Genomic DNA, 144179 nt, shown 5'->3' with positions numbered 1-144179 from the left:
TTTTATAAAATAAAAAACTTGTTTAAAAAAATTATTACATTTTTTTAAAATATCACGATTTTCTAAATGTTAAAAGATAGGGAAAAGGATTTTAATCAAATTCATAATTTGAAGTATATCGATCTTATTCTCAACGCTTAAAATATAAATATGAAATCGTATAAAATATTAATAAAAAAATCCAATAACAAAATATTTATAATCGTATAAAAATCAATATATAATTGTATTCAGGAAGCCTGATTTCATATTGTTACGTACCCCCTTCTCTAATCCGTTCGAACTAGTCAGGGGATCGTAAACAAGAAGAAGAAAAATAAAAATAAATAAAAGCCAACTTCAGTAATCTCTATTTATTCGCCACAAAATACAACATCTAACATTAACCCGCCACCACATGGAACACAAGAAGAAAAATACACAACTATCTACAACAACTATAGTCCTTAATTCGACTGCCCTACTTGTCCCTAACCGTCTAGCCTAGCCTAAGTCTAAAACATGTCGTGGCTTTCCACCAGCTCACAGAGACGACCCAGGTCTGTCTCCCCTAAACCTAGCTATCCGAGACGAGTACGTCCGTCTCCGAGTGCGTGTCCCGAGAGTCTGTGTCGAGAGTCCGTCGAGAGTGTCTCCCAAGACTCTGGTCTACCCTCCTAAAGTACTCGTCCCCCGTTCTACACCGTGGGAACGATTTTAATTAAGGCCTGACCCTAGGTCATATCCGTCCATGACGGTCCACTCGGCCCCCTCCGATCTGGAAGGTTTTCCCAGCCGTAAAACACGGACCGTCACTAGCCTAGATCAAGCATCAACGGTCAGCACGTGGTGTCACCAGGTAATTTATGGGCTGTTGTCCACGTTAATAGCCGAGTCCCCCAAGACACCAGGTATGCACCGCCCACAGCGTAATCTAATCCGTGGTGTGGCCGTCAAGACCCCCAGACTCTCACGGCCTATGCTGGCCAGTGCATTAACATGCCTAAGCATTTCATTTTAATTACCTGGCCCTCCTCGATGGGACCAAACCCAGGTAAAGATCGCTTGGGTTCGTAACAATATGAATAGAATACAAGCTTCGTATTAAATAATAAAAGGTTTATAAAAAGCGGGGATCCCCAAGCTTCTTGGGACCGATTTCATAAAGGAAATAAAATCATGTGTATAATTAACACAAATGTTGAATAATAAAACACCAATTACCACCATCCCATTTCTTCTCGTATTTTCCATACGTGCGCCCCCCCCCCCCCCAGTCTAGTTACTCGTCCAATTCGGTCCTGATTTTGAAAACTTTAGAAGCCCTGCGTAACACATTGCGCAATGGATAATATAATAATGCCCGCAGGAATTTGAATGGAGCTGTTAAATGGGAAATTTGAATGAACAAGTAATATATTGAAAAGCAATGTGGAGGATTCAAGAAGTATGGTATATGTGGGTTGGGTGGGATATGGCGGTTGTGTGGGATATGGGGGTTGGGTGGGATATGGGGGTTGGGTAGGATATGGGGGTTGGGTGGGATATGTAAGGTTGGGTGGGATATGTAAGGTTGGGTGGGATATGGGGGTTGGTGGGATATGTGGGTTGGGTGTGATATGGCGGTTGAGTGGGATATGGGGGTTGGGTGGGATATGTAAGGTTGGGTGGAATATGGGGGTTGGGTGGGATATGTAAGGTTGGGTGGGATATGGGGGTTGGGTGGGATATGGGGGTTGGGTGGGATATGTAAGGTTGGGTGGGATATGGGGGTTGGGTGGGATATGTAAGGTTGGGTGGGATATGTGGGTTGGGTGTGATATGGCGGTTGAGTGGGATATGGGGGTTGGGTGGGATATGTAAGGTTGGGTGGGATATGTAAGGTTGGGTGGGATATGGCGGTTGTGTGGGATATGGGGGTTGGTGGGATATGTGGGTTGGGTGTGATATGGCGGTTGAGTGGGATATGGGGGTTGGGTGGGATATGTAAGGTTGGGTGGAATATGGGGGTTGGGTGGGATATGTAAGGTTGGGTGGGATATGGGGGTTGGGTGGGATATGGGGGTTGGGTGGGATATGGGGGTTGGGTGGGATATGTAAGGTTGGGTGGGATATGTGGGTTGGGTGTGATATGGCGGTTGAGTGGGATATGGGGGTTGGGTGGGATATGGGGGTTGGGTGGGATATGTAAGGTTGGGTGGGATATGGGTTGTTGTGTGTGATATGTGGGTTGTGTTGGATATGTGTGGTATATGTGGATTGTGTGGTACATGAGGACTGTGTGTTGTAGATGGGCTGTGGTTGGGATGACGAAAGTTTAGGCCAGAGTTTAGAGCTAGGAGAAATGTAGAATAGTGTAGGGTTTAAGTATCTAGCCATTGGTCAGGTAGTTGAAGTAGATTGGAGTGGGAACCAATAGAATAGTTCGACATAAAGAAAGCCAGATGGCCAGTCATGTGTGATGGTCAGATGTAGGCCTACAGGGATAGCGTTAGAACTCAGTCGAGCACAAAATCGACTAAGAGTTGGAAGTTACATTTGAGCAGTAGATAGTTAAGTAGTTAAAAGTTATAGTCGGACAATGACCTAGCAGTAGGAAGTTATCGTCGGACAGTGAAATAGTCGTAGGAAGTTATAGTCGGACAGTGAAATAGTCGTAGGAAGTTATAGTCGGACAGTGAAATAGTCGTAGGAAGTTATAGTCGGACAGTGAAATAGTCGTAGGAAGTTATCGTAGAACAGGTACATAGTGAAAGTTGTATTCGTACAGTTACATAGTAGTTGAAAGTTATAGTCGTAGTGTTACAAAGTAGTTAAAGTAGTGAGTTAAGATATACAGTTTCTTCCAGGCATATCTTCTAGGGGGCGGGGTGGGGGGCGGAGCCCGCTGGAATAAAATCTACCCCCCCCCACCTCCTCGCCGAACGAGATGGAATTTATTTTATACAGAAAACATACTTGTACCAGTGTCTGTCTCCCCCCCCCCCCCGAAAATATAAAGTGCCCCCTCCCCCACCCCGGAGAAATAAAGTCTGAAAGAAACACTGAAGATATAGTAGTATAGATGATTGTAGCGTTTAATTAGGAGTTAGTATAATTAATTACAAAACCTTTTTATGTCCTTGTTTTAAAAGAAACGTGTGAGTACATTATCATTTCGACCACTTTGGACCAATGTATCGCTTGACATCGTTTGGTTCTATCGATAACGGGAACTGAGCAGAGATTTATTGATCGCTCACAGCGAGCAGGTGATGCGATAGCCCCTTCCATTATATGATAGTGTTGTTTTAATTAGATAACAGGTGTACGCGCGTGTGTGTGTGTGTGTGTTGGGGGAATGGGGGTGTGTTCACACAGCAATGGTTAGAACATTTAGCTAGATTTGTTTATACAATTTCCAGTAGAACCGATTTAAAGTTTATACTTTGCGATAATGAAGTTTAGACCAGTGGTTCTTTATCTTTTTTGGGAGTATCGAACCCCGCGAGTTTCATACACCGAACCCTTCTTGATAGTTCTATTGTCCGCACGCACAAAATCCCCATCGTGAATACTGTAAGTCGGGTGTATGTATTGACCTCCGACAAACTTTGAGACTGACTCACCGAACCCCGTGAGTTCGATTGAACCCAGATTTAGAACCGCTGGACTAGATAACGATATTAACGTTAGATACAACAAACTAATTAGAGCGTTGCTTATGTTTAACGATGTATGTGTGTGTGCGTGTGTTTGTGTGTGTGTGTGTCTTGGTAAACAATTAAGGTTAATGATTTCCATTGACTCGTTGTGTAAAAAAATAATTTATTATAAATTTAAAACAGGCACACCTAACCTAACTTACCTAAATTTATATACAAATTATCTTCGATATTATGAAATATAATAAAATGAAATGCTTTTTTAAAGAAATATTTGTGTTTACAATTTATAAATTTTAAAAAATCTCTAAAATATCACTTTCTCAATCGGTGTTATTCAATGATATGCAATCTGAATATAGTCTAAATACATGACTAATACTATTACTATGGGACGGAGTGGTCTAGCGGTAGAGAGCTGGACTGATAACCCGTTAGTCTAGAGTTCGAATCCGGGTTCGAGTCAGTAGACCGTCCCTGAGTCCACCCAACTCTGATTTGTACCTAACTCACGTTAAGGAAAGTAAAGGCGGCTGGGCATAGTGCTGACCACACTATGTCTTCATATGCCGAGGTCACAGAAACAAGTGAACTCTACTTCACTTGCCCCATAGACCGTCAGGTTTGAAAGGGAAGCTTTACTTTTTTTTTACATGACTAATATCTTTGTCTTACTACATTTCAAAACAAAATCACTCGGCCTACTTTTATTTTAAACACTACAGGATGTCAATGTTTTACTTGAACTAACACGGTATGCTAAACAAATCAAACCGTTATCGATGTCGACTTATCTTCAATCTATTTTCATTTTAAACACACCACGATGTCAACGTTTTACTTGAACTAACATGGTGTGCTAGACAAATCAGTTATCAATGTCGCCTTATCTTGACGTGAGATTAACAAGCAATGTTCACCTGGGGTGACACACGCTGACACAACAATGGACTGAGAGAGAGGGCGGTGGTGGGGGGGTGGGGGGCATTTATTTACAAATCACTCAAGCGTGGAAGCCAGAAGGTGAAGGACGAAGATCGCTGCTGGGGGAAGTGGGGGGGAGGGAAGAGTAGGCTGTGGATATTATTTTTTTGAATGAGTTAATAGCTCAATAGTTTTTGTAAGATGTTGGGATGTTGAAAGTGTTGGAGGTGTTGGTTGTGGGGGGGGGGGGGGCATTTATTTACAACTCGCTCAAGCGTGACGACCTGAAAGTGAAGGACGAAGTTTCTGTTGTGAGGGGGGGGAGAGATTGGGGGGGAGTAAGATGGGGGGGGGGCAGGAGTAGGCTGTGAAAGTTTTTTTAATGAGTTACTAACTGAATAGTTTTTGTAGGATGTTGGGGTGTTGACAGAGTTGAAGGTGTGTTTGTGTTGGGTGGGGGGGGGGGGGGGGAGAGGTATACTGTGGATGTTTTGAAGGAGTTACTAACTAAATAGTTTTTGTACGATGTTGGGGTGTTAAAGGTGTTGGTGTTGTGTGTGTGTATGTTGGGAAAGGGGGTATACTGTGGATGTTTTGAAGGAGTTACTAACTAAATAGTTTTTGTACGATGTTGGGGTGTTAAAGGTGTTGGTGTTGTGTGTGTGTATGTTGGGAAAGGGGGTATACTGTGGATGTTTTGAAGGAGTTTCTAACTAAATAGTTTTTGTACGATGTTAAGTTTTAAAAGTGTAGCAGATATGTGTGTTTGTGAGGAGGGTGCGCGCGTGTTTGTGTGCGTGCGTGATTGTGTTTGTGCGATTGTGATTGTGATTGTGAACGCTCTTGTGTGTGTGTGTCTGTCTGTCTGTGTGTGTGCTGTAGCACTCGCGTGTGATTACTAAGCAGCCAATACTACATATAGCCATATAAACGCTTGCTTCTCTTAGCATCATCGAAACTATACTTGAACACAAATCATAAAACGCAATAGCCCTGGACCGTGTCGATACCGGCCAAACGATTAATTGAGTATGGCTAATCGATTAGAACTGTAGCTGCCATAAAGACGGTTTTCGTGGACGCAAACTACGCTAAGAGAAATCGATGTATCGACACCAAGGCCTTCGTAACAACGACAAATGAAATATCTTATACTGCTGAACTGCCTAGTTAATAGTGAACTCTGAAACTAAATTTTAATCTCCAAATATATCAGTTTTTAAACTATCCAGCTATGTACATTAATCTTATATATTGTGCTTATTCAAACATCCAAGCTTTTGTACTTTTTAGTTTTCTTACACTTGCACATGTCATTTGCATGTCGTTGTCTTACGCATGTCATTTACATTTAGTTTTTCGCGTACACTATATCAAATTCGGCTACAGGGCATTACCCCCCCCGGACATTCCCCCCCCCCCCGTATTTACCCCCCGGAGCAATTACCCCCCCCCCCCTGTCAATTACCCCCACCCCCCACCCCACCCCCCAGGGAATAACCCCCCACCCCCCTCTGAAGTTAGAATCCAAAATCTAATTAGAATTCTATACCTATACTTTAATCCAAACCTTAAGAAAAAGACCAAAACATAACGATCCGCCTTAGCCTAAAACTTCACACAAAACCAAAACCAACGCTAGACATTGGTTTAAGCCTAGCCCTAACCCTAGCTCTAACCCTAACCCTAGCCCTAACCCTAACCCTAACCCTAACCCTAACCCTAACCCTAACCCTAACCCTAACCCTAACCCTAACCCTAACCCTATATTAACTATTATACATTTAAATCAATTAAACAGTATGAGAAATGAATTTTATAATTGGTAAAGGTTTTAACTAATTCGAATATGCAATCGATGAACGTGAAGGTGTTATCGTTACGTAATCATAACGGCAGTACGGAGTTCGGATCTGGGATGGAAGTTTGTCGTAGGTTCCTGGGTCTACCTAACTTACGTAAGGGAATTTAAACGTGGCTTGGCATATTGCCGACAATATTTCCGACGTCAAACACAAAATAAAAAAAAAAAACAGATGAACTCTACTTCGCCCGCTACACGGACCGTCTGGACTTAAAGGATAGCTTTTACTTTCTTACAACATTATCTGCACAAAAAAAAAAAAAAAAAAAAAAAAAAAAAAAAAAAAAAAAAAACCCACAAAAAAAAAAACACAATTGTCACAAAGTACCACGCGCTGAATGTTCTCAAAGAGTTAGCAGACGATGAAGATCAACGCCCCTTGGAACTCCGCAAACCCGTGTTGTACGTGGAATTATTCAGCAGTTTGAGTCGTCTGGCAAACTCGACCAAACTTCGGCTGTTTTCTTCTGGCGCCTATCGATCACTTTAGAAAACCCAACTTCTAAAGACCTGGCTTTTTTGTACACGGTATTTCATGTGTGTATCGGTAATCGATTAACGGCGTCATTGTTTGTAGGATAGTCGATACACTGAACATATAATAGCCAAATGGAATATCAAATCGATTACGATTATTGTCATGCCACGAATACTAAATTAGGAAAATTGACCGTAAAGAAGAAATTCTAATGTAGAGTTTTAGCTTTATTGTATAATAGAACCATTTTTAGGAACAAAAATTTAGTTGGACTGAAAAGTTTGATTCTGATTGGTATTGATCTGCTTTATTGTAAGGGATTAACTTAAGGGAGTAATCGATTTTAGACTTTCTAAACATGAACAGATCAGGAAGTTTAAATTCGATTTTTTTTTTCGGAATAAAAAAATTCTGAAAATGCTTTAAAAAAAAATTATTAGAATTTAAATAATAAAAAGTGTGACTTTTAAAAGTTGAAAAAATATTGCAATCAATCACCAACAAAGCAAAAATAGGCCTACGTATTGGATTTCAAACTGATAATTTATTTAATTCAAATACGTAAAATTTATAAAAATGCATTTTTAAAGTTCTATTCTCTATGTATGTGCTTTGTCATCGGAAGCTACAACGTGAATCGGCAAGTCTGCCAAGGCTTTAAACAACACAATTTGCATAACGCGTATTTTATGTACGCGGATCAAATCATGGAATTGCCATACAATTATAGTAGGGGGCGGTAAATCACATGTTTTTTTTTTTTAGTTCTTGTTATTTCTTGACATCTATATATATATATATATATATATATATATATATATATATATATATATATATATATATATATATATATATATATATATATATATATATATATACATATATATATATATTATTCTCTTCTGGGAGACGCTAAAAAACAAGCTGTAAGCGCGTCTTGCAGTCCCCTCTCTTCCTCTCTAGGAAGTCTAGTGAGCTGTGGTTCACGCTAAATGTAGATCCGGGTTTAGTGACGGCTATTAGGGGCAGATAATTTAGTTTGAAACGATTTTAAACTTAAGGGAGGTAGCTCAAAGGCTGCTTTCACGGGGGGGGGGGGGAGGGGGTTAGGGGTTGGGGGAAATGAGGGTGGGGGGGGGGGGGGTTATCGTCCATAACGACCTACTGATAGTGTTTTAAAACAAATATTTTCAGTGACAGCAGTGGTCCTGTCGAATTCACAAATTATGAATTACTGAAAAGTAGAAAATAAAATAAAATACTTAAAAAAAACTTTTTAAAAAACCACGTTTTTCTTGTGGACTAAAAAGTAGAAAATAACTATTTACATACATTTGATGACAAAAAACGTGGGTACGTTCACCATCAAATTTCCCGACCCATCTGCCCGACCCACGTTTTTTGTCATCAAATGTATGTAAATAGTTATTTTCTACTTTTTAGTCCACAAGAAAAACGTGGTTTTTTAAAAAGTTTTTTTTAAGTATTTTATTTTCTCCTTTTTAGTCCGTTGCTACACATGAAAAACGTGGTTTTTAAAAAAGTGTTTATAAATACACGGACTAAAAATCTTGAGCGACCAGGATTCGAACCTGGGTAATCGCGGCCACAACGCGAAGTACTAACAACTATACGATCACGGCCAGCGCGCTCACATCGATTGGGGCCGAAGTAACTGTGTCATTAGGACTCCAGTCTTGTCGGTATCTTTAGAAATCATGTCCTCAATTTTATGGTCCTTGGGGCGTAATGAAATTAAGCTAATTACGGTCACTAATTGCTAGTTTTTATGATTGCATCTGAAATTGTTAGGCGAAAGTAGCATGCATGCCAAATTTCAGGTCTCTAGAGCAATCAGAAGTGGGCTAATTTTCGATGTCAATTTTAACAACAAACATCCAAACAACCAAACAAGCAAACGCGAAGCTGAGTTAAGAAAAACGTTTTAACAACTAAATAGCACGCCGCGGGTCGGCTCGTCTATTTATATAATTCTCTTCTGGGAGACGCTAGAAAACAAGCTGTAAGCGCGCTCCCTACCACCCCACCCCTACATGGTCTGATGAGCTGTGGTTCACGCTAAATGTTTATATTCGTAGAGCCGGGTTTAGTGACGGCTATTAGGGGCAGATAATTTAGTTTGAAACGATTTTAACTTAGGGGAGGTAACTAAGAGGAGGCTGCTTTCACGGGGGGGGGGGGGGGGGTGCGGGAAAGGAGGGGGGGGGGGGGGTAGTATGGTCCTTAACGACCTACTGATAGTGTTTTAAAGCAGATATTTTCAGTGGCAGCATTGGTACTGTCGAATTCACAAATTATGAATCACTGAAAAGTAGAAAATAAAACAACTAAATAGCGGCGCATGATACGCCGCGGGTCGGCTGGTTCATTTTATTTTCAATATTTACTGGTCCCTTATAGAAGAAGGATGTGGGATTCAGTAGTTAGCTTTGAGGAAATTATTTTTTTTTAAAATAATTCCAGCTAGATAGGCAGTAGAATGTCATAGAAAATTTATAGATGACTATACTAAAAAATACTAAAACATATTTTACGTTGTTGTCCGCAATTCTTCCGTGTTTGTTTGGGTAGCATGTTCTTATAAAAAAAATGTTTACTATTTCAGTAACAGTAAACTATCAATAGAGTTATTGGTTATTATTCACTAATCGTAATTGTGTTTCCAAAGAATGTCATAATGGTATGTCTAAACAAATTATGTTGTGGTACGGTTAATCCGTCTGGTGCAGAGTACGGTTAATCCGTCTGATGTAAAGTGCGGTTAATCCGTCTGATACAGAGTACGGTTAATCCGTCTGATACAGAGTACGGTTAATCCGTCTGATACAGAGTACGGTTAATCCGTCTGATACAGAGTACGGTTAATCCGTCTGATACAGAGTACGGTTAATCCGTCTGGTGCAGGGCACGGTTAATCCGTCTGGTGCAGGGTACGGTTAATCTGTCTGATGTAAAGTGCGGTTAATCCGTCTGATACAGATTACGGTTAATCCGTCTGATGTAAAGTATGGTTAATCCGTCTGTTGAAAAGAACGGTTAATCCGTCTGGTGTAAAGTATGGTTAATCCGTCTGGTGTATAGTACAACTAATCCGTCTGTGTATAGTAGGGTTAATCCGACAGTGTGTTTGCGAGACTATACCGGTTTAACGAGGGTGCATCTAATCCATTTTACTAGGATTATACACTATCTTACAGATCATAGATCTGATCCATTTTACTTGAGTTTGCACACGATCTTGCTGAGAAAACATTTAAGCCGTGTGCAATATGGCACCCCTTAGGTAATTAAAGCATTAAAAGTTTAATTAAAATATCATGGGAGCAGGGTTCGAGTAAATCGGATGTGGGGTGGTTTAGTCTAGACTCTAGACGAATGGTGCTGTTTGAGAAATAAAAATTTTCCACATTTTTTCATTGCCATGGGAAAATTTCGAACTTTATCATTTCTCAACTTAGCGTTTTCGTCAGCAGTTTTATTTAACGCACGACGTAATAATATATCGGGATGTCGCTATATAATTTTAACACAAGGGTAGTTTACCTCGGGTATACGATGTTGTAAATCTCTAGGCTAGATTTACGAGTGTAATATACACTAACCATCCCCACCCATCCCAAACAGGGTGCTGTTTTAGTGTTTTAAAGGAGTGGTCATCATTACGTTATAAACGGATATATAGTACAGAAACATCATGCAGATTTATATAAGGCGTAATAAAATTTATAATTTCAAGCATTCGTTTTTAGCGTTGATTAATTACATAAGTAGAATATATACATACATTATTAAAATAAATAAATATATATCTATTTATATTTAATAATGGCCATATATATATATATATATATATATATATATATATATATATATATATATATATATATATATATATACATATATATATATATATATATGCACATATATATATATATATATATATATATATATATATATATATATATATAAGCGGGCACATTGAATAATGTAGAATGTCGGTGCAAACGTTTATGCGGGCAAGGACCATGCTTTGCTAATATCATGTAGATTATCTTTGTATTTATTTAGTTATGCGTGCTATTCTCCACACGCTAGATCCTATGCTGTTCTGTATGTTAACATATAATCATCCTAGGGGGCACTGTTGTATTTGATCGATTGGAATTCATATGAAATACTACTGTTGTATTGTTCGGTATATATGTAAGCCCAGCTGTCTCGCGAGTTATTAAATATGATACAACGTTCGGAGATTAAAGGATTATTAAAGAGGAAATACCTGGCTATATTAATGTCAACGTACAAGTCGAAGGCGTATAAGGCAGAGTGTTTATCTAACTGAGCTCATGAGGACAAGTGTGGTCAATAAAACATCCAGCCTTTCTTTCAAGCAATACTCAAAAAACCGCGAACGTCACATAACATCGAGTCCAAGAACCGAACTCGAGACTTTCTAGTCAGTAATCATGCGCTATACTACACGACAACAAATGAGAAAATGTTTTTAATTAACCACGTAAAACGAATTATATCTTTCTTCGTTGCATTACATTATAACAAAAACAACGCGTTGTGTGGTTTTTAATTATATTTTGTTTTTGGTGTAGCACAATAACACTAGTATTAGAGCCCTCGATCTAATCTTGCTAAGCTCAGCATGAAGGTACAATGTAATTTTTTTTACACAGACTTTCTACCTGACCGTAAATGGCATACGCCGCCGACATACTCAACCTATTTTGTTGAACCGAAATGAAAGGCTTATCGTGTCATAAATAACACTGTCGGGACCTCCAACAATCGCATAGCCACACAGTCCTATGGCTTGTTTGGCATATGTATATATATATATATATATATATATATATATATATATATATATATATATATATATATATATATATATATATATATATATATAATGTATCATATAAACAGTGTTTCCTTCAAACATGTTTTCCGGTGGGTTTTTTTTTGGGGGAGGGGGGATAAATTATAGTATATATTTTCAATTTAAATTTAAAAAAATTCTATGCACTGCGGGGGAAGGGGGGTCGGGGAGCGGTGTGCATGCTTCTAGGTTGAGATGGGTGGGGGACGGGGCATTGCCCCTTGAAGAGACGCATGAAAGAAACTTTAGTTAAAAACATACGCATACATTAACACATACGTAATGAATTTATGTGTATTTCAATGTGCCCGTACACGATTGCGATGTGTTAGTAGAGCAACGGAACAGTCAAACATGCGGGTTGTTTTAAGCCACAATTTTTTGTGCACTTTGACCTAGAATTGTCAATAAGGTGTCGCCAGAGAAACAGACAAACAAATGTAGACATGTACACATTGGCGCTAATGTATGTCCCAAATTATGTGGGGCAGTGACATGTAAATGAAGTGTGGGCGGTGACATATGTATGACATATTTTAGGCTGTGACATTCGTATCGCATGTTTGGAGTTGCATGTCATGTCTAAGACACACTTAAGACAACGACATGCAAATGACATGTGTAGGTGTAAGAAGATGACACGTAAATGACTTATGTAATGCGATGACATGTAAATGACATGTGTTTAGGCCATGATACGTGATTGATTGTGAGGGGCTGAAACATGCGAATAACATGAGTGGTACTGATCTAGATGACATTGCCTTGCACATGATTTAACCAGGTGCTTGTGAAATAACATTTAATGAAAAACAGAGGCGTAGCGAAGGGGTGCAGGGGGGTACATATGTCCCCGGGCGCCGACCTTAGGGGGCGCCAAAATGGGTTTGAAAAACAAGTTTGTCCCCGGGCGCCGGGAAGGGTCGCTACGCCTCTGATGAAAAGGGCCTGGATTAAAAATCATGTCTATAGCCCGAGTTTCCATCCCCTGTTATTTTATATAAGAATATTCGAGAAAGTTTAGGGGAGATCACTCCCGGTTTATTAAAACTCTATTTTGCAATCCTAACTATGTGTGTATCTATTGTGTGTGTGCGTGAGAAAGAGAGTGTGTGTGTATGTGTGTGTGTGTGTGTGTTGACACGATAACTCAAAACTGTTTACGTTAGGCGGACGAAATTTCATAAAACTTACATCCTCTATTCAGGTTTCTTTTTAATTTAGAGCGATTTCCGGTAACCGGAAGTAATGCCTTTTTCTATTTCCGGTATCTTGAGAACATACATCATTTTATGATTTTATCTCATATTTTGCTAAAGCACGTTATTCTGATAAATTTTAGAATCCATAATTTCTCGGAAAAAAGACAGCTTTAATTATTTTTTTTAATTAAAAAATCCTAACTTTTGTTTTTAATAATGTTTCTATAATTGTTAATTACTATTTTTAAAAATTAATTCATCTAATTACATGAAAAAAAGTTGAAAAACCGCATGTCACATAAAGCGGTGTATTTTGAATAACAACACGATAATTTTTTCCCAATTAATTAAACACAAGAGGGATTGAGCAATGAGTGTGTGGCTTTGATTGCTAGCTGAGCTCACCGTGAAAGGTTCGTCAATACAGGAGTTGACTGATGCTGGGTGGGCGTAAATTGAGGCTCTGTACCTGACTATGTGAGGGTGAGCGCTTGATGTTTGGCTGGTGTTTCTTTTTATCTTTTGTGGTCAGTTGTATATTGATGCTTGGTTGTGTGGGGTTTTTGAATAGTGGTGTGAGGTGTTAAGGGGTGGAGTCGTGGGATGTTGTTGCACATCGACGGGGCGTGGTATAGGTGTGGGAGAGTGTTAACATTAACAGGAATGTGTGGGTTGTACGGATGTGTGAGTATTGAACAGTTGTGTAGGGGTGGTACAAGTGTGTGAGTTTTAAACAGGGATGTGAGAGCTATATAGTGTGTGGGGTGGTAAAAGTGTATGTGGTGGTAAAAGTGGTTAGGGTGGTAAAAGTGTGTGGGGGTGGTAAAAGTGTGTGGGGTGGTAAAAGTGTGTGGGGGTGGTAAAAGTGTGTGGGGTGGTAAAAGTGTATGGGGTTGTAAAAGTGTGTGGGGTTGTAAAAGTGTGTGGGGTTTTAAAAATGTGTGTGGTTGTAAAAGTGTGTGGGGTTTTAAAAATGTGTGTGGTTGTAAAAGTGTGTTAAAACTGAATGGGTGGTAAAGGTATGTGTGGTGTGTGAAATAGGTGTATGAGGTAGTGTTACTGGTGTCTGATGTGTGAAAAGGTGTATGAGTTTGTATAGCTTGGGTGGAGTATGGACCAGCCGGTTGTGGTGTGGCAGAGGTTTGTGTTTGTTAGGTATAGATGTGTGTGGCTGGTACAGAAGAGTGTGGATATGATAGAATTATGTGAGGTTAAAGGTTTTCGGGATGGCAGATCTATGTGGGGCTTAGTTACAGGTGTGTGGGTGTGTGGAACTTGTGTGTGGTATTGAACATGTGTGAGGTGATACTCTGGATAGTACAGGTGTATGGACGTATTACAAGTGTGTGGGGGATGTATACTTGTATTGGTGTGGTAAACGTGTGTGAGAGTTATGTGGGGGAAGTGCAGGAATGTGGTGGCTGTATAGTGGCCAGTTTGCAACAGAAGGTGTACAATATCATCTCGGATTCGATAAATCTGTTTAAAAGTTACTGTTGAAATTCATCGATTATTTATATTTAACCATTTAGCTAACTCATGACATTATTTGACTAGACAGAATTGATTTTTTTTTCTCACTATGTTTGATCGAAACAGCTTGAACAATTTTTTTAAAGTAAAGCGACTCTCCCTCTTATAAAGGCAAACTGAACTCAAGTAAATTTTGGGTAAAGACTTTTTCTAGGATAGCCTAGTCCTGCTTGGTAAATATTTAACCATGTGTGAATTATTGGGTTAATTCTACGACTGTTTGTTCCTTTACAACACCCACTTCGACTAGGATACAAAAAAAAAAGCAGCGCAGATATCGGTGGTTTTGTTGAGCGAGTTGTACACGCAGGGGTGGGGCGTTGATAAAAAAAATGCGGTTGGTTGGGGGTGGGGCGATGAAGAGGGGGGGGGGTGTAAAGAGGGAGGAAATCAATGGAATAGGCAGGTCAATTGTGATGAGATTGAGAGAGGTGGTATTATCCACCCACATAGACCTTCCAAAGCGAACTCGTGCTGTGTCACAGGTGGAGACTTAACACCTCAGTGTTTGTGTGTGTAAGTGTGTATAAGTGTGTGTATGTGTAAGTGTGTGTGTGTGTGCGCATGTGTGTGTTTTTTTAAATAGTTTAATGTGCTTACGATGTATTGATTGATTCATACCTTTTACCTAGCTGTGATCTGAGAGCATTTGAGCATGACTTATACTCGCCTGGTGCAATCGCCAGTCATGCATATATCTCGTCTGAGGTGAGCATTGGTGCACATGTGACATGCACGCAGTGCAGCTGGGGTGAAGTTTAACAGTGTTATGTTGCATTATAAACTGTATGGGTGTGGTGTAGAGCGATGGTATAGACTACTTCATTTTATTTGATCTTGTTTCTCGTATACAGAGTATAGAGGAAGTATTGTAATCGTGAAAAAAAATCACATGAAATTTTGACAGTTTTCACTTCTTAGTACTTCATCATATACGGAGTATAGGGGACTTATGTTTATCGGGCAAATATTCTAAATCCAAATTTATAAAAATTTCGACGTTTTACGTGAAATCGAGTCGGAAAATCTGGGCTTTGCAATTCTGTCCGTATGTCTGTGTGTGTGTTTGTCTGTAAACACGATAACTTGAATACCGTTACAGCTAGGTTGATGAACATTGATATATAAGTATTATATCAAATGTGTAGTTTTGTATACATTTTTCAGCGATTTCCGATAAACGGAAGTGGAACTCATTCTACTTTTGTTTTTTCAAAAGACTACAACTTGAGTACTGTTTCAGATAGATAAACACAATTTTACATATAAGTAAAAGATCTAATTGTCTGCCTTCTGTGAAAATTTGAGTAATTCTTGTTTTAGTGTAATTTACACTATTTCCGATTTCCCAAAAAACTAATATCCTGCAATATTATATAGATTTTGTTTGCCGTTCAAATGGTGCGCAAATCTTTTTTCTACGAGATTCTATTTATTTTTAAAAGTTTAAGTAATTAAAAATGGATTAAAAAGCATGCCTATTTCCCAAGTTGCCATCACCGATTGTGTTATACAAAAATATTCGAGAAAGTCTAGGGGAGATCACTCACGCTGTATTTTTTTTGTTTCATTTCACTGTTAGGAAAGGTAAATGAATGCGTAATCTAAACATTCCGTACTACAAAATGCTTTCTTTTTTTTAGCGGAATTTCCATTCTGGAGAATTGCGTTTATTAACCCTCCATTTCTGGATGTATGAATGTATGAATAAATGGATGGATGGATGTGTGTCCGCAGCTTTAAGTCGTATCTCCTCCTCAACGAAGCAATATCGATGACTAGTTACAAAAGCAATTATGTTAAGCAAGTTACGAGGATGAACATAGGCCATAAAAATTCCGGGTTTCTTTCATGGATTTCCCGGAAAAGCCAAAAAACCTCGAAAAAAAGCAGTTTTTGGTCCATATCTCGGCAACCAGACCACTTAGCGACTTAAAACATGTACCAATCGATTCCTGCCATAATTTAGAACAATATTGCCCGAGAAAGTTTTCAACAATATCCTTTCGTTCGGTCACAAAATTTTTTTGAATTAATTAAAATTTGGACCGAATTAGTAGGCATTTTATGCAACCACACCACACGCGTCACCACGTTCAATAGCTGCGCCATCACGTTCAATGGCTGCGACGTCACGTTCGGTAGCTGGGCGCGCAATGGTTTTTAGTCATGTTACTCTATTGTAAATAAAACATGTAAAATACTGAAAAAAAATTGATAAAAAACGTTTTAATAACTAACCAATGGTTTTACTAACCCTGCTCTTGATTTACGCTACGACAGAGCTATTTTTAGATAGCACAAGGAAATTGCGCTAAAATTGTCACTAGACTTTTTTTAATTACTTGTTTAAATATTTAACTCTGAGAAAAAAACAAAAAGTTGTCCGAGTGATTTTGTTCTAAATGACGTAACCCCCACAACGTATTGTTAAAAATCCTAACATTTATTGTACAAGCAAAATATGATATGGATATACGTGTGTTTGTCCGTAAGTGGTAATTCTTAGAGACACTGTGTAGTATAAGATTTGACAGTCGTGTTGTATGACGTCGTAGAGGTCTGTCAAAATTCAATGTTTTGTATACCGTACATTAACAATGATTTTTACTTTCTCTTAAACGGAGTGTAGGTGGGGAGTGGGTTCAGTATTGTAATCGTAAAAAAAAATGCAATATATATTTTAATAAACCTTTACATTTTACACCGGCTTGAGATGTAAAAAACTAAGTTTTTTTTAATCTGGTCTTTGTGTCTGTGCGTGTTTGTGTGTGTGTTTGTATGTGTGTGTGTGTGTATTAGTCTTGTATTTCATTTCTTAAGCCGGATTTCACAGGAAGCCGTCCCTACCCAAATATTTGTGTACACATTTAAAAAGAAAAGTTTGTTCAGGGGAGGTCACTCCCACTTAATTGCGTTAACGAAAGAAAAATATTCCTACCCCATGAAAGTTTTAGAACAGGGGTCTCCAAACTTTTCGGTCCGAGGGCCGCATTAACTATAAAATTACAGTTTCTTCCAGGCATGTCGTGATTTTTCTTAGCAAAGTTCCTCAGCCATCACCAACAAACGTTTTTTCCGTTGACAAAAAGATCGCCGCGGGCCGGATGAGAGAACCTCGCGGGCCCCATTTGGCCCACGGGCCGTAGCTTGGAGACCCCTGTTTTAGAACATGAAGGTAAAACGACGACCGGCCATGGGAACAGCGTTCCAGATTAACACTGGCATCAATTATTGTGCTGACCCGCTGAGAATGAGCGTCTGGCATTAGCAGGCACGGCAGCATGTGTGTGTGGGTAAGGGGGGGGGGGTAAAATACATGAAAGGATGACTAATATAATAATGTTAGGAGTTGTATAGTTTTAAGCAAGTGAGTGGCCGTTTTTCTAAGAAAACATGTGAGAAAAGTTTACAAATCAGAAATGTTTACAATACGATAGAGTTTCTAATGCAAAGGAAAAAATAAAACATAACTTGCTTCTACTGACAGGAATCAAAACTGATGTTCTAGGTAAATAGCTAAGCTCGATTATTTCACGATGCATATTTTGCTTGTTTCATCATAGAAGCACACAGCTACGCGCAAACACACACACACATACACACACACGCGCATATATATATATATATATATATATATATATATATATATATATATAACTTTGAATGAGGGGTACATTCTGGAGATAACGTGGTTTATATATATATATATATATATATATATATATATATATATATATATATATATATATATATATATTTTTGATACATTATTGTATTCATGTTGTATTCAAACCGCCTAAGTCAGTATATATTAGAGACTTGATTGTACTGCCTCATGGTCAGTTTTGATAACTAGTAAAAAAAAAGGTTCCAGCCGATGTAAAACGGTGTATTATTTATAGAAGCACTAGATCTGAAAAGCTTGCGTACATGTCAGATACAAGCGCAATAGTTTTCTAGAACTTACCTTTTTGTGTTGACTGTTAAACCCATAACTGCATGTAATTAAAATCACAATGACGAAAGCAATCCAGAATTAATTAAACCATTAGATTCTAATAAAAAAAATGTCATAAACTAAAAATAGATTTCTAAAAAATCCGCGTATTTAAAAAAAATACTTGTAATTTATTTTAAAACTATTTTTAAATACATGTTTCTACATCGGTTAGCTTCTTATACTACTACTCTGACGTAGTAATGAATGTATTTTATTCTCTTTTGAAAGACACGAACGTCATATAAAATGCTCAATGGTTTGTTGAAACGCATGAAGTCTAAAGACGGGCGGACTAGTTAAACCTGGTGAGGGGAGATAAGGTTCAGCGCGCCGAGAAACGAGGCCCCGTTTGTCGCCCCTAGTTCGTCTATTGATCGCTCGCTTCGTGGGTCGCGCGAGATTGGGAGTTTGTATTCAGTGCACTTGATTTGTTGGGGCGGGAGAATGGTTGACGTCTTAAGCAAGTGTTGAGTGGTGTGTGTGTGTTTGTGTGGGTGTGTGTGTGTGGGGGGGGGGTCATATGTAACCAGGGGTCTACATATGTTTAGATGGAAAGTGGGGGGAGGGGGCGCATGGATGGGGACTAAAGCAGATGGAAGATGGGAGGAAAGGTAATGGGGTCTACGTTTGGGGGGGGGGGGGGGATGGGGGTTGGGGTTGACGATTTGGTTGAGTGATGAGGGGGGGGTGAGGGGGTCATGTGAGGTCAGGTGTGACAGAATAAATGACCCAAGACAAAAATATATCAAAGCAAACGATCACGGAATCTACAACTCTAGTGCTATAGAACAAACACACCAACGCGGGTTATAAGGCTACTGAGTATTATGAAATGTTACGGCGACACAATTGGATATGGCCGTTTAAATTCTTTTCAAACGAACAGTTTCTTTTTTCCGTGTTACCCATAAAATTGAACAATCCTTTTTAATCCAGTACTTTAAAATATAGTTATCGATCACTGGTTTATTGATCTATCGACTTTTGATAGTTTATCAGTAGACGCTAGTGAGCAAAAATTGATTTTAAAAAAAAAAAAGGCGTGTAGCATACAAAAAAAAATGTTAACGACACTTGTCTACATACACTGTGTAACTACACACAAGCATACACCGTGTCACTACACACTCACATACACTGTGTCACGACACACAAGCATACACTGTGTCACTACACACAAGCATACACTGTGTAACTACACACAAGCATACACTGTGTAACTACACACAAGCATACACTGTGTCACGACACACAAGCATACACTGTGTCACTACACACTCACATACACTGTGTCACGACACACAAGCATACACTGTGTCACGACACACAAGCATACACTGTGTCACTACACACAAGCATACACTGTGTCACGACACACAAGCATACACTGTGTCACGACACACAAGCATACACTGTGTCACTACACACAAGCATACACTGTGTCACGACACACAAGCATACACTGTGTTACTACACACAAGCATACACTGTGTTACAACCCACATGCTTACATTTTGTTATCTGTAGTTTGGTTTATAGGACAATAAAAGTTTGCACAAATCCGCGATATTCTACTTTCTTATCTTAGAAAAAAAAGTATTTTTTATTTCGATCGAATACTTTAATTTTTTTCATTTTTTTTTTCAATTGTCCAGATTTTATTTATCTTAAAACATAACCATCTGTCCCTTTCTTTTCTTGTCTCCTGCTAACTCAAAGTGTTTGCAGCGCTTGATTGGTAATTGTTTCCTATATTTACATTCAGTGCACTCCATACGAAGGACAATTTTTTCTGGTGCTTTTAGCCTTCTTTCTAAAAACTGGCTTGGACTGACCACCATAACTGCTCTGCTTTCTGTCATAACGTCTTTTACCTTGGGCATACAAAGAGGCCTTTCCTGCTTTGTACTGAGTAACTTTATGTATTGTGTGCTTTTTGCATTTCTTGCCCTTGCAGAAGGTGCGTCTTTGTTTTGGAACGTTCACCAATTTGAAGTTACACGGAAAAGGAAATGGATTTGAAAAGGATCGAATACTTTAAAAGTTCAAATAAAAGAGATAAGCGTTAACTTATCTAAAATTCTGTTTTCACGGTCATATGCACCATTATTTTTCGTATGACAGCCTAGGTATGTATGTGCTGTTTGTATATATATATATATATATATATATATATATATATATATATATATATATATATATATATATATATATACGGATGTCGCTCTTATTTCCCCGCCAAATTACTACCCACTTAGTTTACTGATCTTCACACACTAAATATTACCGCCCTTATCCCTGTCGGGACATATATGTTACGTTAAGTGGGTAATGTTTAAATAAATCTTTCTGAGGACTCGTTAGCTTAATGCATTCACTTTGAAGAATTTAAAAAAAACCAGTTCAATTTGCATTTTGTGAATAAAATCCTTCCTGCTAAAAATCGATTATTTCTACGCATGACCGTCTAAGTGTTTGCGGGTGATAAAGAACAGAATCGGTGCACGAAAAAAGACAAAACGTGTACGGTGTCGCATGAAATAATCGGCAGTACAAATTTTTGTTTGCGTACAAATTGAATGTTAGAACTGTCATCTGAATAATGCCAATAGCACGGACAATATTAGCTGGCCTAGGGAATGATAAGTGTATGATCTGGGCATATTTCCATGTTCCTAACCAATGGCTTTAAAAACGTCGGATAGTTTATATACATACACCTATATATATATATATATATATATATATATATATATATATATATATATATATATATATATATATATATATATATATATCTTCAAATAAGCAAACGTTTTTATTTATGTTTGTGGGTATTATGGGGCTCTAGATGGAACCTATTGAAGATTCTTGATTCTTTGAATAGATTATTTTTTGAGAGTAAAGCTGTTTGTAATAAATAGAAAAAGGTAATCCATAAATGACGTCACGCTTTTTTTTGGATGAATTTTACCTCGACTCTTCCATTTCATCCACACATCGTTACAAAAAGCCAGACCCCCCCCCCACCTATCCCTGAAATGGCGTCATAACCTAGCTTAGATCCCCCCCCCTATATACACACATACACAAAATTACTGTTGAAATTTTCTTAAAACGTGGAAACTTTTTTTTCTAAAATCTCGACTAAGATCGGTCAACATAGAGTATTTTCATCAATTTTTAGTCCAATCTATTAAAACAGTGTACTAAAACAGGAAATAACCAAAAGATACGTTTTCTAACATTTTTTTTTATAATGCAAAAATGTGACTTTCTGAACCCTCTCCCCACCCCCATCCTCCCCACTAGACATAATATAACGAAATTACGAAACCCCCCCCCCCCCTTTACGATTGTGACGTCATTTATGGACGAACCCTTATGGGTTAGTTTAGAGTCTGTGGTACCAGGATGTGGTGGGGAGGGGGGGGGAGTGAGGGGGTAGGGACGGATAAACGTGATTGGTTAATTGAGACTAATTAGACCCACCCAATCCATACCCTCAGTCGTCATTAGGTTCCTAATAAAATAATTCGCAACAGTTCTTTTCATTCTTGACGAACGGCGACGAAAATATATTAATATTTTATTTCATTTGAACCAGTAATTAATTACTGTTGATTAGTGGCAATTACCACAATTGACATGACAATCATGACTGTTTGAAAATGTATTGTTATTGGTAAAAAACAAAAGCTTTGTGCGTAAGCACCCGTTTATTTTTTATTGTATTTTTATTCAATTGTTAAAAAGTCAATTCATGTAATTAATGCATGCAAAAGCGTTAATTCATTAATTTTATTAATGCATGCTAAAAAGTGTATTCATTAATTATTGCATGCTAAAAAGTTAACTCATTATTTACTGCATGCTAAAACGTTTACTCATTAACTACTGCATGCTAAAAAGTGTATATATATATATATATATACATATATTTATATATATATATATATGTATATATATATATATATATATGTATATATATATATATATATATATATATATATATATATATATATATAATATATATATATGTATATATATATATATATATATATATATATATATATATTTATATATATATATATATATATATATATATATATATATATATATATATATATATATAAAGAACGGAAAACAAATAGCGAAAAAGATACGAACCTGATGCAACGTGTAAAAACGACTTAGAGCATTGTCTGAAACAGGAAACTACTGGCTCCTACACTATACAGTGTGTAGTTGTAAATGGTGCACGTCCGTCTACACGGTGGAAATGAAACACCTGGTTGCCTGCTCCATAATTTAACACCTGCTTTGTTGTATGGTGACAATGAGTAACAGAACAAGCTGCTGCTGAAAACATGTTACACAATTACAATACAACATTACCAACTGTGGAACGCACTACATAAAAAAACAACCCAGTACAGCATCGAAAATTGACCTCAACACATCAAAACAATAAAACTTACTACATCACCAATGATTAAACTCTCTGCATCAACAACAATTGAACTCACTACATAACCAACAATTGAACTCACTACATCACCAATGATTAAACTCTCTACATCAACAACAATTGAACTCACTACATCACCAACAATTGAACTAACTACATCACCAACAATTGAACTAACTACATCACCAACAATTGAAATCACTACATCACCAATAATTGAAATCACTGCATCACCAACTGAACTCATTACATCAACAATTGAACTCACTACATCACCAACAATTGAATTCATCACAGCACCAATATATCACCAACAATTGGATTCACTACATCACTAACAATTCAACTCACTGCATCATCAACAACTTAACTCACTACATCACCAACAATTGAACTCACTACCTCACCAACAATTGAACTCACTACCTCACCAACAATTCAACTCACGGCATCATCAACAACTTAACTCACTACATCACCAACAATTGATCTCACTACATCTCTATCAATAGTATTTGACTCACCACTTTATCAGCAATAAAACAGTGAGTGTTCTAGTTCAGTTTACACTGGACTAAATCAAATACTGTGTGAATGGCAGAATTTACAAGATAAATTAATATGTTTCAGGGATAGTGCTCATAATATCTAACGCTAACGCAGTAAGATTTCTCCACCCTTCACCTCCTCCCTGCTTCTTCTTCCAGCCCCCCCCCCCTAATCCCCCATCCCCTCCCTGCTCCTTCTTCTAGACCTTCCCCGCTCCCCTTCCATCCCCTCCCTACTCCCCTTCCATCCCCTCCCTGCTCCCATTTCATCCCCTGCCTAATGCCCCTACCATCCCCTCCCTACTCCCCTTCCATCCCCTCCTTAATCCCCCTCCATCCCCTCCCTACTCCCCATATACCCTTCCATCCCCTCCCTGCTCTCGTTCCATTCCCTCCCTACTCCCCCTCCATCCCTTCCCTACTCCCCCTCTATCCCTTCCAATTCCTTCACTTATCCCCTTCCATCGCCTCCCTGCTCCCGTTCCATCCCCTCAGTGATCCACCTCCATCCCCTCCCTAATCCCCCTCCATCTCCTCCCAGGCTCTCCCTACTCCCACTCTATCCCCTTCCATCCCCTCCCTACTCCTCGTCTATCCCCTCTACTTTCACAATATAAACAATTAATAACACAATACAACAAAATACAAAATAACCACCACACCCCTTATTAAATTATATCCCTTGAATACATTCATACACCTCTGCAAGACAACTCAATAACTCGTATTATAAAATAGGCTTAGTCTGAATACTAGCTGGTTTAATAAAAGACGGTTTGACAGCTTATGACTCGTCACAAGCAACTTGGTTTCATAAAAATAAGTTTGTGAAGGACTTATAGCTTCGTGTATAATTGCTTCCATTGCGGCTGTTTGTTTCTAGTTGCTACTATTGGAGCTGTAGATTTATGCCTAGTTACTTGCATTTCAGGTTTGTGTCTAGCTCCTTCCCTTGAATTGGTATTGCGTGTCAAGTTTCTTTTATATCAACTGTAGGTTTTTCTCATAGTTTCTTTAGCTGTAGCTCAAAGATATCACAAATATTCTCCTCTCCGGACTAATCACATTTAGTGTTATTAAAAATAACAAGCCTTGAAATAGAAATTGTTCCTGTAATCTTTCCAGCAAACGACGCTCATTGTATTATATTTGTCTTTTCTGTCTAGTATGTAACCATACTGTTGTGTGCTGACGAAGAGCTTGGATCGATACGTCCATAGTATGTGTAACTGTCTTCAACTTGTGAGGTCACTTACACTATCTGTTTTATTACTTATTGCATTAACCTCACTGAAGCTAACATATTTTTTTAAATTTATTACTATATTCTCGAAACGTAAGATGACGTTTTAATGTAAAGGGAAACCACTTGTAGCTAGCTACATACCGAAGCAGTGAAGCGTTAAACTATAACTGGGTTAGTGATGTTGTTATGTTTAGCCCTATCCACAACCCACTCCCCGAAAACTGTTATACGATCACCAGGTACGTCTTAAATAAGCAAATTTGGGGAGGATGTATAGTCTTAAGCGGATTTAGACTTTCTGTTTTGTAGCTTAGGGTTTTATATACATTAGGCATATATATATATATATATATATATATATATATATATATATATATATATATATATATATATATATATATATATATATATATATATATATATTATATATATATATATATATATATATATATATATATATATATACACATATATATATATGTATATATATATATATATATATATATATATATATATATATATATATATATATATATATATATATATATATATATATATATGCCTGTGTATATAAACCTCTATATATGCCTATATATATGTCTATAAATTTCAAGAAGGCAATACATTCTCTCATGTATTCCCCCCTCTCTAAACATCAATATTGTTAGGGTGTCTACACCCCCCCCTCCCCCCATTCTTCAAGCCACCCTATAGATGTGTAATATTTTACACTTAATTTCGATGATTTATGTAAGTGAAAAACAAGTTTTTTATTTTTGTTCATTCATCCGTGTTATAATGCTTTGGCGTCATTCTCACGATGAATTAGATTATTTTGTTGTTCATTGTAAGAAATTGGTGCACTCTGGTGCGGGATACCTTTCACATTAACCAATTTAAAAATTAGAGTAATTTTGTCCCTATAAAATACTATAGCTTGAAAAAGAAGGGGGGGGGGATATCATTTTGGTTTGCGATGCGGCCGCTCTTAAAGCCACTCTTGCGGAACGATGAAGTAAACAAAATCAGTGGAGCGTGTTAATCCACCGCCCAAGGCCGTTTATGTAGAGACCCCAGCTTTCACGTATCTCCAAGTATACATCTGTCTGTGTATGAGGGAGTTTGTAGCAAGCATTGGAGTTCAATTTCTACCAACGTCTACTAATGATAATATTTCGTTTAAAAACTTAAGATAAAATCGTAGCCGATGACAACGGAACAATATATAACTTTCTATTTAATTCGATTTTGAAACACTCATTAAATATTAATTGAAAGATTGCCTTTATTCAATAACGATTTGGGGATAACAGGGGGCAATACTCGAGATCACTCGGTCAGACAGGTGACTGGGGTAGTTAGTGGTTCAAAGGTGTATATATATGCATATATATATATATATATATATATATATATATATATATATATATATATATATATATATATATATATATATATATATATATATATAATGTTTACAATGCATTGAATTAATTTATCTTGATTTGCACTTTCTGAAAACGAAAGTATTAGTATTTTAAATTATTTTTTTCTATAATCGTGCTGACCACACTATCGCTTCATATGCCGAGGTAATCGAAACAGGAGAAACGATTACCTCATGGACCGTCAAGTTCGAAAAGGGAAATTTACTTTTTTTTTAATGTGTCATACATACGTGAAAAAGTTGTTTTTTAATACACACATAAACTCTTTCAGTAGCTAGTAGTGTATTCACAAAGACAAACAAAAAGTCCCTTTAAAAATATAAAATGTGTTTTAATGCCCTATTTCTTTTTAAAAATAGATATACAATGTTACAATTAAATATGGTGAAATATACGTGTGATTTTGTTTAATCTGACTAACACTCTAATCCAGTAAAAGATTAAGTCTATTTTCGTACAGATGACATTAAGCAGTTATTCTTCAAGACTTTTTTTCTCCGGGGGGGGGGGGGGGGGGACTTGAAATTTTCAGGGGGGGGGGCGAACACTGTTAAAAGTATATATTTTTTATATAAATTCCATTTCGTTCGGGGGGGGGGGGGCGGTAGACTTTCTTAGGAGGCTCCGACCCCTCCGAAGATATGCCTGGAAGAAACTCTGACCTTAAGCATTAGCATCACTGACGTTAATGTAAGCGCTGTACTTTAGAACTCTATTTCCTGTCGACAGACTTGACACAAGGACGTCACATGAAATCGTCTTCCTGTCTTTTGTTATAGAGACGTAAAATAAACTTTCTGGATACATGTCGCTAATTTTCATTTGGCGGAAGTCTGCAGGGCAGGTGGTTCAGGCATGTTGACATTATGGAGAAGGTCTTTTAGAGGCATGGTTGGAGGTTTTTATTAGCATGGTGGGTGAAGGTCTTTTTTAAATTATATATATATATATATATATATATATATATATATATATATATATATATATATATATATATATATATATATATATATATATACTAGCGTACCCGACCCCCGCGCGTTTCTGCGGGGATAGAAGAAAGTTTGACGAAATATATTAGGATTTCACCAACGCGTTATCAATTATAATTATATGTTCTTAGACGCGTGACCTTCTTTTCTAAAAATGAGTTATTTAAATGTAAACAATGCCTGTTCTTGGATCATAAATATAAGGACACGGGTTTACCTACACTACCGCATGAAAACCTTGAGTGTACATTAATCACTCACCGAAATAATATGGTAGAACACACTTCGGTGACCGCCTCCGTGTCAGAGACGTAGAGGGGCGCTCTCAGGGCCCCCCCCCCCGATTACACTACCGCATAGACGCGGCGTACGACCCCTGGCTCCTTAAAACTAACAGGCGCCAGCGTGCCAAAATAGCATCCTGTTAATAATGATGCAGATTTCGTCATTCGCTAAAGTGACACAAATGATCAGGATTTTTTTCTTTAAAATGTAAAAAAATTATTTGACGTGTTTTAAATATCAGTGTGACTGGTGCAAAATGCTAGCGTTACTAATGGTCTATTATTAGATGCTCGATCTCAATTTCTGACTGGATTGTCTAATAATAGATGCTTGTTGCATCATTCGCAAAGTGACGAAACTCTACAGTAGGCTCCTCATATTCAAACAGTTATTTTTTCATCTTTCGCAAGGTGACGAAACTGTACAGAAGGATTTCCTCGCGTTACAAAGTTATTTTTAGAAGCCTGTTGTAGTTTTACCGCTGAATATAGTAGTACCCCTTACTCGCTATGCAGGACGCTCGATTAACGTATGCCAAGTGCCAACTTAGTCGCTCTAAAACTCTGGGCGCCGAACCGTGTATTGACGAAAGTTGTACCCTATATGGCGCCGCCCGTAAGAAACTTCAGTTTTCTTTTTCGCAGAAATATTCTCGGGAGTATTCTCATCTACTCCCTAAAGTTTCATGGCAATCGGATGAACCGCATCCGAGTTTTTAATTTTTTTTATACCGTGTATAGAGAAAAAAAAATCGCAATATTAAACAATATTTTTTTGCAGAACCCTACCATTGAGTGATCTAATCATCTCCCCAAAGTTTCATAGTACACGGATGAACGGGTGTGAAACCGAAATTTATAAACCGTATATAGAGAAAAATCGCAGCCGCCCGTGGCGCCGACCTTGCGAAATTAAAAAAGGATTTTTTTACAGAACCCTTCCCTGAATTGTTCTAATCAACTCCCCTAAAGTCTCATGGCTATCGGATAACGGTGTCACACCAAAATCGACTTATTTTTATAAACCGTATATAGAGAAATATCGCACCCTCCCGTGGCGCCGCCCTTGCAAAATTAAAAATGTTTTTTGTACAGAACCCTTCCCTAGAGTGTTTTAATCAACTCCCCAAAGTTTCATGCCTATCGGATGAACGGTGGCCGGAAAGAACCGCAACAGAAAAAAGCGCAACGGAAAAAAGCGCAAAACAAAAAGCGCAACGGAAAAAAGCGCACACGGAAAAAAGCGCAAAGAGAAAAAAGCGCAACAGAAAAAAGCGCAAAGAGAAAAAAGCGCAAACAGAAAGAAGCGCAATCAGAAAAAAGCGCACACAGAAAAAAGCGCAAACAGAAAAAAGCGCAAACGGAAAAAAGCGCAAAGAGAAAAAAGCGCAAACGGAAAAAAGCGCAAACAGAAAAAAGCGCACACGGAAAAAAGCGCAAACGGAAAAAAGCGCACACAGAAAAAAGCGCAAACAGAAAAAAGCGCACACAGAAAAAAGCGCAAACAGAAAAAAGCGCAAACGGAAAAAAGCGCAAAGAGAAAAAAGCGCAAACGGAAAAAAGCGCAAACAGAAAAAAGCGCACACAGAAAAAAGCGCAAACAGAAAAAAGCGCAAACGGAAAAAAGCGCAAACAGAAAAAAGCGCACACAGAAAAAAGCGCAAACGGAAAAAAGCGCAAACAGAAAAAACACAACGAAAAATGTGCAAAAGAGAAATTTAGCACAAAGACCATATGGACTAGATGACACATTTATACATGACTGTTAGGGCTGCTGTGAGAGTGTTGTGTTTGATCACGTGATCTACTACCATTTAAAGCGTACCACTACCATCTGCCAGAGGCGTAGCGAGGGGGGGTGCGGATCGCATCTGGTGACACCATTTAGGGGGGTGACACCAAGGCAAAAAATAGCAAAATATATAGAGAAAAACTTGAGGGGTGGGGGGGGGGTGCAAATCAAAAGTTTGAGGGGTGGGGGGTGGGGTGCAAATCGAAAATTTGAAAGTTTGTCCCGGAAAGGGATCGTTTCGCTCGGGGGGGGGGGGTGACAACATTAAGTACCGAACCGGGTGACACCCGACCTCGCTACGCCACTGCCATCTGCATTCCCATCACCACCACACAGGCGATAATCACTTTACACAATGCCTATTATTTTCTTGGTCAATAATTATTCAACTACTATTCTCGTATAAACATAAAACTATCGACATTACACGAAGTATCTTTCACATTCTCCCTAGTCCGAACTACCTAGCTTGCATACCATAACAACCCGTTCCTATGGCAAAACTTCACTCTCTTTCATCCGCGTCATCAAACATGCATTCGTCATATTTCTCGCAGCAACATTCATTCGCACCAAAATACCTGATAAAACACACATAACAATGATGTATTTACTATTATTTCATAATGACGCACCTACCTACCTATATATATATCTATATATATACCGAGGGGTCTATGGGGGGGGGTTATAACCCCCCCTAACCCCCCCCCCGCCTACGCCACTGCATATAAGTATTCGCATAGATTTAGAGTAGCGTCCCTTTTGTTTAAATGTTTTCATTACCCTTCAAACAAAAGTCTATTTTAGTTATATTGAGACTAAAGAATGTAAATAAATAGTATACACAATTCTGTAGAATAGGAGCGATTGGGAGGGAAGTGACATTTAGCGCAGGAAATTTAGAGGTTAGGTAGGGTATAATAAATGGTGGGGTTAGGAAAGTTAAGGGGTTTATTCTCTAATAGGCAGTCTATGTCTCTTTCGTACTTTCGTGTTGGTTTATTGTCGAACCTGTCCTCACCTCACATCACAACAGTTGGGTGACGCTTACCGTGTAATGTTGAAATAAATAGCATGTAATTGAGTTAGTTCGAAGTGAGTTTTCATACAAGCCCAACGCACTAATTAAGGTTATCGCAAAATGTAACATATATGTAACATATGTCAATGATGTCAATGAATTTTCATTTTAAAAAATGATGTCTAGTACAGTTTACGAAACTTACGAACTTCGCCGATACTTTTTTGGTGGGTAGGTTGGTAAGTATGTAGGCGGGTAGGTGGGTAGGTGGGTAAGTGGGTAAGTGGGTAGGTGGGTAGGTGGGTAGTTAGGTAGGTAGGTAGGTAGGTAGGTGGGTAGGTGGGTAGTAGGTAGGTAGGTGCGTAATGATGTGAAAAAAATATTAAATACAAAATTGTTATTTTGGTGCGAATGAATGTTGTTACGAGAGATATGACGAATGCATGTTTGATGACGCGGATGAAAGAGAGTGAAGTTTTGCCATAGGAACGGGTTGTTATGGTATGCAAGCTAGGTAGTTCGGACTAGGGAGAATGTGAAAGATACTTCGTGTAATGTCGATAGTTTTATGTTTATACGAGAATAGTAGTTGAATAATTATTGACCAAGAAAATAATAGGCATTGTGTAAAGTGATTATCGCCTGTATCGTGGTGATGGGAATGCAGATAGTAGTGGTACGCTTTAAATGGTAGTAGATCACGTGATCAAACACAACACTCTCACAGCAGCCCTAACAGTCATGTATAAATGTGTCATCTAGTCCATATGGTCTTTGTGCTAAATTTCTCTTTTGCACATTTTTCTTTGTGTTTTTTCTGGTTGCGCATTTTTCTGTTTCTGTTTGCGCTTTTTTCCGTTTGCGCATTTTTCTATGTGCGCTTTTTTCTGTTTGCGCTTTTTTCCGTTTGCACTTTTTTCTGTTTGCGCTTTTTTCTGTGTGCGCTTTTTTCCGTGTGCGCTTTTTTCTGTTTGCGCTTTTTTCCGTTTGCGCTTTTTTCTGTTTGCGCTTTTTTCTGTTTGCGCTTTTTTCTGTTTGCGCTTTTTTCCGTTTGCGCTTTTTTCTCTTTGCGCTTTTTTCTGTTTGCGCTTTTTTCTGTGTGCGCTTTTTTCCGTGTGCGCTTTTTTCCGTTGCGCTTTTTGTTTTGCGCTTTTTTCCGTTGCGCTTTTTTCCGTTGCGGTTCTTTCTGGGAACCCGGATGAACAGTGTGAAACCAAAATAGACTTTTATTTTTATATACCGTATATAGAGAAAAACAAATCGCGCCTTGCCGGGGCGCCACCCCTGCGAATTTGATTTTTTTTTTCGCAGAAACCCCCCCAGGAATATTCTCAACAACTTCCCAAAGTTTCACGGCGATGTGATAAGAGGTGTGGTAATTCATAAAAGATACACAGACACACAGACACACAGACACACAGACACACAGACACACAGACACACAGACACACAGACACACAGACACACAGACACACAGACACACAGACACACAGACACACAGACACACAGACACACAGACACACAGACACACAGACACACAGACACACAGACACACAGACACACAGACACACAGACACACAGACACACAGACACACAGACACACAGACACACAGACACACAGACACACAGACACACAGACACACAGACACACAGACACACAGACACACAGACACACAGACACACAGACACACAGACACACAGACACACAGACACACAGACACACAGACACACAGACACACAGACACACAGACACACAGACACACAGACACACAGACACACAGACACACAGACACACAGACACACAGACACACAGACACACAGACACACAGACACACAGACACACAGACACACAGACACACAGACACACAGACACACAGACACACAGACACACAGACACACAGACACACAGACACACAGACACAGACACACAGACACACAGACACACAGACACACAGACACACAGACACACAGACACACATACATTGCTTTATATATATATATATAATGTATATATATAGTGTTAACATTATATCGCTTGACAAATCATCATCATATTTTCCCGTTCGTACCCGAGACACATGGGGCAGATGAAGTAGAGTTTATCTGTTTCAGAGACCTCGGCATATGAAAGGACAGTGTGGTCAGCGCTGTACCCACCCGCCTTTGTTTTCCCTAAAGTTAGTTAGGTACCCATTAGAGCTGGGTGTACTTAGGGACACTACAGACTTGAGCCCTGATTCGTATTCGAGACTTATGTGTTATCAGTCTATCTCTCTACCGCTAGGCCACGCCAAATAATACTGACTGTAAAGCGTAAATAAGTATTTTTTCAGGTACAGCTTGGACGAATTATCCCCTACAAATGAATTAAAATACAGTATTTTTTGTTCACAGGTAGGTCAAGGTTCATATTCACTAAACATCAAATCAAGACAATGGATTAGTGTTATCTTTCGTTTAGATTGGACTAGCATAAATTAAGTGTTATTGATCCCTGTTGGGGTAGCAGTGTCCTGACTTTTACCATTACTGAAGCTTCTGACCCAAATACAATTTTAATCTCGATTGTCGTTCTTGGTTTGGGGCTATTCTCTTCGCATAATCAATTCTGACACTAATAGATGTTTTTAAAATTAATCACAAAATGTTATTCACCAGACTTAGTTAATGAAACACAGTTTCTAGAATAACATAACTGATTGAAATAAAAAAAAATACTGTTGTAATATCATCACAACACTACTGCACTGAAGTCTCATAGAATTATATTTAAGGACGTTGTTATGACAGTTTTGAAATACCCCCAACCATATAACAGAGCAGCCAATACACATATACCCTAACAGATATTTATTTGTTTTGCAACACATGTGGGCTTTAAAAAATACATCATGTTAAACGTCACATTAGATCTGATATGCTAAAAAAATGTACATAAAACTCTTTGTTCTTCTACAACACTAGATCGTCTGATAGTTCGACAGGCGACATAACCTAGCGATCCTAAAACAAAATCGAATGCACGCCTTTTTGGGGAATTCCCAGTTACAAAATGTATACACGTAAAGCGCACATTGTCTAGACGCGTGTTAATGGTTGCTAAAAGTTGTTTATTTTCTTTAATCAGTAATTCAAGACAACAAATAAAAACACGTAAAGTGAACGCTTAGAATTCAATCTTTAAGTAAATATTTTTGTAATCAGCGATATACCTTAAGCAGTATACGTTTTACATATACCAATACATTTTACATACTGATGCGGCTGAAATAAATTATGTTTAGCAATTTTGTTTCTTAATATAGATCTAATAAACACATAGATCTAGATCTACTAGATCTAGCTCAACACAAAAAGAAAATAGATCTAAATTCCAGACTAGATCTAGATCTAGATTTACTTCTAGACTCTACACTATCTAGTTATACGTCTGTGTTAATTTTGCTTCTTGCATCGCTCTCCTGCCACTAACCACTCGTACCCCATCTTACTAAAACGACTTTTCTAGAACTAGATCTATAATGTGTACCTGTCTCTACATTAGCATTGAAATAATACTTTATGTCTGTATTGTTGTTTCATTAACAATGCCTCCTTCCAATCCTACTTCATGTGTACCAGTAGCCATTACCTTTATCAGAACTCTAAAACGCAAGCAGGCAAGAAAGATATGATTAAGTGTTAAAGTGATATTTTGTTTTGTCGTTATGTTAGGGACAGGGTTTGTTCTAAAAATCACTAGTAGATCGTATGAAAGCTTTGCTTTTGTTTACTTTTAAAATATCTGTAACCTAACCATAAGCATGGCTGATTTACTGTCGCTATCTCTGGAAGAGCTAAGGATTAGGTTAGATAACACGATTAGTTTAATGCTATCTTTAGCTCTAGGTTTAGTCTAGTGACAATGTTAAAGTTAGTATTACAGTGTGTGCTAAAGAAAACGCCGAAACGCCCTACAGGATACAGTATGTATAACGCCATCAGTTACTAGATACCATACCTTTACCGCTCCAGTAGCCTGCTTTGGTACTGAATACCATAACTTTACCGTACTCAGTTGCCTCCCATACTACTGAATACCATGACTTTACCGTACTCAGTTGCCTCCCATACTACTGAATACCATAACTTTACCGTACTCAGTTGCCTCCCATACTACTGAATACCATAACTTTACCGTACTCAGTTGCCTCCCATACTACTGAATACCATAACATTACCGTACTCAGTTCCCTCCCATACTACTGAATACCATAACTTTACCGTACTCAGTTGCCTCCCATACTACTAAATACCATATCTTTACCGTACTCAGTTCCCTCCCATACTACTGAATACCATAACTTTACCGTACTCAGTTGGCTCCCAAACTACTGAATACCATAACTTTACCGTACTCAGTTGCCTCCCATATTACTGAATACCATAACTTTACCGTACTCAGTTGGCTCCCAAACTACTGAATACCATAACTTTACCGTACTCAGTTCCCTCCCATACTACTGAATACCATAACTTTACCGTACTCAGTTCCCTCCCATACTACTGAATACCATAACTTTACCGTACTCAGTTGCCTCCCATACTGCTGTATATTTTTATCGTACCGTCGCCAGTAGCCTCCCATGTTACTGAACACTAAACAAGGGAGGTTACTGATGGCGATAAAATACCACAGACTTACCGTCTCTCCCAGCTTCACCTGTTCAAACTCTCGACTCAGGTAACTCCAGCAACAACCTGCGACTATGTCTAGGCTGAAGGCTGACATCCCACCCCCAAGGAAGGCCAAGGCGTACGACCCGTCCCCCCTGCGTCACCCGCCCCTGACTCCGCAGTGGCGCTGGGCCCAAAAGTACGTCAGTGACATGCGATTTCTCCAGGTGGGTCAAGTCTAGAAGTTTTTTCATCACTTCGCACATACCCCAGTGGCGTAACAAGAAGTGTTTCTTTCAGAAATTTTTCTCAAGAGAGGGGGGGGGGGGGCACTTAAAACTTTCGGGGAGGGGTGCCAACCTAAATTTCCGTAGGCGGGGGGGAGGGGGAGACACTGGTTGAAGTATATATATATATATATATATATATATATATATATATATATATATATATATATATATATATATATATATATATATATATATATTATAAACATCCTATTTCGTTCTCGGGGATGGCAGTAGACGTACTCATAATAGATGCAGTGCCCCCCCCCCCCCCCCCCAAAAAAAAAAGAAACAAAAAAGATGCAAAAAAGAAACTGGTAACGAGGGGTAGGTGTGGTTGGTGTGGATGATGGTTGATTATGGTTCCTTCATTTTTTTCTCTTGCGCCTTACTGAAAGCTACTTAGCTACACACATGACTATGTTTACATTTGTACTTTAAATCAAGCCATTATTAACATTTTAGTAAAATAAAACAGCGTTTGCAGAAATGCGACTTAAGTAACCATGTGCTCTACCATTCGACCACGCTACCCATTTTGGTATTGTCAGCTGAGCCAAGGGTTCGAATCGTCATACTAAAGTTTGACTCCACCCACCTGTTTAACTAATGGCAATTATCTGTTTTGTTTATAGAAACATTGTAAAATATAATTATTTAACATAGGGACACATTTAGTAAAGGGAAGTAATTAAAGTATTAGTTATTCTAGGGGATATTATCCTATATGACATATCATTTATCGTCTTACTTACAATATAAATATTGTTTCTTCTTAAAGAGGACCCATTTCCTCGGCTTGTCAAGATTCAGAATTTTAGCACGACAAAGGAAAGGCACTGCGGAACTTATGAGACTGTTGTTGAGTTACGCCAGTATCCCGTACGTTTTTCTATTGGTTTGTGCAAGTGACGTGTACGTTTGTCTGTTGGTCTGTGCTAGTATCCCGTAAGTTTGTATGTTGGTGTGTGCCAGTATCCCTTAAGTTTCTCTCTCCCAGTATCCCGTAAGTTTCTCTGTTGAGTCAGCTTTAGATCCCCACCCCCTTTTCTCTCCCCCCCCCCCCCATGTTTTATGTGGCGTCGATTATACTTATATTCAGTATTCTCTTTGTATTTATAGGTTAACATTCCATTCGTTTTTATTGCTGAATTATGTTTTTATCATGATTAAATTCCTTGTACTGGGAAAACGTTATATTGATTATGCCTAACAATAATATCACAAGACCTCGGAGCTAGCATGTGCTCTACCACTTGACCATCATGTTCCTCTCATACTGTAACTAAACGGCAAATATATATCAGACTTCAGCTGATCAATATGCTAATTGTGATGATGCTCTAATCAATATGTTAATTATGATGATGCTCTGATCAATATGCTAATTGTGATGATAATTCAGCTGATCAATATGCTAATTGTGATGATGCTCTGATCAATATGCTAATTATGATGATGCTCTGATCAATATGCTAATTATGATGATGCTCTGATCAATATGCTAATTATGATGATGCTCTGATCAATATGCTAATTGTGATGATGCTCTGATCAACATGCTTATTGTGATGATAATTCAGCTGATCAATATGCTAATTATGATGATGCTTTGATCAATATGCTAATTATGATGATGCTTTGATCAATATGCTAAATGTGATGATGCTCTGATCAATATGCTAATTATGATGATGCTTTGATCTATATGCTAATTGTGATGATGCTCTGATCAATAAATTGTGATGATGCAGCTTCGAGGACCACATTCTGCTAGACGTCGACTGGAAGTCTCTGATGTGCAAGATGCCCTATGGCAACCTCCCCGTGCTCTGGATAGACCACAACGTCTACGGGGAGCCCAACGCTATCTCACGTCATCTGGCCAACCATCTCTCGCTGCTGGGGAACACGGAGACTGAGATGCTGGTTGCTGAGGCGGTGTTCGATCAGGTAAGCGGGTGTTGGGTCGGGTAATTGTGTGTTGGTTTAGGAGGTCGTGTGTTGGGTCAGGTGTATGTGTGGTCAAGTTATCATGTGTTGGGGCAGGTAATGTGTTGGGTCAGGTAATCAGAGTTTCCTCCAGACATATCTTTATCTCCCTCCCCCGAACGAAATGGAATTTATATAGAAAACATAAACTTTTACAAGTGTACGCCCCCCCCTCCGGTAAATGTTGACACCCTCCCGGAAAATGTTGACCGCCACCCCCCCAACCCCCCCCCCCCTCGAAAATATCAAGTGCCCCCCCCCCCCCCGAGGAAAAACTCTGTAAGAAACACTGCAGGTAATGTGTTGGGTCAGGTAATGTGTTGGGTCAGGTAATGTGTTGGGTCAGGTAATGTGTTGGGTCAGGTGTATGTTGGGTCAGGTGTATGTTGGGTCAGGTGATCGTGTGATAAGTTATTTAGGTTTGTGTTGAATTACGTAATGGTGTTTAGGACAAGTTCGGTTATATTTAATTAGTTAATACAGAGGTAAGTCATTGATGATGTGTTTACATCAGGTGCATCTTGTTTTCAATGTGTTTATGTCGGGTAAGTTTATGTTCGTTCAGATTATGATGTACTAGTTTAGGTAAAATTGATGATTATTAAGTGATTTGTTATTATTTAGATTTTATACTTGTTCTATTTTTACCGTGTTTATTATTTTTAGACGGGTGGGTTAGAAAATAATAAATTATTTGTCTTTATTTACATATTTTACCGTTTGACAATGAGTTACTATAAGCTGAATTATCTCGCTTTGGTTGAATAATGGGGATATTTTATTGGATTTTGCTCAAGGTTTAAATATTTTAATTACCAGGTGACCAATCTAAAGGAGTCTGACGTGATGCAGAAAGCTTATGAAGAATATCAGGAGAGACCGGATGACAACTTTGAACAAGTTATGACGGTATGGGGCACTTGTCGCTGTTGTTTTTTACAGGGGTGTTTTTAAAATACTTTTTTTTTTATAATCCTGTATTCTAGTACCTTTCCTCAGGCGGACCCTGTTTGGGTACGTTGTGAATTAATTACTTCACGGTATCTCATAATATCATCGCCCCACAATCCTCTCATTATCACATATCCTCACAAAATGTGAAAATCCTGACCACCACCCTCTCTCTAAGTTTCATTTTTCGTTCTCATTTTTGAGGTAATGCTAGTTAAACGTGCTTCTGGTAAAGGTCGTGTTGGATTACCTGTAATGACATTAAATTATCTTAGAAAAAATATCTGTTTTCGTGACTTAGTTTGAAAATGCAAAATAGTTATGACTGTCGAGCGAGCTGCACAAATATTTTGTATGCATCAACTCTAGAACTTGTCTGCAAGAACACACTCGATGGTTTTTAAAAATTAAGAAATGTAGTTATGGATAGTTATCGCATACTGGTTTAAATGGTCGTTTTAAAAATGTTTTATTACTTTAAAAAAAAATCTCACTAAATTTGTTAACGATTTCAAACTGGATTTAAATTATTAATCTTAAAATGATAAAATAATTTTATTTATTTATTTAAAAAATTACCTGGAACTCGCTTTACAACTTCCGGCTAGTTTATTTAAAGCACCACCCAAAACTTGCTCTCGTCCAGGTGCTCCTGCCCAACCACTTCAAGTTCTGGGACGACCACATCGCCGCCACCCCCGGGCCGTACATCCTGGGCTCGGGCCTGTCCGTCGCTGACCTCGCCATCTACGACTTCGTGGACCAGTACCGCGTCTTCCTGCCAATCGACAACGTCATCATCTACCACAAGAACCTCCTTCAGCTGCTCAACATCATCAAAGCCCACCCGCGTCTGGTCCAGTACTTCAAACGTACCCGGGCCCAGTAATCCGCTTCGTTGTACAATATGCTACTATTGCTACTAGTTTCATAATATGGTAGTATTGCCACTCAGTTTCATAATATGCTACTATTGCGACTCAGTTTCATAATATGCTACTATTGCTACTAGTTTCATAATTTGGTAGTATTGCCACTCAGTTTCATAATATGCTACTATTGCGACTCAGTTTCATAATATGCTACTATTGCTACTAGTTTCATAATATGGTAGTATTGCCACTCAGTTTCATAATATGCTACTATTGCGACTCAGTTTCATAATATGCTACTATTGCTACTAGTTTCATAATTTGGTAGTATTGCCACTCAGTTTCATAATATGCTACTATTGCGACTCAGTTTCATAATATGCTACTATTGCTACTAGTTTCATAATATGGTAGTATTGCCACTCAGTTTCATAATATGCTACTATTGCGACTCAGTTTCATAATATGCTACTATTGCTACTAGTTTCATAATTTGGTAGTATTGCCACTCAGTTTCATAATATGCTACTATTGCGACCAGTGGCGTAGCGAGGTCGGGTGTCACCCGGTGCGGCACTTAATGGTGTCACCCCCCCAGAGGCATAGAGACCCTTCCCAGGGATAAACTTTCAAATTTTCGATTTGCACCCCCCCCTCAAACTTTTGATTTGCACCCCCCCCTCGAGTTTTCGATTTGCACCCCCCCCTCAAACTTTCGATTTGCACCCCCCCCCCTCGAGTTTTTCTCTATATATTTTGCTATTTTTTGCCTTGGTGTCACCCCCCTAAATGGTGTCACCCGGTGCGGTCCGCACCCCCCGCCCCCCCCCTCGCTACGCCCCTGATTGCGACTCAGTTTCATAATATGCTACTATTGCTACTAGTTTCATAATATGGTAGTATTGCCACTCAGTTTTACAATATGCTAGTATTGCTACTCAGTTTCTTTCAGGAGGAGAATTGTCCACCCGCTCCTCCGCAGCAAGTTCGCCGCCAACATTACCCCCCCCCCCCTCACCCCTTACGGACGTTTTTTTTTTTAAATATATAATTTATACAGAAAATGTATAATTTTGCCAGTGTCAGCCCCCTCTACCCCTCCCCTGGAAGTTTGATTGCACCCCACCACCCACCCCTTCCCCTCGTACAAAGCTAGCACTGATGGTATTTGTGATGTGTATTTATTTAACTTAAATCTCAACTTTTGGTCGGCTGTTTCTAGAGGATAGAAGAAGGAAGTACGTGAGTCTTTTAGCTGTTTTGGGTGATTAAACTGTACACGTTTTAACATGAACCAAATAAATTCGTTTTAAAGCAGTTTTAACAAGTAAAATATTACAGTTTTTATAACTAACAAACTAAGTTTTTAGTTTAAATAAAGTGGGCTATTTAAATAAAGACTACACACAAATGTTAACTGCCCTTGATCAAAAACCACAAGCATTGATCAACTTGCAAGAAAAAATAATGTGTTTAAATTACAACTTTGTCATGATAGAGAAATATCATCTTTGAAACTAAACCATTTTTTTATAGAACAGATATTGGAGAAAAGCTCAACGCGTTTCAATAATAAAGTTCATATTTGTATGATCGAACATATTTTTTAAAACTTATTTAGTGTAAGGGCTTGACTTATTTTTCTGAAATATAGGGTCATTTCAATTGTGATTTTATAGGCAAAAGCTTTAATTTAAAAACAGATTTTATAATAATGTGTCATACATGATCAGAACTACCAGAAAATAAATTATTAGAAGTTTCGAATCCTTTTTGTGTTTCATTTTTAAATAATAATTTTTATTTATAAAAAAAACGTTCTTGATGTCAATTGCTTATTTTAATTACTACAAGCCTGTAAAATAGACTTTTACAATCTTAAAACAGTCTTAAAAGCATCTGATTTCTCTCCCCGTTACTTCATATGCTTTAAAGCTTACATTTTTATAACACACAAAATTGATTGTTCATTTCTAGCGTACTATTCGGATGCACATTTTTGCATGCCACCCAACTAAGGTGGGATTTTCATGTCCTCACTTAAACCAACTATATCTTGAATATATTGAAGATTAGGGCTTGGGTTAGTGTCGCCCACCCCCACATCACCCCCAGTTCTACAGGATACGTTCATAGATTACCCACCCCACTTACACCAACAAGTATGTCAAGAACAGGGTCGTCCATATGACGTCACTTTTTTTTAGTCTGGCACCAAGACATAGGCCCTACAGTCTGAGCATTATTTAGGTGGCTTTATGGCGGTGCGGTCATTATGTTTGCAAAACTACTTAAGCAGCTCGTTGGTCTAACGTTAGGTCAGGTCAATGACCCTGGATTGGTGTAGCATGAACTGTAGAGCTAAGCTGACCTGACCAGGACATCCAAGAGGGCGGCACTAAACGCTGCCATGTTTACTTTCCCAAAACTTGCCATTAAGCTACTTAAGTATTTACGTCTTAGGTTAAAAATGACCCTTGACTGGGGCTTCATTGGATTTATAAGTTTAAGAAGTCAAGTTCATTAAAAATGTTGTGTAAGATAATGAACTTTGTTTACCATTTGTACACATATTATTTGGGTAGTGCCCCTTGAAAAGATTCGCTCATAAAATACATATAATTAATATTACAATATTTAAGGCCTAAGGGAATGAGCTTGGTTGACCCTGTGCACAAATATTATTTGGGTAGGGCCCCTTGAAAGGATTCACACATAAAATACACTGAATTCATATTATACGTGTAAAAATTAATTGTTTTACAAATCATTGTTTAAGAAATGTATAAACTCAACAAGGCTTACATTTGAAAATATAAAATTGGATTTAATTCCAAGCATTTAACAGTAAAAAAAATACCACATAGGCTTCCAATAAAAAACATACAAAATTTTCTTTTGTAAATTAAGTAGCCTATAAAGCTATCCTTAAAATAATGCTTTACGTATTAGAAGCAGTTTGGAAAAAAATGTTTAAATTAACAACTGATTATAGTTTCTTATATGGGTATAAGCACAATTTAGTAACATCCTCTGGGGAAGGGAAGGTGTGACCAAGTCTACAAATGACTTAAAAAAGTGAGAAGCATTAAATACACCATTAAACATGGCATAACAACATCGCCAGAGTGGTGGGTGGGGAAACTAGCAGTTACCTCACCTGGGTACACCTGGCCAAGTGATGCCACTAGAATTCTGGAAGATTCTTGTAAATGTGAGATTCAAAAGGTATAACATAAAAAAATGAAATATCTCATTCATAGAAATATCTTACTCAATCAAGTAATCCTGCAACAGGTGTTATATCCTATATATATATATATATATATATATATATATATATATATATATATATATATATATATATATATATATATATATAATGTTTCATGAGAATAATCTACAACACTCAATATTAGGTACATAGAAATCAACTGATAAAATCAATTTCCAAATCCTGGGATTCATGTGGAGATGAAGTAGAGTGAAGTCAGAGTGGATTAGCTGTCTCTGGCATTGGTTAAATCTTAATGTTGAAGTTTTATTTGTTTTTACTATTTTTTGTTATAGTTTTCATTATAGAATTTTACATTTTGATTTCATAAGGACATGATATAGGCCTATTGGGCTATTTGTATGAGTAGGCATATTCCTGGAGTATCTGGATCACTTAATACAAGTAGGTCTAAGTCGCAAAAGTTTCTCCTCTTTTATGATACACATATATTATGCAAGTCATTTGAAGCATGAATCTCATACAAGTTTATCCTGTCATTTGAAGCACTTATGTCATACAGGTTCCTCCTGTCATTTGAAGAACCTATGTCATACAAGTTCCACCTATCATTGAAGCATGAATCTCGTACAATTTTCTCCTGTCATTTGAAGCATGAATCTCATACAAGTTTCTCTTGTCATTTGAAGCATGAATTTCATACAAGTACCTCCTGTCATTTGAAGCATACAAGTTCCTTCTTAAGTAGCCTGTCAAAAGCAAGTTGTTGCATATTTTACTTTCTTCTCTTCAGGGTGATGGGTGCTTTTCCTTCCATTTGGGGATTCTAAGATTTACACATTTTTAAAAAATGTATTAGTTTAAATTAGAACTTACTTGTTTTATCATTTAAGACAGTCTTTTTACATTTGTTTTTACTTAAATATTGTACTCACAAAAATATGTTTAAATTTATATTTGATCTTTCAGGTACTGTAATATTTTTTATATAATCTTGGTAGTTCTTATTTGTGACTATATATTGGTAAATAAATATTTTATAACATTATTTTTATACTTTTAATAATGTTAAATAAATTAAAGATTACATTGGTGAAATTAATATTACTTGTAGAGCTAATTTAATTTGTTGTTAATTTTTTAATTTCATTTCACATCTGTATACTTTTTTTTGGCACGACTAATAGAGGGAAGTAACTCAAATTCATTTGTGCAGCAACTGCAGGTTAGTTAAAATCACATTAATTTTAATTTAGTTTACAATTGAACACTATTAGCCATTATACCTGCTACTTGTGTCTGGTGATTTGATTCTTTGGACACGGTTTTAGTATTACTTCCAGACTGTTATTTAAAAAAAAAAATGTTATTAATAATGTGCGAACATTAAAGATTTAACCAAATTAAAAGTAATTAAATTGTATCCATTTCAATAGATAAATTTAGTAAAATCATGCTAAAAAAATTTTCTTTTCATAAATCTCAATAAGGTGAATGCTTACCCTTAAGGCACTGCTTGACCTGCCAACATTATCATCATATGGGGCATCACTTCTAGAGCTAGATTCAACCTGATGATGATATTTTTTTTAAAACAACGTTAAGATTTATCATAAATATAAAATGTTCTTTGGTCAATCTACTATATTAAAAAATAATGATTTTCATGTCATTTTTTATAATATTCTTGTGTATTTAACACAAAAGCAGCAAATTTTGCTTAATGTTTTAAAACTATTTTTTATCAGTGGGGTTCTTTTTCGTTTCAGATTTAGAAAAAAAAATAGATACATTAATCCAAATTTATAGAACTTAAATGTTGAATTATACTTTTAAATAATAATAATTTATTTTTCTGTTAGGGTTTGGTTTTATTTTTATACTTGTTCACAAAAATTTATTTATTATTTAAATTAATAGATGGTTTTATTTGTTTTTAGGGAAACAATTAAATCAAATTTAGTATTAATAAGAAAAAAAGCATTAAAGAGCTTATTTAATAATTACAAAGTTTCTAAATATGGATTATATGTTAGAGAAGGCAGAAAGGATCGGAAAGAATTAGGAGACCATGGAGAATGGACAGCTTTAACAGAGGCCTTATATTCAACAAGGAAACAATTGAAAATATGATGATGATGATGTCAGAACATTAATTTAGATTAAAAATAGAAGCGTTATGGTTGTTACAAACCTGAAAATCTTCTTCTGTAAGCTGTTTTTTAATAGATTTAACCACCCGGTCCCAACTCCATTGCCAGAGGTCTTTTTTAGTGAAATCACAGCAAGCCATGATTGACAGGATGTTTGGGGTCTTGCACTCTTCTATCTTGATGGGTATTAAGCGCTTGTCTCTAGCAGCTGAATATTATATGCCAGATATGTTTTGTTGTATTTAAAGTCAAAATTTTAAAAAATATATAATTAAATAAAAATTTTAATATTTATCAACATTGATTTCCTGTTATGAATGAGTAAGATCATGCACACATTATATAAAATAATAGCACATTTTGACCCACCTACTATTCCAGACAAAAAACCCCGGTAGCAATCAAAGAAAAAGATCTTTACCACCACCTACCCAAATTTTTTTTGTACAATTAATTTATTATTCATCAATTTACTGTCTGAGAGTTATAATGTATATGGTTCCTATGTTAAATTAAATAGGTTGATTTGTTACTAATAGTTTAGTCAGGGGTGTAGCGAGGGGGGGGGCGGGGGGTGCAGACCGCACCGGGTGACACCATTTAGGGGGTGACACCAAGGCAAAAAATAGCAAAATATATAGAGAAAAACTTGAGGGGGGGTTGCAAATCAAAAGTTTGAGGGGGGGGGGGGTGCAAATCGAAAATTAATAGTGTCACACCCCCCCCCCCCCCCTAGAGGGGGGAGGGTGACACCATTAAGTGCCGCACCGGGTGACACCCGACCTCGCTACGCCACTGAGTTTAGTTATGACCTTTTTCACTTGAAATCATATCTATACACTTTATTTCACATTGCTTTAGAAATGAACTTTAAATCCTGATATCCTGGTGGAAGAAAGCTCCAGTAATATTTAAAACTGTTGGTTTGAGCAGTAGATAAAATATTTGCTTTCCCTGATTAAAATACTGAGGGGTAAACTATTTGCTTTCACTGACCAAAATACCTAGAGATAAACCAATGACCAAAACACTTAGAGATAAATAAACCACTGTTTAAGTATTCACCTGGTGACAGAGATTGGGCAAATGTGCTCTGAAATTCACAGATTTCACTCTGCAGAAAGTTTGGACTTAAAACAACAATCATGTGTCTGCATCTGTAAACAAAACATTCAGATCTCAGTCAATATATCAATAAATAAAACATTATGTTGTCCTTTTTGCAATGTAATTTTAATATCATTACTAATGAAATATTTCTATATAGCCAAACATAAACCCAAATTTTACTAAATCATTAATGATGAAATATTTCTATGTAGCCAAACATAAACCCAAATTTTACTAAATCATTAATGATGAAATATTTCTATGTAGCCAAACATAAACCCAAATTTTACTAAATCATTAGACATTAGTGATGAAATATTTCTATGTAGCCAAACATAAACCCAAAATTTTACTAAATCATTAGTGATGAAATATTTCTATGTAGCCAAACATAAACACCAATTTTATTAAATCATTACTGATGAAATATTTCTATGTAGCCAAACATAAACCCAAAATTTTACTAAATCATTAGTGATGAAATATTTCTATGTAGCCAAACATAAACCCAAAATTTTACTAAATCATTAGTGATGAAATATTTCTATGTAGCCAAACATAAACACCAATTTTATTAAATCATTACTGATGAAATATTTCTATGTAGCCAAACATAAACCAAAATTTAATGTTAGTTTTTACACTTCAACCATACGGGCAACACTCAGAGGCTACACTTTGAAGCAAACAAAGAAATTCACACAGATTCTTAGGAATAAATTAATATCTTTGTTTCAATAAGGTTTCTAATTTTTAAAGCTATAGAATATATATTTAATGGAGCTTGCCTTTATTATCAGCAGCAAAAGTTTAGAAAATTTATATTGGCACATTGGTACATTTAAAAAAGATTTACTGTGGCTGAGCATGGGTATGCAGCTATTACATATATGCTTACACACTTATAAATCTACACACACTTTAAGAATTTTTAACTTTAAAAAGTGTTGACTAATTATAAACACATTTGAATTAAGATTTTGAATGTAAAATATTTTATAACATTTTTAAAATATAAAAATAACATTGATTTTATCTATTATGCATTTAAATATATTATAGCTTAAATATATATTTTTAAAAAGATTTTTAAATATACATTTTACTTTCTCGTATATACGAAGTATAGAGAAAGTATTGTAATCATGCAAAAAAAAAAAATCGACGTTTTACACCTCACTGATACGGAACAGCATAATTTTGCAATCTTGTCCGTATGTCTGTGTGTCTGTGTGTGTGTGTGTGTGTCTGTCTGTCTGTGTGTAAACACGATTACTTGAGTACCGTTACAGCTAGGTTGATGAAATTTAACATATAAATATTTTATCAAAATCGTAGATCTGTATCAACTTTTGAGCGATTTCCGTTGACCGGAAGTAGTAATTTACGCTACTTCCGATTTCTCAAAAAACTAATGTAAATATTTAAAGTACTAATAATATTGCGCAGTATTATGCACTTTTTTATTTGGCGTTCACTTGGTGTGCAATTCTTTTGTCTACGAGATTTTATTCTATTTTTAAAACTTTAAGTATTTAAAATGGATTAAAAATCATGTCTATAGCCTGAGTTCCCATCCTCTGTTATTTTAAACAAGAATATTTGAGAAAGTTTTGGGGAGATCACTCCTGGTTTATTTTACAATACTTTTTGTAAGCCAATGTTTACCTTTCTGATATGATTTCACAATCCACTGGGAATTTGTTAAGTCCTGCCAGATCATCTCTTGAAGGGACAAAAAGTTTAAAATTATGGGGCGGATTTTCTAGGATTTGGATCATTTCTTTCACAAACTGTATATCCTTTGAACATTCTCCATATGGATTGTAACAAACAAAGGCATCATATACAATCTTTTTTCCAAGAATAACTGTAAATATTAAAATCATACAAGTTTTATAGTAAAAAACGTAGCACTCTAACATTCACTAGCAGTATGACAATAGCAAATTAAAATACTAAAAGTATAAAACAGAAAATTAGATATTTAAAATAAATCATAAAAATACCAAGAAGCCCTATCCAACCCTCCTAATGCACAATAAATGAGGTTTTCAGCTCAGTTTTTATAAAACAGAATAAAGTTTACAGTAATTGAAAGCAAGAGATAGTCAACTAGTGCTACAATGTACATGAACAGAACTTTACACTGTGTAAAAACGATGTAGAAACTACTGTCAATTATTGTAGTGTGTAAAAACTTACCTTCTTGCAATGATAAAAATTCGGGTATAACAATTTCTCCAAGCCCAGATGACACTGTTATGAAAATACCAAATTACATTAATTATAATGTTGTGTCAGACATTATAATTTTGATGGTAAATTACTTTTTAAAAATTATAATATAACATAATATACCAGTACTACTACTAATTTATAGAACAAACAAAAGCTAAAATTATAGAAACTAAAGTTCACATTTTTAAAACTAGCACCTACCTGATGAGTCTTGAATTGGATTTTTTATTTCTTTTTGTTTTGTTATATATTTTGATACATCATTGTCTACAAAGAAAAAACAAATAACTAAATCACCCTAACTGTGATGAAAAAAAGTGTCAAGATTCTAAAGTGACAAATAATTTGTAATTAATCTGATTATTAGCATTTTGAAGTCTACAATAAAAAACAACAAATCAGTTGACATATATGATACAATGCACATAAATATATTAGAATATTTTCATGATAAACTATATATGAAGTACACTTGACATGGAGTACAGCCAGAAGAAAAGTTACTTGAACATGTTCTTGGGTATCTAAAGTCATTTACCTATTTGCTGTTTAAAATCAGTTAAAATATCTTCTCTTCCAAGCCTATGTAGGAGTTCCAACAGTCTCCCTACAGTAGGATCCAAATGTGATTGTTTCATCCATTCTTTCAGCAAGGCAGCGGTTGGACTCACCTGTCTGTCAAACATCTGGCAATTTTAAAAGTAAGGACATGTTCAATTCAACAAAATTATTGAGGTGTTCTTAAGCTCATCAACTTTGATAGATACCTAACATACATTATAGTAGCAATGATGTATATTTTATGTAAGGTTAGACTTAACCTACCCAGATTTCATTGGAGTCAAACCCAATTAGTTCAGCTAGCCCACCCCAGTTGGGTGATACATTATTTACAAGTAAATATTCTTCATCTAAATAGTTTTCAAGTTTTTTTCTCAATGAGTATGTCAGTGCATGTAGTGGTACATCATGATATGATATTTCTTTGGAGTTGTTGGATCTGATTTCTCCTGTTGAAGATTTTAATTCGAATTACAACAATTTTATTAATTGATGTTGAAAATTAAGAAATATTGTACTATGCTATATCATAATGTTATTTTAAAAATGGATGTTATAACAAAATAATTTGTTTCTTAAAAACTATGCTCACTTTAGATAATTCATTTAAATTAAGATAATTAGCTTGTGAAAATGTCACTAGAAATACTATAGTTACTTCCCTTATTAAACAATATGCATTAAACTTGTAGGCCTATAAATCTGCAGGATTTTTAATCTTATTTCAAAATTTATTCAATTAAAACTTTCAATTGTAAAACATTTGATGGTTTTTTTTTTGTTTTATAAATATATGTTTAAACTGCTGGTAGGTTTTAAACACTAAATGGTTGAATTTTCATGACTTTTAATGCATTTCCTGAGAAAATTTTTTTTATGTGTGTCTAAATTCACTGATTTTAATGTTTTTCTCAGTCTTTAGGCTAACATAGAACAATTTACCAAGCTGCTTCTTGAAGAGACTTAAAATATCTGGTCTCCCGAGTTTGTCCAGGAGTTCTACCAGTCTACCGACAGTTGGTGTAAGGTGTGGTTTGTTTTTCCATTCTTTCAGCATGGCACCTGCTGGACTTTTTTGTTGCTGAAAGGTCTGTCAATATGAAAAATATTTCACATTTTATATCACAAATTGTATATGATTAAATGTTTTTAATTTACTTTGAAAAAATATAAATATGAAAGGTCTGTCAATATGAAAAATATTTCACATTTTATATCACAAATTGTATATGCTTAAATGTTTTTAATTTACTTTGAAAAAATATAAAAATGAAAGGTCTGTCAATATGAAAAATATTTCACATTTTATATCACAAATTGTATATGCTTAAATGTTTTTAATTTACTTTGAAAAAATATAAAAATGAAAGGTCTGTCAATATGCAGAGGCGTAGCGAGTGGGGGGGGGAGGGGGGGACATATGTCTCCGGGCGCCAACCTTATGGGGGCGCCAAATTGAAAATTTGAGGAGGGGGGGGGGGTGCAAATTGAAAGTTTGTCCGCGGGCGCTGGGAAGGGTCGCTGCGCCTCTGTCAATATGACAAATATTTTACACTTTTTTATCACAAATTGTATAATCTTGAATGTTTTTTATTAACCTTGAAAAAAATATAAATTAAAATTAGTGGATTAAGTAAACATTTTGCTGCTCAGTTGAAATTAACAAAATTCATAATATTCAATAAATGGCAATAAAAGGCTAATAGCTATGTTAAAAAGCTACTTTTTAGATAATCACAGATAAATATTATTTGTTGGTGTTACTAAAAATTATATTTTGATTATATTTGATAATTTAAACTGACATCACAATGCAGTCACAATTTAAGGGGTGACACCATAGCAAAAAGTCATAAAATTTCCTGTCGAAATGATGTTTTATCCTGTTAAAATAACAAAATAGTAGGGAGAGAGGGGTGACACCAAACTGAAAATGTAAAATTGTTTTAACTCACCCATATTTCTTTAGAACTGAATCCAATTAGCTCAGCCAAACCATCCCAGTTAGGCACCAAGTCATTTTTGGGTGAACAATTCTTGTTTAAGAGAATTTCAATCTCTTTGAAAGCTGTTTCTGGCAGTGTAGTTAAAGGTATGTCATGATGAGAAGGGCCCATGTAGCCTTCTGCCATACTGTTTTTTACTCAAAACCTTTTTGGAATAATTCAATAGATTATGTATAGGCATACATTTTTAAAAAGTTTAAAAAATGGAACATGTAGTCAAATGGTAAAATGAACAAATTCTAGTTGACAAATCTCAAGTTTTTTTCCCATACTAAATTCTATTGTACATCTCTAAGTCCACCTAGATCTACCACTTATGAATGCCTGACTAAAGTTTGGGAAAGTTAAGGTCTCCGGGACATCCCAAAAAGATCAAGGCACTCAGATTTAGAGGGTCTACATTTAATTAGACTATTAATTATCAATTAACTTGAATACACAAAATATTTTAATTTCATAGAACTGAATACAATATTTCTTCACAGAGATGAAATCTATGTCATCCATGGATACACAAGGGTAACTAATGTGTTTATAAAATTTCATATTTTAACTTAAGTATCAATTAAAGGGTAAAAAGTCAGACCCAACTAACCAAGTTTAAATTGTAGTGATTATTGAGATTATAATTATATGACTGTGGTTTGTGAAAGAAATGTGTGGTTAGTAGGTTACTGTCCTTGGGACTGTTCCTTTCTTCAGCTGTCATGTAAACATACAACTAAAATGAATAAAATAACAAAAGCATTCTCTATCCACATATATACTAGGTCTATTCATGTCAATATCATTTGAATAAGCATTTTTTTTAGAATTTCTTCTTATTAATACATTAATAGCCTACAGTTTCTTATGTATAGAAGGCAAGATGTTAGGTTTAATTAAATTTATACTAAATCCATTTATCTAGAAGCTAATGTTGGACCATCACAAAACTTTAATCATAAGCAATAGTTAGCCAAGTCAAAATGTATTCTACATATTGCTTTATCAAGGGAAATAACTAGTACAGTCAGGACTTCTTTGTAATTTTTTTTTCTAATTGGCTATTTACCAATAGCAATAGGATGATAATAATAATAGGAAAATAATAATTATAAATTATAGATAAGAAATATGATAACTGATGGGTTTGGTAAATTTTCACCTAGTCATTCCCAAATGAGCCTATTATTGAGCCTTTGATACCAATTGGATACGATGGTCAACAGGGAACATAAGGTGTTTTATTGACAGGGAACATAATGTGTTTTATTGACGGGGAACATAAGGCGGTTTATTGACAGGGAACATGATGTGTTTTATTGACAGGGAACATAAGGTGTTTTATTGACAGGGAACATAAGGCGGTTTATTGACAGGGAACATGATGTGTTTTATTGACAGGGAACATAAGGTGTTTTATTGACAGGGAACATAAGGTGTTTTATTGTTGTCACATCAGTGGGTTGTGAGCCAAGTAGGCCTGTATGAAGGGATAATGTTATGGGTTCTATGCCATCTGTCTTTTGTTTCACTAACTTTACTCAGTAGAAGGTCTACCTGTTTTTACATAAACATACTGATAAGTCTAGAACACTTAAGTTACCTCCCATATTAAAAAGTGTTCGTATGTTATACAACAATTGCATACTAAAATTTAAATTCAGATGTGATCCAGTGTCAAGGTTAGTTTGCATAACAAATTACCAATCTAAAAATCAAAATAAAAAAAAGTTTGAAAAATTTGAAATAACTGTTTTGTAAAATGAATTTTTTGAAATGTGTGACATCTTGACTTAAACTCTTACTTCCCCTACCTCCTCCTCGTTACTAAAATCTGATCGTCCCCTTTTTCTCTATGTTAAATTGAAGTTAGTTATAATCTTAGAATGAAGGATTAGGCTACCGTCTGAGCCATATGAAAACCATATGTAGGCTACTTACGGATGAAAACTTATCAATAAACAAACCTGATCGGTAACTGATACGATTCTTGTCCAATTCTAATCTAATCAGTTAGGCCTGGCTAATTCATACGTTTGTGACGTTATTTTACATAATTAGCACAGACTTCCCGCGATAAGAACTTCGAATTAAGATAAATTATGTTTGTAGCTGTTTAAGTTTTGAATTAAGATAAATTATGTTTGTAGCTGTTTAAGTTTGAAAGAACAACTTACTAGAACCAACGCACTCCGGCTATATCCTTGAAAGTGTTACTTACAGTAGATCGGGTTTTCCCTAAACGTCACTAGACTTTTTGTAGACTTATCTTCCGGGTTCGTGAATGGAATCGTGGTGACAACATATACAACAGAGACCGGGAAGTTACACGATAGGGGGGGAGGGGGGGGGGGGGTTAATGCGGCATGGGTGGGATAGGATGGGGGGGGTCTAAATGTAGCTGGTGGAATTTTTTTTTTTGGGGGGGGGAATTTAATATAACATTGGTGTCTTAAGGCGGGGCGGGTCTTAATGAAGCATGGGTGTGATTGGGGGGGGGGGGGGGGGCACTAGCATAAGGCAGTATGAGTGTAATTGGGAGCAGAGTTTCTTCCAGACATCTCTTCGGAGGGGGGGCTTTGCCCCCCCCCCCGAAAATTTTTTACCGCCCCCCCCCCGAACGAAATGAAATGTATATAATTTATATAGAAAATATATACTTTAACAGTGTCCGCCCCCCCCCCCCCAAAGAAAGTCTACCGCCCCCCCCCCCCCTCCCCGGAGAAAAAAGTCTGGAAGAAACAATGATTGGAAGGATCTTAATGTAGCATGTCTGTGATATGGAGGGTCTTAATGTAGCATGGGTGTGATTCGGGGGGGGGGGGCACTAGCAATATGAGTGTAATTGGGAGGATCTTAATGTAGCATGTCTGTGATATGGATGGTCTTAATGTAGCATGGATGTGATTCGGGGGGGGGGTACTTTATGTAGCATGGGTGTGTTTCTCGGGGGACACACGTGGGTACAGCCCGCCTACAACTTCTATCAGCTGTATGAATTTTAATACATTGTCCAACTGCCGGTTTCTTTGTATAGGCCGATCTGAGTCAGGGTTTGTTTTTTTTTAAAGATATTTCTCACCAGTGTGTACTTTAAACTTCGAGAGCTGGATGCATCTGGATGCATTTAAAATTTCCGTGGTCACTATCTAATTATTTGGGGTGGACAGTGATTTCAGTATTTCTTCCAGACTTTTTTCTCCGGGAAGGGGGGGGGTTCACTTGAAATTTTCGGGGGTGGGGGGGGGGGGGCGGTAAACTTTCTTCGGGGGGGGGGGGGGGCGGACACTGTTAAAAGTATATATTTTCTATATAAATTATATACATTTCATTTCGTTCGGGAGGGGGGGGGGCGGTAAAAAAATTTCGGGGGGGGGGGGGGGGGGGGCTTAAAGAGATGCTTGGAAGAAACTCTGAGTGGTTTTGCTTCGGGGGTACTTCCAACCAGCACATCCTCTTTCGGAAGGATGAACACAAACCACGTGACCAAAGGTCGGTGTATAAATAGAATCTAGATATTTATAAATTTTTTGAAAATCCGGATTGATGGACAACGAATGCTAAACCTTCGTTCATAAGTCAGCGGCCTCTTGTATTTCACCAGTTGTTTCCCTTGATCGCAAATTTCTTCTCACTTATCGATCTTGAGGATACAAGTTAAGCCAGTCGTTTTCCATTGATGGGGGTGATCTAATGTTCAGAGTTTCGGGGTGAAGTAAGGTTTTAGGACAGAGGCTGTAGGCCTTAATGTTATAAATATAATACTTTGGCCTTGTTGACGTACGTTACTGTTTGTGAATTTTTATTTATTTTTTACAAGTAGCCTATATGAAATAGTATTCTGCTTTTTTTTTCAGAATTGTATTATAATTAAATTAATAAAAGAAAACATTTTAAGCTGAAATTTGAAATGAAGTGATGTGATTTTGTTCACCCGCTCACATGGGTCACATCTCGTCGTGAAGAAAATCAACAAACGCTGGCCATTACTGACATTTTATTAAGTCCCCCCCCCCCCCCCACCACCTCTTCCAAAAAAAAAAAACCCAAGGAAATACCGAAGTGAATTCAAATGGATATCAACAGGTTTTCACCACTTGCCGAACTTAATTCTCTGCCGTCGTACTCCCAGGGCCGGCGCTACCTATGAGGCGAACTAGCCGCTAAGGGCGCCGTCAGTAGGGGGGGGGGCGCCAAAATGGGCTGGAAAAACAAATTGAAAGTTTGAGGGATATGCAAATCGAAATTTTGTCCCCGGGCGCCGGGAAAGGTCGCTACGCCTCTGATAATACGTGGGCACGAAAAAAATTGCGGGGGGGGGGGGGGGGGGGGTGCTTTTAATAAGTTTTGCCTAGGGCGCTAAATAACCTGGCGCCGGCAGGTTACGTACTCCGCAATACGTATGAGGGGGGGGGATGGGCTAAATAACCCCCCCCCCCCCCCGAGAAAAAAGGCAAAAAGTCTGAAAAGACACGGGTTGATCTGTGTTTTATTCTTAATTTCCTAGCCTACAACTACACGTCTGCCCCCCCCCCCCCCCCACCCTTCCGAGAACACCTGGGACGAGGGGTCGGGTCAGATTTTCATGATTTGAAAAAATATAAGCTACGTAGGGTGTAGGCCTATTAACAAATCTCATTAATCCACTTCAAAAAATCGTGACGCAAAATTTCTCCCCACCCATTCCCAAGGCTCGTGATGTCGACAGTCTCCACCCCCTCCCCACTATTGATCTGTTGAATGATCAGTTTATGCTGTTTTGTAGGATGTTTGCCATACCATGGCCTACATACATACATTGAAATTAGATCTAGGTCTCTCACATGTCTATTTATAGACGGAGTGGTGTTCCCGGATAACATAAACATTGCTATAAGTCTGTGGCGTATGTGTCCACTGCTAGCAGTAGGTGTGTTAATGTAGGTCTACAGTCTACAGCTTTGTGATGTCAACTTTTCCCTTCCTGCCATTAGATAATTTTTACCTTTTATAAACACATGATCTGTGGCATGTGATGTACTTATTCGCTAGAATTTGTAGAAAAGCCTGCTGATCTAGGTAGGTATATTTTTATATTTAGGCCTATTGTTATATTTATTTTTTATTCAACGCAATTAGGCTCATTGCCCTGTTGTCTGTTGTGTAGTCCTGTGTATAATGTAGTCACTTTTTTTTACAGATCCAGACGGCTATCATCAATCATAATCAAAAGCGAGAAATAATGACAGATTACGAACAAAACATTGAGGCTGAATTTACACACACAGCATTGTCGTCTGTTGATAATGAAGTAGCCTGTCTCACAGTTTCTGAATAAAGTTAGCAAATAGCTAGATTCTACGTTTCTAAAGCCCCAGATCAACATCATCAACCTGTGGATTAAAAAGTGGAACTAGTTTCAGATACTCCATATAAAAATAATTTAGATCTCTCTAGATCCAGATATAGATCTAGAAGAGGAATAATCAGGTAGGTCCTATAAAAAAATGAATGTAGGTGTAATTTGTAGGCTATAACTATAGCCAGGGCAAATGTTTGATCATAGGGCTATAGTTATAGTGTTTGCAGCCAGTGGCGTAGGCAGGGGGGGGTTAGGGGGGGTCATAACCCCCCCCCCATAGACCCCTCGGTATATATAAAAAAGTATGAGGGGGGGTGCAAATCGAAAGTTTGAGGGGGGGGTGCAAATCGAAAGTTTGAGGGGGGGGTGCAAATCGAAAGTTTGAGGGGGGGGGGGGGGGGTGCAAATCGAAAGTTTGAGGGGGGTGCAAATCGAAAGTTTGAGGGGGGGGGTGCAAATCGAAAGTTTGTCCCCGGGTAAAAATTGGAACCCCCCCCTTGAGACGATCCTGGCTACGCCACTGTTTGCAGCTCTATGTAAAAGTGCCAGGAAACATGCAAAATAGCTGGAGGAGAGTGCCTCATTATAGGCCAGTAGTTTAGGATAGACTAATATTTAAATATGTATGTGCTTCTAAGTCATAGGTCTATATCAGGGGTCTCCAAACTTTTCAGTCCGACGGCCGCATTAACTATCAAATTTCAGTTCGTGGGCCAGTTAGTTCCAAACATGTCTTTGATTTCTCTGGGCAAAGTTCCTCAGCCATCACAAACAAACATTTTTTCTGTGGACAAAAAGATCTCCGCGGGCCGGATGAGAGGACCTCGCGGGCCGTAGTTTGGAGACCCCTGGTCTACATTATAGTCTGTAATAGTGCATTTGATTTTATGTGTATTTTGGATAACCAACATTTCTGCTTTTTAAAAGAGTTGAGATAATAAATCTTGCTTAGACACATTAAACAATATCAATAATATAGAAATTTGAGTCCAAGATTACTAGATTTAGGCCTACATCTATTTTTGATTAACCTTATGTTCAGTAAATACTTATATTAATATTTGTCTTTATGTCTATTTTTCTAAACTTAATATCAAGAGTTATAAATTAGGCCAATTCAATCAAAATTTTCAAATTCTTATTTGCTCACTTCTTACTTCAAAATTACCTGAACAATTATATATTTTAGAATAAACTACTTACAAAAATAACATTTAACAATTAACTCTTTAAAACTACCTGGCAACATGGCAAAAGCTATTTGGTTAGTTCCAAAACATTTTAAAATTTGTTGAAAACATTTATTTCATTACTAGTTTTACTACTATTCTCAATTTAAGCTTCTAAGCATCATTGAGTTTACCCCTATAAATACATGTATTTGATTATAATAATATAACATAGATGCAGATTGAAGTCCACCTATATATTATATATATATTGGTCAACCAAGCTTATTAATATTAGATCTAGTACTAAAATACTAAAAACTAACAGCATGCACCAATTACACAACATGTAATTTTAAAACTAATTGATAATCTGAAGGTTTAGATTCAATCTGAAGGCTTAACTTAAATTTTAAAAATCATATTTGACGTCTACCAAAGAAATAAAAAATTTTAACAATCACATACATCTTTCCGGAATGAACTTGGGGATGGGTCTGTCCATTCCCCCCCCCCCCCCCCCCCAAGGAAAAAAAATATTCAATTTGTAATTTATACTTTAACCATGTTCTAACCTGACCCCACACCCTTGCTTCAAGTGCCACTTTTAAAGCTTCAAGTTCTAACCCCCCCCCCCCCCCCCTTCCCGAACACATTGTCTAATAGAAACCGGTAACTACTTTGAAAATAAATTTTGTTCTAATACAAAAAGATAACATGTTACCCTTCCTTATTTTGTAGCTGTCAGCACTTTGACCTGGGCTGTTACTTCAATTTTCATTCAAGTAGAGTGTATTTTTTTAGCAGTTGTAACTTGTAATACACTTTAAACTTGTCAAACCGTTGCATACAAGTTTTGTTATAATAGTTGTTTGAGTTTTTATTAATACTATTGGCAATTTTTTAATATTTTTGAAAAATCCTTGAAGATGCAATAAAAAACCCATCTCTGACAACTTTTTTTTTTCTTGCGTAACATTGACTTGAATTACGCAGGTCCAAGCAGTTGTTGCTACTCCCACAATTTTTTAAAAGGCCATATCAACGTAATGGGGAAAAAAATCTAGTTTTTTTTTCTGGTATAATTTTTTTAAAAGTTAGTAGAGTTTAAAAACTATGTAAAAAAATCTACTATTGTTCTCATAATAAGGTTGAACAATGTTAATTGAAGATTATTGTAATCAGATATAATTTAGCAGGGAAAAAAATAATTAAAAATTAAGGAACTTATTTGCCCTAGTAACTTGCATTAAAATCATTAATCCTTTTAATTAAACAAGACATCTTGTTTTTGTTTTTTTAAAAAAACAGCCAGGTATTCAGCAAGTCTTAAGCCTTTTTTTTATTGAACTCTGTTGAATAAATCTTTATGTGATAACAGGACCTATTCTTACATTATGGAGTTAAGGAGTATAATATTTTAATATGAGTTATGATCTGAAACTAGCTGATCATCTTAATTTTTATCTCTGCCCACTGTGTGGTCCCATGAATTAGAGTTGAGAACCACTGTTTTAAATACTTTTAAAGTTGACCCATGATAAAAATCTGTGATAAAAATCAGTGTTACATAACTTCAGCAAGTGGAAAGCTTTGATCTCGCCCTGGTTTTTTTACCTAATCAAAGAGAAATCTGTCACACAGGTGATAATCTGCTCATGATGTTGGATTTATTTTAAACTATTAAGTCAGCTAACCTCTTTATATTGCATTTACACTAAAACTATTGTTATCTATTCTCTGTTATCAGTGTGTAGTTTAGTGTTATTTTTAAATGAACTGGATATCTAATCATTTTAGAATTCTTTCTCCACTAAATTAATTGAATAGCAAGCATACTTAATCAAGATCAAATGTGTACTTTTTATAGCATTAAATTTAATTGGTTTTAGTTTGTTTATCTATATAATTAAATATTTCGGTAAATTAACTCCACTGTGTAATTTCAGTTGGTCTTATGTAATATTATGACGTCAAATGGCAATTATGAGGAATATGACTATAACCAGCCTCTGTTATCCAGTAAGCCTTCAAACAATGAAGACGAACCATTGGAAAGACTTTACTATGATTCCATTTCTCGGGTATCACCAACACCTGACCCCAAGGTCTACCCAGGGGAAGTAAGGGAACACCCACTTGTTTTACCTGGTAGGCCTAATTTTTACTTAATATTTTCATTTCATTTTTAAATTTCTAATCGATACTTCTGTTCTAATCCACATTTTTATCTCTACTGCTCTTTTTTTTAAGTGTGCTGACTCTTTCTACCTGAAGTTTATTTTAGCATTGTCTATGCTGTCCTATAATTCACCTACATTTATAAATTAGAATGCAATTATGTTTCTAAAATATTTGGGCTGATATCTAATCCCTTTTGGCTACATCTAATTAATACAATAGTACTCTAAAATGGTTTTTATATGTAGATATATTCTGATAAACAAACCTGTTTTATACATTAGGGTTAATTTTAGGATTAAGGCTGAATTTAGTTTTGGCATTTTTTATATGTTTACTTTCAATGCAAACTATAGAGGTAACAGAAGATTTAGCTTTAGCTAATTAACATGTCATTTGCCAAATAGGGGTGTGAGTGGTCGAGTCGGTAAAGCTCATGGTTGCTAAACTGAAAAGTCTCGAGTTCGAACTCTTGGGCAAATGAGGCTCGTTAACTGGGGACATCCACTCTTCTAGGAGAGACAACTTCAAAATCAAACAACTGCTGCCTTGCAGTTTGTTCTTGGTTGGACAAAGGCTATGGAAGCAAATCCAAAAAGAAAAGCAGGCTGAAATCGGAGTCAATGGCCTCAATTGCGCATAACCAGTTGACACGTAACGTTAATTATGTTGGAGGGGGATCCCTTCCAACACTAAAATTAAGAACGAAAAAGAAGAAGAATTTGCCAAATGAAACTTTGTTACTCCTTACCTTTATCTACTTTATCTACCTTGATACCCTGGCTCCTTCAACCTCTCTATGATCATTTAAATTAATTTAAGATGGAGCATAATGTCCAATTTCCAGGGATTACCTATTTGCTATCTTATAATTAAATCATTGTTGATCCAATTAACAATTAACTTGACATTAAATATGGAGAATAAAGATTGAATGATGTGAGGACTTTTACTTCGACTGAATTTATTTATCACATAATTAATAACAATACATAACAAGTTTAGATTTCTGCAATTCATTAATTTAAAACTATTTTAAAAACATTTTTTTAAAAGATTTTTTATATTAGTTTTATGAAATAATATTTACACCCTCTGCTAAACTTTTGTATTTAAAATTTTGAACTTTTTTTATAGATAGTGTAGACTCAAATCATAATGTGGAGGATACCAACAGTATACGTGTAAGTCTTGTACAAGTTATATAGCACAAATTAGCTGTGCACATGAACTGCTTTAAGAATTTAGTTTTTGATATGTACAACATTACTGGTTTTTTTTTACAAGTTCTTCAGAACAAATAAAAAATGTGTCCCAATTCCACCTACAAATATGTGTGAAACCATAGACAGGAGTAGATTTGAATAATGTTTTCCTATATATTTTAATATACACATAGCTGGGCGTATAAGTACTAAATATTTAAAAAACAAAGAATCTGTTGGTTACATGCATTGGAGATGTTTTGGTTTAGCTTGTATACATAGGGGAACATATAGCTTATGCTAAGTTAAATGCTGTTTAGGTTCTGACTTGTCTGAGAGGCCATTAAAACTGAGTATAAAAATGTTATTTGTATGGTCTGGTACTACAGAACCAAACATGAATTTAAGCACTTTTAACAGTCATGTGCTCTAACTTTCAACCACCACATCCAGTATGTTACAAATGTGTTTATTTGTGTCCTGTATAAATGACTTTGCCAAAAACCAGATTAATATAGCTCCTTTGTTCATTTTTACTTAGATATATAAAACATTTCATTCTTTATCCACAAAGATATCATGGAAAAAATTGAAAGTTAGATAATTTATCATTAGCAGAAAATAATTCATTTATTAATAATATTTTTAAAAATTTCAAGGAGCATGACTTTTCTAGGCCCTATTTTGTAGGCCTACATTTTTGAAAACTGGAGATTAAACAGGCTGGTTCTTGGGGCAGTGAAATGTGTAAGGTACTGAACTATTCAAACCACTTTATAAAACTAGTCCATGAACCATTTGAATATATATTGCATTGTTTAATCAATCAGTTGTACAAACGGAGGTGGTATGTTTTAATACTGTACAGCACATACACCTGTTTCCAAAGTACAGTCTGGAACACCTGGGGACCAATCTCTAACAGCAGCGAGGAAGCTTTTGGCTGGACAGATGAGACCATTGCTTGGCTCAGCAACTGGGGGCCACTGACTTATGTCATATTTGGATTGTTTTATCCGTGGCTCTTACATGTCAAAGGTAAAATTATAATGTCTAAAGGTTGATTTTTCTTCTTCTTCTTCTTCGTTCTTAATTATTAGTGTTGAAGTGGATTGAGATTTATCTGCCAGTGGGTTTGAATTCGAGACTTTGTTCCAATTTAGCAACCATGAGCTTTTTGCTGACTCGACCACGCCTCCAACACAATTAAGCGTTACGTGTCAACTGGTTATGCGCCATTGAGGCCATTGACTCCGATTTCAGCCTGCTTTTCTTTTTGGATTTGCTTCCATAGCCTTTGTCCAACCAAGAACAAACTACAAGGCAGCAGTTATTTAATTTTGGAGTTGTTTCTCCTAGTGGCTGTCCCCAGCTAACGAGCCTCATCTGCCCGAGGGTTCGAACTCGAGACTTTACCGACTCGACCACGCCGACCCCCTTAAAGGTTGATTGATTTAATGTAGTGGAGAAAGATAGTTTACGGTTGTAGGAAATGGCGTGGTGTAGAGCGAAACATGTGCTTAAAACCTAATACTCATGAGTTTGTAACCCTGGCATAGTTTTTGGATAGTTTAGCAGCTGGTAACAGGTGAGAGAAATGCTTGATTCTTAACCCTGTTCCAGTCTGTCTAATGACCATAGCTTGAGTCAGTAGTGATGAAATCTGAGATATAGTCTTAGGTTTCTTTTACTAGTCGTACTAATTCAATAGCTTCTAGGCATGTCAAGCTAAAACTGAATTGTGCTGAGGTGCTACCTAAATGATTTTAGCAATTTTTAGTTATGGAATGTCCTAACTACAATATTGCAACTTCTTTATATAATTAAAAAAATAACACACTAATTAGTCTTCTAGGGTTTCTCAATTATTTACGTATGTACCCATCAATTTCTCACTTACAGGTATTCGGTGGGCTGTGATATCCAGCATGTTTTTTGTTACACTTGGTGCAGCATTTAGGGTTATAACATCTGACCCTTTTCCTGCAACTATGTGAGTATTTTTTCTTTACTAAATTTGAATATAAGCCTATAATGAGGCCTTGTTTTATATATACTTCTCCTTAATGTGCAGATCTAACTTCCAAAAATATGCAATATACACTGAGTTTTGTTCACAAATAAGGTCTAGTTAAGGTCAAGTTTTCAATGCTAAAGTTCTTCTTGTTTGGTTTATCCCATTGAAAAGCATTTTACATTTATTCAACTCTACTATCTATTTTTTATAACAATGCTTAAAACCTTAGAATCAGTTTTATTATTGGTACCACTATTTGGCTAAAGTGCACTACCTCGAGTTTAAGTATTGTTAACAAGGACTGGCAACAAAAAGAACTATTTTCTTTTGTAGAACATCTGTATAGAATATTGGTAATTTGTATTAGTTTTACAATTTGAGGATTTATTATTTAATGAAACCAGTTCATTACAATCAAATTCTAACCTTTATTGCTACTAGGACAAAGATCAATTGGCTACATAAAATCAACTTAAACTTTGTTTAAATGGTTTCAAGAGAAGTTTTAAATTGATTACTTCCTCTTTTCATCCCATATGGAATGTCGTTATTGATTTTTTTAAAGCACTCATTTTATAAGCTGTTTTAAAGTTTTCTTCTAGCTTCTTAAAATTAATTCATTAAACGGTTTTTAAAATACACTTTTGTGAAATCTGTGGAAAAATATTGTCTAGGATATAATTCAATATATAATTCAATATATAATTCAATATACAATTTAAGATATGCAATAATTAAAAACAATTTTCTAAAATGGTTCCCTATATCTACAATTTTTTAATTAAAAAAAAATTGAATAATTTTAGATCTACTCATACTTATTTTTTTTAATAAAAACAAAAAGGCCAATAGTTCTCATCTTGTAAATATACATTGTCATTTTTTGTACCTTACCTACTTAAAAGAAAATCTGAAACATGAAGCATGAAACAATTATTAATGACATAAGTGCCTCTTTAATAGCTCATGATGACATCCTTCAAATCATAGGACAACAGGGTGTGGGAAAATTTTCTCTCAAGTGCTCTTAATACTTAAAGTGTTACTTTTTGTTATAAAAGTTACAGATCTTATCAGTACTCAGTACACATCTTTTAATTACAGTACACAGGAATTGAAATTTCTGATGATTTCCTACAAAAACTATTGTTAATCAGAATGTAGATCTTGAGCTAGTGGTAAATGGTGGATTGGATTTGTAGTTAGTAAGGAGAATATTTGTTATTCAGGCAATAAAATAAAGAAATATTTGTAAAACTTTTGAGGGCTAAATTTCCTTTTCTTCTTCTTAACTATATTGTTGGATGGGATCTCCTCCAACACATTACAGTTTACAAAACAAAATATACTTATTTGCTCAATTGACCAAAAATGTTTTTCATTTACAAGCAACCTTTTCAAATATGTTGATGTATGATATATATATTCTCAATGCTTTTTTAAAGCCTACATCAGTTGGTTATAAAAATATGACAAATCTTACACACACACACACACACACATATATATATATATATATATATATATATATATATATATATATATATATATATATATATATATATATATATATATATATATATGACTATATATTATGACTATCTAATTAACCAATCCTTCAGACTCATACATATTGGTCAGTTCTTTTGTGGAGTAGGGGGACCAGTCTCTATGGGCAGTATTCCAGCCATCTCTGCTACATGGTTCCCCCCTAAAGAGAGAGTGTCAGCAACAGCTATCAGTGCTTGTATCAATACGCTTGGTGTGGCTGTTCCGTTTGTTGTGGGTAATGAAAAAAAAACTTTACATTTTTATCATATGCTTAGAAGAATATGAGAATTTGGAATAAAAAAAATTATTCCATATTTAAATATTAGAAATCAATTAGAACAATGAAGCCTTCAATGTTGCTTTTTTAATAAAAAGGTAAATGGTTGTAATATGAGCTATGAAACTTTGAAAAGGAATGACATGATTGGGTGTCAGAACATACAACTACTAACCCCACAGTCTTTATAAATGGTCTTGAATCCAACAACACCAAGTCCTACCCAATTCTAATGGACATTTTACTCAATTCTAGCAAAGTAGAAGAGGCTTGGTATAATGCTGACCATGCAATCATTCACTTTATGAGTTTAAATCACATAAAAAGTGAACTCTATAAAAGATGAACAGTATTATATCACACTTTATAACAATAAGAACAAAAGGGCAATTTTTTTAGTATTTTAATTTTACATTAAAAACATGACACAAAATGGTATATTAATTGTGAAAAAACCCAAGCAATTGTTCTATGATATTGATGCTTATATATTATTTTAAAGAAAAGATAATTTATTGTTTTGGATAGAGAATTATTAGAACTGTGAAATGAACACATTTCCATACGAACTTTCAGGGCCAGCTCTTGTGTACACTAGACCTCCTAATGCAACAAAAGCTTCCATGACATTTGGGTATGTGTTTCATGCAACTCATAGCATTATGTTTAATTAAAAACTGTATCTTACTTGTCTCTTTTTAACTAACTTTCTATGCAATTAACTTGCACAGTACAAAAATATCAGTGTTAAAAGAGATAATTATAAATATAACATTTTTAACAAGATGCTTTAATAAAATTTAATCTTAAATTAAATTTATAAATGTTCTAACTGTGAGTTTTGATGTTTTTATTTGCATGCACAATTTTACCTTAAATGTTTCCAACCAAGTAAACATTAGCATGAGTTTTTGTTCTTTATTTAATGACTTACTGAATGTTATTAATTAATGTCCACCCAGTTAAAGTAGCATGAGTTGTTGTAATTTATTTCAATAATTTATTAATTAATGTGTGGCAATTTTTTTAAATAAATCATCTATTTAAATACTTACTAATTAAAAAAAATGTAATGCATGCTTTAAAATAGTGTTATTAAAACCTATTTCTAGTTTAATGCTTCAATAGTTAACACAATGTAAACTATGACAGAAAATGCAGGACTGATGTTGTGTTTCAGAAAAAAACACAATGATGTTATGATAGATTTATCCTCACTAGCAAATGTTACAGGTAAAGCCTAGCACAATTTTAGTTTACCTAAACAATTAGACAATCTGTGTATTGTAATGTTTGTAGATTAGGCTTTTTCTATTTAAGCACTTTTAAAATCATTTTCAAGTCTAGTGTTAATCTGCATGATTTTCCCCTTTTATTGTGAAATATCAAAGTGAATGTTTATTTGTTTACACCTTGTAATGCTATTTTCATTAGGAAGTACTCAGTCAACTGGTGATGAAATAAACAACATGCATATTTCGGTCAACAGTAATCTATATTTAGCTTCTATTTTTAGGCAAACATATTTTTAGAATTCTTTAACATAAGTTTGACTGAGTTTTTGTAATGCATGTTGCTTATTTGGTCATCAGATGGCCACAATAGACACTACCTTGTCATTGGAAGATTCTTCTTTTCAATAACATAAAGCATACTAAAATATAACTATAACCCAGAGAAATAAATTATTAATACAACTTTTGACTAATAAAATTCTAATAACAAAGACAGATACTATAATTTTTTTTATAAATCCTAGTGTGTTCAGACATTGACATTACAGAATGTTTCTTGTATAACAACACAAGGCAAAAAATATATTAAAGAAATTATAACATCTGAAAACTGAACACGAAATCCTGCTTGTTATTAAGGTGTTGGGTTGTTCCTTTAAATGTAACATATAATAACCTATAATTAATTACCTATTCGCCCATATTCTCATAATTGTAATTTTTAAAAATGTGACATTAATTATTATCTACTCACTTCTAGAAAGAATTAAAGAAGAAAGACAGGAAATAATGGTGTATATGTATTACCGTAAGTAATTTTGAAACTACTCTGATGAACTGTTGCTTTGATGAATTACTGATATGCCACTTGCTTTGGAAATTCTTTTGGGGGTGAACCAGGTCATAAGTAATTTTTTTCCTCATCACATTTTACGATGAAACAGAAGGTACTGCATAAACTGCTTAGATTTATAAATAGGACTACATTGTATGGAAAGCTTCCTTCAGGAGAAAAACATATGCCAAGGTCTCTGAAACAGATGAACTCTACTTCATCTGCTTTGTGTGTCTTGGGCGCGAACACAAAAAACATGACACTATTTTAGCAGACAAAACGTCCAACCTCTAAAGAAGTGCCTCTCTCAGGCTGTTTTTCTCCAGGGGTGAGGGGTGCAATTGCAATAAATTTTCATGATGGGGGAGGGGGGGACAACTAAAATTTGCATGGGGAGGGGGGGCAGTAGACATTCTTCAGGGGGGCACAGCCCTTGCAGAAGAGATGGCTAGAAGAAACTGCTCTAATGTCATAAAGTCTCCCCATCTACCCCTAGCATAGAACTAATCTAACTAAAGTTTTTTTTTCCTAATTTTTGTTCTTAAACTAAAACAAAATATATGTCACAAAAAGTTCAGTTTTTTATGACCATCTTTAAATCGTTGTGTTCACAGAATGTGGGGCATGTGTTCTTCTTCTGTTGTTGTTCCTCATCTACTTCCCTGAAAAACCACCTCATCCCCCCTGTCCATCAGCTGTTGTTCACAGAGAAAACTACTGGACTGGTCTGTGGTCACTACGCAAGTAAGCAAACACAATTTTTCTGCTGTGTTAGACTTAAAGCCATTTTAAAAGCAAGCTGTGTTCTAATGCATTCATGAACTGGCAAGATGACCTGTATAAAGTTTTAAGTTACATTTTGTTACTGTTTTGTAATACATTCAAGCATAAAAAAAATTGACCAATAAAAAGTTTTCAGTTACAATTTGTAAAACTGTTTTGTAAATATTTAGAAATTAAAATAACTATAATTGTTCTTTTTATATAGTTTTTTAAAAGTATGAATAAATTTTATGGTCGTTAGAAAATTACACAAATATGTTAATTTTAGTTTTGGTTACTAAACTTCATGTTTTTTTTTAAGGAAGGGTCACTTCATTTTGTTGTCTGTGATTTATGGTGTGTCACTGGGAGTCTTAAACAACTGGAGTAGTGTATTAAATGTCAACCTTGATCCGTTTGGTATAGAAGAAGTAAGTCGTCTTTTGTTGGATAGCCTTACATAGTGGTTTTTACTTTTAAATGTTGAAAAACATCACACATAATTTACATTATTTCATATTAGGAATTTGAGAAAATATTTTTTTTTTCTAAATGTATTATACAGGATGAAGCAGGTTGGATAGGATTTTATGCAACAATTGGAGCTTGTGTAGGAACATTAGTTATCGGAAAGTAAGATACCCAATGTCTTAAGTACATTCAATAATCATTATTCCATGGCAAATATTTTATAAAACTTTTAGACATACACATGCATAGAAATAAAATTTAAAAATGCTTTTTTATAATAACCTATGTATTTTTTATCAATTTACTGAATTTCCTATTTTAAGATTGTTATCAACCAAAATTTACAATTTTTTATTTTGTATTATCTCTTTGCGATCAAGATTTGTAAATGGTAGGGCTATTTTAAAATATTTTAGAATTTTTTTTCTTTTGGATTTAATATGCATTATATTTTTCTTATCCGGTATTTAGAAAACAATTATTTTTTTCCCCATTAGATTTGCTGATCACTTCGCCAGGAGTATGAAGCTGTTTATACTTGTGACATTTCTGTTAGGGGCTGCGTGTTTTGTTGTATTTGCACTGGTGCTCATAAAAGTTATTCCATTTTCTAGCGGTAATATTTTCTTTTTACCCTTTTAGAAGTAAATTTTTAAAAATTAGATAAATTATCTGTTTTTATGGATTATCTTACATATCTTTTCTTGAATTTTAAAACATCTATGAACAAAAGAAAATTTAGTTAAAGTTTTTAACTTTTTTTCCAGCTGTTCTTTATGTGACAGTTATTGGAGGTAACACACTGATCAATGCTGCTGTTCCTATAATTTATGAGCTGGGGTGTGAGCTGGCTTACCCCACCAGTGAAGGGGCAGCAAATGGACTTTTAACATTGTTGAATAATTTAGGAGGCCTCATTTTTCTGGCCATCTTCTTCATTCCTAATGTTGGTATGTATCACTTTCTATTTATACATTTTGATTGTCATCTTTTCCCGTTCATGCCCAAGACACCATGGGGCTGATGAAGTAGAGTTCATCTGTTTAAATAACCTCTTCATATGAGGGGATAGTGTGGTCACTGGTCAGCACTATGTCCACCTGCCTTTGTTTCCCCAATGTGAGTCTGGATGGTATCAGGGGCACCTACTGACTCAAACCTGAGATGCAAACTCCAAACTTTAGGGTTAGCAGTTGTAAGCTCAATCATTCGACCACGTTAAACGATCTAATAAGTGGGACATTTTTGTCAATATTCATTTTGTATAATGTGATGTATCACCTTCCAGTCAAATTTTAATTGGACATTCGGTTAATATATTCTTTTTTTTTAGAAAGCAATTTAACCTTCTATTTTAGTTTGATAAAACAAAGGATAACAAAGTTCACCTGAAATGCAATCAACTTATCAAAGATGAACTAAGATAATAAATTTCATTTATGTTTATGCAACCATTCTAAAATTTGCAAAAATTTCAAAAATTTATACTACTCTGTACCACTTACTACACTATAAAACACATAACAAAATGATAATAAACATAATTGTCCTTATTGTGTTATATTATATAGTGGGAAGCATATCTTAACCATAAACAAAACAAACCAACAATGATGAGCTTAAGTTAGTAAAAATCCTGCATAAAAAGAGATTAAAAATATGGACCAATGAAATATTTGCTTCAGGTACCATGTGGATGAACTGGACTGTGATTGGCTCCATCATTGTGTGTTTACCCATGATTGCTGTGTTGAAGAGTAGGTTTAACAGGCTTGAAGTTGATGAAGGAGTACAGACTCAGCCGTATTTGGAGCAGACCTATACCATACAGGCGTAATAATTTATTCATTCTTAAAATAAATTTGGTTCATGGTTATAGTATTTTCAAACATTTTCCCAACATTTTTTTGATTGTAAAAAGACAAATTTGTAAATTCATTTATGTTAAAAACAGACTTTTCTTTGACCAACAAGGTTTATAAAAATGTCAGTATTTACTTTTTTTAACAGGTGAATTTTACTTCACCTGCCAGATTTGAAAGGTAACTTTCCTTACCTTTTTTTTATTATGTTTAACATGAAACAATTATTTATTATGACATGCATTTTATAAGTGCAATAATTTTTAAAAGAAATAACAAGACTTGTATTCATCTGTAAACAATTTAATTTTGTGATAAATCTTACACCTAAAGCTAAACATTTTTTAGTATTTAAATTCTATTTAAGCAATCTGATTTTTTTAATAGACCAATGTGGGCTATGTACATTCATATTCTTCTAAAAAAATTTTTTGTAGATTAGATCAAAATTGTACTTAATAAATGTAAAAGATTTCTACTATGGACATTGTATGTGATACTTACAACTTTTTATTTCTATATTACAACCCTTCCATATTGTTAGCACAACAGTGTTTACTAAATGACATAATTACAGAACTGTCATATTTCTGTTTGTATTCTTGATCATTTGGGAATACCACTGTTAGTAGTGTTAGTCTACCATTGTTTTTTTCATTGACAAATCAGCTAAGATCATGTTCAGATACCCCCATCCATTTGTAGGAATACATATATATCTGTCTACCACACAACCCTATTTCCATGATATATATACATCTTATTCTATTTAAATTTCAGATGCGTTTCTTTAAATATAGCTGTTTGTAGGTCAAAATTTTACTTAATATAAACCACACATGATATACAATACATATATAATTGTTTTTTTTTACATGAAATATCTTTAACTAGTTCTATCATGTTGATGGTTGCCTGATTATAAAATAAAATTAGGCAAATTAATGGATATTGCTGTAAAATAATTACAATTATGTGATAGCATAATTGATTGGTTAGACACCTTACCAACTCTTATGTCAGTATTTCATTTGCTAATTCAACCAACAGTATTGGGTAACCAACTCAATTTACAGAAAGAAAAGGCAGTGCTTACCATAGTCATTTCATATGCCATGGTTAAAATATTCCAACTTTAATTCATGGGATCTATTTATCATCAGGTCTGAGAGGTTGATTAATTTATTTACTTTTTCTATTACTATTACTTTTCTCCAACACAAAAAAAAAATGTGAATACCTATTTGTTTAAAAAATATTTCATTAAATTTTGTTATTATTATTGTTGTATTTTATTTTCCGTCCATCTATATATATATTATATATATATATATATATATATATATATATATATAAATGAAATTATTGTGTCTTTATTGTATTACTGTCCCTGTCAACCGATCGCCATAAAATTTTGGAAAATTTTCAGAGGGGCAACCCTAGAACCAGGGATCTGTTGATTGCTTGTCTTGCATAGGAAGTCAGTGGTACTACTTAATTCAATGGCCAAATTGCCAGCGCCATGTCAAGAGCACAATGACCGCCTCTGTTTGTTTGAATGAGTCCCTTTCGCTATGGATAAGGTGGGCTGTAAAAAACAGTGACTCAAATCAGGGTTGTCATCCCACGCCCCGACAGTAGAGTTTGCTAGGGCTCCTGAGTTTCTCAGTGGAGCACATGAGATTTATTGATTGAGTGTCTTGCATAGGAGGTCAGTGGTATTGCTAGATGCTACTGGCACAATGCAAAAAAGGTGGCCTCAGGCAGAAAGATTACCTGGAGGACTATGGAGCCTATACTTGTTTTAAAGTGCACTCTACACTAGGGCTACTAAATACGATGACTAAACAGAAATAGGGGTCATACCCTGTCATAGTGTAGCCTCTAGCACCTGCAAGCGCCCCTGATGCCATCTCACTATTAAGGAGGGTGATTAACCTACACTCAAGGCTTTCATACAGAGCCAAGTAATACAGCGCCAACTTTGTTTACATTTAAAAGACTTAGTGTTAAAAATATAGGTCACACATCTAAAAATACACAATTAGTAATGCGTTGATGAAACCCTAAAATGTTTTGGCCCTCTGTGTAGGACAAGATTACTGCAACATGCAAGACAGGTACATTAAAAATATATAACTTGTATGTTGCTTTTCTTGTTTAGATCATTTTAGGACAATTAAGTAATGTACAGAGGTTTTATTTTGCTGATATCACTGTTAGGACAAGAATTGGAGTTTGCTTGTTCTGTAGTTTGATACTACACTATCAGCCTGTTAAAATAATTTTTTTGCAACAGTATGGTGTCTAAATAATGGGAGAAAAAGAAATTAAAAAAGACAGAATTATTATTATGCTATTGGAAACAGAAATTTAAAAAATAAAAAAGATTACAAAAGAAAGGCAGAAAATTGTAAATAAAACTAGCACCCCTTGGAAAAAACTGCAAGGAAGGAAATAGTTTACACCTCAATTACAACAATCTTAATAACAGGTGGTATATGTTAATTACAAAATTACAGCTAATATTCAAATACTAAAACAATAAGACTCAGACATAATATCATAAAACAATTTTTAATGTTAAATAATTTCAACAGAAAATGTTTGAAAAATAATAAGCAATATAACAACAAAGGAAATGATTAAGTACTCTTAAAAAAAACAACATTATAACAACAAAGAGGTAATAATTATTAATTACTAACACCACAAAATCCCATCAACATTTTATGACAAAAAAAGAGCATTTGGAATAGCAATATAATGAGATTCTGTAAAGCTTTCGTTGGAATTGTTCTTCTAATGGAATATCAGGCAGGTTAAAAAAATAGTTTCAACAAAATTTCTTGCAATCTGAGACAAAGAACCACAAGCATGTTGAACTTGATGACAGAATAAACGTTGTTGCAACTTTTTAATATCAGTTCAAAAAAATATAATTTAGATAAATAGAACCAGGAAAAATAGTTTGATTTTAACATTTTGTAAACTTTGGACAGATAACCGTAAGCAAATAGTATACGTTTTTAAAAGTTTTCATAATTTTGATATTTGATTTAAAAATAAAAATGTTACAAAAAACAATGGCTAATTATTAACCACATTTTAGACAAGGATTGGTCACAAGTAATAAAGTTATAGATAAAAAACATAAAATACTTACGTGAATGGTTTCAAATAAGATAAAGAAATGATAATTAATATATATTTCTTATTTAAATAAAAAAAAAAGGATACAGCATTTTTTACAGCTGAAAATTACGTAACTTAAAAAAATCCACAAGAATATTTTCAAGCAAACACTGAAATGTTTCTTTCCAATTTTAATATATATTTTGAAATGTATTTTAGTTTCATTATGAAGCTTTGGATGAATTTTTTTTATCCAATTTTTAAAAAGCTTAGTTTAAAATGCTTGATCTTCAATTCAAAGCTAGGGATTAATCTATAGGCCTTCCATCACTGAACATCAACATCATTTGTGAACAATTAACAAGCAGTAACATTAATTACTTATCACATAAATGACTAAAACAATTATATAATTACACAGTAAAAAAGCAATGGTTAGAAATTTTTCAGTGTTGCTAATACAGTGGTAATTTTAAAAGGTAATAGTAATAAAGCAAAGCTTAAACATTTCAAATATTTAATTTGATTAAAAAAACATAATAAATATTGGAATATACGTAAAATGAGACTTTTTTGGATGAGTGTAATAAAGTAATGGCAAAAAATTTAAATAAGTCTGACGGTTTCAATAGTGAAACACATTTCAGAAATACTGATTGTCTATTTTCTAACCATTTGCTAATATGGCAAAAATCATTTAAAAATAAATGGAATTCAAAACTCTTAAATCAAAACAAGTGCAACATAATTATATAAAAATGCATAGAACTTGACTATTCTGAAAACTTAAAAACATTAAGTAATAGGACTGCATAGATCTAGCAATAACTATGGAAGACATTTTCATCAACAAAGATGTCTGGAGTTTACTACATTAGATGATAAAATAGTTTCGTATTTTCTTTTTCGTTCATATTAAATAACTTGCTAGAAAGCAAATAAATTAACAAAAATTTGCAATTTGGCAAAATAATTATTTGATCAATTTTGTTTGAACTTATTTAAGTTTGCAGATTGGAATCCTGACAAACATCAGTGTTTAATACCACAGTTTACATAGTAAACAAAATTAAGTAAATTATAAATTGATCACTGGGACAATTATTGTATAGCTTAAATCTATTTGGAAAATTGGTCATGTAAAGCTCTTCGTTTAAGCATGCGGAATGTTGAAATTCAAAACATTAAAAATATAGTTTCGTTTCAATGCTAACAACATACAGCAATTCTAACAAATACAACAGGATTTATTTAATGAGCCTGTCCATTCACAAATGAACTTTTTACCACCTATAAGCTGATATTGATTGCATTATTTATTTGAATTTATTAAGAACTAAAAATATTGAATTTTTTAATACCCACTAATAATTGAAAATCTAGACCTGTGTTCATTTTAACATTAAAAAGATAATTAAGATGATGAACTAAAAATATCACTTTTTTATATCCACTAATAATGTAAAATCTTGTCCTTGTAATTTGATTACTGATGTTTAAAAAAAATGCTGTATCTACCAATCCTACTCTTATAGTATGCTGGACACTCGCTGATTGCATAAAGCACATATAAAAAAATATTTTATGTCTCAACTTTTTAAAAATTATAAATAATTCAACATGTTTATTCATGAAAATTAGTATTTTAAATACAAAACTACTATATTACAACAGTATTCTGAATTAAAAAAATAGCAAAAATAATTTTTTAAATCTCTGATATTTGAAAAAAAAAACATTTTAAAATTCTCCCCTCAATGTGTTGTTTAAATAATGAAAAAAGATTATATCTGTATGGCAGTCTATAATAAAAGAAATATAAATGTTGACTAGAAACAAAAAATAATTAAATAAGATGAAACATTATCCAGATACATTTGACCAACAAAAGGGCACAAAATCTGGCTTAAGAAAGTATAAATAATGTATTGTGTTATCAAATACCAACAAGTTTTAGAGTACTTTTGTAATTTTGATTTTTTTTGGCTTTCTGGAATTCCTACCAAAACATATCTTCATTCATAACATCAATATATTTTAAGTAAATACTTAAAAAAAAATAATTCTTTCATGGAATATGCTCAAAAAAAAAAATACTAGTCATGGTTGCCATGAAACATAAGGCAAAAATTGTATTTTAAACGAATAAAACTATGTGTTTAATGCAAATTCAAGGAGTGAAAAGAGTACTGAAATGACATTCCTGTTGCAGCCATAACAATAAAAGCATGGGAACACATAGGCAAAAGTATCCAATTCTAAAAGATTCATATCTATCAAGTAGCTAAGACAAATAATGACATGAATAGAAGAAAATTTTAATATAACCACAACCAAAAGAGCAATATACAAAAGAAAAAATAAACTCAGTTAAGCATTATAACAAAAGAACCAGAAAAGTGGAACACAAAAATAAAAATTCCTTTTCTATTTTTTCAGCCAATCAGGATGTTAGTGATGATTCTTCTGACACACTTATGATAAGCACAATAGTTGTCCCCAGAGTTATCCCAGTGGCCTGAAGCAAGAGGTGTAGGAACCAAGGCTCTCCACTTTTGGTGTACACAAATGTCATTTCAGGAAGCTGGAAGAGTCAGGTTAAAAATTAGTATCCAAACATCTCTGGCAGTTGAAAACAGTGCATTAAAAATTGGGATTTTAAGATTTCAGTTGAGTTAAAAATATGGATTCAAATGATTCTAGGGTTTTAAAAATATGAAGATTTAAAAACATGAAGAAACAATTATTTTTGAAGCTAGAAATTAAATGCCAGTCTGATAAGGATTATATGGACCTAAAGAAAGGCAATGACCTAAGGACTCTCTCTTTTTCCACCATTTTTAAAAAATATAACTATAATTCTAAACAAATAGGACAGTGTGGTCAGACACTTCACTGCTAACTCTAAAGTCAAAAAACAGTAGGACCTCCCTGGGTTCACATAACTCTAATAAGTACTTTACTCATGTAAGGGAAAGCAATAGAAGTTCAGCATAAAAATGACCACCCCGTTCCTTCATTTGCAGAGGTTACAATAACAAGTGAACTTTATCAGCCGTACTAGCCACTTTGTCATGAAAGGATGGCTTTCCTTAAACTTTAATTATAAACATAACATTTAACTGTTATTTTAAAAACTTAAAAAATACTAAAAAAAAAAAATTCTGTTGAGAACACATTGACACTGCCTAAAGGCAGTCAAGATTCTCACAAGATATACAAACACATTGACAAACTGGTAAAAAAACACTAGATGTCACAAAAGCCAAGTGAGTGACAGACAGAACAGGTAACAAGTAGAACCAATGTAACCCATTCATGCCAAATCACCACAGTATCAAAACAAATGTTAGTGTTATAAAGGGAGCAATTTCATACTCGTCAAAGTACTGAGAAGACTTACCAGGTCAACAAGTGTAACATAAAGAAACATCCCCCCAGCCATAGCAAATATCCACAACGAGGCTGAACTCTGGCTGCCAAGTGTTAACCCTATAACTGCCCCCAGAAATTTGGGGATGGTAGCCAGAAAATTGAAGAACATTGCTTTTCTAATGGTAAGTCCGGATCTCACAAGAACTGCAAAGTCACCTGTAGTGGATGTAGTAATAAAAATATCTTCATTGTAAACATTATTTCTAGTATTAAGAAGCTAGTGTACATAAAATTATGTTCAGGGTTGAAAGCAGCTTCAATTAACTGTACCAATTTATGAATACAATTTGATATCATATATGGAACTGTCTTAAAAGAGATAACAACATATTGGCTGTATAGAGGACAAATGCAGTACAATGAAAACATTAAATCTTGACAAAAAGTGTTTTGATATCTCATTCCCAAATAGAAATTGTGCAATGTATTATGTTACATTGTTTTGAAAATATTAGCATTCTAGTTTTTGCTCTGGTTGTTTGTAATATTGTCACTATACATTGATTTAAAATAAAGGTGGATTACTGTATTTGTCTTCAATGCAGCTGATATGTGGTGGCTTTAAAACTGGAGCAATGAGTATGTGGTTCACACTGTTAAGGAACACATGACTGTAAATTACAAACACCAGTTTAGTAACTGAGCATTGTGCAGGCAACACAACTACTTTTACTTTCATATTGTCAAAGAATCAGATGAGCCGAAGTGTTAAGAACATCAATCTCAAGGACAATGAGAAGTCAAGGATTCAGAAAAAAAAAGAAGGATGAAATGAAAACGATGTAAACAAATGCAAAATGCTTTATTTGCATCCTCCTTTCATGTAAATCCTCTAAACCTGAGCATAGGGATAAAACCACACATTGTCAGCAAGTTTAATTATTAGATATTTAAAAGTAAAACTGCCTGAGGTAATCACAATGACAACTCAATCAATTTCAAATCTCTGGCTCAAGTGTATATGATTTCATAGGCAGCTGGGCATTTTGATCACTACACTGCCCCTTTTTATGCAGAGGTCTTTGAAATAGATGAACCCTACTTCATCTGCCTAATGGACCATTCCATAAGAGGATAACTTAAATTACATTAAAAAACAACAAAGAAAATCATGAAGTTAAAAACAGAGTAAATAAAGTAGCATACAGCCAACAAGACCTTATATTAAAAAATAAATTAAATAAACCCAACAACTCATGAAGTTACAGAGTGAATAAAACCCCACAGTACCTATCTCATGTGGTAGCTCATGACAAAACACAGCCAGCGAGGTGCTGATTCCACCAGCAATGCTGCCACCAAAAGCTGTGCCAATGACCAAACCATCACACATGTTGTGGATCATGTCTCCAATGATTACTATCAGGACAACAGAGTTGATACAGGTCCTAGAGCTCACGTTTAAGTGGCTGTGTGCATGATTGACAGGAAACGTCTCACTCACTTTTATCTCTCTAGAAATAGATTTTATTTTACATTTTAGTACAAAACATTTTAATTATAAAAATTGTATTTTAGTAATACAAAATAATTATTTTATTAAAATTTAAAGGACATTTTAATATAAAAATAATTTTGGCCCTGATAAATTGTGGTAAACCAAATTATAGTAGGCACAGTCTTATTATTTTGTTAATTTTACACCACATAATCCTTTAATAATCCCCTTTCACCTTTATCATACATGTGAGGGATGGTTTATATCAAAGAGACAGGTGACGAGTAAGTGTCTGCAATTTTAAGTAAAATATAACAAGAGCTATGTGTTGTTTTATACATAAAATATTCCTTTAAATTGATTTCTTTTCCTTTGTAATTTTTAGCAAAGTAAAATGGGGAATGTAACAGGAGAAAAAGTTTTCAGACTTTGTTTAGAAAAAATTCAGCCGGCAGAAATATATTCGCTAACAATTGTCCTCAAATAAAAACAGAAGATTTCAATTAAAAAGCAGAAAAATTACATTGTTGTTAAAATTATATTATTTATAAAATATAATTTACATGAACTAATACATCTACCTTTATAGCATATTGTTGTCTATAGAATACTATGTACATACACTAATAAATCTACTTTAAAATACTATTAATTCTCCACAGAATTAGAATACTATTTAAATTTACATAAAATCATTGTTCTCTATAGTTCTCTTTAAATTAAAAAATATAAATTTCTTCTGTGGAATACTATTTAATTTATATAAAATCATATTGTTCTCTATAGAATACAATCTATATTTATTTTAAAATAACTTTTTTTCAGTGGAATACTATTTAATTTATATAAAACTATATTGTTCTCGATAGAAAACTATAAAACCATATTGTTCTCTATAGAAAACTATTAAATTATATTGTTCTAAACAGAAAACTATAAAATCAACTCACGGATCAGTTTCAGAGTCAGGTAATTCGACCCTACACTGTTTCCTTTTCGCACTGGGTACCAACATACACACATCAGTGCGGCTAGTCACAGCGGTCACATCATGACCTGAGGCTGAAGGGTTCAAAGACTCGTCACAGCTGTGTAGATGTGCCTCGTGGCTGGCGTCAGCATATTCCTTCAGTGCTAAGGGGGAAAAGAAAATATATATAAGATATTCCAATGAAATGGGAGAGTATATAAAAATACTTGAGTTATTGAAAATCAAATTTAGAAATACTTTGTAGATGTGAGAAAAGGTAGCTAGGAGAATACTCATCCTTTGCATGTTTTTAAAATATATTAATAAATGATGACAAATAATTTTTAGTATATAATGTTGGTAAATAATCATCGGACAAAAGGAATATTATGGACACTAGAACAGATAAGAGTACGTTAGATTTAATCTTTATTAACAACTATTCAATTTGAAGTGCAACATAAGATCTATCCTATATCTGTTAAAATGATGTTAAAATAATTGAAAGATGTTTAAGCTGTACATTTCACGGCAGAAATCAGATTATTCTTTAAAAAATTTAGTTATTTAAAATATAACATCTTTAGATATTATCCATAAATGACGTATAACTTGTAGAGGAATGGGGGCTTCATACTTTTTTTAGGATGTATGAGTGGGAGTGGGTTGAGGAAGTATAACTTTACACTTGTGAATTTAAATTTTTTTTTTTTATAACTGAATTTCAGAAGTTTTTTTATTTTTAAAAAAAAAAATGCTACTTCTGTAAGTTGCAATAAAAATGGATGAATATAGTTAATGTTGAACCAGCTTAGTTAATATTTTTTTTTTAAATTGTGTCGTGGTTTTAACAGGGATGTGACCAGACCAGGAAAAAAAATTAGGAAATTTTCTTCGGATAATAACTCAATATGTTTTATCTTCTTTTTATCGCGGTTAAGCAGCTTCATACTGTTACTGTACTAATTAATTGTTTAATGAACTTAATATTTTAAATACAAGAAGTTTATGTTACTCTAAAATAACATTGAAAGTCTTGTCTAATTGCAATTTAATGTTTACCTTATAAACAACTTTTTAAAAATTACAATGTAACAAAAGTAGCAATTAAGTTTTATTTTACCATTAAGCTAATTTAAATTGTACTAATCTAGTGTAGATTCTAGATGTACTCCTGATTTCAATTTTTAAATAGGGGGCCTTATGCCTAATATATATTCTTTTAAAGATTGGATTGGTAAAAATATTTGTCTTCAACTGGAAAGAGCCTAGATTAAGATTAGTTACAATTTGAAAGTTTTAGGTTCATGTGATGGAAAAATGAAATGGACCAGGTTAGCTAAAATTACAAAGGGTCTGACGTGTGAACCAAAGTTAATCATTATGATAACCAAGCCACATCGTTATTTATGCTTTTTTGGAATAGCTGTAAATTGTTAGGGGTCATCCACGTTTTTTTTGACGAAATTTACCTCCCCTCTCTCCTACAAAAGCCAGACTCCCCCCACAGTCTGAATGTATTTTTTCTTACACAAACAAGACAGGTAGTAGTCACGTTGAGTTTAGTATTTTTTTTTAATCTGTAGGCCTACGAAGCAAGCATGCGTATTGCAGGAACAGCTCTTTGAAATTGACTGTGACGTCATTTTTTTTTTCACAAGCAGTACCGAACACGTACTTGGGGTCAAGGTGAGGTCACAAGAGCCACCGTTGCTACGAGGTGGGGCGGGTTAGTCTAGTCCTCATAGTCACCTTTTGCAAGGATTTCAATATTAATTTGAGATTGCGAAATAAAATAGAATCAGAGAGAAACTCTAGATTTAGGCGGGTTAAAATACCCATAGGTAAATTAGGCTATATCGATAGCTAGATAACCAGGCTTAAGAGATGTCAGCTTCATTTGAATAACTGCATTATTTTAGATTACCTTTTCCCGTGTTTTTGATAAATAGTTAACTGAAAATATCAGCGGAAAATTTGGACTAAAAAAAGTGTGCTTTGAAAAATTCGAAAGTCCGCCGAAATTCCGAATCTTAATCTACATTTAATCTTGATTTAGCACCGTCAGACCTAGCGCAATCGAAAAAATGCGCATATTCGAGTGTCCGTTTGACCTAAGTACAGTAGTTGTAGATTTAAATCTAAATACGAATAAGTGGAATGAGCATGTCGGCCCTTTCCGTAGAAGACATTTCCGTTGTTTTTTTTCCTAATTTTTAAAACTTCGTAAAAAATCGACAAAAATTGAAACTTGTCGGAAAAATTCGGCGAAAATTAAATCAGCGGAGGAAATTTGCAACTGAAACGGAAAAATCGGATTTCCGCTAAAATTCGGAAAAGTCACATCCCTGTTTTAAAAATAAATTATAATCAGATCAGGGGATAGGCTAGTAAAAGTGATGTCTAACAAAGGAGGTAATAAATTATCCAGAAAAGTTTGACGTTATTATCATGGATGTCCTTAGAGAAAATTAATTTAATCCAAATGATTTAATTATTTATTCAAAATAAAATTTGATAAAAGAAGAACCTTTATTGGGATGAACAACCATGACAACATCATCACATGATGGGTAAATAGGTAGTTCATCTTTTATGGTGTCTAGTCTTGTCATCATGGTTGAACTGCCATCACATCCTTCCTATATGGAACACTTCATTTATTAAAAATTAACCAACCGTGTAACATTCTAATAATATTTTAGCCCAAAAAGCTGCCAGATATTTTTTTTTATTTAAAAAAAATAAAAATAAAACTTTTTTACTAAGTTTTAAAAATAGCTTAGTCATTTTAATCAATTATACTTTTGAAACTTACTTAAGTTGTGAAATATATAACTATTTCGGTTAAAAATTTTTCCAGATGATTTGTAAAGGTTTATAAAATTTCTTAGTTTTCTTTTAAATGATTCATATATTTTAACTATCATAATGTTGTGAAGCAAATAAACAAATAAAATTGTGTCATTGTTATGGCTAATGGATTTGGCTTGATTGCTTTGAAGTTTAATTATTGAAAATCAAACTACAAAAAATATTTAAATACTTCTTTTAAAAAAATCAAAAAGATAAAAAAAACATTCCTTACAGATCTTTTCTTGATCTTATTCTTCATACTTTTCTTTGTACTGTGACGCTTAGTGAGAATGGTGAGCAGGCGTTCCATGAAGAAGAACAGATAGATTCCAACCAACGCAACTAAGCCCTTGTATAAGACGGGCAATCTGTTGTAGTTTGATCCCCTGTTGTTGGTTTCTGGGAAGGTGTGGTGGTGGCTGGCATGGTGGGATTCTGACATCAGAGCCTGCAAGAAATTCAAATATCAAACTTTGTAAATGGACTGCTGATTTAGTAAGTTGAAATACTCTAGGCTACCATTTGACCATACATCACGCCTTACTTTAAGCATTTTGCTTAATGAAATTTCACAAAATAAGTATATATTATGTTCCTTATAGAATTCAGTTTTGTCAGGCTAGAATTTCAAAGCATATAAGCTAACTTTAATAGAATACCACTTCTAAGCAGCTTCTTCTTTGTTCTTAATTCTAGTGTTGGAAGAGACTCCCTCCAATCCAACACATTTAAGTAATATGTGTAAACTTGTTAATGTTATGCGCCATATTGACACTTGACTTCAATTTCAGCCTGCTTTTCTTTTTGGATTTGCTTCCATAGCCTTTGTCCGACCAAGAACAAACTACAAGGCAGCAGTTGTTTGATTTTGGAGTTGTCTCTCCCACAAGAGTTGCTACCACCAGCTATTAACCCACATCTGCCGAGGGGTTAAATCTCGAGACGTTTTGGTCTAGCAACCTTTAGCTTTACCAACTCGACTATGCTGACCCCTCTTTCGCTACAGTAATTTCTCTCAATTTAAATAAGTTGCAAATAAAACTTTCGTTTGAGGAATGCTCAACTTACATGTGGCAACAAATGTAGCATGGCATCCCCACACATTGCACCCACTGCAACAGCAACCAAGAACTGCAGTACATGGTTGTAGAAGACTTTCTTCATATTTGGTATCACCACAGCTCCGGCAACACTGCAAATACTTAGAAGACACACAGACAACATTGTGCAGCCCCATGCTGAAAGTAAGATACAAATAATTACAGTTAAATTCATTATACTATCTATACATCATTGTTCTCTTTGCAAGATAGTTTCAAATGTTTTGGAATGTCCAGCTACACTAATTCCATCTTCACAGCAATAATGAGTTGCAACAACACTGTACAGCCTTTAAGATTTTAGTGAATATATGGAACAGTGCTAAAAAACATACTTTTTATACCAATAATTGTTACCTTGATCTTCCAGAACTCAGTGAAGTACTTTCACATGCAAATACCTCCACCCCCCTCATTCATAAAAAAAAAATTAAACACACACACATGTATATATATATATATATATATATATATATATATATATATATATATATGCATACACACACATATTATAAACAAAGAAGATTTAACAAAAAAACTACTGTTAAACTGCTATTTCTACTGAGTTTCTATGAGAAAAAAAATTCATTCTAACCTTTTGGTGATGCTACTTCCTCTGAGTGAGAGTCACCATCATGGGTATGTGTGTCACCACCATCATGGAGATGCGAGGTACCCTCATGAAGATGTGGGTCACCATCATGGGCATGGGATTCACCATTATTGGCATGTGAGTCACCATTATGGGCATGTGAGTCACCCTCATGGGCATGTGAGTCACCATTATTGGCATGTGAGTCACCATTATGGGCATGGGATTCACCATTATGGGCATGTGAGTCACCCTCATGGGCATGTGAGTCACCACAGTAGCCAGATTCAACCTGGTCAAATATTGCAGGACACAGCTGTAGAAACTCATTCTGACTGAAACTCTTCAAGTTTTCAAATCTAAACAGGCTCAAAAGCTCCTCGATTGAAAGGCACTGAAATTAAAAACAAAACAGTATGATATAAATAATTAATTAAATGAATCTAATGAGTGATTTAAGCTAAGCCTTTATTGGACTTGGATAGGCTAAAGGATAATAAGGTCAATTAATGTTTGAATAGTTAGTGGTCTGGTAGACCTGCTGTTTTGTTAAGCTGAGCTAATTATATGTAGATTATTACATATAGTGGAATAGAATATGTGTCATACTGTAGTATGCTCAGGTTAAAGTGAAAGGTAATGGACAATTATTTTTAATGTGTCCATTAAATAATATACCACAGGTTTTATATATTCTCAATTATTTAATTAAATGTGATTAATTCAACTACCTTGCGATCTTCAGGTTTATGAAAAGCTTGTTTCAAACTATCGCAAGTGGTTGCATCTGAGATTTGTATATTACTGCCACGAAGTAATGGCATCATAACAGATGATGCATCCTCTTCTATGTGGTGTTTCTTACTGTTGTTTGTGTTCCTGGAAAAGTTGCCAGGATCAGATAGGCTAACATAGTTATCTGTAGTGGTGTTTCTTATCAGCATAGCAGGGATTTCATTGTGATGACTGTCATTTTCTTCAACATGTTCCTGATTATGATTATCTAGGTTTTGGCTTGGGTCTCTCAAATGACTTTTTTCCTCATGAGAGTGAGATAGCGTACTCATTATATTTTCCAATCTATTTATTTTTAAGAAATTATCATCACTGTTTCTGGAAAAAAATCTAACTACAAAGCAAAGGCTTTCATTTCCAGGGGTAAATCTTGGCACATGATTTAAACTTCTTGCTGTTTTGTTTGAAGACAACTTGAATGTTTTACTTAGTTGAGGCTGGTTTGAACTGTTGTTGGTAATATTTTCTGGGCCTTCTTGATTACTAGGTTTATCAACCAAACCACCTGTAGAATTACTTTTGGCTTCTGCATTTGCGGTAAGTTGAGAGAGTATGAAACTGCAGCAGGAAAGCAGTACAATTGTATTTTTCAAGCACATGTTTTCTGCATAAAGCAAAAATATATAATATAAAAAGAGCTAAGTCTCCTAATGTTAATAATTTCTTCTGGTTCTTGGATCTAGAAATCTAGATTCTAGTAGTAGTAGTAGTAGGCCTATTCATATGGACATATAACACAAGGATGCTGCAAAAAGATCTAAAACCTAGATTCTAGAGATCTAGCTAGATTTGATATATAGATCTAGATCTAGGCCTATTCTAAGCCAATTTATCTATTTTGATTAGGCCTAGGCTATTTTAAAACTATTTTAACTTTTAAGGCCTAGACCTAGCTAGATATCTAGATCTAAATTTTAAATGGCTCATGTTTTGTTTGTAAGCAGTAAAATTAAAAATTTGGTAGGCCTAGATCTAGTTCTAGAGGCTAAAAGCAAAAATATAAAAAGATTCACTCCAGGCCCAGGGATACTGTTCACAAGAATTCCATGCCAAATTAGTTTTTTTATTAGATCTAGGAATATTACTACTTAGGAGTAAGGAGTTGGGTCTAGAATCTAAATGATTAATCTCTAGATTCTAGATCTAGAGATTAAGAGATATGCTGAATCTAGATCTAGATCTTGATTCTAGAATCTTGAGTATTCTTGAGTTAACTAGATCTAGAGTCTAGAGAATCTAGATTTTACCATTTTAGATCTAGATCTAGAATCTAGATTAGATCTAGATCTAGAGATCTAGATTCTAGTTTGAAGATTGTCTAGAATAGTCTAGATCTAGATCTAGATCTAGATCTAGTAGTTGAGTGTGTTTCACAGTCAAAGTATGGGGCATTGAGATGAATCAATTTGTTATTTTTAGGCCTACTATTCATTAATTTATTTAGATTCTAATATCTTGATCTATGCCTCTAATAACTCCAGTCAGTAGTCCCCAGCTAACACAGTATGTAATACCAGGGTCGGCCCAAGCTTGGCCCAATGTTGTAATCATGGCCAAACATTGGACAAGCTTACGCCAGGGTACAGCCAAGATTGGTACATGCTTGCATCCCTTGATACCTTGATATTTAACCGTTTTTACCTTGGCTGCCAAGATTACACTGATTTATGGATTCACTGCAGAAATTTTAGTTAAATATGATTGTTAAACTTAATATATGTTAACTAAAATTAAGTTATCTTTTAATATCATGCTCTAATGTAAACATAGCATCAATAACAGACTACGTTGCATGTGTTAAACATTTTGTTAATCTTTTTAAAATTGTGTGCGCTACTGCCACCGGCCCCCTGTCGCCCATTGTCCCTTTGTTCACATTCCTTCCTATTGTTCGCAAGCCAGCATCCCGGTGCTTCGCCATTTTTCTTAACAAAAGACTTTGTATCCAGTCACAGTAAAACAGGTAGGCCCACTGTAGCCATTTTAGTTCAACAGTGAGAAGTAGTATAACTTTATTTATGCAGAATCTGGAAAACTCGTATTTTTTTGTTGGAAACTTTAACTTTATGGGCCTAAGTCATCAAATAAAAGTTATAAAAGGTAGTTTATTTGAGGTAATAAAATGAGGGATGATATTTAGTCTAGATCTATATATTAATAATACTAGAGTCTATATTCTGTTTATTTTGGCATTAGGCTATAATTACATTTTACAATAATCTCCTTTATGATAGATCTAGATAGATCTAGATTCTAATAATACTAAATAACTAAAAATCGTATTCAGAGGGCGGTTAATTTTGACAGCACTTTTTTTGTATTGAAAAGTATGCAAGTACGTTTGGGTTTATATTGATTATTGATAGATCGATGTATTTATTGGTTTTCAACTTTAGGTATAATTATCACGCACAGGGGAAGGGGGGGGGGGCTTAAATGTTTATAAATTAATAAATAATCATTCACTTTAACTCTAAAAAAAACTTAATTTTATTGTTCTAGGCCTATTTGTGTAAGGATTTGAAACTGTCTTTAATAATTAATTCAGAGAGAGAGAGAGAGAGAGGAACAGTAGACACAATTATAGAACAAATTTCTACATGTTAAACAAACAGTCACAGTGTATTTTGATAGGTATTAATTTTGAAAAAAATTAGTCAACTAGAATTCTAAATTGATTCAAGATTGTCATTCAAATTTCTATTACTGTTACAGCTCCCTTTGGGAGAATAAAATGTCATCATCATCACTCCTTTGTGGCCCCTGGGGAGCAAAGGGCTGCAACCACACATCTCCAGCGGACTTGGGCTGCTCCTCTAATCTGTGCCCATGAGAGCCCAGCTGTTTTCGCCTCCTCCTCAACTGTTCTCTTCCATGTTTTCCTTGGCCGGCCCACCCTCCTTTTTCCCTGGGGATTCCAGTCTAATGCATGTTTTGATGAATAAGATGTAAGTTGTGTAAATAGTAGTGTGGAGACCTCAGAGCAACACTTAATTTCATGACCAACAGCGATAAGATGGTACTATTAGTAAGCCATACTTAATGATCAACACTACTCATATTATCATATAGAGGACAGAGTAGGCAAATGGTTGAGGACACTATTGCTAAACATAAAGCCAAGTTAGTAGTACATTCATCAGTTCACCTAAGTCTGATATATACCCAATTTAAGACTATGAAATAAAAAAGGTGGCTAGATATAGTGTTGACTACACAAATCCTTTATATACAGAGATCAAATAAACAGAGATACTTAAAAATTAGTATCTAATCTGGCTATCATTTATTGTATCACTCACTCATTTTATTATTATATTTAATAACTAAGAATGCCATTTATTTTCAGGCCTCCAGGTGTTGTGTATATCAATCAGCCCACTGGAGATATATCAATCTTTTAATAAATTATAAGGTCCCCACTGCTTGATACTTCACCAAATACTGGCTACACCAGAAAATCACTAAATGTTCTTAACACTTAACAACTGTAAGTTTACATTGTTTCAAAGTGAATAATAATTTTCATTTAGTAATTTTTGCTTGCATGTAATGATCAGCATGTGTAGTTAATGCCTTTACTGATATTAGTAAAATAATTTCAGACCACAAGCATTACTTCTGGGTCACTCTGAAGGGTCTAATCGTTCAATTACTGAATTGATAAAGTTGATGAAATTGCTAAAAAGTTGTCTGGCACCTTCTTAACTCAGAGACATAGGGTAAGGGGTTTATAATATTTATATACATACTATTATTTTTTTTATTACCAGGTCTTTTTTTTTCACTTTTGTTTATATATATATATATATATATATATATATATATATATATATATATATATATATATATATATATATATATGCAGTATAAGTGTTACCTGGGTAGCATGAACACCCCAGACCACCAGTCTTTATACCTATATAATATATCGTTACAAGGTAGCAAACATGATGTTAGGGGCTTCTTGTTGTATGTTCAGTGCAGTGCAAAATAAAATAAACATAATAAATTTAGTGCAAAATGAGCAGTGTATGGTTGTAATTATTTCATAAATGACTTTTAGTGTGTAACTTTTCTTTTTTAGAATGTGGATGGATTATAACATACCTTGCACAAATCAACAACCAGGCTTTTATTGGATTTGAATCCCAAAGGAAAGAGAAAGTTTGTTATCCAAAACAAACATGGAAAATATCAGAAACCAACAAAACACAAGCAGGCAGAGTGTTATGGACCCAACTTTGGGGAATCTCCTAAAACCAAGTATAAAAATAGAGAGGTGTGGTTGTGTCTCTCAGCTCCACAAGGGTCCACAAGAATGAGGACAACAGTGATTTTCGTAATAATTTTAGATCAGATTTTTTTTAAAAAATTGATCAGATGGATCAGGTTAACAGTTTAATACATATTGCATTTAAGTGCTTAACGAAAAGAAAAGATGCTCTTACCAAAATAGTCTAAGAACAATGCTGATTTTAAATTAATAAATTGTTTCCTTTTGTAATAATATAATAATTTAAGTTGGCATTGTATGTATGTTTAGTGTAGATTTAATGCCCTAAATGAAATACACAATTGACATTTTTTTCTTTAAAGAATTAGTTGCAAATTTCTTTCATTATTTAGTTTCACTGTACAATCTAAAAAAAACTTGCAACATTTGTATTGACAATACTTCTGCTGGTGATATTTATTTCTAATTAATGAAGTAAATTAATATATATTCAGTTTACTATAATTAAATACCTCATACACTAGACAAAAAAACATTTATTGAATATCACAGTGATATTCCTGTTCTACACAATGCGTATAAACCCTCGAACCATCTGTCTTTTGAAAGATTGTACATTTTGTATACACAATGGCATTCATTTCAACACTATTTAACCACAATTATAATCTAGAGATCCTGAACATATTTTTGTTCTGTTATTTATCGACAAGGCAGACTGGTCCAGCATTAAAATGTAAACCTTAATTAGAATACTTAAACGAGCTATGCAATTAAATGTTGTTAGACAAATAATTTATACTTTTTATTTTTAATGTTATGTTTACGTATCATAGTACAAGACAGCTTCTGTATTCTTGTACAGTAAATTAAGTTTTTACATTAGTTTAATTTAAACTGTAGGCCTGCTTAACATCTGTTACATTATATGAAAATGTTTTGTATATTTGTTTTAATTTGTTTGTATAAAAGTCAAAATGAAAGTTACTACACTATTATTTACATATTCTTTTTCAATCAATACTTTATAGTATAGTTATAATTTTCTTACAATTGAATGGATGGTATAATACAGATTTTAATAGATGAGCAGTTCTTGTGTATGTATTGCTGCTTTACTACATTTTGATTAAAATTTCTTTCACATTTTGAAATTACCTTTGTAAATATTATGACTGATATGAGAATGGATCTTTTTGTATGCTAAAAATAAAAATTTGAGCCAAGATGTAGCCAGGATATAATACAGGCTGAGCCAAGGTATAGCCGAGATATAGCCATTATTGGGCCAAGATGTAGCCAGGATATAATACAGGATGAGCCAAGGTATAGCCAATATTGGGCCAAGATATAGCCATTATTGAGCCAAGATGTAGCCAATATTGGGCCAAGATGTAACCATGATATAGACAATATTGGGCCAAGATATAGCCAATATTGAGCCAATATTGGGCCAATATGTAGCCGGGATATAGCCAATGTTGGGCCAATATGTAGCCGGGATATAGCCAATATTTGGCCAAGATCTAGCCAACGTTGGGCCAATATGTAGCCGGGATATAGCCAATATTGTGCCAACATTGCGCCAACATCATGCCGAGTTTCACTACCAATGTTTCGCCAAGGTTAAGCCAATGTTGCACCAAGATGAAGCCAATATTGGTAACCAATGTTTAGCCAATATTGGGCCAATATATGTGTGCTGACTGGGTCTATCATCCGCTTCTTGAATTACTGCTTGTAAACTTCTGTTGTTTCTGAAACTGCGCAGATAAGCTTCAGTCTTGTATTTTATATTGAATGGATCTCGATCTTGATTCTAAATCTAGAAGTTAGATCTCACTGTTGTTGGTTTTATCAAAAATTTATCCAGCTAGAATCATTTCGACAAGTTTGCTGATCTGGAAACAAACACCGACGAAACTACCGAATACACATTTTTCCAAGTGTTACAGTATTTACAAAATATTAAACAGCACGTGGGATTTCTAAGATTAGATGAAAGTAAAGTGTCGTGTGCAACTTGTCCTCTTTACAGTGAGAAAAATGGCGGCCGTTACGAAGTCACGTGACTTTAGCAGGAAGAAACGCATTTCCGCGGCGTTGCTGACGTGTGCAATGACCTTGTCTAAAAATAACATAACTTTGTTTGGATTCTTAAAAATATTCAAATTCACTACGTCTACACGTTGACCCTTAGGCTCTACTTCTCATTTTAAATTGAAGTGCTTATTTCCGCCAACGATAAAGAAAATACGCAACACGCATAATTCCCTTTGTTGGTCGACATTAGTACTACTAATTTTAATATTTTAAAACCAGCAATTGTTATAAACTAATTGGTATGAAGATTAACTTTCATTAACCCGCACACAGTGGCGTAGCTAAGGGAGGGCGGGTGTGGCATGAATAAATATGTAAACATGGGGGGGGGGGGGGGGCGCAAAATTAATAGTATGCCCCGGATGCCGAATTAGGTTGTTATGCCTCTGCCCCACAGGGTTAGGAATCGAGAATTTTTCTCATCCATATTATCTGCTGCTAGACACACGGGTTTGTGTCAGGATTTCGCTTCATCGCTGATGTATACACCACCTGGTATGGACACGACGGACAGCTCAGTCAGGAGACGACCTAACGTCTTGAGCTACAGTTTCGAACTTGTGACTTTCAGGTTAGAAAACGAGCGTTCGCACCGCTAGACCACGCTTTACCACAATTCGCTATAGTATCGCCCTCTTCGAAACAAAACAAGCGACAACAGCTTGACTTGATGGTGTTTTAACAACGTTGAAATCTTGAATCTTGATGGGGTTTTAACAACTTTGTATCTTGATGGTGACTACGCGTACAGAATCGATGCCATCGATAATGACACACGCGGTCATTAGAGCTACACATCAGGATGGATTTTCTATATTGCCATTCCTTTCTACCATTCCTATATTAAAATGTATCATTATGGCCCAGTCAGTAGCGTAGCGGGGGGGGGGGGGGGAGACGACACATATGTCCCCGGGCGCCGACTTTAGGGGGCGCCAAAATGGGTTGGAAAAATAAATTGAAAGGTTGAGGGGGTGCAAATAGAAAGGTTGAGGGGGGGCGGAAATCGAAATCTCGAGGGGGGGGGGTGCAAATTGAGCAATTTTGAGGGGGGGGGGGTGCAAATTGAAATCTTGAGGGGGGGGGTGCAAATTGAGCAATTTGAGGGGAGGGGGGTGCAAATCGAAATCTTTAGGGGGGGATGCAAATCGAAATTTTGAGGGGGGGGGGTGCAAATCGAAATCTTGAGGAGGGGGGTGCAAATCGAAAAGTTTGTCCCCGGGCGCCGGGAAGGGTCGCTACGCCTCTGGGCCCAGTTCATTAAGCAACTGTTCTATCACTTTAATAATTACGAAATAAATATAGCCTAATATACTGTGCAGACCAAATCTATGTATTTTATATTAGCTGAATTTAACCTTTTCCTAGTCGCTTCATAAACGTTAAAATACGTAGTTGACAATTAAATTGTATTTTGCGACAAAGAGAAGTATAGTAAAAAAAAGGATAAATGATTTTAAATCAGATCCGAGAAACTCAAGCACTAAATAAAAAAAAAAATTCAAAATTATTTTACGATTAGTTATCACAAAAAAATGACCATTTAATATTATAAATTATATTAAGATAAACAATACTAACAATGTTTGTTAGTACTTTAATACAAAAAAATTACATGTGAAAGTGAGCAACAAACTCAAACATTATACTGCATTGGTTCTTAACCATTTTGGATGTTCCGAACCTCTCCAGTTTCATTTGCACATTCACCGAACCCTTCTTAATTGTTCTATCGCCAGCACTGACACAAAAACGACCGTGAATCATGTGAGTCTGGTGTGTGGCTTGACCTCTGCCAAACCCCTGAGACTGACTCAACGAACCCCTGGGGTTAGAACACAGGTTAAGAACCACTGATCTACTTTTCCCCTTTACTTTTGTTCTCAAATCCAACAAACGACACAACGTCAACAGATTGAACCTTATCCAGAGGTGTAGAGAATGGGGGGTGGGGCGGGTGGGTATATAAATTGAAAGTTTGTCCCCAGTTTATATGACAAAAGAACAGAACAAATACATAATAATATGACTATTACTATATCCACATATATCCACACATACATATACAAACAAACACACACCTTCACATTTATTGAACATTATATTTGTTAGGGAAAGCATATATATATATATATATATATATATATATATATATATATATATATATATATATATATATATCTAATATATAAAGCTCAGTTCTGTAACGTGTGGCAAAAAAGTTTGTCGTTGACAATTCTATGGATTTAAGTGTTAGATTTTTTATCGTCCTCATAGTCTAAATTTACGAGTCAAAAAATTATCATTGAAAGTCTTTAAAAACAATTTTCATTCTATTTACTTAGAAGAATAATTTTCAATTATGAACACGACATAAAATTTTTAAAAAGTGTATCGACGTTTATAAAATTTCTAAAATTGTGTCGGAAATGTATTGACTGCACAGTTACTTCCCTTTAATAAAAAAAATTCTTAAGAAGAAAGAATTTACATTTTATTACTTTGTTTTTGGTGTTAAGAAAAAAAAAATAATTACATAATTAGCGGGGATTGATTAAGTGCAATGTCGTTAGGTATTTTTAACACTGCCTTTTATTTATTCTATACACTGAACATACTGTTCAATATTTTTTTTAAAATCAATAACATTTAATAAGCCAGGTCCTACAAATCCTATATGTTTATTTCTTTCCATTTACGGATAAGCTTGGAGTATTATCATTTTTGTTCACTAAATTGAAACAGGCGCGTCCGCCGGCGCCCTTGCACGGTTCGATTTGGCACCCTGGGCTATCATGTGAGCGCTATGCTGCATAGTTTTGTTTTTAACAGTGCGATAGACTATGGGTAAGAAAGGTTACTATAGTCTTTAAGTGAATCAAATCCGGGCGTCCTCCGGCACCCCGACAGGGTGCTATTTGGCGCCCCGGGCCTTCCGGTGTACGCTATGGTATACACGTTCGCGTGAGTTCAAAAGACTATGAATAAGTTATGTACTATAGTCGTTTACTAAGTTCAATCAGGCGGTGACGTCATGGTGCGTCCTCTGGCGCCCAGACAGGGTGCTATTTGGGGTCCCGGGCCTCCCGTGTTCGGTTTCGCGCCTACGTTCATTAAAGTGAGTGCAAAAGACTATGAATAAGTTGGGGTACTATAGTCGTTTATTAAGCTGAAACAGGCGATTCCGCCCCGGGCTAGACTCTGAGCACTGTGCGTTTATGTTCGCGTTAGTGTTTTCTTTGTGTTTAGGTTGGGTTTGCGTTAGTGGTTGCGTTTTGATTTGGTTCGTTTTTGTTCTTTCTTTTTTCGTTTTCGTTTGTGTTTTATTTTCTTTGCGTTTGTGTTTGTATTTGTGTTTGTGGTTGGTTTTGCGTTTGTATTTGGTTTGTTTTCGTTTGTTTTTTCGTTTGTGTTTTTTTTTTTTGGGTTTGTGGTTGGTTTTGCATTTGGATTTGGTTTGTTTTCGTTTGCTTTTTCGTTTGTTTTTTTCTTTGTGTTCGTATTGGTGTTTGTGGTTGTGTAAGTTGTTAGGTTTTTGTTTTCGTTTGTATTTGTAATTGTGTTAGCGTTATGTTTGCGTTTTGTTGTTTTGGTTTTGGTTTGGGTGTGCAATGCCGGGTTTATGATGATTACTAAACACACAGGTAATGGTCTTTAACAGAAAGGTTTTTCACAGAAGCCAGAGCAGGGCCTGGCCGGGACGGCTAGTATATATATATATATATATATATATATATATATATATATATATATATATATATATATATATATATATATATATATATATATATATATATATATATATATGTATATATATATATATATATAGGTGTGACATCATTTAAGGTTTTGTGTCCTGGCTTCTTTAGTTACAATGGGTGACGTTGGGGGAGGTAAAAATCATGACGTCGCTTATGATATGGATGACCCCAGTGTAGGTATAAATCCAGTGCTTTATTTACAAGATACGATTTTTTAAAAACACAAGCACTGTCGTCACAATCGTAATCTTTACATGCAGGATACGATTATTATGTTTGATTTATGTGAGCACTTCCATTTTATAATAAACGAGCCGGCCCGCGTCATAACATACCACTCTACTATAAGCGATGAAAAACGTGGGGCGCCGTGATTTTCTTACAGTTTCTAATACTGTTGACTCTCTACAAGCTCCCTAATAAAAGTCAATAGTATTATCTAATCAATAGTAATATAACTTTTACTTCGGCGCCCCACGTTTTTCATCGCTTATAGTAGAGTGATCGCTTGCATTATTGTGATGTATAGTATTTATTTTCTACTTTTTAGTTCAATCAGAAAACGTGGGTTTTTTAAAACTTTTTTAATGATTATTATTCTACTTTTGAGTAATTCAAAATTTGTGAATTCGACAGTACCAACGCTGCCACTGAAAATATTTCTTTAAAACACTATAAGTAGACCATAATCCCCCCTTCCTTCCCCCCCTCTACGTTTAAAATCGTTGGCTCTGCTTGTAAACATTTAGAGTGAACACAGCATACTAAAACCATGTAGGGGTGGGGAGGTAGGGAGCGCGTTTACAGCTTCTTTTCTAGGCGCGTTTGCAGCTTGTTTTCTAGGGGCTCCCAGAAGAGAATTATATATATAGATATGGATCCGACTCTCTCCCCCGCCTCCTTCCAGTTCACACGCGTCAACAGAAGTCATTTTTTTCCAGATACCTCCCTCCCCTTTCAGTGTGGACGTCATTAATGGACGACCCTTAGCACTTTACCACTAGGCCACACACCCCATACACATTATATTGTGCGTCATCAGTATAATCTATTAACTTGATACAAACGCTAATTGTTCTGCCTATATTTTACAACATATTTGTATAACGCAATGTGACCTAGAGGCCTTCTATATCTGATCACTATTTCATTCCTGTATTTCTGCTATAATTGAATGTACACAAAGTTTTATATTCTTCTCTAATTGAATGTGATATAGTAAGTATCATCTTATTATTTTAAGTATTTTTACTGTATATCATACTAGACGGCCCGGCCAGGCCCTGCACTGGCCTCTTTGAGAAACCTATCTGTAAAGAACCATGACATGTGTGTTTAGTAATCAGAATATATCCGGAAATCGCCCACCCTAAACACAAACACAACACAAACACAATACAAACACAACACAAACACACTACAAACACAACACAACACAAACTCAACACAAGCACAATACAAAGACCACACAAACACAAACACAACACAAACACAACACAAACCGGGACGGCTAGTATTATATAAAATGGTATATCATTTTGTAGTTTGGTGCAGGTATCTATAAAGAAAAAACTTTCTGGTGCGACCGACACAAACGAATTCCCCTTCGTGCGCAAAAAAAGGACAGAAAAATTGAAAAAAAAAAAGATAAGTAATAACCTGCGGGAATTCCCGTTCCAGAATAAAGATGTCTTTTGTTACTTCACCCGTCTTTGATTAAAAATAATAAGAAGAAAACAGTACGTTCAGTGTATAGAATAAATAAAAGGCAGTATTAAAAATACCAACAACATTCACTTAATCAATCCTCGCTAATTATATAATTTTTTTCCTAACACCAAAACAAAGTAATAAGAAGTAAATCCCCCCCCCCCCTCATGTAATGTTTTTTAAAGGGATGTTACTGTGTTTTCCTAATCAAGGGACGTAATGAGCGCTAAATGACTAAATGCAAATAAATTTCAGACACAATTAGAAATTTTGTAAACGTTGATACATTTTTTATATTTAATGTGCATATTGAAAATTATTATTTTAAGTATGCAAAATGAAAATATTTTAAATCACTTTCAATATTAATTTTTTAACTCATAAATTTAGCCCATGAGCACTTTAGCCATTTAAAACTTGACATAATCGGAGTATTGTTTTTCCACGTCATCAGTATAAGCTATTTACTTGATGCAAATGAAAATTGATCTGCCGATATTTTACAACAAACCTTTTTCAAAAAACCTTAGCTGGCTTTCGCTCTTTCCTGATGAGAATACGGACACCGCGCAAACCACAAGCTGGCCTGTGCCAACACCCGTAACGGATACATATTCAAATGAAATTGTAAATGTTCTTCAAAGTGGGAGAAAAACTGGAGATGTGTTACAAAAGGAGAGACCTGTACCTGTAAGTACACTCTTTAAAAAAATCACGCTTTCGGGGACCGCACCTGGGCAGCATCCCAAAATCACGTTACGTGTGTTGATTAAAGGAAAAAAAGAACGTCGAATCGACGAATTCATATTAGAGGACCTATTCACTTGTGAACTGAACGTAAGTCGTTCTCAAATTCTTAATGTCTACAACTTGGGGAAACCAAGCAAATAGTTTATCTCTCTAAAATCTGATGAAATTTACAACTCTCTACACTTGGCAATGATATGTGAACATTCGGATTATTGTAGCAGAATTTTGCTGCTGCATGTGGACAAAAAAGGTAAGAGGGGTCATTTAAAATGGGTACCCCCTACCATTACCCAGAACATGATCAATACATTTATGATTGAAATATCAGAACCAGACACAATAGTTTTAACCATTAAGATCGGGATGAGTAATAAGTGGGCAGTCGATTTCTGCCCAAACGCTCCTTTAAAGGATTTACCCCATTACATTGATCTTGAGATCGGTGGGGAAACTTACACCTTGTTACTACAACTCAACGGTAGGAGATCTATATACCCCCTGTGTGGCACGATCAAACACGGACCGGCCGCATGCCGAAGTTCGTATGTAAGGGAAAGGAACAATATATCATTAGACAACGATGGTAACTACTTCGATAATGATCAACTTATAGACAACAGTGAATACGTGTCAGACGATGCCACAGAAATTGAGCCAGCCCAAGAACCAGCCACAGTCATAGCCCCCAGCCACAGAAGGAAAAAGGACAACAGTTCCTGAAAGAGAGAACAAGCCTCCACGGTGAAATATAAAAGTTTACGAAGCTAAGAAATTGAACACATCCTTGAAACCGATACTATCCAGAGCCCTACACGGCCAACCCCAACACGCCCATGCCCAAAAAACAGAACCACAACAAACAGGAAAACATTTACACCCCCCCCCATACTAATCCCAAAACAGATTAAGGCGGACCACGTAATAAAAGCAGTGTAAGTAACCTTACAATAATAACCCTCAACATACAATCTACAAAATACAAAGACAAATATGTAAGACAATTAATCGACAAACATAAACCTGACTTCATTTTATTACAATAAACTAACTTTAAAAATAAATTCACAACAGGCAAATTCATTCACAAATTAGGGTTAATTTAAGCACACCACAGCTACAGTTCACTTATCACGGGTAGCGGGTTAACAATTTTTAACACATCAAACAAGTTCAACATAACAGACACGCACGCCGACTCTGAGGGAAAATTAGCAATAGTTACAATCGAGGGACAAGGGTGAAATCTAAGCATAGTCAATGTACACGGACCACATAGACCCAAAGACAGTAAATTTTATGAAAACCTGGAACAATTATTGACTAACAGATACAACCAACATGACATTATTTTGACCAGTGACTTCAGTTTCGTGGAAGACAGATTAGACATTGTAGGACCAAAAGACAATTCGAAACCGCTTTACCGCAGACAAACCACACGCCGATTCAATCAACAACATTAAAACATATTTCAATTTAGTCGACACATACAGAGCGCAATATCCACACACAATACAAACCACCCACGGAAGTAACACTTCTGGGAATAGATTCCGTCTAGACAGAATTTACGCCCCATGGAACATGAAAATCAACAAAGTAGAACACCTATTCTCAACACTACAGTTTAGCGACCATACAGCAGTTCTGACAACTTTAAAAAATGAACAAATACAAAACAAACCAAAACACAACACATACTGGAGATTCAATAATACACTATTACTAGACGAGCGCTACATCAACACTATAAAACACATAATACAATTTTACACGCAGTCATCGCCAAAATTTAACAACATCCAAAATTGGGAAGATTTAAAACAAGACATTAAGCGGGTATCTATTCAATATGCATGTAGCAGGGTAATAGCGTAAGGGCCCACATAGAAACTAAACTAGAAAAAAAAAGCTGAGTATACTTAAAGGAATCAACAACAACAAAGAACACATAGACTCAATAGAAACAGAACTTTCTAAAATAGAAGAGTACAAATATAGAGGAGCGCAAATTAGAAGTATAATAGAACAAATAGGCTCGGAAAATCCCACACACCACACCTTAATTTTAGAACAAAGCTTTCAGAGGGCAAAACAAATCACACATCTCATAGACATCAATAATCAAGAGACGACTGACCCTGAAAAAATTCAATCAATATTTAGAGACTATTATTCGCAACTATACAAGTTCGAAGAGACAAACACAGACATACAAGACAAATACCTTAAGTTTATTAAACCCTTACATGACAGCGACAAAATTAACATTGACACCCCCTTTCAGTCAGTCGACATAACCAAAGCCATTCTCAAATTCAAACAAATCGCCAGGACCGGACGGCCTGACAAGCGAATTTTTTAAAGCCTTTACAGCCGACCTAACTGTCCTCCTTTTAGCTACCTTTAGAGAAATGTTTCTGCTAGAACAATGCCACGAAAACTTCAACAGATCATACATAACATTAATACGCGAACCCAAAACCGATCCTAAACTAACCCAAAACTATAGACCAATTTCTCTCTTAAACACTGATTACAAAATCCTAACCAAAGCTCTAGTCTCCAAAATTGAACCGCACTTGCATAAAATTATAAATGTAGACCAACAATGCAACATCACAGGTAGGAACATAAACTCACAATCACTTAGAGACATCATCCACACAAGCATGTATACTCAGTTTAGATCAAGAAAAAGCCTTGAACCGGATAGCTCACAAATACCTTCACAAAATCTTAGAAGCAAACAATTTAGGACAATACTTTACGACATGGATAAAAATAATCCATTTTAATGCACATAGCCACCCACTGATAAACCATAATATTTCCTAACCCTTTAGAATAAATAAATCAGTCAGACAAGGTTGTCTCCTATCTCCAATCCTTTATATACAAACACTCGAACCCCTGTTAGAATGCATTAGAAACACTAGAGACATCAGAGGAATCGACATCCCAAATCAATTAAACAAAAAAATTCTAGCGTACGCTGATGATACAGCATTAACCCTCCAAACCGAAAAATCTATCATTCTAATAACAGACACTTTCCTTGACTTTGGGCTGGGTAGCGGGTCAAAAATTACTTAATGAAAACCAAAATCATGGGACTTGGACGTTGAATCAACAAACCCAATTACCCACTAAACATGCTAGGTACCAACAAACTAAAACTTTACGGCATAACCCACTACAGCAACCCACACACCAATAACGATGATGAATGGAAACAAGTCTCAAGCAAAATGCAAAACACCATATCACTTTATAAATTTAGCTCAACAACCATTTCTGCTAGGTCATCTATAATTAATAGGTACGTCATCCCAAAAAAGTACCTATATAGCCACGGCTAAAACTATCCCAAAGCCAACAATTAAATATCTAAATAAAATCATTAGAGTACATATTTCAGACCGCAATCAAAAACATTAGCCACAACACGTTAGTACAAAACAAACTTCATGGAGGAATAAACCTGCACGATATACAGACCAAAATCAATACATTCAGACTAACACACATTAGCAGAATAATTAGCCAACCAAACTTTCACCCTCTAGCTCACTACTATATAGGCATTCAGCTAAACAAACTTACAAAAATCAATAATACAACTACACAATACACAGCAGGAAAACGCAGTCCCTTTTACACAGAATGCTTACAAATATTAAAAATTAACGAATAACTTTTACACGAAAAATCATAAAACATTTACAAAACGTTAGTGCAAAAACTCTCAACCCCATTGTACAACATAATTCAATGGTGTAGGAAATACGTTCTAACAGACACAATAGACACTTTCAGGAACCTACACATCAAAACAATCACACCTAGATTTGGGAAATAACATACAGACTCATTTACAATTCAACACCCCTGTCAAAACAACAGAAACCCTATTGCCCACTATGCAGACAAAACACAACAGAAACCGAAATGCACATCTATTTAGAATGTCCCACCATACAAAACATGAAAAAGACGCCAAAAAAAAAAAAAAAAAAAAAAAACGAGACCTTCTATATCGATATGGTTATAACTCTAAACAAAATCCCTAAACAAAGAGACAGGACAGACCTAGAGCAAAAAGCAAGGACGGTAGCTATCTGTAGACAGACTATTTGGAACAGTAGAATAAAAGCAAAACACGACAAGGTACAGTTCACGGACACGTACTAGACTTGATTTATCATAGTCGACTCGACAATGACAGCACTCAAACAAGTATACCATAATTAACAACACCACAACGTAAAGAACATATTACACTGCATTGGCTACCTGGCCCTCCTAATCCTAACCGACACATCCCCCTTCATCACACCCTCCCCGCCCCCGCTACTAAACCTTATGATCTCAATATCATATTGCCCCCATAACTGCATCCCCTTCATCCCCACGACCACACCCCTGTGTTGAAATTCTATGTTAAATACTGAAGATGATGTATTATCCAAATACATTTGTTACAACATTAATTTGACTCCCACCCCCACAACCCACATGTCCTCACCTTGTTTCGCATCATTTATCTTTTGTCTATCATTTATGTATTGTTGCTTATTTGTGTATTGTTTTATTTATACAGCTTACAAACAAACATTGTAAAGTCATCATTTGACACTATTTTTCTATTATCATATATGTACGGTACTTTGGTCCACAACGTACAAATTGACACCAATGAATCCTCCTCCTTTTGTATTCATTTTATTATCCCTAAACTAATACTTAGTTATTTTGTTAACTTTAATAACATGTACGGCCTTATTTGAACTCTTTTATGAGAACACTGTTAACCAAATTTAGACCTTTAAAACTCCACTGTATCCCCACACGTGATAGCTACACGCCTACCCACCCCTAACCTGTCCGTACTAAACATCCAAATAAACATAAACACCGACTTGAACATACCAACCTTTTACCCTCCCGCTAAATCGCTCACACAGCAATCTGTTCGTCAAGCCCTCCCTTCCCCCACCCACACACACTATAAATAGTAACACCTCAGCAGTTAGATCACTCAGCACAGAATTTGACGCTTGGCTTGCCTTAAACACACATAGACACTCTCTCCACGCCTCGTCAGACACATCTACCCCCTCCACCTCTGTCCCCTTCACCCTCAGACATGATAACCGCACATCCCATTTAACTGTTCCAACGACCCCACCACCCTTTCTCTACATAGAAAATGCTTCACTGTCCCATTGACTCTCCCCAACCCCCCCCCCCCCGTCTTTGAATAATGTCCTTTCCACTCCCCACCCGGATTCCGACTCTTGACACTTTCATTTGACCATCACCCTTTCTACTGTTATCCCTTTCAATTTTGTATAATCACATACATGACATCATGCAAATATTCATTATGTACATTGGCAAAACATTTCGTTTTCATTTGGTGTTCGAAATTATGTAAAGAATTTAATGTTGATCTAGTTGTTTTAAATTGCAAATAAAAAAATAAAAGTAATTTTTAAAAAATAATGTTACAATTTTTACATATTTGTATAACGCAATGTGACCTAGAGGCCTTCTATATCTGATCACTATTTCATTCCTGTATTTCTGCTATAATTGAATGTACACAAAGTTTTATATTCTTCTCTAATTGAATGTGATATAGTAAGTATCACCTTATTATTTTAAGTATTTTTATTGTATATCATACTAGCCGTCCCGGCCAGGTCCTGCACTGGCCTCTGTGAGAAACCTATCTGTAAAGAACCATGACATGTGTGTTTAGTAATCAGAATATATCCCGGAATCGCCCACCCTAAACACAAACACAACACAAACACGACACAAACACAACACAAACACTATATATATATATATATATATATATATATATATATATATATATATATATATATAATATATATATATATATGCCTATATTAGTTAAGAAGTGAGGGATGATCTTTAATTAGTCGCACAGAGTGTTCGTCAACGTAGTGCTTTGGCTTAAATATTTCATTTATTGTGGTTGCTATGTGATTAAGTATGAACTTGCACTGTTACTGTAGTGTAAGGCCGGATGTGGACGTCGGCCCGTACTTTAAAACCTGCCGTTATAATGAACCCACTCGGTACATTTGACATTAAAAAAATGTTGTGTGTTTAATATTGTGTAGGAGGATCAAACAAGCCAACCCATTGGCTAAAGTTATTTGATGCAATATGTATTGATTTTGTTTGTGTATAAGGACTCATCAAACTCAATCTAAACCTCGAAATAATCTGAATAGTTGTGCTATTTAAAACTGGTGAGTGTTTTCGTTTTTAAAACTAATTTTCTATAATTATTTTGCGTTAATACTGTCTGATATTTCTATAGGGGAACGGCGTTAATTTTGTTCATGCAATATAGTTATACGACCAATGTAGAAAAGTGATAAGAACAAAAACAAGATGTCTCTAACTTTAAAGAGAAAGTCTGCTGTTGTTACATTTGTTTAGTAGCTTATTAAAATCATAAACATCGTTAGGCAATGTGGGATCCCATAGAGGATAGGGTGATTCATAATGGTCTAACATGTATTAAAAACATGGCTACACCCATTCCCTTCAATATGTCGGGTGTCACCCGGTGTGGCACCTCATATATATATATATATATATATATATATATATATATATATATATATATATATATATATATATATATATATATATAAGGTCTACATAGGCATATATATAGTTGCAATTGATGTCACCCCAAGTGGCGTCAACTTTTGCGCACATTATATTAATCCACCAATTAATTCATGTGGAAAAATCATCTTTTTATTGTAAACGAGCCGGCCCGCGGCATAACATACGCCGCTATTTAGTTGTTTCTAATTTTCAATAATTCATAATTTGTGAATTCGACAGTACCAACGCTGACACTGAAAATATTTCTTTAAAACACTATAAGTAGCTCGTTAAGGACCATAACCCCCCCCTTCCCCCCCCCCCTACGTTTAAAATCGTTGGCTCTGTGTGAGGGTGGGGATTTTTACGAAAGCGGAACGAATGACTCCAATAACACACAGTTCAAGTTCAACTATAAATGTTCTTTATTAAAATGATATATATGTTCAAGTTTCTACCTAACTGATCTACACTGTACTATTTACTTCTACTACTGACTGTTCACTATACTACTAACTCCCATGACCAATCCTAACACTAACTGTTCTCTACATTCTACAACCTAACACCTTCTCTCCTCCTCGCTAGCTACCTATCAACTGCTGGCCTATCTCTCTACTGCCCCACGCCTCAGTGGTCAGCTGACCGTCCCACGTGACCGGTCAGTCCTGTGCGCCCATTGGCCTCTCTAACCAACCAACTAGGCCTATAGTCTGTTTCTGCTAACCTATACCTGCTAAACATGTCTGACGTAATCTTGCGTCATCACATATCTCCCTCCCTTTCTGTAGCTGACAAATTATATTTTTCAGCGTCTGCTACTAATCTAATACATCAACAACTATCAACTTACTACTCTATTCTATCCCTAACATCAATCATGTAAATCAAATACAAAATGGGACAGCACAGTTTACAAAAACATAAACTCTTGTGTCTGTGTTCTTGAAAGAAATGTCATTGTTCTAGTTCCTGAAATCTTGTGGTGTGACTGGTGTCTCTGCTTGCTAATGTATGTCTATGTTATGGTATGTGTGAATCCAATCATGTGTAACTCAGTTCTGGCTAGGTTGTCGTGTACTGGCCTTGAGCCAATCTTAGTGGTAATGTGTAACTGGTTGAACGGTTCTGCGAGCAGTGTAAGTGTTTGTGTAAGTGTTATGTAACTGTTGGCGTTCCTCTGTGGTGGGTGGGTTGTGGCGAGTTTTGATGTAAATTCCCGTGAGGCGGGTGTGGGCGTAACTTTCGTTGGTCAATGTGATGACGCAACAAACTCAACGCTGGTTGAGACGTCCACGTAGAGTGGTTATACGATGAACTGGAGCTGTCTGATGCGGTGGCGAACAATGACGTAACATTCCGACGCTGGGAACTTGTACGATGGGTCTTCTCCCCTTTGTATGTGCCGACGTAGGTGTACGTAGCTGGCGGTTTGTTATTCAACCACAGGGTGGGGCGAAGCGGTGGCGATGCGTGGTGGCGATGCGTCCGCTGTCTTGACCAGGGCAATTCTCTGTTAAGCAGGGCTGTTCACTGTCCAGGTAATTCAACGTAATCAGAGCTTCAGGTGGCGGCATTCTTTGAAGTGTCTGCTTCATCTCGTCTCATTCTGAATAAGCGTAGTGGGTCTGAAATTGTATTACGAGACCATGAGCAATGGCTTTATGTGAACATTTTATTGCCCGCGCAGACAAGTATTCAGACAGAGGTACCTTCCATTAAAAAAAACTCAATCCCAAATTTATACGTGCTGAACATCTGTCTGGCGGCATAAAAACCATAAAAAAATAACATTACAACATATAACCAAATAAAAAAAATCAGTACACTCTAATCTAACAACAATCTGTAAAGCCTAATAAACTCAATAGACGTAAACACTACTAGAGCTTAGAAATAGCTTCATAAAAAGAATAGACATGTGAGTGTGTATCAATAATATCGTGTCATTCAAATCAACATTTCAACACGTGATCAAATAGTGGAGCAGCTCTCACTATCTGACTTCTGACAAAAAACTGGCTGGCTTGACTTAATGACTGACTTCACTTATGACTTCAGTAACTTGACTGATTTCAGTAACTTGACTTATTTCACTTTGACTTCAGTAACTCGACTGACTTCAAATTAACAACTGACTTCACTTTGGACTTCAGTAGCTTCACTGACTTCACTATGACGACTAATTTCACCTCGACGACTTACTTCACTGACTTCATAAACATCACTGACCGACTTCGACTTCACTTGACGACTAAATTCTCTTTGACGACTAACTTCACTGCGACAACTAAATCGACTGACTTCATCTTCATAGACCTCTGACAGAGTTAAACTGACCTAACTTCGACTTCAACGACTTCACTTTGACCTCAAATACTTCGCTTTGACTTCAACAACTTCAATATGACTTCAAAGACTTCCCTTTGACTTCGACGACTTTAACGGCTTCACTTTGACTTCGACGACTTTAACGTTTTCACTTTGACTTTGACGATTTCACTTCTTCACTATGACCTCAACGACTTTAATATAACTTCAAAGACTTTTCTTTGACTGCAACATGACTTCAACTACGTCACTATGATTCCAACTACGACTTCAACAACTTATTGACTGACTTGACTGACTTCAAATAACTTCTTTGACTTCACGCCGATTTCTCGACGACTTAGATTCACACAAAAAAAAACATCGACTTGACTTTAGTCCGTTGTTCAAAATCATTCGTGGGGGCGTCCCGGGTCAAATTCTATCCAGGCATTAATATACCACACTAGGACCGATAGGGCGGGGCTCGGTGTGTACAAAGGTGTTGTGAGCTTTCATATGGTCTATGATTACTATACTTGTGTTTGTGTAGGTGTGTTGATGGGGTCATCTGGTTTAAGGCTGACCAGGAGTAACAGTACTGTTTGTCTGCTATCAAATTCCTTGTTACATATTCCTCTGATTCATTGTTTACTGATTTCTCTAATCTCAGCAATCTATTACTGACTGTGTCGTTCTGCATCCCTAAGTTAAGAACATCTGCACCAATCTCGGTAGTCTTTATAGAATGATCATCAATAACCTCGTTAACTTTTTCTATCAACTTGTCCGTTTTGAATTGCATCTCGTCTACTTTTGTGTCTACTTTTTCGTTGTCTCGAATACTGGGCTGTTTGTTTATTTGTTGCTTGTGGTTCATAAATTCTACATTAAATTGCTTCACTCCTGTAATGTTGCCTAATATCATATCGTATGGTCCGTTTTTGAAAACAACTGCTTCAACTGTTTTACACGCTGAGGGTGTGGCTATGGTGACTATAGCTGTTGGCCAAACATATGTGCTGCCTCTTGAACTGTGGACAAGTTGTGTTCTGCCTGTGTATTGGTGGTGTTGTACGAATGTGTTACGTACTGCCACTGTGGAGCATAGTGTATCCCTAATAGATGTGGCGTATCTGTTATTGACTTTTGATGTAAATATGTCTGTTCTTCGACTGGCTTCTGTAAACGATGACATGAATGCTATTCTATTAATCTGTCTATATTTTGGTCTGTTGCGTTGTGCATCTTGTTGGCGTCTATCATAATATCGTATTCTGCAATGTATTTGTTTGTGGCCTGTTCTATTACAATAGTAGCATCTGACACCGTGATAGTCTTCTGGTTGACTGTAGTACATGTGTATGTTGTGGTTTCTTGTATTATATTGAACTGAATGAGCTGTATCGCTTTCTTTTGAAAATCTCTCGCTTGTTTCACTGGATGATTCATCTGAATAGTAATATGTTGGTGCATATGCTATCTGGTTGTTTTTATTTGTATCTAAACTTTGCACCATTTCTTGTTTGGCTTGGCGAAGTTCTCTCATTTTTTCTATTTCTTTACGAATTCTTTCTGTTTCTTCTTTAATTCCGGCAATATATGTTTCTGCTTCTCTTTGTTTCTCTGCTAACTCGGCATCTTTCTTTGCATCATATTCTTCTTCATTTAACAAGGAATCTGGATCTCCGGTTACCTTATAATCTACAATTCTATTGATCAAATCTTCCATAGCATCTGGATCATCTAGCGTTTTTGCGTCAAATTCTTTAACAGTTAATAACCAGTCTCGATTTTCTGTTGTCGTGTATTGTCCAAGCCTAATAATCAATTCATCCAGAATATCTGGATCCTCAATAGTTCTTGAATTGCTTTTCACTTTGACTGTATTCTGAACATTTATATCTAGTAACGAGTTATCAATTCTACCTGACTCTTCTAGGCCTGACTTAAGCTCAGTTTTAGTGCCCACTTCGTACAATGGAGGCATTTTTAAGGGTAGTGTGGTTGAAGAAACAGATAAGAAAGCGGCAGAAAAACCGCTGGTACCAAATATCCAGCACGAGTCTAAACCCAAACGTTTAAAAAAATTTTGGAAGGTACTTATCTTTTTGGACATGTTGACTGTTTCCTTGTGTTGTTAATCCAAACTCGTTCCGGTTGAAGAAACCCGCTGTTGTGTTGAGTTAGAGAAAGCAATACACCAGTCATACTCCGTCATGAATAGCTGATATACGTTCTTTCCCTCACTCGACCCGCGCTCCACCAGTTGTGAGGGTGGGGATTTTAGAAGGCGGAACGAATGACTCCAATAACACACAGTTCAAGTTCAACTATAAATGTTCTTTATTAAAATGATATATATGTTCAAGTTTCTACCTAACTGATCTACACTGTACTATTTACTTCTACTACTGACTGTTCACTATACTACTAACTCCCATGACCAATCCTAACACTAACTGTTCTCTACATTCTACAACCTAACACCTTCTCTCCTCCTCGCTAGCTACCTATCAACTGCTGGCCTATCTCTCTACTGCCCCACGCCTCAGTGGTCAGCTGACCGTCCCACGTGACCGGTCAGTCCTGTGCGCCCATTGGCCTCTCTAACCAACCAACTAGGCCTATAGTCTGTTTCTGCTAACCTATACCTGCTAAACATGTCTGACGTAATCTTGCGTCATCACACTCTGCTTGTAAACATTTAGAGTGAACACAGCTCACTAAAACCATGTAGGGGTGGGGAGGTAGGGGGAGCGTTTGCAGCTTGTTTTCTAACGGCTCGAAGAAGAGAATTATATATATTGAAGATTATTCGATTTTGGTGTCATCCCCTTCATGTCACCGGTTCTCTGTAAATTTTGTAGTTGGTGTTGCACAGTTAGTATTAAATATGTTCATCTATTGTCAGTTATTAATATAGATGGATTAACTCTAATTACTCATTAATTGAGCTGCAAAAAGGATATTTCTTCTATATCTCTTGAAACTTTGCGCCATGGTGTCACTCCCCCTCCCCCTAAATGGTGTGACCGGTGTTGTCCTCATCCCCTGCTCTCGCCTCGCGACGCCTCTTGCTACACACTTATCTCCCACAACTTTTCTTTTAAAACTTACGTTTATTTTTTTTTTAAATGGTGATTTTTTCATTAACCGTATAATAGAAAAAAAAATGTTCACAAGAACTACAGTACTTCTCTGTGTCCTGCTGTTTGCCAGCTTCAATCACGCCCAAGGTGAATACATAAGTATATAAAAATTCCATTTGTAGAAGATAGAAAAACATTACGCGTTTTTAGCACAACGAATATTAATTATTGGTATCTATTTTTAGACTATTGTGAGCTGCTGGTTGTCGAAGGTGAAGGCGGGGATCCAAGTTTCTGGGAAGAAAGTGTGGAAGATTTAATGGTTATATACTAAAGTTACTAAAACTATTTAGTTTTTTTACGTAACACTAATATTACTAACATAATTCATTTTTGTATATAACTGTAATACTGCATACACAATTCTATGAGGCGTTTGAATATAGGTAAAATATCTGATAATATTTTATTCAAACAATTTTTTATTTTTTAAACTGCAAGTTGAAACAAATTAATACGTAATTTTTAAAATGTTGGTTTTTAAAAAGTAATATCACAAGTAAAACACATTCTCTCTATTTTTAAATATAGAAAATTTATATTTTTTAAAATAAATAGACAACAACAATGATTGAATTAATAACACAACCGCATATACACAAAAAGAAATATAGCTGTCAGTAATTTTCAATGATGATTTTAATTTTCTAATTGGATAACGTAATATATGAATCCAATCATTAAATAAGTATAATTTTTTATAGTTAAAGTCAAATATATTGATGGTTATGTCTATATATAAATCACATTTTGTAACATTAACGTAAATACACTGTAAGTATACTTTTCTTGACAACAAGGAAAGTGATTGTTTGGACTACTGTATGTGGGAGGACACGTGTGTCATGGTACAGTACCACGGAGAAACCTGCTCAATCAACTACAGTTTACAAAAGATGCAGACAAACAGCACATACAGTCACTTTATCAAAGTCTGTAACAAAAGTAAGATATTAGAGAATCAATTGAATGATTAAAGAAAAAAATGCAGCACATTTTACAAGTGCTATTAAAGTCCCTAACTTCAATATATATGAGTGTGTGTATATATATATATATATATATATATATATATATATATATATATATATATATATATTACTCTTTCTCTATGTCTCTCTATATCTCTCTCTCTCTCTATATATATATATATATAAATATATGCACATATTTTGCATATATATGTATATATATATATATATAGGCCCATATATATATAAATATATATATATATATATATATATATATATATATATATATATATATATATATGTGTGTGTGTGTGTATGCTAAGTTAGGTACTGAAGCCTAATCACATGGTAATTAAGTAAAACATTGGTAATAACCCTGAAACTAGGATAACAAAACAAAAAACTAAAAAAAAATATTACGTTATCTTAATTTAAGAAACATCTAATTATTATTTCAACTTTCAGAATGAGTTAATGACCACCCTGGATACATGTACGGACCGCCTGTTTGTGACGTCATCTTATTTAATATATTCTGCTATATGTAGAATAACATATAGTTCTAAAGAAGATATCAATTGATTTAATTGATTGGATTGTAACATATAGAAAGCTTGTTGTAAATACATTAAATAGAAAAATGTACCTAACTGGAATTTAATTTCCCATGAATAAAAATGCTAATTGTTAATACCAATAATTTTTTTTGCTATACTTTAATTGTGTTTAGTATTCTTATTGTGCCTTGGTTGAAAATATTTATAAAAATAAAGTACTCATAAAAATTGGACAGTCTATAGTATGTAGGGTACATTTCATCTGTTCATTTAACTCCGGCATAGTCCGTGCCGCCCGGTGTCCTCGGATCCCCGCGCCTCTGGGAGTGTGTGGGTGAACAGGAACTGGGAACGAAAGGGGCCGACGTCCCCATGGCAGACATGTTGACCTAATGCTGCGGCCTCCTCGTGGCCACGGACGGGTGCCCTACCCGGGTAGCGAACGGCAGCTAGGGGATTTAGTCTGTGCATCCGTGTCAGCCAGCGTCCCCTGGTTGATGCTCGGATGCCGGTCCGAAGAGCCTGGTATGTCGGACTCCCAAAACCCCCATATTGGGACCAGGAGATCTGCCCGCATTGGACGGGTGAATCTCCGTTATGGTCCCAAATAGCGAGGTGGTGGAGAGATGCATGACTGCTAGGAATTAAAAAGGGTCTGTTCGCGATCCTAACCAGACGGTTTAACTTAAAGCTGCGGCCCTCACACGGCTTCGGACGAACTCTGCCAGTCGGACCAAATCCTCGGCGGGTGGCTGGGGGGCCGTCCCACAGAGGAAGCGGGATGGCTGGTGGAGTGAACAGCAGCTAGAGGATTTTCGTTCTGGTCGGTGGGACTGTTGTGTGCGTCCAGGATCCAGCTTTTTCCGAAGAGCCTGACACGTCGGTCTCCCAAGTCCCCCACAGAACAGCGTGGGGGAGGAGAGGTGCAAGACAGTCGGGAACAAAAAGAGTCAGATATCGCTTTTGACTTGAAGCGGCGGCCTGACGAGGTTTCGGAATATTGTCGCTGGTCCGACCAAATCTACGTTAAGTGGATGCGGGACGGCCGGGGGCAGATAACAGCCGCTAGAGCTTTTTCGATCTGACGAGATGCCCCCCACGATCAAGCCGGGTACCAGGTGGTGGGACGACGTCCTGCGTCTGGTGGGTGGGGAAGAAAAGCCTGGTGAGAAAACCGCGGTTTCAGAGACCAATGTGTGGGGAGCCCTGGCCCCCTAACGGGGGCCGGGGCTTACTACATTGAGGCCTGCATGGCTAATGGAAGTCATCCTTCTGAGCCGGTTTCCGCATAAGAAGAAGAAGAAGAACTCCGGCATAGTGAATGAGTGTGTCGTCACCTGGGTTAGAACGGCAGTGTTCCAGTGGCCAGAGAAATAAACAATAGCGGGCAGTTACCGACCTAAATTTCCACTGTGCATTTTATTTTCATCAAAGTTTGAGGATCGATACCTCCAATGTTACAAACCACTTTACATTATCAATACTCCACCACTTTTCAACACGAACTCCAGAGGCGTAGCGAGGGGGGAGGGAGCGGGGGACATATGTCCCCTGGCGCCGACCTTAGGGGGCGCCAAAATGGGTTGGATATACACATTGAAAGTTTGAAGGGGGGGGGGGAATTTAAAGTTTAAGGGGGATACAAATCGAAAGTTTGAGGGGTGGAGGGGGGGGTCGGGTGCAAATCGAAAGTTTGTCCCCGGGCGCCGGAAAGGGTCGCTACGCCTCTGACCAACTCCGTAGACTTTCGCAGATTCGATACAAGTTTCCTTTAGAGCTGTGTGTAGTCAAAATGTGTGCGACGAATTCTATTTAAGTTATGTGCTAGTTAGATGCATTACTAATTAAATATATTATAACACAAGGTTCTTCTTTGTCCTTTTTAATATTTTTTTATATACAAGGAATCATAGTACAAGAAAACAACACAACCACAAGATTGATTCCAAATTTGCAAGCTCCCCACGCAAAAGCAGAATTATAATTTCATGCAATTTTTCGTGTGCTACTTCATGCTATTTGTATGTTTTGTGTGTGTGTGTGTCATCAAAGTGTTACGTATGTGTTATTTGTTTGAGATATTTGCACGCTAGAGTTGTTTAGTATTTGTTCCCGATAGTAGCTATCATTGAATAAGAATTTTGATAAATCAAAATTTTCATTGCGAATAAATTTAAAACAACCAGTTTAGACGTCATACATAGGTATGGATCTCTGTGTATGCGCGCTTTATCACTTTCTCCCTCTCTCTCGCACGCGTGCGTGTGTGTGTGTGTGTTTATGCGCGCGCGTGTATGTTTAAAAAAGGGGGATTAGTAAGTGCATAATAGGAATTTAATGCGGAGAGTGTATGCTGTGTGGGTATTAACTATTAAGTAAACATCATAATACATTTGTATCAGGTAAGTGATTAGGGTCATTGATTGGAAGCGTGTTGAAGGGGTGGGTGATTGGAGGCTGGGGTGTTTTTTTTTTTCAGCATCTCTGCAAAATTGTCAATATTGTCCAATAGATAGGGCCATTTTCTTTTCATTGAACAATGAGCGGGCTGGTGATAAGGTAAAGAGGTGGGGGAGGGGGGTGGAGTTGTGGGGGGGGGGAGGATGGGGGTTAATGAGTAGTTTTTCATGGTACTGAGGAGCGGGAATGTAGTGTGGTTGTACGGACAGTGTATGGGGGGGGGCACGAAGTCATGTGGGTGACGGAGAAGCATGAATACTTTCTACTTTCTACTTATGGATCTTTATCTAAGAAACAAAATAGAGATAAAGATAACAGAGAAAATGATTTTGTTCTTGAGATGAATTTAAAGGTAAACAACATTAATGTCAACAGTTAGAGGGAATTAAACGTAGATGTAGTGAAGATTTTGTAAAAAACAAACAAACAAAAAAATAAACAACTGCGTTAGAATTGTATTGATTATTGTAAACATTTGTGTGATTATTGTTAACATTTGTCTGAATATTGTTAACATGAGTGAGATTTCTTTTTACATTTGAGTAGTATTTGTTAACATATAAACGATTATTAATACTTTAGTTATTACTTTTATCGTTTAAGTGATTATTGTTAAGATTTGAATGATTATAGTTATTTTTGAGTCATTATCGTTATCTTTTGAGTCATTATTGTTAACATTTGCGTGATTATCGTTATCATATGAGTGATTGCTGATAACATTTGAGTGATTTTTCTATAATATCTGAGTAATTATTGTGAATATTTGAACGAACATTGTTAACGTTTGAGTGATCATAACATCAAGTTTGTAACAGATGTCAAGTATGTAACTGTCTATATTGTAGGCCTTGCTACAAAGAAATGCTTCATTTCTCAATTTTTATTGTTAGTAACAATGAAATAAAATCTCTTCGTCGAATGAAGCAGTACGTTGTTTATGTTTAGCCGTCTATTTGATCAATAAAACTACACAACATGATTTAGGACTCTCCACTATGCCAAAAACAAGTCCAAAACTTAACAACAATACATTAATATGATTGGCATCTTCAAACATTCCCTACTTTATTCCTCAATATACAACACTCAATATGTTGTAATCTATTACGATTAGACAATATCATTAATATAAACATTAGGCATAACTTTAAAAGATATTGACGGACAACACTCAAAGAAGTGGGCAAAATTTGAATGTTGAATAAGCACAGAATTGGACAAAATTTAAATGTTGAATAAGAAAAGACTTTGGCAAAATTTGAATGTTGAATAAGCAAAAAGTTGGACAAAATTTGAATGTGGAATAAGAAAAGAAAAATAAGAGCGCCAATCAACAATTTGTTTAGCGTAAACGTACGTCCTTCACTGGTTGGTGTAACGGGTCAGTTGTAGCTTAGATAGAAATAGGCTAGAATAATCTAGAACTTGGGGGGGGGGAGTGCATGCGTGAGTTGAGTTTACGCTAGTGTGTAGTAACCCGGGTGTGTTTATGTATTGTTACCCCAAGGTCGAACGCAGCATAAAGGCTGGAGTGAATGATTGTAAGGAGGTTAGGTGGTGGCGATTAGGGCGAGAGCTACTGTGTAATGTGGAGAGTTGAGACCAAAAAAAGTATTGAAGGTTGTCACGAATTGGTTTCTGAGTTGAACAAAACCCGGACGTAACAGTTGGTGTGTATGAAGGAAGGGGGCGAAAGTGTGCTGGGAAACTTTATAAGAGGGTGGGGATGTAGTGCGACGGTACTGAGAGTGAGTAGGTGGGGTGGGGGTTTACAAAGTTCTTTGGGGGATGGGGACGCATGGGATATTTTTTTCTAACATCGATGTCAAGTATACAAAATGGATAAAATCAAAACAGAATTGAATTTTCTTCACGTGATACACTTAAAGACCGATAACTGTTATATTTTAAAAGAGAATTATACGTCGCAGTTGAGTTGATTTTTAAAGAAACAAAGCATATATTCATTCGATAACTATTAACATTTGAGTCGAGATCAAAACGTCCCTTTTGCAACAGATGTCAAGTATTTCAAACTCAATACTTCCGTTCTTGCTTCAAAGAGTATTTTCATTTTTCTTTTTCATTTGAAGTCTTAACAACAGCGAAATAAAAATCTTGCGATTGATAAAACAATACGTTGTTTATGTAGAGCTTACGCATGTGCTCTATACAAAAACAAAGCTATAGAGACCGCCTCTTCAAACCCACACAACAACAAAGCATTCACTGACGTCGTGATTCGATCCCGCCTCTTCAAAATTTCTTAACCTTGGCCCGACTATACGTCAAACATATGTTACAACTCGTCATTGACATACATGTATTATAAACATAATTTAAAATTCTTCAAATGTTTACATTGTAAAAAAAATAGCAAACAAGAATGGAAATAAAAACAATAACCTTTTTTATTTTGGTATAGAAAAAAAAAGTAATTGCGTTAGCCTTACAATCACTTTAAAAACTTAGATTTGATTGGTATTAACGATAGACTTAATACTAATATGTCTCTCTATTATATTTTTAGTTTTACAATCTTAGTTTGGACAATATTTCGTATTTAAAATTTACAGAAACCTCAGTTTTTGAAAATTTTAAAGGAAATAACACTACTTAAAAGTTTGTTTTTTGTGTGTAAATATGTGTAATGTGTAGCATTTTTTAAAGAACAAAACAAATCTTGTTTCATAAACACTTTATGTTGTTTATTTCTAAAACAATACACGTGACCTAAATTATAATCCGAAAATTGATTTTGTGTATTGATTTAGTGTAAATATGTGTATGAAAGAAGCGAACAATTTAGCAAAATTCAAATGTAGAGCAAACAAGTCATTAGGAAGATTTATTGTGGAACAGAGAACTGAGCGAAAATTTATAGTGTGGAACGGAGAATTGGTCGAAATATATGCGTGGAACAGAGAATTGGTCGGAATATTAGTGTGGAAAAAAAAATTGGGAGAAATTTTAGTGTAGAACGGAGAATTGGTAGAAATTTTGTGTGAAACAGAGAATTGGTCGAAATTTTAGTGTGGAACAGAAAAAAGGTCGAAATTTTAGTGTGGAACAGAAAAAAGGTCGAAATTTTAGTGTGGAACAGAAAAAAGGTCGAAATTTTAGTGTGGAACAGAAAAAGGTCGAAATTTTAGTGTGGAACAGAAAAAAAGGTCGAAATTTTAGTGTGGAACAGAAAAAAGGTCGAAATTTTAGTGTGGAACAGAAAAAAGGTCGAAATTTTAGTGTGGAACAGAAAAAAGGTCGAAATTTTAGTGTGGAACAGAAAAAAGGTCGAAATTTTAGTGTGGAACAGAAAAAAGGTCGAAATTTTAGTGTGGAACAGAAAAAAGGTCGAAATTTTAGTGTGGAACAGAAAAAAGGTCGAAATTTTAGTGTGGAACAGAAAAAAGGTCGAAATTTTAGTGTGGAACAGAAAAAAGGTCGAAATTTTAGTGTGGAACAGAGAATTGGTCGAAATTTTAGTGTGGAACAGAGAATTGGTCGAAAGTTTTGTGTGGAAAAGAGAATTGGTCAAAAGTTTTCTTTGGAACAAAGAATTGGACATAACTTAGGATGGAACAATAAAACAATTCGATAAATGTTCCTTCTTTAACATTCAAGATCATAAGGTAAGATTTGAATTTTATCACTATAGTTTCTTAGATCCTATAGCTACAAACTTCAAAAGATTTTTCTAACAACATGATGACCTTGGAATTTCAAAAGCGTAGGCTTTCGCCCACACACACATCAGGCACAAAAAAATATTTTACCTCCCACACAAGTTGCTAAAAAAATCGATTAAATCGTATTCCGCAATAGACGTTTTGTATCAAGTAATGTTATCCACTCACGAGCTAAATGATTGGTTGTGGTTAGTTAACAATTAAAATGCATGCATGCGATTGGTTGTTTGTTTAGCTAATGAAAGGTACTTAACAGGCCGTCAGGGCTCTTGGAGCTTTACTTCAATTCAAGCTTCGAAACGATTCTTCATCTTCCTGCTTTTTTTAGACCACATTGTAAGGACATGCTTTTTTAATTTTATTTTTATTATATAGTGTTAAATACTGTTGCTTCAATAATTTAACATTTTTTTAAAATAACTTATGTACAGGAAATAAGTAGACGCATTTATCATATAAAACATGTATTTGATTCGTAAAAGCAAAAATGTATTTAACTATTTATACATTAAAACAAACTTGAATTTTATAATGGTTTTTAAAAAATGCTAAGTGATTTTTCATTAGATAAAACAAGTTCAATTTATTTATTGCTCAAAATAGTAAGTTCTTTTAAAAATAATTACTAAATAATGCATGAAGAAATATTATAACGGTTTGTTTCAGTAAATGATTTCTTTCCAGGATAATATATATTACTCTACATCTTAAACTATTGTTTTTTTTTTTTATTTAGAAAAATGTCTAAAAATAAAATTTGTTAATAAAAGTCACCAAGTTCCAGATGATACATAAATACAAAGACTGATTTATCGGGCGGTGTTATCAAAAATGCCGTCTTTGTGGTCGCGGTGTTTTTTTAAGGTCTGGTGGGGTGGGGGGGGGGGGGTGGAGAGAGGTGAAGGTAAAACAAGGTAGCGATGGGTAGGCGCTTGTTCAGCTTTGTGGAGTGGGGGAAGAAGGGAGCATAAATTGGGTTAATGAGAGCAGTTTTCAAAAGTACTATCCTAACTTTTTTGAGGTGCGGCACTATTTATCAAATATCTTTTTGTCTTATTTATATAATATTTTTGGTTTTGTCTGATTTTATAAATATTATTTCAATTGTCTTAATTGTATAATATTTTTGGTTTTGTCTGATTTTTAAATATTAATTCTTTTGTCTTAGTTGTATAATATTTTTGGTTTTGTCTGTTTTTTTTTATAATATTATTTCTGTTGTCTTAATTGTATAATATTTTTGGTTTTGTCTGGTTTTTTTAATAATATTATTTCTGTTGTCTTATTTGTTTAATATTTTTGGTTTTGTCTGATTTTTTAATATTATTTCTGTTGTCTTATTAATATAATATTTTTGGTTTTGTCTGTTTTTTTTTAATAATATTATTTCTGTTGTCTTATTTATATAATATTTTTGGTTTTGTCTGATTTTTTAAATATTATTTCTGTTGTCTTAGTTGTATAATATTTTTTTCGTCGCCTTATTTGGAATAATACTCTACATAAAAATAAGAGCTTAATTTAAAAACAAAAAAATCCCTCGTCTTTCAGAAATAGGAAGTGTAAATCTGTCAAAAGCCACTTTCTTACGTGTCAAGCGATTTTATTTACTTTGTGTTATATTTATTACGCATCGCGGGCCTAATTCGTATACTTATGCGTGCCAAATGAAGGGAGTTTGTAATTCTATTGAAATGTCTTTCCAGTTTAAATTTTTTTCTTATCTACTGTTTGCTAATGGTACGCAATGAAGAAAGCGATGCATAACTGTGTCTTTATGTGTATTCGCTTTGACTTTGATGTTTACATTTTTACTGCTCGTAGCACACCATCAACATTTTCGTTACAATTTCAAGCAGCTGACTCTATAAAACTCTATGCTAAATAAACTGCACTTATCCAGGGAGCCGGAAGCATTTTCGAATAGACATTTGCCCGAATGATAAAAATACCCGAATGGACACTTGCCCGAATGATAAAAATATCCGAATGGACACTTGCCCGAATGATAAAAATGCCCGAATGGACACTTGCCCGAATGATAAAAATGCCCGAATGGACACTTGCCCGAATGATAAAAATGCCCGAATGGACACTTGCCCGAATGATAAAAATGCCCGAATGGACACTTGCCCGAATGATAAAAATACCCGAATGGACACTTGCCCGAATGATAAAAATGCCCGAATGGACACTTGCCCGAATGATAAAAATGCCCGAATGGACACTTGCCCGAATGATAAAAATGCCCGAATGGACACTTGCCCGAATGATAAAAATGCCCGAATGGACACTTGCCCGAATGATAAAAATGCCCGAATGGACACTTGCCCGAATGATAAAAATGCCCGAATGGACACTTGCCCGAATGATAAATAAAATACTTAAAAAAAACTTTTTAAAAAACCACGTTTTTCTTGTGGACTAAAAAGTAGAAAATAACTATTTACATACATTTGATGACAAAAAACGTGGGTTCACCATCAAATTTCCCGACCCATCTGCCCGACCCACGTTTTTTGTCATCAAATGTATGTAAATAGTTATTTTCTACTTTTTAGTCCACAAGAAAAACGTGGTTTTTTAAAAAGTTTTTTTTAAGTATTTTATTTTCTCCTTTTTAGTCCGTTGCTACACATGAAAAACGTGGTTTTTAAAAAAGTTTTTTATATAGTTTATTTTCTACTTTATCTAATGACTTGATTAAGTATGACTTGACTAAGTGTATATAAATACACGGACTAAAAAAATCTTGAGCGACCAGGATTCGAACCTGGGTTGTCGCGGCCACAACGCGAAGTACTAACCACTATACGATCACGGCCAGCGCGCTCACATCGATTGGGGCCGAAGTAACTGTGTCTATAAGCCTCCAGTCTTGTCGGTATCTTTAGAAATCATGTCCTCAATTTTATGGTCCTTTGGGCGTAATTAAATTAAGCTAATTACGGTCTCTAATTGCTAGTTTTTATGATTGCATCTGAAATTGTTAGGCGAAAGTAACCTGCATGCCAAATTTCAGATCTATAGAGCAATCAGAAGTGGGCTAATTTTCGATGTCAATTTTAACAACAAACACATCCACGCGAAGCTGAGTTAATAAAAACGTGTTAAAATACCCGAATGGACACTTGCCCGAATGATGATTTGTCGTAGACCTCGTCATCGTTACGGCTAGAAGGCGTAGCGACGGGGGGGGGGTACATATGTCCCCGGGCGCCGACCATAGGTGTGCTAAAATAAGCCCATCTTAGCTGCTATTTTGAATTATACATTTTTTAAATGTAGAAGGGGGTGCCTAATTGAAAGTTTGTCCCCGGGCGTCGGGAGGTGTCGCTACGCCTCTGTTACGGCTAGTTATAAGTACATGTTTATGACAACAAGTCACACATTAAAAAACAATGACTTAAAATATATAATGCAATTATGTTGTATTTCCAGAAGTAAACACACCAGTTTGCCTAAAACCATGTCGTCTGCAACATTTGTACTTTTTGCTGCTGTTCTGATCGTCTGCTGCCTCGTGTATGCAGAAGGTATGTAAAAAATGACGTCTTTTCATTACCCCTAGAAAATACTAGAGCAACTAATGAAACATTTTCTGTTTAATAAATAGGACGAATATCCAACACTTTTACATTCATGTGTGCTAGTGGGCATTGCTACACTTTTACATTCATGTGCTAGTGGGCTTTGCTACACTTTTACATTCATGTGCCAGTGGGCTTTGCTACACTTTTACATTCATGTGCCAGTGGGCTTTGCTACACTTTTACATTCATGTGCCAGTGGGCTTTGCTACACTTTTACATTCATGTGCCAGTGGGCTTTGCTACACTTTTACATTCATGTGCCAGTGGGCTTTGCTACACTTTTACATTCATGTGCCAGTGGGCTTTGCTACACTTTTACATTCATGTGCCAGTGGGCTTTGCTACACTTTTACATTCATGTGCCAGTGGGCTTTGCTACACTTTTACATTCATGTGCCAGTGGGCTTTGCTACACTTTTACATTCATGTGCCAGTGGGCTTTGCTACACTTTTACATTCATGTGCCAATGGGCTTTGCTACACTTTTACATTCATGTGCCAGTGGGCTTTGCTACACTTTTACATTCATGTGCCAGTGGGCTTTGCTACACTTTTACATTCATGTGCCAGTGGGCTTTGCTACACTTTTACACTTGTGCGCCAGTGGGCTTTGCTACACTTTTACACTCGTGTGTGCCAGTGGGCTTTGCTACACTTTTACATTCATGTGCCAGTGGGCTTTGCTACACTTTTACATTCATGTGCCAGTGGGCTTTGCTACACTTTTACATTCATGCGCCAGTGGGCTTTGCTACATTTTTACATTCATGTGCTAGTGGGCTTTGCTACACTTTTACATTCATGTGCTAGTGGGCTTTGCTACACTTTTACATTCATGTGCCAGTGGGCTTTGCTACACTTTTACATTCATGTGCTAGTGGGCTTTGCTACACTTTTACATTCATGTGCCAGTGGGCTTTGCTACACTTTTACATTCATGTGCCAGTGGGCTTTGCTACACTTTTACATTCATGTGCCAGTGGGCTTTGCTACACTTTTACATTCATGTGCCAGTGGGCTTTGCTACACTTTTACATTCATGTGCCAGTGGGCTTTGCTACACTTTTACATTCATGTGCCAGTGGGCTTTGCTACACTTTTACATTCATGTGCCAGTGGGCTTTGCTACACTTTTACATTCATGTGCCAGTGGGCTTTGCTACACTTTTACATTCATGCGCCAGTGGGCTTTGCTACACTTTTACATTCATGCGCCAGTGGGCATTGCTACACTTTTACATTCATGTGCTAGTGGGCTTTGCTACACTTTTACATTCATGTGCCAGTGGGCTTTGCTACACTTTTACACTCGTGTGTGCCAGTGGGCTTACACTTTTACACTCATCAAAGGCGTAGCGACGGGAAGGGGGGGTTAACATATCCATGGGCGCCGACCATAGGAGCGCCAAAATAAGCTAATTTTAGCTGCTATTTTGAATAATAAATAAAAAAAAATATGGGGGGGGGGGCGCCGGGAGGGGTCGCTGCGCCTCTGACATTCATGCGTGCTAGTGGGCTTAGCTACATTTTTACATTCATGCGAGAAAGTGGGCTTTGCTACGCTTTAGGTTAAAAAGTGCTAGTGGTCTTTGTTCGACTCTCCCAAGTAAAGTTTGCATTTTATAAGAAATATTTTCCGTGATATGTATACATATAAGGGTGAAATTGATTGTGTGGTTTATTTATTTCTAAAAATCCAGGAATATAATTTTTTTTTTATAAAATAGTAGATACCTAAACAATAGTTGACGAAAAAGTTTTATTTTTTGTCATATCCATATAATTCTGAAAATAAAGCAAATAGATTTCTATTTATTAGCAAATGATATATGTTAACATGACGTAAACGATAATATATCTTATATTTTAAAGTGTTTTGAACAATTGCATTACCATTTTTATAAACTATTCTATAATTATTGTATAAATTACTATTTTTCTTTGTCATAATAAAATTTTCTTTGTCTAAATTTCAGCTGCTCCTCCAACAACACCTACAACAACCACAACTACAACTACGCTAGCTCCACTAGCTCCGCTAGGTAATTAAAAAAATTTTCCCAAAAAATCTTTATTTTACGTAACTTAAAAATAACACTTTTCTATCCTTACATTATGGAAGTTACATATTCCATGATTGTTTTTACTCAATGTAAACTTTTTGCTGTTGCGTATTTTTGTTGTATAAATAAGCATAAAAATCACAAAACGATACCATATTTTCTTTTATTGCGTAGACTGTACAACCGAAGTTTGATCCCATCACAAAATTAATCGTGTATTGTGTATATTGTGAACGGTTGTGAGACAAGATCACGTTTCATTTCGCTTTGTTAAAATACTCTATAATAAATGATATTCAAAAAGAAGAAAAATGAATGAGGAAGTATGAATTTGCTTTATTAAATTCTCTATAATAAATGATATTCACAAAGAAGAAAAGTGAATGAGGAAGTATGAATTTGCTTTGTTAAAATACTCTATAATAAATGATATTCACAAAGAAGAAAAGTGAATGAGGAAGTATGAATTTGCTTTGTTAAAATACTCTATAATAAATGATATTCACAAAGAAGAAAAGTGAATGAGGAAGTATGAATTTGCTTTATTAAATTCTCTATAATAAATGATATTCACAAAGAAGAAAAGTGAATGAGGAAGTATGAATTTGCTTTGTTAAATTCTCTATAATAAATGATATTCACAAAGAAGAAAAGTGAATGAGGAAGTATGAATTTGCTTTGTTAAATTCTCTATAATAAATGATATTCACAAAGAAGAAAAGTGAATGAGGAAGTATGAATTTGCTTTATTAAATTCTCTATAATAAATGATATTCACAAAGAAGAAAAGTGAATGAGGAAGTATGAATTTGCTTTATTAAATTCTCTATAATAAATGATATTCACAAAGAAGAAAAGTGAATGAGGAAGTATGAATTTGCTTTATTAAATTCTCTATAATAAATGATATTCACAAAGAAGAAAAGTGAATGAGGAAGTATGAATTTGCTTTGTTAAATTCTCTATAATAAATGATATTCACAAAGAAGAAAAGTGAATGAGGAAGTATGAATTTGCTTTGTTAAATTCTCTATAATAAATGATATTCACAAAGAAGAAAAGTGAATTTAGGAAGTATGAATTTGCTTTATTAAATTCTCTATAATAAATGATATTCACAAAGAAGAAAAGTGAATGAGGAAGTATGAATTTGCTTTGTTAAAATACTCTATAATAAATGATATTCACAAAGAAGAAAAGTGAATGAGGAAGTATGAATTTGGTTTATTAAATTCTCTATAATAAATGATATTCACAAAGAAGAAAAGTGAATGAGGAAGTATGAATTTGCTTTGTTAAATTCTCTATAATAAATGATATTCACAAAGAAGAAAAGTGAATTTAGGAAGTATGAATTTGCTTTATTAAATTCTCTATAATAAATGATAATCACAAAGAAGAAAAGTGAATGAGGAAATATGAATTTGCTTTGTTAAATTCTCTATAATAAATGATATTCACAAAGAAGAAAAGTGAATGAGGAAGTATGAATTTGCTTTGTTAAATTCTCTATAATAAATGATATTCACAAAGAAGAAAAGTGAATGAGGAAGTATGAATTTGCTTTATTAAATTCTCTATAATAAATGATATTCACAAAGAAGAAAAGTGAATGAGGAAGTATGAATTTGCTTTGTTAAATTCTCTATAATAAATGATATTCACAAAGAAGAAAAGTGAATGAGGAAGTATGAATTTGCTTTGTTAAATTCTCTATAATAAATGATATTCACAAAGAAGAAAAGTGAATGAGGAAGTATGAATTTGCTTTGTTAAATTCTCTATAATAAATGATATTCACAAAGAAGAAAAGTGAATTTAGGAAGTATGAATTTGCTTTATTAAATTCTCTATAATAAATGATATTCACAAAGAAGAAAAGTGAATGAGGAAGTATGAATTTGCTTTGTTAAATTCTCTATAATAAATGATATTCACATAGAAGAAAAGTGAATGAGGAAGTATGAATTTGCTTTGTTAAATTCTCTATAATAAATGATATTCACAAAGAAGAAAAGTGAATGATGAAGTATGAATTTGTATACCACTAATAACTTTTATTTTTTTTTCAGATTCCCTAATCCAAGTCGTAACGGTAAATATATATATATATATATATATATATATATATATATATATATATATATATATATATATATATATATATATATTGTGCATTTTTTGAAAATACATTCTTACAACCGAGAAAAAAAGAGGGTAGAGATTTCTGTAGCGTGCTCGCGTGTTGTGAACACATTAGGTAAACGCTAATCTATTTATGTAATTCTCTTCATGGAGACCATAGAAAACACCACGCAGCTTAGCCACCACCCTTATCCCCACCTGTTAGGTGAGCTGTGGTTCACCCCGAATGTTTACAATAGTAGAGCAGGTTTGAAAAAATGACGGCTATCAGGGGCTGGTAATTTAGTTTTTAAACGATTTGAAACTAAGGAGAGAAAATAAGTTCTGTTTGATATTTTCATTGTCGTCTGTAAACGGCTGCTTTCACGGGGCGGGGTGGGGGTGGGTGAGCAGGGGGTGGGGTAGTGTCGAATTCACAAATTATGAATTGTTGATAAGTAGAAAATAAAACAACTAGATAGCGGCGTATGCTACGTCGCGGATCAGCTCGTGATGAATAATTATACACACAATAAAATTAATCCATTTTATTTCCTTTTAATTACTAGAATACTATTGGTACACTCTTTGGCCTTCTTGGCAGCCTCTCTGGCTAGTATCCACACTCATCAAAGGTAAGACATTATATTACATGTAACCCACCTGCTACAAGATACTAAATGTAAGGCACACTGATGTAATCTGATTATGTGTGGACTTGTTTTAATAAAAATACACTGATTGAAGAAAAGTAAATATCAATTTCAAACGTAAAAAAAAAATCGGTCAAAGTAAAACAGATTTAAAAAAAAAAGTATTTTTCGGGTAAATAATTCTTGCAACAGATAAAGTAAAGCTAAGGAAATCAAAGCTATGATAATTAATAACACATTCAGTTTATTTGCCAGTACCGTAAAACTGCTTTGAAAAAAAATCGAAAAAAAAGAAACGTAGAAAAGTGTAGTCGTTAATATGACTATGAAATATGAATATGAAATTGTCTCTTTTAAAGTGACGTTTGATACAGTCAGATTATGGCAGTGTTTCTTTCAGAATTTTTTTCTCTGGCGGGTGGGGGCACTTGAAATTTTTGTTGGGGAGGCGGTCTGGAATAAATTTTACAGACACTGGTAAAAGTATATATTTTCTTTATAAATTCTTTTTTGTCCGGTGGTGGGGGGGGGGGGGGGAATGTCTGAAAGAAACTCTGATTTGGCAAGTGTTAGCAATTGTTCGACACTGCAGTTGTACCCTGTCTGGTGTAGTGGTGACAGTTGACAGGTTGGTGTAAAGGTATTAGTTACCTTAGGCTTTAGGGGTTGGTGTGGTCGATAAAGCACATGGCTGTTAAACCGAAACATCTCAAGTTCGAACCCTCGGGCATATGAGGCTCGCTATCTGGGGAGAGCCACTCTTCTAGGAGAGACAACTCCAAAATCAAAGAACTGCTGCCTTGTAGTTTGTTCTTGGTTGGACAAAGGCTATGGAAGCAAATCCAAACAGAAAAAGCAGGCTGAAATCGGAGTCAATGGCCTCAATGGCGCATAAGCAGTTGACACGTATACTTAATTGTGTTGGAGTCGAGTCGGCAAAGCTCATGGTTGGTAAATTCGAAAAGGTCTCGAGTTCGAACCCTCTGGCAGATAAGGCACGATCCCTTCCAACACTAAAAATTAAGAAAGAAGAAAAAGAAGACCTTAGGCTTTGGTTGGTGTGTAGGAGTTGTTGGCTAATTTGTTTTGTAGCTGTGGTTGACTGATTCGTGTAGTCGCTGTAGTTGGTTGGTTTTTATTGTTGTAAATGTTGTATGGGTGACGCTGTAGTTGTTGTTGAGTAGTTAATGATGTAACAGTTCGTGGATGATTTGTGTAGTAGCTGAATTTTACTGGTTGGTATTGTTGAAGTTGTTCACTGGCGCAGTGAGTTGGAGAAGCCTTAGTTATTGCCTGGCGCCCTGTTTGGTGGTGTAGCTGTAGTTGACTGGCGCCCTGTTTGGTGGTGTAGCTATAGTTGACTGGCGCCCTGTTTGGTGGTGTAGCTATATGTTAATTGGCGCTCTTTTTTGTGGTATAGCTGTATTTGAATGGCGCCCTGTTTTGTGGTGTAGCTGTAGTTGACTGGCGCCCTGTTTGGTGGTGTAGCTGAAGTTGATTGGTGCCCTGTTTGGCTGAAGTTGACTGGCGCCCTGTTTGGTGGTGTAGCTGAAGTTGATTGGCGCCCTGTTTGGTGGTGTAGCTGTAGTTGATTGGTGCCTTGTTTGGCTGAAGTTGACTGGCGCCCTGTTTGGTGGTGTGGCTGAAGTTGAATGGCGCCCTGTTTGGTGGTGTAGCTATATGTTAATTGGCGCCCTGTTTGGTGGTGTAGCTGTAGTTGACTGGCGCCCTGTTTGGTGGTGTAGCTGAAGTTGACTGGCGCCCTGTTTGGTGGTGTAGCTGAAGTTGAATGGCGCCCTGTTTGGTGGTGTAGCTATATGTTAATTGGCGCCCTGTTTGGTGGTGTAGCTGTAGTTGACTGGCGCCCTGTTTGGTGGTGTAGCTGAAGTTGACTGGCGCCCTGTTTGGTGGTGTAGCTGTAGTTGACTTGCGCCCTGCGTGCACTACTCAAGTTTTTTTCTTGCAGTCCAGAAACTCACAACGAGCCGTCCTTTCGGTTCCTTAACTAAACTCTCACAAAATTTGAATTCACAGCTTGTCGTCTTAGACTAAACAGAGGACCTAAATTTGTTCATAGCTTTAATCCATTGCTACAACAGCATTGATATATTTTCTTATAGCAGCCATGTCATTAAAACTGTTTACATTGATGTATTAAATATCGAATTGTTTTCTGTCCAACAGAAACTGCAAGACATTTTGACTACGATGGGCCCATTTTCTTCACCTAATGGCGTCAAATCCGAAATGTCTGCGCAAAATTAAAATAGAAAAATTATATTTTAAGAATTAATTTAAAAAACTTTTATTCCAAAACAACAACAACAACAGGTATTCGTTTCTGTATAATTATAAATATTTCAAAGATTTCAAATTTTGGAGATTTCGTTTCTTTTCATTAAATAAAATACCTGTTTAAATAATTCGTTTGATATTATTTTTTTGTCTGTTGATATGTATTATCATGTTGTATACTATGCAGATCTGAATCCACGATTCAATCACACCCTAACCTTGTCTATTTCCCCGGGGTCTGTTATTTCCCCTCCCCCAGACATTGTAGTGAAAAACTATCAATTGGAGCATTTGCGTTTTACTATTAAATTTTGAATATTTTTTGTTATTATAAAGCGAATAAGGAGGTGGGGGGGGGGGGGAGGGGAGATTTGGGGGGGGGGATGGTACAGATGGGAACAGGAGGGGTCTGCTACATTTAGGACAGTAGAATTTTTAAATATTTTCAACAAGCAAGAACTTTCAATGATAAATAAAATGCAGTTGAAACGGATGCGCATATTTAAAAGTCGGCGCTCATCTTTTGGTCAGCTGTGTATCAAACTGTTGGTCAATGAAGAAACCTAACTTTTGGTCAGGTGTGTATCTAACTGTTGGTCAATGAAGACACCTAACTTTTGGTCAGGTGTGTATCTAACTGTTGGTCAATGAAGACACCTAACTTTTGGTCAGATGTGTATCAAACTGTTGGTCAATGAAGGCGCCTAAATATATTTTTGGCCTATTTATTTAAATAAAAAAATGTGTAGCTTATTCTACCCAATTAAAATAAAAATTTAAAAAAAAAAATGAGCATCAAAAGGGACGGCCGGCAAAATGATACCACAATAGCATTTTCATTTATCAAAAAGGCTTAATTTAAAGCAGAGCATTTTACTTACAAATACTGTGTATGGGACGGCGTGGTTGAGTTATATGACTGCTTACCCGAAAGTCTCAAGTTCGAGTGCGGGTTTAAGGCCGTAGAACGTCCATGAGTCCTCCATGTTCTGATGCGTACCTGTCTCACGTTAGGGAAAGTAAAGCCGGTTGGACATAGTGCGGACCACACTATCCCTTCATATGCCTAGGTTAAAAAACAGGTTCTAAAGGTAACTTAAATGACAAATACTTTGTTATAATAGTGAAGGTGGAAAGGTAGGGATAAAAGATAGGGGTAAAAAGTGGGATAGTTGGGTGAAATGTACAGTTTATCTACTTTAATTTTTTGAGAAGACTTGGGATGTTAATAGAAAGGGGTGGTTAGTTGACAAAGGGTAATATCCTACCGAAGGTTATTAAGAAAGAAGCTGTGTACAGGTGTGTGGGACGGCATGGTCGGGTGGAAGAGCGCTTGACTGCTAACCTGAACATCAAGAGTTCGGATCCCGGACTCAAGACTATAGGTGTACCCAGCTGTAATGACAAGACTCAAGGTAGGATAAGTAAGTTAGGCATAGTGACTACATTAACATTTCGTATGCAGTGGCCAATAAACAGATTAACTCTACTCCAACTGCTCTATTGTTTGTCAGGTCTGGAAAAGGAACTTAAATTTAAATTGAAACCACTCAATTTCGGTGTAGGGTAATGAAGTGAAGTGGGTTGGCGTGGGCGGGCCGGTAAAGCCCATGGTTACTAAACCTAAAAGCTCCGAGCTCGAAACCCCCGGGCAGATGAGGCTCAATAGCTGAGGACAGCAACCCATCTAGGAGAGACAACTCAACAAATCAAACAATTATTTAAATTTGTCTTGTTTTTGGTTGGACAAAGGCGATTAACTGCCATAGCTGCTTTTTTGAAAAATCCAGCTTTTTACTTACATAATGTGGGACTGCGTGGCTTAGTGACAGAAAGCCAGACTGCTAACCTGAAAGTCTCGAGTTCGAAGTCAGAAGAACGTCCCTGAGTCCACCCAGCTCTGATGGGTACCTAACTCACGATAGGGAAAGAACAGACAGCTGGACATAGTGCTGACCACATTATTCCTTTATATGCCGTGGTCACAGAAACAGACGAACTCTACTTCATAGGTCTCGGGCACGAACTGGAACATATGACGATAACTAAAATAATAGAAAGTCGTTAGTATTACTAAAAATTATAAGTTACAAACCGAAATTGTCTTAAATATAGCTGTTTCTATTCATGAAAATAATCAAGCAATCAAATACAAGAACATTTTATTTAAACTAAAATGTATGGAAAGGCCCAGTCACAAATGTGAAATTAAACACGATTACTAATAAAGGTGAAACATGAAATATTGGATTTAAGACAACATTTTGCCTACAAATAAACCTTACCATTGGAAATATTCTTAAACTAAAAATAACAAGGAGACTAAATAAAAACAAAATATAAATTGAACCTAAATCTAACTTAACTATTTAAGACATCCCAAATCTCAGTTATATTTAGTCAAACACAAACCACATTAATCCGAAGTAAAATCGACCTTTGCTATATTTTCAAACGGTGGTTAAAAAATCATCTTAAATCTATCAAAGGTATATCACGACGATTGTGTAAACAATATAACATTATCGAATATCATCGCTAACCACTTGTGTTGTCGTTGGGTTGTCTCGCTGTACGATGGAGCACGGAGCCCGTCCCAGCTGTCATTTTACTGGCTCGCGTCAATGTGACGTCACTGAGTGAAGCGTGCACATAATCAATGCGACTTCATTGGGTTACGTGAGCTCTAGTGCAACGTGACGTCGTTGATTTATTTGGGTACTATATCAATGTGACGTCATTGTGTTGTATGAGCATCTGAAAAAAAATTGGCTTGAAATTTCCGGGGAGGGGGGTACAGTGGTTTTAGTATGCATTTTTCTACATAAATTACTTACATTATCGGAAGGGATGACGGAAAGGAAAACTTATTTTGAATGAAGTGAATATAAAATCATTAGAAATTTCTAGAATTAAAACGTGTAGTTATCAGTTTTTTGCTTAATGTAACACTGGTTCAATACTGGTTAAAGTATATATTTCGAAATAGTTTCTTTAAGTTTTTTTCTTATTTGGTCAATTGAAGGTTGGGGGGGGGGGAGTGGGCGAGGGAGTAGAGCGACGTAGGCGGAATTTATGCCCCCAGTAGTTTTAGAGTTTTTTTTCTTAGGGGTGGCACTACATTTTGCAGGGACACACACACACACACACATATACTAGTAATAAATGTATATATTTTCTATTTAGAATCTGAATGCCCCTCCCCCCTTCGATGACGTGATCCCGAAAATGTTTTGTGTGATTTCAGTCTAGGAGTATTTTGAAAATTAAATTAAAATTACGGTAAATTAAAAAAAAAACACATTTGATTTATTTGGGCAAAATATAAACATCCGTATGGTAAACACATTTATTCAAAATGTCCCCATTGAATTACGTCTGTTGTTTAAGTAGAACTCAATCAATGTTTGTTATTTTAAAATACACTGTTATTCACTGTGCTTTCTATGGAAACAAAACACCCTAAACAACAAATGTAAAATAATATTTTTGTAAAATACTTTGATCTAAAAAATAATTCAATATAAATTTAAATATAAGATATTTGAAATACAGTTTGATTTGAAAGCGGTTTTATTCCTTTGTTTTGTAACGGTATTGACGTAGTGGTTGACGGTACAAAGGTCAAGGCTTAACGTTATTTATGTCGTAAGTTTTTGACTCAGTCCTTACACGGTTTGAAAAAGTACTGATGACTATTCGTCTTGCGGTACTTTTTGAAAGAATTAGAAAAGTTGTGCAGCTTTTTGGACAAAAGAACTTTTAGTAATAGTCTGAAAACATTTCTACTAAGCAGATATTGCCCTTTCTCGTTTTGATAAAAATAAAAATAGTCCTTTTAAAAAGGTATTGCTAAATTGTGTTTACATTAAAAAACTTTTTTACATTAGTACTATTATAGCAAAGTATATCATGACCTAATCAACAGTTGTGTTTATTATTGTGCGCAACTCAAAAGCTTATCTGGAGTTTTAAAGCTAAATTTATATATGAAATACATGAACATTTGCACGTTGAATTTTAGTTATACCAACTATTGCTAATACTATAAAATATAACAAATAAAAAGTAAAATAAGTTATAATATAAATACAGTTTACATTTTGTATGTAAAGTCAAAGAAAGAAGTTTACATTGTCTGTGGTGGACACTCTGTTTTAGTCAGCTTGCATCAGTGCAATATTTACTGACATGATGTATACTCGTTTCTAAAAATCGTTACAGTCACGGTGTTTGGTGTACAGGGGGAGGGGTGAAATGAGGGTAGGGAATATTTGATTGTACTTTTTTTACAAGGTAGATGCGCCTAAACAACAGCTGGTAAATGACCAATGTTGACGTATTTTCTCAATTTTAATGTCCGTTTAAGAATTCAGTTTCGCAATTTTCCAAAAGTTGTTTGTAACTTTGCACTTTTCCACGTATCCAATAGCAACGAATGTGGCTGTGGTTGGCTGGAAATATGGGTTTAAGCGTGCATTCGTTGGTTGCTTATGCTAAAAAAAGGTATATAATAGTCTATCTGTTGTCTATTTAATTTAGCTCTTTTCAGTCTTCGTAGACCTGCATTGTCTTGCTGCTTTTATAAGCCACTATCTTAGTAAAGGAATTCTTAATTCGATTAAGATATCTACTTTTAGGCAAATCATTTTCATGATAATGATATCTTATTATCCACAGTTAAGCAATATGTTAATTGTGATTATCGTTTACAGAAGACTTAATATAATTTTTAAAATGTATTTATTCTGTTTTATTTAAGAGAATAACCCAACACTTCAACAAAACATGTCGTTTAGAAAAGTCTGCGTTGTCTTGGCTGTCTTTTTGATTATCAGCATTACTTTGGCCGACGGTGAGTTGATAAATAAATACTATTAATATGTCCTGTCAACAAATATTGCTTAGTCGTCTTTACTTCCCTAACAGGGAGGTTGTAAACATCGTCCTCACGGTTTGTAACAGATACGCCCATTAAAGAAGACATTAGTATCTGACGTAGTCGTATTTTCCACGAGTGTTACTGCTGTTAAAAATCGTATATTTTTTTTCCTAAATTCAGCGGCCACGACAACAAGCACCACTACAGCCAGCACCAGCACAACCACCCCGACTACAACTACAACGAAAGTTAATTAGATTTAAAGCGCTATTAGTTTAACTGACTAATAAAACAGCGACCCCCCCCCCCCCAAAAAAAAAAACCCGGCAATTTACTTTCATAACGTAAAGCAATTTAATTAAATATTTAGGTTAAGTTTAGTCTTTGGTTAATTTTTGTTTGAAAGTCTAACAAAATATACAGAAGTTAAAATATTTAAAAAGTTTTGTAAGATTTTATAAGTTAATTTGATATTGTATTAAATGTCACCACAGATTTATAAACGTGAAGCTATCCACATTACAAGAAAAAAATAGTCACTTACCTTTAGGTGTTCTTATTATTTAAAAAAATTTTTTCAGCTTCTGTCATTAAGTCAATAAACAAGACGATTGGGGTAAATATACACTTCTAATTTTTTGGTCATTTATAAATATTCAGAGACAAAAATGAATGATTATTTTTTCCCATTTATTTTTCAAGGGAATACTGCTGCCTCTCCTAAATGCACTTAATAGCCTAGTTGCTGGGATATTGGGGTAGACACAGACTATTTATCACAGGTATCAGAAACAACATGGGTGAGTGTGTAGAAATGTTCATTCGTGTGTAAATAAAAATGTATGTTTACTTTTGTATAAAAAGTATAGTTTGTATAGATTTTCTAATTATATATAGCATAAAACATTACAACCACATGCACCACCACTACCAGCCCATCTACATACACTATTACCACTACTACACAAAGAATCACACGTATTACAGACAGCATACACAACACCACTTTTATCACACACCCTTATACATCCATCACAATAATAACATCCACACCCACAACCATAGCAATTTTCTCCACCTCACCAACACCACTATCACAGGCCACCACATCCAAAACCACTATCATCACCCACAGCCACCACCATAGCGATTACCTCCACCTCTACCTCACACCCCACCACATTCAGCACGACAAAAACAACCCCTACAACAACCACACCAACCACCATAGCACTTACCTCCACCTCATCCACACCACTACAACACCGTACCTCCACGACCACCACGAAAACAACCACACCCACCACCATAGCAATAACCTCCACTTCACACCCCACCAGGATCACAAACTTCCACACCCACCACCATACCAATTACCTCCACCTCATCCACACCACTACCACACCCAACGTACCCACTACCACCGCCACCATTACCACCAAGCATATCATTGTAACATGGGTAGACTCCGAGTATAAAGCAGCAGGTTATACGGGTTTAGCAGAACAAATCGTTGTCTCCATTGAACATCATCGATATCGTTTTTAATATCCAATGTTTAATGGGGGGGGGGGGTCCTCCAACACAACTAAGTTGAAGGAGGCTGGAAGTTTAGGAAGGAATTGGGAACAGATGAAAAGATTGACAAGCGATACTGCTAAGGAGTTGGGACAGAGTGGTCTAGCGGTAGAGAGCTGGATTACTAACCCGTTAAGTCTCGAGTTCTAATACCTAACTCACGGTAGGGAAAGTAAAGGCAGCTGGGCATAGTGCTGACCACACTATCTCTTCATATGCCGAGGTCACAGAAACAGGTGAAGTCTACTTCACTTGCCCCATAGACCGTCAGGTATGAAAGGGAACTTTACTTACTGCTAAGGAGCACACCCAATACCCCTTCACCCCCAAGAAATAGTAAATAAGTATAAAAGTATAGAACATATTACTTTAATCAGTGTCCGCACTCGCGGAAATAATTAATGCCTCCTGCGCAATTTGCAAGTGTCCCCCTTCCACTCTTCATATATATATATATATATATATATATATATATATATATATATATATATATATATATATATATATATATATATATATATATATAATATGAAAGAAACCCCGTCTCCCGGTATCCACTATCGAAACTTAGCAACAACTAAAATGAGAATTAACTCACAACGACATCAGTTACTGCGTTAAAGTTTAAATATTTGTAAATCCACTAATTAATGTTTTCTATTAAACTTTCATATTGCAGTTTGCCACCTAGAATGGTGAATTATCGCTGTAAACGTTACATCCATCCCCCCCCTCCCTACTTCCGAACTGTTACTGTCTACAAGGGCTACAAAATAGTCAAGTGAATGCTTTCCCGATCAACCTTGACAATACAAGCAAAGTATAACATGAACAAATCGGATATTGTCATTAATTTAACGTGCTTGTTTCTTCCAACAGAACACTACGAACAGATCCGATTCTAAAGGACTTCCTTCATGTCTACACACAATTTAAAGCGAAAATAGTTTTTTTAAGATTAAATTAGAATTATTTTTCCAATATTATACTACAGGTATAACTTATCAAATCAGAGATTTTTAAAAAATGTTACGGGATCGTATTTTTCATTTGCTTTAATTAATAAAGTACCTGCTTAAATCAAGTGACTTATTCTTATAATTGTTTCACTTGATTGTTTGTTATAATCCTGACATTTATTACTGCACTTGTTAGAGCTGTAGATTTTGTATGAAGTCCAACAAATAAAAAAACAACCATGGGACGACATGGTCGTATGGTAGAGCTTGCGTCTGCTAACCAGAAAATCTCGAGTTTGGATCACGAACTCAGATATGTAGGCTATTCCTGACTGCAACGATCTTAAATTGTTATCTGACTCACGTTAGGGAAACAAAATCGACTAGGCATATTACTCTAATTGGATAATTTAAAAAAATTAAACATATAAACTCTAATTGGAAAATTTTGAAAAAAAAATATTCACATTGGACCTTTTTAAAATTATACACACAACTGAATTACTTTTGAAAAAACTTTGTGTACTAAACATTACTAACGTCAATTTGTCAGTGCGCTTGCGGACCAAAACACATGTGCGGCCTCACAACCCAATCTTGCATGTCGATATGGACGAACTTCAAACATGTTTTTATCGTTCGTTTAATTACTTGTTTAATACAAGTTGAGTATGCAGCTCTTTGTTTGCTGAAGCAATTAGAATTTATTCTTTTTTTTTTCTCTGTTGTTTACAACTAAAAAAGTCTAACTTAAAACGGTACGCGAACCTCAGACTACACGTGATTTTGCTACGGTTGACCATAGGGGGTTTGACCAAAAATAAAATTTTGAAAATAAAATTGTCAAAACCAATTTTAATTTTAACAAAATATTCAAAACGTTTTATAGATCTCAACTTTTAAGAAATATAAAGCAACTCTTATATCTAGAAAGTATGGTTGAAATAAAGGAATATTGTTGTACATAGCATTAAAAAAAGTAAAGATCATTTTTCTCTCTGTTTCACAGCCTAAGTATGCCCAATATTTCCTAAAGTAGAGTTAACATTTTCTTTTCTCAATCTTGAAACTTTGCTTAGACTTTTGAATACATTCCAGCTTTAATGAGAGATTGAATAAATATTTTTATAAACTGACTGCTTTGATTTTAGTTTTAATTAGAATAGCTTGTTTTGTTATTTTGTAAGCGCTACAACAGAGTACTGATATTTTTCTACTGTGGTGGAGAATTTCTCAATATGAAGTGCAAAAATCCAGAAGGCTGATCTACTTATGTACCTAAAGTATCTCTATAAATTATTTTGTAAATGGAGCAATTATGAAATTCAGTAAAATGTTTTGGGTCGCAGACATTAATTAATTTTTCTTTCATTATTTATTTATTGTCATCGAGATTGATACAAAAATTTAATATTTAATGTATACATGAACCAAGACTCATCTATATACAATTCATTTAGGAGCTCCACACGACAATTACTATCCAGAGATACTCTTTCCAACTATTTTAAGTATCATAGATTTAAGTTCGAAACAAACAAAACAAAACTTATTGAATAAAAATGTAAAAGAATGGGAGGATTTATCCCCCTTGCCACCATCTGACCCGTAGATCAAAGGCTTGCCCATCTGTATCTTTCGTAATCTGCGTGTTTTTTCTTTCACAACTAACGTCAAAAAAACTAACTTCGATAACAAACGTCAATACCAAAAACTTGTTACGTCTTTAGATGTGCTTGGTTTATCAAACAGGTTTGTTGTGGTGGTGGTGGTAGGGGGGGGGGGGGCAAAATGGAAGGAGAGGGATGGGTAGAATCAACAGCAAATGATTCTTACAACCCCCTTTACCAAGTTAAGCCCCATAAACAACATACGTCGCAGCACTTAATCTTTCTTTTTAGTTTTAGATAAACGTTTCTCATGAAGCCATGGTTCATACATGATACATGATACATGATACATGATACATGATACATGATACATGATACATGATACATGATACATGATACATGATACATGATACATGATACATGATACATGATACATGATACATGATACATGATACATGATACATGATACATGATACATGATACATGATACATGATACATGATACATGATACATGATACATGATACATGATACATGATACATGATACATGATACATGATACATGATACATGATACATGATACATGATACATGATACATGATACATGATACATGATACATGATACATGATACATGATACATGATACATGATACATGATACATGATACATGATACATGATACATGATACATGATACATGATACATGATACATGATACATGATACATGATACATGATACATGATACATGATACATGATACATGATACATGATACATGATACATGATACATGATACATGATACATGATACATGATACATGATACATGATACATGATACATGATACATGATACATGATACATGATACATGATACATGATACATGATACATGATACATGATACATGATACATGATACATGATACATGATACATGATACATGATACATGATACATGATACATGATACATGATACATGATACATGATACATGATACATGATACATGATACATGATACATGATACATGATACATGATACATGATACATGATACATGATACATGATACATGATACATGATACATGATACATGATACATGATACATGATACATGATACATGATACATGATACATGATACATGATACATGATACATGATACATGATACATGATACATGATACATGATACATGATACATGATACATGATACATGATACATGATACATGATACATGATACATGATACATGATACATGATACATGATACATGATACATGATACATGATACATGATACATGATACATGATACATGATACATGATACATGATACATGATACATGATACATGATACATGATACATGATACATGATACATGATACATGATACATGATACATGATACATGATACATGATACATGATACATGATACATGATACATGATACATGATACATGATACATGATACATGATACATGATACATGATACATGATACATGATACATGATACATGATACATGATACATGATAGATGATACATGATACATGATACATGATACATGATACATGATACATGATACATGATACATGATACATGATACATGATACATGATACATGATACATGATACATGATACATGATAGATGATACATGATAGATGATACATGATAGATGATACATGATACATGATACATGATACATGATACATGATACATGATAGATGATACATGATACATGATACATGATACGTGATACGTGATACATGATACATGATACGTGATACGTGATACGTGATACGTGATACGTGATACGTGATACGTGATACGTGATACGTGATACGTGATACGTGATACGTGATACGTGATACGTGATACGTGATACGTGATACGTGATACGTGATACGTGATACGTGATACGTGATACGTGATACGTGATACGTGATACGTGATACGTGATACATGATACGTGATACGTGATACGTGATACATGATACATGATACATGATACGTGATACGTGATACGTGATACGTGATACATGATACATGATACATGATACATGATACATGATACATGATACATGATACATGATACATGATACATGATACATGATACATGATACATGATACATGATACATGATACATGATACATGATACATGATACATGATACATGATACATGATACATGATACATGATACATGATACATGATACATGATACATGATACATGATACATGATACATGATACATGATACATGATACATGATACATGATACATGATACATGATACATGATACATGATACATGATACATGATACATGATACATGATACATGATACATGATACATGATACATGATACATGATACATGATACATGATACATGATACATGATACATGATACATGATACATGATACATGATACATGATACATGATACATGATACATGATACATGATACATGATACATGATACATGATACATGATACATGATACATGATACATGATACATGATACATGATACATGATACATGATACATGATACATGATACATGATACATGATACATGATACATGATACATGATACATGATACATGATACATGATACATGATACATGATACATGATACATGATACATGATACATGATACATGATACATGATACATGATACATGATACATGATACATGATACATGATACATGATACATGATACATGATACATGATACATGATACATGATACATGATACATGATACATGATACATGATACATGATACATGATACATGATACATGATACATGATACATGATACATGATACATGATACATGATACATGATACATGATACATGATACATGATACATGATACATGATACATGATACATGATACATGATACATGATACATGATACATGATACATGATACATGATACATGATACATGATACATGATACATGATACATGATACATGATACATGATACATGATACATGATACATGATACATGGTATAAGCTGATCGTTGAGGGTAGAGGTGAGTGGAGGGGGTGTGTGAAAAACCAGGAAGAAATAACAAAATCATTAAATTCCCGTAAACTCCCCCCCCCCCCCCCTCACCTCCAAGTTTTTGTTAGAGAATATCAAAGCACTAAAATGATCTGGCATTTGCGGCGGTAGCCCATCACCCCCTACCCCCCTCCCCCCAAAGGCAATAAGCGGCTGTTGGTCATGTTTTACCACGTCCTACGACCAAATTTGGTATTAAATGTCGCAACTCACCAAAACACAATTTGCCACGTATCCAATCAATCACATTATGCAATCACCAAGACCTGCGATTGGCTGAGAAAGCCAAAATTTTAAAATCATCTGATTGGTTGTTGACTTTTAGTGAAATGTATATAACAGGCCGTTTGTATACTGATAAGTTACCTCAAGCCAACCTTCCATCGCTTGTAAGTCATGGCTGTTTTTTTTTATTTTTTAATAAAATTTTTTTTGACTGAGACTAGGTTATGTCGACAATTTTTATTTTACTTTGATTTTTATTTTGTTTTCAACACAGTACACGGAAAGTTTACTGTTTATTTTTGTTTTCAGGGAATGTATTATTTGAGTATCCGATAACAAATTTTTATTGATCACTGATTGTTAGATAAATACAAACATAATGTTAACGCTAAGCCTTGCACCAACCCATTACTCTGTTTTTGGATCCTTTAACATGTTTACAATGCTACTAATACACCTATTTTCTGAAAAGTCTTTTTCGGTCAATGGTAATACCTATTCTTCAAATTCTTTTTTAAATACCTGTGTAATAAGTTTTAATTTTAATTAATTTTACGAAGCTCTATGAGTCTATAGAGTAAATCATGCAGGCCTATGTTTACGTTTTTGTTTTCATAAAAAAAGAATGTGTTATAATTATTCATTATTGAGTTTCAGTTTCAGAAGAAAATAACCCAACCGTGAACATGTCTTTTGGAAAACTTGCTCTATTTCTGGCCGCTTTGTTGATTTTCAGCATAAGTTACGCTGACGGTTAGTTAAAGTTATTAAATTAATTAAATGATTCATGTGTATTGAATATTTTTCTTAAGCGCCCAACACTTTAAAAAAAAATCTTGAATTTTTAAAATTGTTTATACATTCGAACCTTGCTATTAAAACACTAAGACACTAAAACACTAACACTAAAACATTTTTTTTAGATGCTAATCTGTGTACTAAGTAGAATCAGTGTTTCTTTCAGTCATTTTTCTCCTTGGAGAGTGAGGGTGGATGGGATTAAATCCATTTAAAAAACAGAGCAGAAGTGAATTTATAACATATTTGATCACATAAATACCACAAAAATGAGAATGTTCGAGTTTTGTCCAAAAGCAAAATATGGAGCTACTGACTCACTAAGTTAAAAAAGCCATTGGACACACTGTATTTCAAACACCATATCTTTATTAATATATATATATATATATATATATATATATATGTTTATAAGATTTATCCCCACTCGATAGAGTATTTCTAAGGAGAACGTTATTAATGTATGTATACTAATGTACAGTAAAGCTCCTGTTTGCCAATTTGTTTTTTGTTTTTCTATTTTTTAGCACAAGCAGCTGCAACAACATCAACAACATCAACAACAACATCAACAACAACAACCGCTCCGGTGATACGTAATTAAAAAAATTATATACCTAAATTTGAATAATTAACAGGCTTTATTATGGAAGCTAATAAATTAGATTTTTAGATTTTATTTCATTAAACTATTTTATTTGTTTTAGGTAGTTGATGTATTATGTTTTTGACTAAGGTAAACTGTGCGGTCTAACGTTATCCGGGCTTGAAAAATGGAAGGTGTCTATACATATACGTACCTAAATCAGAGTGGCAGGTTACCTGGGAGAGTGGGGGGGGGGGGGGATAAAAATCTGACGAAAGACATCTTTGCCAAGATTTTTATTGAAATGTCTCAATTCTATATCATTTTGCGGGTTGCCTGGTTTAAGAATACTGCTAAAGCTGTACAAGGAAGAAGAAAAGAAAGACTAGAAGAGAAAGATTGAGGCAGATGTAGTAGAGTTGCTATCTCTCTTGACTGCGGAATATAAAGGGAAGGTGTTGTCAACACTTAGCCCAGCCATTAGCCATCTGGGTGAACTCGGATTCGAACTTGAGACTCGATCTAGAAGCCTATCGCTCTACCACTTAGGCCACAAAGTCCAATGTTGTAAATTGTAAACTTTGCTTAAATATGTGATCATTAATTAATTTTTTTTTCTTATCACCCTCCCATGCCCCATACCAAACAGCTTCTGTCATCAATCAAGCTACAAGCCTTTTCACGGTAACATTGTTTCTAATTATGGCTAATTAACAAATAAATAAACGCCTATTCCTATTATAAGTAATAAAATGTTTTTTTTTCTTTATCTTACAAGGCTCAATTGAACTTAATCTCGCAGCTACTAAAGGCATTTACCAACCTGTTTGGTGGCTTGGGGAAGTAGTAATGCATAAAACAGGTAATTATTGAAACAAGATACGTATTGTAATATACACACTGAAATCTGTAGAGAATATTTGATTTAAAATATAATGTCACTTATAAGCACATTAGATCCAGATATATCAACATTATATATATATATATATATATATATATATATATATATATATATATATATATATATATATATATAAAATATATTTACACCTACCATATTTATATCATTATATTAATGATTAGATAATTATATATATATATATATATATATATATATATATATATATATATATATATTTAAATAAATTATATATATATATATATATATATATATATATATATATATATATATATATATATATATATATATATATATATATATATATATATATATATATATATATAAAATAGATAAACACTTTGGTTCTGCACCATCACCATATATCTGAACATGTAAATACCATAGATCCACCACACATCAACCTTATACCTCTACTCCACATCAACATCACCCATCAATACTATACATCCGCCACACATTAATTAAAAATCGTCGTGGTATTTCAATACACGAAAGCAAAAATTGAGCTGATAATGCTCCTAGGAAAAGTTTTTTTTTTTAATTTTTATATCATCATTTATTCACATTTACATGTATTGAATATTTTACACAATTGTAAAATATGACAGATGTACACATTTGTCTATATTTAGCTGAATGATATCTTACACTATTCGGTCTAAACTAGCTCTAATTATAACCATAGCTTGATTATAAACGTAATGTAAAAATTGATTGTTTTACTTTCAGCAGTAAACTTCAAGTCGGTCTGACTATGAAGAACCAACTCAACGTTTGTGATTTCTTCAAATCTGAAATATCAACCCACACTTTCCTTACACAGTGAAATTTCAATGACTTATTCTAAATATTTTTAAAAAGTACTATTGCTCGTCTTTGTAACCCTAAAAAAAAAAAAAGATCTCGGAAAGATATTAAAATGTCGTATATTTTATTCATTTACATTCAGTAAAGTATCTATTCAGATCAACTTTTTGTTTTGTTATATTGCATGAGTACACATGAACTGTGACTGTGGTGTATATTTCTGTATGTATTGCACGTGTATATTTCTTTAATATGAATCAAATTTACTCGTGGTTACCCCTTGTGTGTATTATCATTATCATCACAGGGGTCGGCGTGGTCGAGTCGGTAAAGCTGGCGGTCGCTAAACCGAAAAGTCTCGAGTTTGATCCCTCGTGCAGATGAGGCTCTATATCTGGAGACAGCCACTCTAGGAGCGACAACTGTAGTCGTTTTTGGAAAAAAGAAAGAAAAACAAAAGCAATCTGAAATAACAGATTGACAAACAACCACTACCTTTAACGACGCTACCATGCCGACCCCAGGGCGTCCGTGATTCACCCCATATCTTGGATGAGCTGCATGCTAACTCTAGTTTTGCAAAATAAAATGTTCCAGACGTGCGGCTAGTCAAATACATCGTGTTTAAAAAACAAAAATAATCTATCATGTTTGTACAGAAATTCAATATTAAATACGACGTAGTATACACCGCCATCTAGTTGTTTTATTTTTATTTTCTGCTTATCAGCAATTCATAATTTGTGAATTTAAGACTACCCCCCCCCCCCCTCCGCCCCCCCCTCTCCCGCCCAGTGAAAGCGACCGTTTACAGACAAAGAAAAGATCTATCAGAAATTGTTACCTCCCTACCGTTTCAAATAGTTTAATACTAAATTATCTGCCCCTAATAGCCGTCACTAACCCGGCTCTACGATTGTAAACATTTAGCGTGAACCACAGCTCACCCGACAGGCGGGGATGAGGGTGGTGGCTAAGCTGCGTGGTGTTTTCTATGGTCTTGATGAAGAGAATTATATATATAGATGCACAACAACCTTTAAAAAAAGTTGTGTACACAAATTGATTAACACAAAATGTGAAGTTTGTGACACACCCAGAATTCTGAGTTACTGAACTTTTTCCTTAGAACACCGCTTTTCTTATGATATATTTTCTACGTACATATGCGGTTGTGGTCTTTAAAAATCCCGGTAGGCGCTAAGTAACGGTGCTGTAATATTCATATTATAGTTTTAAAAAATAAATTGTTGAAAATGTGGGGTTCAGGGGCCCTTTAAAAAAAATAGTATTACAAAAACCGTTATTTTAAAAATAAATTATGAACATAACAGAACATTGTATGAAATGAAAATACACAGTTAAAGCAGTTGTGTTACAAGGAAGATATGAGTGAGCTAGTCTAGTACACACTAACACACTAACATACAAGCTGACACACTACACATTCAAGGGACAATCAAAGGGATATGACTTTGAAATGTATAATACAAAGGGACGTAACAATAACCAACAAGACATAACGTAATAAAGTCTTATTAGAAACCGATAGCACAAGGTTTTTATTGATATATTTGAGATTCCCTCCAATAGAATTAAATGTATTAAATTTTCTACGTTCGTAATTGTAGTTGTATTATCCCTAACACGGAGCAAGGACGTAATGAATGTCGTACGACATAGGTATAAGGACAAACCAACATAACTCTTTGAGGGTTAATGTAACAAAGTAGGTTCAATATCTGTTTATCTTGTCCTCCTTACAACCAACCGTCACCTCCAACTGTCCTCCGCATCATCCCTACACATCTCCTTTCTACCGCTCACAACACACCCTTCTGTCACTCGACCAGTCGCTTCCCTTGTTACCGTCGTTCACCCTATACAACAACATACACGTCATCACTACAACGCTGTCACTCGACCAGTCGCTTCCCTTGTTACCGTCGTTCACCCTATACAACAACATACACGTCATCACGACAACGCTGTCACTCGACCAGTCGCTTCCCTTCTTACCCTCGTTCACCCCATACAACAACATACACGTCATCACTACAACGCT

General features: G+C 35.3%; 5 protein-coding genes and 3 long non-coding RNA genes across 12 annotated transcripts in view; 5 read left to right on the top strand and 3 right to left on the bottom strand.

Moving 5' to 3' along the window:
* Window positions 1-18839, bottom strand: part of LOC131948406 (uncharacterized) — a 28395-nt gene extending 9556 nt beyond the window's left edge. The window contains exon 1 of the mRNA XM_059310014.1: window positions 18507-18839. Within this exon, the coding sequence (XP_059165997.1) occupies window positions 18507-18532 (26 nt within the window). The 5' untranslated portion in view covers window positions 18533-18839. The remainder of the gene's footprint in view (window positions 1-18506) is intronic.
* Window positions 18840-24373: 5534 nt separating this feature from the next.
* On the top strand, window positions 24374-39731 carry LOC131948370 (hematopoietic prostaglandin D synthase). 3 transcript variants are annotated; one of them, XM_059309975.1, is made up of 6 exons: window positions 24374-24489; window positions 35068-35227; window positions 36069-36169; window positions 37042-37240; window positions 38099-38188; window positions 38877-39731. In XM_059309975.1, the coding sequence occupies exons 2-6, from the start codon at window positions 35093-35095 to the stop codon at window positions 39117-39119; spliced, it is 768 nt and encodes a 255-aa protein (XP_059165958.1). In that variant the 5' UTR covers window positions 24374-24489; window positions 35068-35092; the 3' UTR covers window positions 39120-39731. The 3 variants fall into 3 exon arrangements, with proteins under 3 accessions (XP_059165958.1, XP_059165959.1, XP_059165957.1); XM_059309976.1 differs by lacking the exon at window positions 24374-24489 and adding an exon at window positions 33335-33497; XM_059309974.1 differs by lacking the exon at window positions 24374-24489 and adding an exon at window positions 33335-33528.
* A 2735-nt stretch (window positions 39732-42466) lies between these two features.
* Window positions 42467-52625, bottom strand: LOC131948400 (myeloid differentiation primary response protein MyD88). Of its 2 annotated transcripts, none has more exons than XM_059310006.1 (13): window positions 52571-52625; window positions 50358-50553; window positions 49345-49492; window positions 48667-48851; window positions 48380-48527; window positions 48043-48108; window positions 47806-47859; window positions 47269-47470; window positions 45556-45647; window positions 44532-44698; window positions 43840-43908; window positions 43624-43684; window positions 42467-43163 (listed from the first exon to the last, which is right to left on the bottom strand). In XM_059310006.1, the coding sequence occupies exons 2-13, from the start codon at window positions 50532-50534 to the stop codon at window positions 43090-43092; spliced, it is 1443 nt and encodes a 480-aa protein (XP_059165989.1). In that variant the 5' UTR covers window positions 50535-50553; window positions 52571-52625; the 3' UTR covers window positions 42467-43089. The 2 variants fall into 2 exon arrangements, with proteins under 2 accessions (XP_059165989.1, XP_059165990.1); XM_059310007.1 differs by lacking the exon at window positions 52571-52625 and adding an exon at window positions 52361-52548 and having other exon boundaries at window positions 43624-43681.
* A 2647-nt stretch (window positions 52626-55272) lies between these two features.
* On the top strand, window positions 55273-70537 carry LOC131948386 (solute carrier family 49 member 4 homolog). Its single transcript, XM_059309991.1, has 16 exons — window positions 55273-55451; window positions 55573-55862; window positions 58853-59054; window positions 60222-60268; window positions 61120-61327; window positions 62192-62282; window positions 63929-64092; window positions 64711-64768; window positions 65315-65367; window positions 66130-66177; window positions 66819-66948; window positions 67289-67397; window positions 67532-67599; window positions 67935-68053; window positions 68205-68387; window positions 69123-70537. The coding sequence occupies exons 3-16, from the start codon at window positions 58871-58873 to the stop codon at window positions 69272-69274; spliced, it is 1614 nt and encodes a 537-aa protein (XP_059165974.1). The 5' UTR covers window positions 55273-55451; window positions 55573-55862; window positions 58853-58870; the 3' UTR covers window positions 69275-70537.
* A 1352-nt stretch (window positions 70538-71889) lies between these two features.
* LOC131948376 (uncharacterized) lies at window positions 71890-89899 on the bottom strand. Of its 2 annotated transcripts, XM_059309981.1 has the most exons (11): window positions 89571-89899; window positions 85087-85110; window positions 83557-84224; window positions 82829-83219; window positions 82202-82371; window positions 81366-81581; window positions 80808-80919; window positions 78258-78441; window positions 77100-77323; window positions 75838-76025; window positions 71890-75018 (listed from the first exon to the last, which is right to left on the bottom strand). In XM_059309981.1, the coding sequence occupies exons 3-11, from the start codon at window positions 84217-84219 to the stop codon at window positions 74878-74880; spliced, it is 2289 nt and encodes a 762-aa protein (XP_059165964.1). In that variant the 5' UTR covers window positions 84220-84224; window positions 85087-85110; window positions 89571-89899; the 3' UTR covers window positions 71890-74877. The 2 variants fall into 2 exon arrangements, with proteins under 2 accessions (XP_059165964.1, XP_059165965.1); XM_059309982.1 differs by lacking the exons at window positions 85087-85110; window positions 89571-89899 and having other exon boundaries at window positions 83557-84762.
* On the top strand, window positions 86113-89002 carry LOC131948377 (uncharacterized). Its single transcript, XR_009388001.1, has 4 exons — window positions 86113-86568; window positions 86970-87110; window positions 87226-87342; window positions 87708-89002. It is a non-coding gene; the product is annotated as an uncharacterized LOC131948377 (long non-coding RNA).
* A 26345-nt stretch (window positions 89900-116244) lies between the features above and the next one.
* LOC131948398 (uncharacterized) lies at window positions 116245-126804 on the top strand. Its single transcript, XR_009388007.1, has 6 exons — window positions 116245-116316; window positions 119422-119516; window positions 121550-121615; window positions 123709-123731; window positions 124330-124395; window positions 126598-126804. It is a non-coding gene; the product is annotated as an uncharacterized LOC131948398 (long non-coding RNA).
* A 12306-nt stretch (window positions 126805-139110) lies between these two features.
* LOC131948385 (uncharacterized) lies at window positions 139111-142261 on the top strand. The gene is made up of 6 exons (XR_009388003.1): window positions 139111-139162; window positions 139656-139751; window positions 140324-140392; window positions 141032-141066; window positions 141161-141244; window positions 142037-142261. It is a non-coding gene; the product is annotated as an uncharacterized LOC131948385 (long non-coding RNA).
* Window positions 142262-144179: the final 1918 nt, after the last annotated feature.

This window comes from Physella acuta, unplaced genomic scaffold (genome assembly GCF_028476545.2).
Source record: "Physella acuta isolate Inbredline_101_S28 unplaced genomic scaffold, ASM2847654v3 ptg000642l, whole genome shotgun sequence".
Classification (NCBI taxonomy): Eukaryota; Metazoa; Mollusca; class Gastropoda; family Physidae; genus Physella; species Physella acuta.
The sequence above is the reverse complement of the archived record's forward strand: the minus strand, read 5'-3'. Positions and strand labels throughout refer to the sequence as shown.

Excerpts from the sequence above, each read along its gene's own strand:
- LOC131948370 (XM_059309975.1), top strand. The coding sequence starts at position 35,093 with ATGTCTAGGCTGAAGGCTGACATCCCACCCCCAAGGAAGGCCAAGGCG. Across the intron at positions 35,228-36,068 it reads GTGACATGCGATTTCTCCAG|AGGACCCATTTCCTCGGCTT; the intron begins GTGGGTCAAGTC and ends TTCTTCTTAAAG. Across the intron at positions 37,241-38,098 it reads CTGAGGCGGTGTTCGATCAG|GTGACCAATCTAAAGGAGTC; the intron begins GTAAGCGGGTGT and ends TTTAATTACCAG.
- LOC131948400 (XM_059310006.1), bottom strand. The coding sequence starts at position 50,534 with ATGGCAGAAGGCTACATGGGCCCTTCTCATCATGACATACCTTTAACT. Across the intron at positions 48,852-49,344 it reads TCTCTTCAAGAAGCAGCTTG|GAGAAATCAGATCCAACAAC; the intron begins GTAAATTGTTCT and ends AATCTTCAACAG. Across the intron at positions 44,699-45,555 it reads TGCCCAATCTCTGTCACCAG|CTGCTAGAGACAAGCGCTTA; the intron begins GTGAATACTTAA and ends TATAATATTCAG.
- LOC131948386 (XM_059309991.1), top strand. The coding sequence starts at position 58,871 with ATGACGTCAAATGGCAATTATGAGGAATATGACTATAACCAGCCTCTG. Across the intron at positions 62,283-63,928 it reads GACCCTTTTCCTGCAACTAT|ACTCATACATATTGGTCAGT; the intron begins GTGAGTATTTTT and ends CCAATCCTTCAG. Across the intron at positions 66,949-67,288 it reads GGTCTGTGGTCACTACGCAA|GAAGGGTCACTTCATTTTGT; the intron begins GTAAGCAAACAC and ends TTTTTTTTTAAG.
- LOC131948376 (XM_059309981.1), bottom strand. The coding sequence starts at position 84,219 with ATGTGCTTGAAAAATACAATTGTACTGCTTTCCTGCTGCAGTTTCATA. Across the intron at positions 83,220-83,556 it reads ATAAACCTGAAGATCGCAAG|TGCCTTTCAATCGAGGAGCT; the intron begins GTAGTTGAATTA and ends TTTTAATTTCAG. Across the intron at positions 82,372-82,828 it reads GGAAGTAGCATCACCAAAAG|CATGGGGCTGCACAATGTTG; the intron begins GTTAGAATGAAT and ends TCTTACTTTCAG.